Genomic DNA, 144,179 nt, shown 5'->3' with positions numbered 1-144,179 from the left:
ACCAGAGCTGCTGAGTCTGTAGCCATTTTCAAGAAACGACTGAAGACGCATATTTTTCGGCAGCACTTGATCCAGTAATACTAACACTTTCTCTTCTATTCTATTTATTAATAATAATAATAATAATAATTTAACATGTACTGCTTAGATTAAACTGAGAAGGGTCATTGCACTTGCATATTGTTGTCCTACTGTTAGTTTAACTGCTTCTATTGTTCTCATTTGTAAGTCGCTTTGGATAAAAGCGAGCTTATTGACTTCTGTTTTCCAATTGAAATGAACAAACAGACAGGATGGGATATTTCTTTTTTATAGCCCCTGGTCCTAAAATAATTAACTTGATAATAATGATAATAACTATTATTATTATTATTTTGGTTGGCATACTATTCTGAAGTTCGAACAACTTTCTGTAACACAGATAATGAATCTTTTCTATTACAACGGAGTCAAGCCAAAAAGCATAGCATTATACAGTTAATGCATGTTAAAGGCCCCCTGAAATCAAAATGTAAGTTTTTTTTTTTTTTTTAGCTTTTAGTATGAATATGTCAGCCTTAAGGTTATGAATAAGCTGGTGTGTTCCAAAACAATAAAAAAAAAATTCTCATTTAGGAGATATAAGCATTCAAAACTTACAATCTCTCACTTCCACTAAAATGGATCACGCTAAAATGGACATCACCGCGGACTTCAGCTTCTCATCACATCTTCTGTCCAATCAAATGCTCTCTAGAATCTAAAGCGCCCCACCCCCATGCTATAAATACCACCTGGCCAAAGCGACCATTGACACATCACTGAGCAATGTGGGTTGGAGATGTGTTTTCGGTTGCTCAAACGCTCGAGTTTTATTCCATTTTCCAACTGTACGTTGGTTAAGAATGAAATGGCTAGAATTTATTCACACCTCTTCTATTGAATCCAACTTATCATCAGAGCTCAGATTCGTGAGGTAAACGCTATTGGCTATTTGAAAAGGGGGAGGAGCCATTCAATATGTCCCGTCTTAGCTTCCTGTTTCAGTGGAAATTACATCAACGCATCATACAAAGCTGTGCGTTCCAAGGCACTTCAGTGAGGCTTTAAGTTCAAATAGGCCTACACTGAAAGAATGGTTTTTAATTTAAATTTAAATTATGCCAACTTGACATTTAAGTTCAGTCAAGACATTTACTGAAGTAATTTAATAATAAATAAAAATAAAAAAATATATACAGTATATATAGCCTATATATATATATATATATATATATATATATATATATATATATATATATATATATATATATATATATATATGGGTGGACCTATTGGAAAAATAATAGGTTGTCAATGAATTTTTATCCTGCAAGGCCTGAACAAGCAATATTATGAAGTTATGGTACAAAGGTGGCATTAATGTATTTATATTTAAATATCATAAATGGCTCTGTTCCAAAAATCTAGCTACCTAAATAGGCATATCTTCTAAGGTGCAATTGGCCATTTGTAATTTTATTAAATATTTTTCCATTCGTTTTTGCTATTGAAGTTTGGCCAATGGTGTTCAACTGGTTCTTTCAACCTGCCCAGCTGACAAGTGCCCAAAACTGCTCTAAAACCAGCAAACCTGACTAGCAGAACTTAGAATCCTCTTCTGAGTTGCTCATCTGAGAATCTTTCCAACATTAAATGCTGAGCTCAGCAATCAATCCTGGAAAAAGAGCTTGTCTCTGGGTTATAAACAAGCAACATTTAGAGGCTGGGAGGCTGATGTCTATTTGTTTTTCTCTCTCTAATCACATGGGGGGAAAATCATTTTATTATCTTTATACATAGCTCCTGATGCGTGAATGTATTATGAAGTATCAAACGCTCTTTGGTGCAGCGATGACAATAAATCATATACACAGTAGATGTGGGGAGAAGTGTCAATGAATAAGCTCACAAACTGTCAGCCAGACGGATGATGATGATCAGGAATAAAGTTCAAATGCAGCGTTTAATAACAATCCAACAGGTAATACATACGCTAACACAAACGAGACCAGACCACCTCTGAGTGAAGGTGAGGAGTTTAAATTTACATGGTGATAACCTAAATGACGAAGAGCTGTGATGATGATTGTAATTGGGAACTGATGAGTGGCGGTAACTCAAAGGAACACATGTGACTAATGAAAACAAACTAAAAGTCCATGAAAACTAAACTAAGAACAACACACACCTGAATAAGTGTTACACAAAGGCATTTCAATTCAGTTAAAATTAAAACATAGAGGAATATAGACACTTAAAAAGATGTAGGCCTACATGTTGCACTTTTTATCTTACAATGGTGAGTTTATATCTTGCAATTCTTAATTTTTTTGTAGAATTTCGAGATATAAACTCAAGTTTTTTCTTGCAATTGCGACTTTATATCACACAATTCTGACTTTTAGCCTAACTCACAATTGTGAATTTACATAATCGCAATTCTGAGAAAAAAAAGTCAGAGTTGTGAGATAAAAAGTCGCAATGACTGTTTGCATTTTTTTTATTGGCGTGGCAGAAACGAGCTTCCATATAGCCTAGATAGTTTATCATTTGAGATATTTAAAGTCAACATGAACATGACTGGTTTACAACAGTCTTCCTGATATAATCTGATATTTTTCTAAGTGAAACACAGGATATTCAAAGAAAATTAGGATGGGACTTGATTAGGACCTGATCCTCCATTAGAAATTGATTGGATCAGAGAATAATGGATTTTATAGGGGAAGAAGCAAAGTGGAATCGTTGATGTGGAATGGGTGAAAAGTATTAATTCTAATATGACAAAAAATGATAACATGATGCATAGCTTGCACATGTATTAAGTAACATGAAATAAGTAGCCTAAGTAAATGTCATTTCATGTTGACATTCTCAATGTTGATAAATGTCAAACATGTAAAAGGTACCTTAGAAATGGAAGAAAGAAAAGCATGTGGATTTGAAAAAATTTGCATTTGAATTGCCAGATCTTCATTTTATAAAAAATATGTGTGGGTAGCAAACAGAACAGACATCTATGGCGGAATGAAAAAGAACTCAGTGATGCAAACACGCTTCTAAAAAAAGGTGGGAAGGATAATAAACAACAGAGATGAATGAAACTCTCTGGTGCCCAGACAGGTGGAAATAACAGAGAATTTAGCTGAACGAGAATAAAGAAAATCATCTGTCTTAAAGTATCAAGGCCATTTGCCACAGACTCGGACTGCGTTGCTTTATAAATCATGAGATGCAGAGCAGTTTGTTTGATTTCCTCAAGGTATACGAGTTAATGGGATTTGACGGGATATAATATAACAAACAAAAGACATAATCAGATGCTGCTCATTAATAGTTAACAAGGAGGTTTGCATTATGACGTCACTGTTTATACCTGCAAAAACCAAGAACTTTATTTAGGACAGTATTCAAAATCCTGCCTTTCTGGATGTGCTTTTACAAGCTTTAAAAGAATCCAGGGATGATCGAACTGGCTGTTCCAGTGGATGTGTCATTATTATGCAAAGCGCTCCTCACTATTGACTTAAAAGAGCATAACAAAACACAAACAAGTCTTAATTATAATATTTTATTCTAAGATGATGAAACTGAAGCCAAATGGTATCTTAAGAGATGTGGGGTATTTAGTGACCCAGATTGAGCATGAAATATATGCAGACGGCAGGATAATTTCAGAGTCCACCAAATAGCTTTTATTATCATAATTATATGCCATTTGGCTTATGATTTTCATACATTAGAAGCTCTTCACGAGTCGCTCTGTCGACAGAAGGAGCGTGGCGTGGCGACGTGGAAATAACATAAGACAAAACAAGACAATTGACCTCATTTCTCAACAGGGCTGTCCCTCTGACTCGGCTCACGAGTGAGTAACAGTGATCATGCATATGGAGAAGATGGAGGAGGTGGACAGCTGAAGATACAGACAATCGTAGACAGCAGGAAGAGTCACATATTGTTGCATAAACATAGCCATTATGTTAAGACTGTGTCTTAAATACTAATAGCAGTTAGTCAAGGGGCAATCAGACATACTTTTTGGTATCAAATTAGACCAATCTACGTTTTTATGTAACTGACTTGTAAACATTATAAGCAGTCTTGGCAGTTTATGCAACCAGCAATAGAATATTCCATAAAAAATCTGTGCATGCATAACTTCAAAAGCGCTGCAGATTTCCACAGAGCTGTTTGTAGTCCTAAAACCTGCAAGAGAATTTGCATATTCAAGCCACGGATTGCCTTGGGGAATCATTGTGGTTATGAATTTCTGAGTAAATTAAGTGGGTAATATTACTTGTAGAACAAAAGGTGAAAGAAAACACCAAGAAACATTATTATTATCAATGTTGAAATATCAATGTTGTGCTGCTTAATATTTTTGTGGATCTCTTGTGGAAACTGTAAATGTCTTCACTTTTGATCAATTTAATGTATCCTTGCTACAAAAAAAGTAATAATAATAATATTTTTTTTTTTAAATAACAGTTTTAGTCCTTATGCAATAAAAATGTGACGTATACAGCTAATTGTCAAATGAATAAATAAATAGGCATGAAATATAGATGTTTCATTATTCTATATTATACACATTTTAAATATAGTTTTGAAATTATTTAATTCAACAAAAGTGAGACAGATATATAAGAAAATGTATGCCTCAAAATAAATTTTAAAATAAGAAAAACTTATATTGTGAAATAATGTATATTTACATTATGATCAATAAATTCAAAATTGTTACACTGAAAGATATTAAAACCACAGTTATGGGAAATTAAGTCACTATTGAGATTTAAAGTCACATTGGGTAAAATATAAAGTCACAATTACAAGAAAAGTCACACTGGAGAATAAGATCATATTAAGTGAGAATTATGAGAAACAAGTTGCAATTGTGAGAGCTGAAAGTGATATGAAAATAATTAAACTGGCACAGCTATGTGTGTAAAATTACCAGAGTCAATTGCATACTTTAGTGTGCATATAATTATACAAAACTGTTTGTACAAAAATTGACCACTGAGGGGTGTTGCTAAATCTGCAGTTTTCCCGCAGAATTGGGCTACTTTTAAGTTGTTGCCGAGTGATACGTTTTCCCAAGGGTTGATTTCCACTCCTGTACGTATGATTTCGGCACTCCAACAACCCCCAAAACACCCCTCCCAGATGTACATATTCAGTGGAGAATTTGGTCGCCTGACGGAGAAAATCTCATTTGTCTATTTTGGGGCTACTTTAGCTGCACAGACCTGGCAACCCTGCCAATGAGAATCAAGTATTCCAGAGAGCTTGTAAGTATGCACTCTGCATCTCCTTCAAAGTGAACAAAACCAGTATAAAATTGTTTTAGTGGCCCAGAAATAAAACAGAGGGACAGAACAGCTCACAGCAAAACTGATGCCAGGCTGATTCTGTCAGGAGCAGAGGACGACTGCCAACCGCTCCCGAAGGAATGCCAATGTGTCTCTTTCATGCTGTTCTGTATTCTCTTTTACAGCCATATGTTTTCCTTTCCCACCATCTTAGACATAACCATATGCTGTTCTTTTTTTAAATTAAGGAACTGACGGGAAGCGTGGGCATGAAATACAACAATGATAAACAATAGAACTGTGGAAATTTGGATCAGAGGCTTGGCTCTCCACAAGGACTTTCATGATATAGAATTATTGGTAGCAATTTATTTTACAGTCCCGTTCTGAATGTGCTGTAGGCTACATACTATGTACTTCTTATAATAATTATAAAAACTGGATAATAACTAGGTACTAACCCTGCACTTACCCATAAACCATAACCTTAAAAGGGCTAGTTCACCCAAAAATGAAAATTCTGACAGTAATTACTCACCCTCATGTTGTTCCAACCCCGTAAGACCTTCGTTCATCTTCGGAACACAAATTAAGATATTTTTGATTAAATCTGAGAGCTGGATCACTCCTCCATAGGCTTCTAAGACATTATAACTTGCTGGCCCAGAAAATGTATTAAAGACATCGTTAATATAGTCCAAGTGACTACAGTGGCTCAATCTTAAGTTTATAAAGCGACGAGAATACTTTTTGTGCGCAAAATAAAACAAAAATAACGACTTTATTCCACTTTTCATTTCCTTCTCTCTGGGCCTCGAGTCTTTTCACGTAGTGTTTTAGCGCAGCGCGTCTGTGTTGCACGTCACCACGGATCACACACATGACCAGCGTCGCCCAATAGTAAGCCTACGTGGTGACGTACAACACAGATGCGCTGCGCTAAAACACTACGTGAAAAGACTCGAGGCCCAGAGAGAAGGAAATGAAAAGTGGAATAAAGTCGTTATTTTTGTTTTATTTTGCGCACAAAAAGTATTCTCGTCGCTTTATAAACTTAAGATTGAGCCACTGTAGTCACTTGGACTATATTAACGATGTCTTTAATACATTTTCTGGGCCAGCAAGTTATAATGTCTATAGAAGCCTATGGAGGAGTGAGCCAGCTCTCAGATTTAATCAAAAATATCTTAATTTGTGTTCCGAAGATGAACGAAGGTCTTACGCGGTTGGAACAACATGAGGGTGAGTAATTACTGACAGAATTTTCATTTTTGGGTGAACTAACCCTTTAACCCATGTAGTTACCTAGTACACATACTGTAAAATAAAGTGCAACCAAATAATTAATCAGATTTTTGAAACAAGGTGGTGTTTAGCCACACAAAACTCACCGCCAGGTTGTTGCTAAGCAGTTTCTAAAGCTTACTGGGTTTTTTTCGGCACGTTGCTAGTATGTGGTTACTAGGTGGTATTCTAGAACCTGCATATGGCTTGAGTTCTACAATGTAAATCTATGGGATTTTTTTTATTATTGTAAATCTGATCGAAAAGTAAAAGCACACCTTATTTCAACAAATATTGACACTCAAAATTGTGTCAGAGTGAGCCAGATAGGACAGGATATCACTTAAAATGTGCAATTTACAATAACAACGAGGAACAATACATTTCAAGGTTGCTGGCTGGCACAGTGTTTGATAGTGTGTCTTCTGTCAAATAACTTTCCAACTGAGCTGTCAACAGACACAGAGGTGGAAACAACAGAAGCATGTCATTGTGAACAATAACATTTCAAAGTGAAATTACCATTTGTCAGATAAGGGTTTCAGGGGGTGGGCTTGTGTAATTTGCACATTAAATATTTAATTTTGCCTCTGTGTTTTATTAATGTAAACTCCTGTTAAGCTGCAGGCTTCTTCGCTTTAAACTGTTCTGGCACCGTTCACTGTCTGCTCATTAATGGATAGAAGTTAATAAACAGTTTAACCACATTACACGCAACAAACCAAACACATCTCCTTTATTTATCATAATCAAGATAATAGCATAAAATACATGATCATTTATTGAGAGGTTGTCATAATAAATTAGAGGTTTTTCATGGAATTATTATTGTTACATTCTGCAGAATTCATTGACATACTTTTTAGTCACATTCACTGTAAAGTTAAACACCTAAGGCTGAAAACGACACAATCAGTCTCCATTGCATATGGATCCATAATGTGTCTCACAAGTACTGCATGAAAAAGGTTCACCTGTGCATTTCTCTGATAAAACATTATTGCAGATTGAAGATAAATGCTTTGCAAAGCATGTGTGTGTGAAACAAATGGTTCTCAAGCACCCATTAAAGTCTGCTTCTCTGAGTAATAGTAAACTTTGATCTTTTTGAAAAGTAAACTTTGAAAGTCAGTGATAATGCAGATGGTCACAGCCATTTCCAATCTGCTACTTGGCTCAAATGTAAAATAGAAGTTGTAAATTTGCCATTGAAGCCACTTCGGTGTAATGGCATACATTTTCAGAGCAAAATGTCTTTAGTGCACCCTTATTTAATGGTACTTCATCTCAGCCTGTCCAATCATAATCTTTGAGACAAATGGAAGAAACCACACTATATATATATTGAACATTTGAGATCTCTGGCCATTTTTGATAGTGGCTGTGGTGACTTGAACGTAGGTCAACGTGATCTTTCCTAATGGGAAAGTTCTGAAACAGAAGTTCTGGGTGAGATACTAGTAGCAACTGACAATTTCTCAGCCCAAGATGTCAAAAACTGAAGAAACTGAATGATGAAAAGATATTATATATATATATATACACAAGTTTAATTTTCACCGCAGATGAACATCATGAAACAATCATTTGACTAATATTGCTGATAAAGTAAATTATTTTAATGGCTCATACACTGCATTCACTACATTTTAAATCTTTTTTTTATATATATATTTTTTTTAGAAAATATCTAAACTTAAATTGCATGAGAATAGAGGTTTATTCTTCCCATGCCAGCTGCTTTTTTATTTTATTTTTTGTTTTAAAGGGGTCCTATTATGCTTTTTCACTTTTTCAACTTTTTCAAGGTTTGTTTAATGTTGCTGTTTGAGCATAAAAAAATCTGCAAGGTTACAAAGCTCAAAGGGAGATATTTTATTTAACAGAATTCACTCTCTAAGAACTAAAACGAACAGCTCGCTTGGACTGGTTCACAGAGTTTTTTGGGGGGGCTTTGTGAAGTCATAATGTTACTCATTTAAATAATCCGCACCCACGCAGATAAGGAGACGAGCCCTGACTGAGCTGCGCTAGAGAAGAGTGTTGACGCTATGTCAAAGAGAGACTGTTTTTTCCACCCCGTTCCCAAAGCTCATTTGTTTGACCTTCCTAAGGCTGACGAACTTAGAGTAGACCTGAACATTATAACTTAAACGTTATCAGTGTGCTGCACATTATACGGAGAACAGCTTCCAGGACCTAAGAGAAAACAATGCACAAAAGCTTCTCCTGAAATGGAGCAGTTCCCACTTTGTCGGGACAATCTGTTGTTTGTGGATCACAACTTGTAAGCATGTCTTATTATTTGTAGTTGCGTTTTCTATTAACAGTTCCGATTATAAGTGTTATGTTGTTGCTACGATGTAAACAAAGGGCAAAGCTGTTTGGCTCCACTTGCCTGCTAGCCAACATTAGTGTTGATAATGTTTTAGCTTTTGTAATCTCTTGCTTTTGTAAGGCTGTGCACCGCCCCTTAGGAAAATGAACCATGGTTTTGTGATCAGTTACTGTGTGTATTGCCATAGTTTTACGACAAATATCACGATTAAATGGTGTATAACATCGTATCTTAAATGTATAAGAAAATCCCTCCCAAAAAAAACATACCACTCTAAAACATCCTGTGAAATCCATGCTTACAAAGCCTTAACATTCTCAAGTCTGATTCAGGCCTGAATTGGTTTGAAATTGATGGCATCCTTCATTGATCAGATGAAACTCACGGTTATGGTAAGGGGAGGGGCATTTCCTAAACACACGGTGCCAATCACAACACACTGGGCCAGCTAACCAATCACAGCACATTTCATATTTCAGAAGGAGGGGCTTCATTGAAACAAAAACTGTTTTCAGAGGAAATATCTTGAGTTGAGTATTCATCAATGTATCTCTTTTAATGACATTTAAATATTTCTATATTACTGGAAACAAGATAAACAGAATTAATATCAAATTATATAAATAATGATTTTTCAAACAATTGGATGTACATTTTCCATCCTGGGTTCAAGTAAAGCAAGATCCTTCCCAGGAATCACCAAAATGCCAATCAAAACATAAAATCTTCAATAAAAGCATCTCAACTCTGTCAAAATGAAGTTAGAGTAAGTCATACTTTTCCCACGAGACCCTGAGCAGCAGTCCGCCCACTAAATATAACATCATTGACAGAGACACCATCGTAGGAAGCTCCCGTCAGTGTAAGGGGCAGATTGTGGTTGCTGATGTATTGCCTCATCTTTTCTGAAAATAAGAAATGGGCACAAACAACCCTCATTTACATGACTCGGGGGAACAGATAGTGGAATGAGTTTGGGGGATTGATAAACTTACCAAGTCGTTTCCAGTGTCCTAAATGATACTGCGGAATGCAGTCCTGAAAAAAGAATTACATTGATAAAATTATTTAATAACACGAATGACAGAGCAGAAGAAAAAAAAATACACAAAAGAAATGACATTCTTTCATCAAAAAGATGAATATCTTCTAGATATGATATTCCAGATAAAGTAGCAGTCTGAGTATCTCTAGTCTCTGTGAGAGTGTATAAGGGTAATTAAACTGTTCAAAAGACATCGAGACAATGTAGCATGAAAAAATGTGAGAGTGGGCGCAATAAGGTGGAAATTTTCTTCTTGCTCTATGACCATATAATTAGGAATAAGTCAGTCAGAAATGAAGCAGAGGAGCTAGTTGCTCCTCTCGCCCCCCAACGACAGTCTGTCATCTCCGGCCTGAAAACCAGTGACCCTCTCGGAGCCCTCCTGCCACAGCAGCGCTCGCTTCTGTTCTGCTCACTGAACTCCCTGAACCACACAGAGAGATGGAGGGCAGGAGTAATCTTTAAAGAAATGGACCATCTGCCTTGATTTATGTCAGAACTGAACCCCGAGAGACGACTGAGGGCATCTGGTGGCTGTGAACTCCATAAAGCTATTGCTATGCATGGCTGACACAAAGGAGAGCTAGGATAGTAAAAAATCTTTTGGCCTTTCTTCAAATGAATGTGAATCAATGGGGTCATATTCTACACTTTTGTAGCAATTACATTTTTCTTACAAGATGCCTTCCAAAAACTGAACTAAATTAGTTTTCCATGAGCATTTTATACCCTTTCTCTGACCCAGAGAAGTGCACTAGCCATTTTTGTATTCAAGCGAGAAAAGTTTTGTTTTCCATGCTGTGTTCCTTAAGCAAAAGTTTTTATATAAATATATTAAAACAAAATTATTAGTACGATTGTTATTATTATTAATATTTATTGAAAATTGATTTATTGAAAATTTGTCACCATTTCATAATAGCAATGACCAACTCAATGATATGTTTACAGATTTATTCACATATACACAGGAAATTTTTTGTTTTCACACAGAAAATGCTACATTTTGTTATTAAAAAGAAATGGTAAGTTTCACTGTGAAATTTTGAACCAGAAAGACTGAAATAGTATTTTCAAGTGAAAAAAAAAAAAGGAAAAAATGCTTAAGAATCTATGATTGGATAAATATTGCAGTGATTATTATTTTTCTAACATGTTATATATTTGTGAACAGTTCTTTTGACCCGAATTGATGGAGTGTGTAGCTTTTCATTTCTCAAACAACCATGTAGGAACAAGACACATCATTTGCATATTCCAGGATGACAATGTCAAGATTCATCATGGTTGGGAGGAAGCATAAAGAATAATTTTCACACATGAATTGGCACCTCTGAGTCCAGATATAGATTATATATACACTCACCTAAAGGATTATTAGGAACACCATACTAATACTGTGTTTGACCCCCTTTTGCCTTCAGAACTGCCTTAATTCTACGTGGCATTGATTCAACAAGGTACTGAAAGCATTCTTTAGAAATGTTGGCCCATATTGATAGGATAGCATCTTGCAGTTGATGGAGATTTGTGGGATGCACATCCAGGGCACGAAGCTCCCGTTCCACCACATCCCAAAGATGCTCTATTGGGTTGAGATCTGGTGACTGTGGGGGCCATTTTAGTACAGTGAACTCATTGTCATGTTCAAGAAACCAATTTGAAATGATTCAAGCTTTGTGACATGGTGCATTATCCTGCTGGAAGTAGCCATCAGAGGATGGGTACATGGTGGTCATAAAGGGATGGACATGGTCAGAAACAATGCTCAGGTAGGCCGTGGCATTTAAACGATGCCCAATTGGCACTAAGGGGCCTAAAGTGTGCCAAGAAAACATCCCCCACACCATTACACCACCACCACCAGCCTGCAAAGTGGTAACAAGGCATGATGGATCCATGTTCTCATTCTGTTTACGCCAAATTCTGACTCTACCATCTGAATGTCTCAACAGAAATCGAGACTCATCAGACCAGGCAACATTTTTCCAGTCTTCAACTGTCCAATTTTGGTGAGCTTGTGCAAATTGTAGCCTCTTTTTCCTATTTGTAGTGGAGATGAGTGGTACCCGGTGGGGTCTTCTGCTGTTGTAGCCCATCCGCCTCAAGGTTGTGCGTGTTGTGGCTTCACAAATGCTTTGCTGCATACCTCGGTTGTAACGAGTGGTTATTTCAGTCAAAGTTGCTCTTCTATCAGCTTGAATCAGTTGGGCCATTCTCCTCTGACCTCTAGCATCAACAAGGCATTTTCGCCGACAGGACTGCCGCATACTGGATATTTTTCTCTTTTCACACCATTCTTTGTAAACCCTAGAAATGGTTGTGTGTGAAAATCCCAGTAACTGAGCAGATTGTGAAATACTCAGACCGGCCCGTCTGGCACCAACAACCATGCCACGCTCAAAATTGCTTAAATCACCTTTCTTTCCCATTCTGACATTTAGTTTGGAGTTCAGGAGATTGTCTTGACCAGGACCACACCCCTAAATGCATTGAAGCAACTGCCATGTGATTGGTTGATTAGATAATTGCATTAATGAGAAATTGAACAGGTGTTCCTAATAATCCTTTAGGTGAGTGTATAAATGCATGTATGCATGTACGTACGTATGTATGTATATAGTGAAAATGATTCTTCATGCTTCCTCCCAACCATGATGAATCTTGACATTGTCATCCTGGAATATGCAAATGATTTGTCTTGTTCCTACATGGTTGTTTGAGAAATGAAAAGCTACACACTCCATCAATTAGGGTTAGAGAAACTGTATATATATATATATATATATATATATATATATATATATATATATATATATATATAGATTCACGCTCTTGATTCATTTATAAATCAGGGAACTACACAGCGACCAAAATGGTCGCATATGCAACCTTTTGAAATGCCATTGCGACCTTAATTTTTAATGGGTCGCAAATGTATCACTGATTATTTTTGTACCTACCTTATGTTTTAGGCAATATGCTATGATTTACTATGACCATTTATTAAAACAGAAATGTGTATTTTAAGAATACGTTTTATAACGTGCTCTGAGCATTCAACACATCAAGTTGGCTTCAAAAATCTTTTTCATTTGTGCGACCAAATCATGTTTTGCGCCAGTAACTGAAAAAGTTAGTAGCACAAGTGCCACCAGTGGAAAAGGTTAGTGTAGTTCCCTGTAAATATTTACATTTATATGTTGTTGTTTTTTTACATATTTCATATTTGCCTCTACTTTATAATAGCTATAAGCTACTCATATAGCTTTGACCAAGGCAAATGGGGCTTTATGCACTTTGCATAGAAGACCCGTTACCAGTGGTAAAATCACTGTAATGCACAGCTTCAATGGCTTATTGCATTTCTTTCAACATACAGTCTCACCTTGAGTAAAGCAACAAAGCTCCATACAGGTTGTGAGGTTACGCCCAGGTGAGAGGTCACGGCCTGGGTGGCTCGATCCAACAGCTTCTGCTCCGTCACTGAATCAGAACTACCAAACGTCTGCTCGAACCACGCTCCCCCCATCATCACCTTCAAGCAAACACACACAAACAGCTAGAGCACTGAGCTGCAGTAATTACAACAGAAAAGAACATCATTCACAGAAATGGCTTCTGTGATGATAACAGCTGGAATCGTCCACATAACATCAACTCACGGGACTGATTTCGCAGCCGGAGGGAGTTACAGTATGTTATTCAGGATGCTAACATTGCTCAAAGCATATTTCAGCTCCTCTAATGGCACTCAGTTCCTGTACGTTTATGACCTCTCGACTATACAGATGTTTTCAAGCACAGGAAAAACAACATGTCCTAAGCAAAGGACATCTAACTTTTAAATGAATAATGATTTAAGTGGGGGAGACATGAATAATGCAATAGCATTTTTTGTTGTGAGTACCACAGAGCACCGAAGGCTATTTTTATTACCGCATGTAAAATGTTCCTGATAGGGGACGGGAGAAGAATTCCTGACAGAGACTCAGGCCCTGTTTACACCTGGTATTAAGATGCGTTTTGGTCAATCAGATCACAAGTAGATGAGGGGGACACATTCCCGTTTACACCTGGAGTTTAATCCGTCTATTTTGTCCACTTTCAACCACTTCTGTCCTGATGTCTTCGAGGGGAGGGTCTATAGGCAAATATTAATGTAAGGGCTTTTTCAGATCTTTCGACCTAATGGATGAAATAAGCTCACGAAAAAGTGGTTAAATTGAACAAGATCAAAGCGTTTTAGACACCGTTTACACCTGTATTTAGTGTCGTCTGATCGACCAAAACACATCTTAATACCAGGTGTAAACAGGGCCTCACAAATCTCTGTCCGGGGTATCGGTTTATAGACGCATCTCTCCAGAGCCGATCAGACCTTCAGGCTATCATGTTCATTTCCTATACTGTTAAATATTCACCAATATGTCTTTAAAGTTTCTTTATTTAATTTATCTTCATTTTCAATAGTGTTATTTTCATTTTGCCAGATTTCTATTTTCTAGCCTTGTCCCCACTTAAATGTATAACTTCAATTTTATAATAAAATGTAATAAAATATATATTTATTTTTTATTTATTTTTTTCAAAAAGTAATAATCAAAGCTAAAGATAAAAAAAAATCATATTCTCAATTCATGTGATATTTATGTGTATAATGTGCAATATACACAACCATTCAAAGTTTGGGGTGGGTAAGTTTTTTTTTTATGTTTTTGAAAGAAGCCTTTTATGCTCACCAGGCTACATTTAATTGATCAAAAATACAAAGAAAAATATGATTACAATCATTCTAATATGCTTCTTTCATGAACAATAAGTACCAAAGAACAGCATATACTTGAAATAGAAATCATTACATTTTGTAACAATGTAAAAGTCTTTACTGAATAAAATTCATTTTTTGAATTTTGCTGAATTTGTTTATTTTATTCAAAAAAACTAAAAAACCTTACTGACCCCAAACCTTTGAGGGTTAATATTTATGAGTGGTCAGTCTCACCGTCAGCCTAGTGGTCGGTTTTCCACTCTGATTGTGTTGTGGAAAGGGAACAGAGTCGTACACCACCCCTAACAGACCTGGATCTTCTGAGGAAGGCACCAAATGTCCAAAGCCCTGAAATATTCAGAGCATGTGCACATTTACATACACACTCATTATTAATAATGCCCACACATACATAAAGTGCTTTGATATTTGTACAGTGCAGTTAGGAAAGATCTTCCAGGCAATGAGAAAATGAACTGAACAAAACAAGCAGACTTGAGCATAGAGTCCTGCACGGGTTCGGGTACCCGCGGGTACCCGACGGGTGACCCGCAAATTTTGCTCAAACGGGTGAAAAATATCCAACTGTGTCGGATACGGGTGCGGGTCGGGTCGGACACGGGGGAAACACGGGTCTAAACACGGGTTCAAAACAATCACATGCAAACGTAAAAATATATGCATATTTTTAGGAACACATCTACAAAAATATTCCTGTATTTCAAGATGATAAAATTATTTAAAATCCACATCATTTTATTTGTGCCCACAGCGCCACGCCCTCCCAGGATCTAACGTTACCTAGGCTACTTTCACTTTTAAAAATTCATCATAACCGCGCGCGCGATCTGCTTGCAGTCGTCGAGATGGATGCTGAGGAGTTGAAGAAAAGAATAGCTAGTGGAGATTGTAAAGTTGTCGACAATACGTCATCAAAAGTCAAGTCCAGTGTGTGGGAGAAATTTGGAGTTATCTGAAGAAAATATTGTGAAAGGCTTTGCTGCATGCATTTTCGTGTTGGATAGCCGCACATGTGGAATGTAACACTGTATGTGTGGTGTGCAGGGCGTGTTTGAACCCAGAATTGTCAGGCTAGACGAAATTGCGTGGCAGATATAGTGTTGTAGCCGCGACTGTTAGGCTACTCAGTTTTGTGGTAACGTTAGCCATCATGTACCGGCCTTTTGACAGCTTCGGCTGAAGTTGTCCTTGTGTTAATTGTCGTTATAACTTCTGTATGAACTGGCAATAAACATTTTTGTAATTGTGTCTATAATGTGATTGGCTAAACTGATTTTATTTCGGGTGCGGGTCGGGTGTCGGTTCTATTTTAAGCGGGTCGGGTCGGGTGCGGATTTTAATTGGTGCTGTTGACGGATAACGGGTCGGATGCGGTTTGAAGCACTGCGGGTACGGGCGGGTGCGGGTTTACAAAATCGGACCCGTGCAGGACTCTGCTTGAGCATTTAATGGTCTAGTGCAGTGGTTACCGAACTGGGGTACACGAGGTGACAGGGGGGTAAGCGAACAAATTTGATTTGCCATTTGTTTAATTCTGCCCCACCTTAAAATAACAAAACCGAGCATGCATTTCTAACAGGCAAAACGCTACTTCTAATGTAAAAACAGGAAAATGGTAGTGCTGTAAAAGGTCAAATTCATGACATCCAATCAAATTACCTCATCTTTTGCGGTCAAACCTGACTGCATCCACACAAGCAGCGTGTATATGATAGGCTGCCTTTGCAAATTGCTCTACTTTACTGCCGTTCTCAACAATGTATCTCTGTAAAAGTGGGGATTTAGCACTTACTAGCATAACGAACAAATATAGACACAGACTGTGCAGTGCATAGAGAGACCGATTTAAGACTCAAACTCTCTTCCATACAAAAACATACCATGTGTGAGTTCTTGTTTTTAAAGTTGATAATATATTATAGTAGCAAGAATATAAAAAATGTAATTCTTGGGGAAAAATGCATTCTTACTCCTATTCATTCATACAACCTCTGAATGAATAACTGAATAGGAGCAAGAATGCAATTTTTCATATTTCTCTACATTGTAACTGAATTCATGCCACCTCTCAGCAGGAATAAACACACTGTTTATTCCTGCTCAGAGGTGGCATGGATTCAGTAAATCTATGAATACTGAATTACGTAGAATTACATAAATCTATGAATCTATGTAAATAGATGCAGCTTGTGTCACTGCAGTGCAATGATTGAAATTATTGATTTAGTTTAATTCAATGCTTTATTTATTATATTAATAATTCAATTAATGGAACAAAACATGACATACATTTAATAGGGTTAGAAAAACTTTGCTTTTTTAAAAGGTAAAAATGCACCTAAAAAATCAATTTAAGGGGGAAAATATTATCCCTTCATGGAAAAGGTGTGACGACAGCCTAAGTGAGGGAAGAGAGGGGGTATGCAACTGAAGGGTTGGGGTCAGAATCCCTTGTCTCTTCAATATATAAATATATATCCTTCTGAGTGCTTACATTATTCCTATAAAAATGTATAATCAAGTGTAAGCATTTTTACATAATTATTTCTATAGTCAATGAGTGATTCACATATACTTTTAACCACCTGTTGCTGTGAGTGTTTAACCAGCTTCTTTCTAGGTGCATTCTGATGTCTGTGACTAATCTTTGGGTTAGGGTTAGGGTTAGGGTTATAAAAACAGGCTCTTTGTAGTGGAAAACAGCTACCAGAAGAGGTCAGGTCCGAAGAAGACCCTCACCGTGTGTAGACTATATATCTGTTCTAGCTGACTAGTTAAGGTTCCAGGGGTCAAACTCTACGTGACTTACCTGGTTTGATTTACGGAATTGTACTACATGTATTTCTTTAATGAATAAAATAGGGTTAGGGTTAGGGTAACCCTAACCCTCTCCAACCTTGAAGATACTGTGATTCTCTAGTGCTTTGTGTGTGTGTTGGATTTTCTTGTATAGGAGTTATGGAACACTTCGGTATGTGACCACGGACCCAGAGACACCTTTCCCTGACCTCCGAGGTCATCACTACAGGACTAAATCTTGGAATCGGATGACAACTATCTTGACAAATGGCGATATGCCCTCATAGTTATCCATATGTGTAGATTTGTTTAGACATTATGTTCTCTTAGCCAATCAGAAGTAGCAATTATGTAATGCATGCCCTTGGAAATGGTGTAATTGGTGTAAGATTTTGTGTAAGGTAGAGCTGGCTTGCGACCTCCTCGTGAGACTTTGATGCTGGCTCTGCCGATGAAACTGCAAACTATTCTTCAGTAAATATGTATCTATTTGATTGAACCTCACGACTCCTGGTCTTCTTTCATCATATCTGGTTCTGGCTGTTAAAAAAAGCTGTTACCCCCCCTAACACAACTATAAAAAGTTTGTGAACCACTGGCCTAGGGGTCTACACTCTAGCAACTTTTCAACCGTCGGGCCGAACAGTTCCAGTTATATTTCCACTTGAGCTTGGTTCAGCACACAACGATTACAAACCATTGTCGGCTCGTAATTCTCAGCACGGTTGTAGAGTTTACAGCTGTAAACTCTTGCGTTACATTCCAAAGAGCTCTGTTATCAGCCCCGCAGAGGAAAATAATACCATATCCGCACCAGCTGGGCTGGATTGGCACGGAAAGGAACGGTGTGGCCTGACAGTGGAAAAGCAGCTTCTGTTACTCTGTTCTCTCTTTTTGTCCCCATTTAAAATCACTGAGTGAAGACTTACAGTAACAGGAAGGATGAAGCCTTCATACTCCAAATTCACCACGGCAACAGTAACTGAAGCGATGGATCGCAGCTGTTCCGACAGGGGATGAGAAGCAGGGGGCAATACAGAAGCCAAAGCTGGTGAACATATAGACATTGCTTTAAATAAATACTTTCAATAAACTGACTAAGTAGAGCACAGTGTGTGCATCTACAGCACCACACTGAAATAAATCACATTTTATATTGTTGTAAGATTGCAGTCAGAATTTAACGTGAGAAAATGCACAATAATGTCAACATTTCTGTTCAACTTTTTAGTTTGAGTCAATCTAAGGATCCGAATCATGCACTAAATAAACTGACTAAATTAGACTTAAAATGAAGAACAACTTGTCGTGTACCAGAATAGGAAACATTGGAGTTCAACACTGTAAAATTAGTGCATTTACCTGATGCAGGCAGGGCAGAAATAACATGATCAGCTTTCAAAGAAGTCCCATCATCTAGTTTAATCTAAAAAAAAAAAATGTTTGAAAAATAAGAACACACTCACTAATAATGATGGACTACAAGACAGAGTCAGACCATCTTAGCTGAATGTCAAAATATGTTACGTAGTGAATAAGACGCTTCATGTTGGGCCATCATCTCACCTCCCAGCCTCCCCCGTCCATGTTCAGACTCTTCACTTTGGCATGATGATGAATCTCCACTCGCTCTTGCATCCTCAGCTTGTCCACCAGGGCTTCTGGGAGTGTCTGCATGCCCCTCTTTAGAGACCACTGAGTCCAGGACTCTTTAGACGCTCTGTTTGCCAAGTCTGAAGGGACTACTTCAGGACCACCTCCTTACATAACATGAATTAAACAAACATTATTCGGTAACCCCTTCTATGAAATTTGTACATATTAAGCATTATAAAAGGTTTTTGAATGCCTTTATAATTAACATTATCCTCTACAGTAAAAGACCTGGGTGTTATACTCGATTGCAACCTGTCTTTTGAAAATCATATTTCATATGTTACAAAAACAGCATTTTTCCACCTTAGAAACATTGCTAAGCTACGTAATATGCTATCAGTTTCTGATGCAGAAAAGTTAGTTCATGCATTCATGACCTCGAGACTGGATTACTGTAATGCTTTATTAGCTGGTTGTCCTGCATCCTCAATAAACAAGCTACAGTTAGTCCAAAATGCCGCCGCTAGAGTTCTTACTAGATCAAGAAAATATGATCATATAACACCGATTTTATCATCACTGCATTGGTTACCTATAAAGTTCCGTATTAATTATAAGGTATTGCTACTGACTTATAAAGCCCTAAACGGCTTAGCTCCAGTCTATTTAACGGATCTTTTATCACCCTATAATCCATCGCGCTCTTTAAAGGAGAAGTTCACTTTTGAAAAAACTTTTGCTGATAATTTACTCACCCCCATGTCATCCAAGATGTCCATGTCTTTCTTTCTTCAGTCGAAAAGAAATTAAGGTTTTTGATGAAAACATTCCAGGATTTTTCCACATATTATGGATTCCATTGGGACCCAAACGGTTCAAGGTCCAAATGACAGTTTCATTGCCGCTTCAAAGGGCTTTAAACGATACCAGACGATGAATAAGGGTCTTATCTAGCGAAACGATCGGTCATTTCAAAAATAAAATAAAAAGTTGACGTTTTATAAGCACAAATGTTCGCCTTGCTCTGTTCTGTGATGCGCGTTCGTGACGTCACGTAATACGCAATTACGTTGAAAAGGTCAAGTTTGATGTGTTTACAAATGTGCGGAAGGAGGACCATATAAACATTTTCAAATGTATTTGTGTCAGTTTATCGTTTAAAATGCCCATTTCGTGTGCGCATCCTGAGTGTTTTAATATTAAAAAGCCAAAAAGAACATTTTCTTCAATTTTTCAAGCGTGACCTTTTCAACGTAATTGCGTATTACGTGACGTCACGAACGCGCATCACAGAACAGAGCAAGCCGAACATTTGTGCTTATAAAACGTCAACTTTTTATTTTATTTTTGAAATGACCGATCGTTTCGCTAGATAAGACCCTTATTCATCGTCTGGTATCGTTTAAAGCCCTTTGAAGCGGCAATGAAACTGTCATTTGGACCTTGAACCGTTTGGGTCCCAATGGAATCCATAATATGTGAAAAAATCCTGGAATGTTTTCATCAAAAACCTTAATTTCTTTTCGACTGAAGAAAGAAAGACATGGACATCTTGGATGACATGGGGGTGAGTAAATTATCAGCAAAAGTTTTTTTAAAAGTGAACTTCTCCTTTAAGATCACTAAATTCAAGGCTTTTGGTCATACCTAGGATATCCAGAACCACCAAAGGAGGGAGAGCATTCTCACATTTGGCTCCAAAACTCTGGAATAGTCTTCCTGATACTGTTCGTTGCTCAGACTCGCTCTCCCAGTTTAAAACTAGATTAAAGTCGCATCTCTTCAGCCAGGCATTCATATAATCCTACAGTTCAAACTACAATCCGGCCTCTAGCTCATAAATGCCAGAGGAGAACTGGCCCCCGACTGAGCCTGGGTTCTCCCAAGGTTTTTTTTCTCCATTAGGTCACCTGATGGAGTTTTAGGACACCATTAGGTCACTTGATGAAGTTTTTCGGTTCCTTGCCACTGTTGCCTTTGGCTTGCTCAGTTGGGGATATTTTGGGGATATTTAATTTAATTTTATCAATCAATAAATTCCTCTTGAAACAAACTTTGTTGTATTATTTTAATTTAATACTGTGAAGCTGCTTTGATACAATCTGTATTGTGAAAAGCGCTATAACAAAAAAAAAAAAAAAAAAAAAAAAAACCATCAAAATCCATTAAATATAACATTTCATGCATTTTATATATAGCTGTATATATAATATATATATATATATATATATATATATATATATATATATATATATATATATATATATAAATTATCAATTATATAAATAATAGTGTTGTCAAAAGTACTGACTTGGTACCGAAGTCGGTACTTTTGACAACACTATAATATATATGATCAATAGTATATATATATCTTTTGATCAAAGAAATTGAGCCCGGTTTGCACAAAAACATTAAGCAGCACAACTGTTTATGCATTGCATGATGGCATTATGAAAAGAAAGAAAAAATGCATAAAAGGTCAACACTAGGTCTACACCTAAAGCGCTCACCTGAACCCATCAGCATGCCGAGCACGATTGAGCCCCGAGACTGCTCTGCTTTATAAAGAGGTGGAAAACAGGACCGTACACTCAACTTTCTGCAGTCTCCAGCAAAAACTCCTCTACACAGGCTGTCTATGGCTATATCTGCCATCTGCGTAGAGAGAGAGAGACAATCAGGTGGGTTAAATTGGTTTCAGATTCTCTCCTGTCGCGACACCTTTGAGACTGATTTGCCGTGGCAGTGAAGCATGCTGTACAGCACAAGGATGAGATGGATCGTTTAACAGGTCATTCTGCCTCTACGCTTGTTCTCACCTCAGAACCCAGTCGTCTGGACACAAACGCATGCACGGATTCGTCCTCCTCTTTCCCTTTACTGATCAGGATCTCCTTCAGAACGCTCTGAATTATGGGAAGAGAGAAAGGAGGGATGGTGCGGAAAACCCCACTAGAGGAAAGGAGAACAAGATGAGAAATATTTATGACTTTAAATGGGTAACTGTACGCACGGTGGACTTTTCTCTCACCCAAGTCCTGATGGCATCTTGTGCAACTGTCCCTTCACATACAAGAAGCGGTTCTTAGACGCCACATGATCCTTCGTAATTGGCAGGATTTCAGACTCGAGACCCAGCTCAGAGACCTGCACAAGAAAACATTAACTAGAACAGTGTTCATCCTCCATTAATATGAGCATTCATCCGTAGCGCCCTGCAGAAAGGTATATTGTAAATACTACATTTCATTGGCTGTTACTTAGATTTAACAGCCTTTTCGGTCTCCCGGAATGCAATTTGCACATTTTCTCAAACTACTTCAAGTAAATCAGAAAAGATGATGCATATGCAAGAAAATTCAAATAATATTAGGAATAAACGGAGATAGAATGGTCTTATAGCAAAGGTATAGCCTTATGTGACAGTAAAGACATTTATAATGTTTCAAAAGATTATTATTTCAAATAAATGCTGTTCTTTTGAACTTTCTATTCATAAAAGTTTCACAGTTTCCACAATTGAGCAGCACAACTGTTTACAATATTGATAATAATAAGAAATGTCTCTTTCAGAAAATCAGCATATTAGAATTTCTGAAGGATCATGAGACAGTGAAGACTGGAGTAATGATGCTGGAAATTCATCTTTGACATCACATGAGTAAATTACACTTTATAATATATTAAATTGTAATAATATTTCACTATATTTTTTATTTTTGCTGTACTTTTGATCAAATAAATACAGCCTTCTTTGCATTACACATCTGCTCTAGCTAGTTTACTTCTCTTGTTTACAATTAAATCTTGGCATTATGTACTTCAAATATTGTTGGCTTTAATAACAAATTGATGTTCTTCATGTGTACAGTAATTCACTTAAGAACTGGATTATTATCGTTAACTAAAGCGAAAAATATTTAAAACATTTCTGTTAATTGAAATGCAGCTGAAATAAAATAAAATATAAATATTCATAAATATAAATATTGAGTCAAAATATGAATTAAACTATAAAAAAAAAACTAAAATAACACTGTATCTGCAATGTAAATGTATGGTGGCCCTCTTGTGGCCATGCAAAGGAACAACAATAACAATGGCCAAGACCAACATTATGTCAAAATAATAAGTAAATGACTCAATACGTAATTCTGACTCAATTCTTGCATGAAGCTGATTCAAAATTAATGCACAGTTTTATTTAGCAAAATCATACGATATTATTATTATTATAATAAATAAATGTAACTGCTGAACATTGGTCTTTTATAATATTGCTGTTGCCTCCCCATTTTAAAAGCAATAAGCCATGAGAGGTTGTGAGTAACAGTAATTTTTACGTACAACACAATAATTGGTTTTACATACCAATTATAATATCGGAGATTAAATGCATGTGATCATGTGAATTGCAATTCTTAAATACGAAATTAAATGACTATGTAAATGTGTGTATACTTTCACATAGCTTTACATAGATTTTTCCATGTACAAAAGTTCACATATGCATACCATATTCAAAGTGTTCTGGCCGACAGCCCCTGCAGGTCGCACCCCTCGAGGTCCATGCTCGAACACCGCCCCGTCATCCCTCCGTAAGGAGCTCAACCAACCCCCACATCTCCCAGATTCCTCCAGCAGCACCATCTACAACACAGTGGTTACATGTGTGCTGAACTTCATGTTGAATGTACCAATGAAAGCAGATCTATTGAATCAAATCATCACATTAAAAGCAGCTTTAGCAGCAATGACCGTCAATGCTTCATCAAGAATCACAAGTGGTCTCGGTCCTCAGGCTTACCAGGGTTGTGGATGTGGAAACATTTTCAAATGAAGAGCATGTTTTGCCTGTGAACTTCTACCCTACCGTTCAAATGTTTGGGGTCAGTGAGATTTCTTTTATCTTTCAAAGAAATTAATATGTTTATTCAGCAAGTATGCAATGATTTAATTAAAAGTGACAGTAAAGGAATTTCTAATTTTACAAAAGATTTCCGTTTAAAATAAATGCTGTTCTTTTGAACTTTTTATTAATCAAGGAATTTAAAAAAAAAAGAATCCGTTTATACAAAAACTCTTTTCAACATTGATAATAATAAATGTTGCTTGATCATATTAGAATGATTTCTTAAGGATCATGTGACACTAAAGCCTGGAGTAATGATGCTGAGGATTCAGCTTTGCCACCACAGGAATAAATTACATTTTAAAATGTATTACAATAGAACAAAGTTATTTCACATTTTAACAATATTTCACTATATATATATTTTATTCACAATATATGTTTTTTTCCGCCTTTCTGAACACAAGAGACTCCTTTCAAAAACATAAAAAAAAAAAAAAATGCTTTTGAACAGTCGTGCAAATGTAGATTGGCTAAAGATTTTAAGCATATTATTCACGGATACTGTACCTTGGAGACATTAGGACTCTTGCTCAGATGATGACAGGCCGACAGACCCCCAATCCCCCCACCAAGCACTGCTACAACCTTCTGCATTCAGCTCCAAACACTCCCACACCTGCAACAAGACAAACCAATGACAATACATCAACATTTATATCAGCAAGTCCATGAGTAAATAATACAGAAGAGGGTAACACTTTATTTTACAGTGTCCTTGTTACATGTAGGCTACTTACCATAGTAATAACAGTAAATTATGCATAATTACATGCAACTAACTAACTAACTAACTAACTAACTAACTAACTAACTAACTAACCCTCAACCAAATCCTAATCCTACCCTAACCCGATAGTAAGTAGCTACATGTTGTTATAGCCTACTTAAACATGCAACCTGTCCTTTCATAATTCGAGAATAAACAAAACACACACATTTAGGCACATTCTGCCATTTGGTTATATTGGACATTGAATGCATCTCTGACAGTTGAAAGATTAAGAGGGTACACTGCCATGAGTCGAGGTCTGATGGGAGTAACAGGGTGGCGGCCCCTGATAAGGTCATTTATCATATTCAAACAAAAGAGGGCAGAAAATGTGTTCTTCAATACAAACTGGCCGATATCTGTTCAACTGGTCAGAGTTGAACTCAATCCATATATAAATATATAGAGCGAGTCATATAACAGTTGTAAAACAGATATACGGCAAAACATCATGCAAATAATCCTTGTAGTTATTTAGAAGAAAGCGACATATTAAAAATAAAAGTCAATGTCAGAAAGTCAGACTTTCTAACATGCTTTAACGTTACTTGCCTTTGCTGACATAACATTTGCTGTGAAAAAATGTGTAGCCTAAACGTTTGCCTAAAACTCAGAATGAATGCTAAATTAAACGCAAGTTTTATTCATAAAAAATTGGGAAAAAACACTTCTTACCTGCAATTATGTAATTTTGAAAGCTCGGCTTCTGCTTTTACATAGTGACTCAAGGGTCTAAAGTAGGAATGAAGCGTCAAGCCAGCGGCAACAGTGATGGACAAAGAATAAGTGTTTCAAACTAAAAGCCCCATCCGGTTTCCGCACTTCCTGTATACTCGAGCGTGTAATGGAATAACCACTAGATGACAAAAGAGACCACGGCATTTTCTTTGGATAGTAATTGTTTCAAGTTCAGATGACTGCCACAGATGTGTAACATATTTGTTACGTTTAAACCCAAAGAGCTATATGTTTAGGTATATATTATATAGGCAATTGGTATATAAACCATGCATGATCTCTTTTGTCATCTAATATAGCCTATGGAATAAGAAAGAATATGGATGGATGGATTACAACAATGACAATTGTTATGATAATATGTATTATTTATTTTTTAATTTTTTAATTTTAGGGAGAAAAGGTCACAAGGCATGTTAGTCTTTTAGAAATTTGGCAAATATATTTTGACCTTGTTCATGTGCAATATGCATCATGGTGGACTGTGGATGATTATCACCTTGATGGTGCGGTCAAATACCTTATTTCTTAACACTTTAATAATTAAATGGTCAATAGTTATATTGTGGAAAATATCAGTGTTTTCTGTGATATATAAAAAAAATAACAAAAAAATTAAAATGTGTGAGAACCAAAACTCTGACACTGAGTGTATTAGGTTTCACTAGCAGGTCATTGTGTCTTTGTGTCACAGAGAAGCTAATGGACCGTGCTAATTTAATCCCATGTGACACAAAAGGTGCCCTGAAGCTCCCTGCAGTTCAAGAGACGGCCCTGTTGCTTTCGGTATTTCAGAGGCCGCTTTGACCACACGTCGTTGTTCACACTCGGTTCTGTAAGAACTTCACTGACTATGTTACCAAAACCACATCAGTTCAGCCTAAACGGAGATCAGGTTCGGTAGATTGATTATGTCTTGAAAGCATGCCGAAAGGGGCTTGGTAAATGAAGTCCTCATGCAGTGGACCTGCTTTGAGTTTTAATTATAGCATGTTAAGCTCTCTTAAAGGGATAGTTTATCAAAAATGAATAATCTGTCATCATTTACTCACAATTAAGTTGTTCCAAACCTGTATGAGTTTCTTTCTTCTGCTGAACACAAAAGAAGATATTTTGAAGAATATGGGTAACCAAACAGTTGATGGACCCCATTGACTTCCATAGTATGGGGGAAAATACTATGGAAGTCAATGGGGTCCATCAACTGTTTTGATACAGACATTCTTCAAAATATCTTCCTTTGTGTTCAGCAAAAGAAAAAGAAAAAATATACAGGGTTGGAACAACTTGAGGGTGAGTTAAATTATCTAATTTTTATTTTTGGGTGAACTATCCCTTTAAGTTTCATAAACAAATTTGTCATGGATTGTCTTGCAGGCTTTTAGTGTGTGTCAAGTTTGCAGTGAAACATGTGGTAGCATTTATTCATTTTCTCAACCTGTTTACCATACTATAAATTACAAAATGTGCACGTGTGCAAAAACATGAGGTGATCTGTTTCAAAGGCTGATTTATTGTTTGCAGAAAAAGGTTTTCCCAAACAACCTGCTGATGATAAATTCACAAGAGATGTTCATTTTTATAAGCTCAGCAACCATCTTATTCATAGAAACATTTGCTGTGTGTTTCGTGCATTATGGTACAGTGCATTTAATTAGCATCATGAGAACATCACAGCTAACAAAAATATGTTTTAAGAATGTTTGCTAATCTTTCAATTAAGTTATTAAAACATCATTTCTGAATGTATTTGAAGATTAAATGAAGATCCAACTAAAATGTTTCAGAAAAAGGCAACACTTTATTTCGATAGTCTACTTTAGACACTCTAACTAACTTTCCAACTAACTTTCATTAGAGTATTAGTAGACTGTAGTAGACTGTTCTTTAGGTTAGGGTTAGGTGTTAATAGAATATGTTGACATGTACTTGCAAAATTACTTATAGTCAGTAGAATGTCTGTTGAGGGACCATCAAAATAAAGTGTTAGCAGATATTATGCATACAGTCTAATCTAATGAATGCTAGTTGACATGTAGTTGCAAAGTTACATTACAAAGAATGTCTAAAGTGGACCATCGAAAAATAAAGTGTTACCAAAAACAAAAGTTCCATGAAAGATGTATAAATAATGTTTTCGTGCTAACGTTTTGAGACCATAGACCAGATAACACTGAACGAATATTTTACTATGTTACTGGAAGAACGATTGCTCATAACTTTGAGAGAACCTTGCCAGAACATTTAGCTAAAGTTCTGAGAAGGTTTCTCTATACCAATGCTCGTTGATTTCAGATAAGACATAAAGAAACCACTTATCTTATCACATTACATTCCGTTGATGCTTCAAATGTACAGTCTGAGCAGCATTTTATTAAGCAAATATGAATGTCTTTATGAAAGTCTCCATTTTACAGTGTTGCTCGAGCACAATGAGGATAAATAAAGCATGCTCTGGTCAGAGTCTCTGCTCAGAGGGCAAACACTGTGTGCATGTCCTGTGCTAGCGGGGTCTTGCTGTGGATGATTGCAGGCAGTGAGAGTGTGCTGACTGGACTGTAGAAGGGAGACTCACAGTCCTTCCATCTCACCCTGTGCTTCACCCTGCCATTCGCAGGCGATTTAGCCACTTTATAGAGGAACACGTCATAGTGGACTGGCTGGTTGGGCTTGGGTAAGACTTTGGCTTTTTTGGGAAGGTGAAGCTCCACGTCAATTGTCGTTCGTCCCTGCAAAGAGAACACAGGCAAAGACACGTGCACAAAGCACATTTCCATTGACACACAAAGAGAAATGTGTTAATATACTAATAAAATGTGTCCTTAGAGACATGAGCATTTTTCCTAGTGTAGTTTAGCTGCTGTCACATTTGGCACCAAAATAAATAAAAGTATACATTGAAATTGTAGATTTTTTAAATTATATTATGCTTTCAGAAAATCTATCTATCCATCCATCCATCCATCCATCCATCCATCCATCCATCCATCCATCCATCTATATTATTTTCATGACAAATCTCATTACTGTAATGTATTCAGTTATTACTATAATTACCAATATTCTCAGTGGAATGTAATGCAGTAATTTTAATGTATTATGATTTATTTATTTAACAATTAAACAAACAAACAAACAAACAAACAAACAAACAAATAAATAAATTCAAGGTATAGATGCTAATCATTTAATGCATTTGGGAATTTAACTCTTGATATAGGTATAAAGGAACAACAGTAAAATTGTAAACAGTAAAAAAAAAAAAGTTACATTTCACAATACATTTACATTACTGCATTACTTTCCACTGAGAATATTGGTAATAATATTAATATTAATAACTGAATTCTTTACAGTATTGAGCTTTGTCATGAAAATAACTTATTCTTGCATTATATTATTTCGATGTTAGGGTGAAATGTGACCTAGACTAGTTTCTGTGAGATTGTTCCTGCAACTGCATCTGCTACTTTAGACCTCACGTGCTGTTCAACATCAAAAGAACGTGCCAAACTCAGCAGAACAAAACACTTGGGGAAACGTGGGGTGTGGGAGCAGGGCCGTCACTAATGGGGCGAAAGGATTCTAGGGGCTCTTGGTCTTATGGGGGCCCTGCGAGCGGGAGAGCCCCCCCACCCCACCCCACCCCACAGCAAGAACCTGCACCGGGGCCCTGGATACCCCAGCCCTGTGGGGGAGTATTTTTTAGCCATTGAGCCATAATCTATCAGACCCATTTCCATTATAAAGGCTTCTCAGCCCACATTTCAAAGGCCTCATTAATAATCTTAAGCATTCCTTATTAGTTCAGCATGTTCTGATGAACCCACACAATCTAAATCTCCTAAACCAATGCTCTGAACGTGTGTGTGCGCGCATGTATCCTCGTATTCCAAACGGCCAATGGCTGAACTCTGTCTGAGATCCGCATGTCATCGTTCCACTGTATCTGTAGCCAATGGGGAAGCAGGGATGCTGCATGCATGTGCCCATGTTGGTGTAGGCGGATGTCGCCACACCTCAGTATGAAATGTTCTCTGTCATACAGCATTTGACTGCAGAGGGTAAAACAGATTCATTTAAAATGGACACACTGAGTTAATTATGTGCCAGCTGGAAAACTGCTTTCCTTCACATTTAGGTGAAGCTTTCTGGGTGTAAAGAGGAAATGAGAATTGAATGGAAATTTTAGAACAATAGCATATGATGTAGTGCACCTCTGATTCTTTACAGTACACCCTATATCCAGTTTAGTGGCCCCAAAAGAATTCGGACACATACTGTATAGGTCTTACTTTATGTAGAAATGCCATTACATTACATATATGATATCAAACCAAATGGCATCCGCAAACAAATGATATCCGACCTTTTCAGATCTAACTTCACTCTTCTTAACCATTTGAGCAATTTCTTTTAAACGAAGGTCATTTTAAGTGGACGTATGAAGTCAGTTAAGTACAGTTGTATGTAGGCTACTTGTATGTAAATGAGGGTTGAATCTGTAGAATCTCCTTTGTATTTTGCTGTATGCCGTTCCACTTGAGTGACCAGTATCAGAATGTGTTTCAACGACTACACCCCCAGAATTGCATTTGCATGAAGATCAACACGGCAGAAAAAGGAAGGGGAGGGAAGGAAAGCAGTGAAAAATGAGAGCGAGAAGAAAGAAAGAATGCTAGAGAGAGCGGTGGTGAGATTGAGTTGGTTTTGGTTCAACATCAACTTGAAAGCAACCCTTGCATGGGGACATTAATACTGTGTCCTTTCTCACTGTGTCTGAGACTGAGGGACAACCTCAGGGCACTGATGATTTTTATTTTTAGTGTGTGTCTCACACGTTGTGAACGCTCCCTTGTTTTTGATACTTGTGTATATGCTGTTGTCATGGCAGCAGGCAGGAATTAGATTAGGAAAAAGGCCGTAATAAGTGGAGCTGCCACAAACTCAGATTTGGCCAAAAACTAAGCAAAGTGCTCTTAAGCTGAGCTCTGAACATTCTGAGCTTCACAGACAATATAACCAGACTCATGTGAGTATGTGGGTCTATATGTTCCCGGATCTGATTTCATAGACATCTGTGGTGCATTGAAAAGGTAATTGTGTCTCTCTGTGTATATGAGAGGATGAAGTGGTCCCTATTATTCATTATAATGCAGATTCACACAAAGACACCAAGCAGAGGCCCTTGAGGTAGCCTACTGAAAACACAGGAAGGGAAAAGATCAAATATATATATACATACATATAAAAATCTAAAAAAAGAATAAATAAAAATCAATGAAAATTATTTAATATTAAAGGTTATATACAAAATTGACAAAATTGCCTCAGCTGTGCGTCTGCTTCCTATTTGTTGCATTGAGCTTGTTCTCTATTATTAGTGTGGTTAAGGGAAGGAGTCTTTGCTCTAGGGCCGAAACAAACCTCCTCGTCAAAAACTCATAAGAGGAAACCACAATAAAGAACCTGTGATTCATTTAATAGAGAAAGGAATCTAGGAGTGTCAGTTTGACCACCGACTACAGAGAGATTCTTGAGGGATAATATCCAATGTATATTCAGTGTAACTCAGTGATGTAAAGTATTGAAAACAATGAAATTAGTTACTGTACTTCAGGATCTTTTTGGCTACTTGGAGTATCAAAGAAATTAGCAACTTTTACTCTCTACTTCTTTTTTACTCTCAACATTTTTGAATAAGTATATGTACTCTTTACTTTAATACATTGTGATGATGAGTCATGCAATTATGCTTACATTTTGCATGGCAGCTAACTTTTTCTGCAGCAGTTTATTTCTGCTACAAAAGAAGTGATATCACCATCCCTCAAGGTTTTGACTGTACTATATCTTGTGTGTTTTTGACCTTACTCACACAAACTTGTAAACAAGGCTATATACTTTACGTGAATGTGAGTGCTTTAGCAGATAGTTGCTGAATCACAGGTGTTTCATATATGAAATGTGGACATGACTGCAACCGGTGATGAGGCCGAAACCAGCATGTCGGCTTTGACAATTTAATTTACATTATTTTATATATCAATTACATAGAAGAGAAGGATATTGGTTTACTAATGCCCTTTTTGAGTTGAACTGAGACTTGAGTGTCTGTAGACATTTAAGAGGCTGTCGTGTAGACCTTAATTTATTGCAATTTTGAGGTGTTCAGTTTTGGGATTTTTGGAAATAAATGGTATTGCTCTCCTCACAAATCAACTGTTTCACTTTTTCACTGGCATGTCTCTTATGTGTTAAGGACTAATGCATCTTTGAGTCTATATACATTCAGTATGAGTAAAATACTTTAAGTACTTTTACTCAAGTCGTATTGGAACTGGTGACTTTCAACTTGTGATTTCATTTTTGCTGTAAGATACCTGTACTTTTACTCAAGTATGGTTTTCAGGTACTCTTCTTTACACATCTGGTGTAACTAAAGATCGGGCCCATTTTAAATCAAGGGTCTTCAACAGGGGGTCCGATCTCTATTTCTAAAACTAATTGATATATGTGCTATATACATATATATATATATATGTTATAACTTTACAACTAATACAACTAATAACTTTATATTAAGCAACGGTAAAGCTAAAACTTTTGAGTGTATACCAAAAGAGATATGATTTGTCTAATATGGTTCAGATTACGATGATCCCTAACACCTTTTAAATTCATATTTGTCAGTGAAATAGCAGAAATATGTGTATGATTTTGGGTCACCCACCTTATGATTGGCTTAGCGGCTTCTGCACAACATTGTCAGTGTGAAGGTCTAAACTGATGTGGACTTCAGGACATTGAGGTAATAAAAAGCCATGCGCAATATCAAGCAAAGCAAGAGATCATGAGTGCAAGACAGCATCTGGCTGGGGAAGAACACAGGCTAGGACCACACAGGGACAAGGACTTTAGTGTTAAAAAGGTTTATTTCAACAACTGTCAGATTTTTTATCTTCGTAGTTTATATTCCCAAAAAAGTACAAAATAAAACAAGTACATCAAAGGATTAGAAATCACATCAAAACAAAGACACATTGTGTTTTTTTCTTATATCAATCCAAGCATTTTTTCCATATATTTATACATACTCACTGAATTAGTCAGACAAACATCAAAACCTCTCAGTAGCGTTTTCTTTTATGACAACGTTTTATATTTTAAACCCCAAATATGTTTTACTTTTTTCTTCTTTTTTACAATATACACCAACGCATGCCATAATTCAGTTAGGCAGGGGTAGGTGAGTGTATATATAAGGGCTGAGTCAGGGGCGGGTCGACTACAGGGGCAAAAAGACTGCAACAAGGGGCGGGGCAGGAGGCGGAGACTGAGTGGGTACGAGGGGCGGGGTTTTTAAAGTGTTCTGTCATGTGGTGATGGTGTGGTGGGTGTGGCTGCTCGTACCATCTGCTTTTCAATGCTATAAGTGATCGTGGACGTGGTTGCGTGGAGTTTTTTTTTTCTTTTTTTTTTTTCTGTTCTACATCATGTTGTTCTGCAGCGAGTTTACCTCCGAAGAGTTCTCCTCGCCCAGCACTTTATTGTTCTCGTGCTTAGGGGTGAGCGAGTTCTGGATGTTCAGCGACTCGTCCTCTTTGGGTGGGGGGGCCTTCACGGGGTCCTCCAGCTTGTTCTGGGCATTAGGATCATCCTGAGAAACGATAGTCCCATGTTAATAGAATTAGTGAATAATGTGCAATTGTAATCTTTTAAATGATTAAAATAAATAAATGATTAAATAAATATATAAATAATCATAAAAAAACATAATCGTTCATAACATATGCTACTTTAATAAAAATAAAAAAAATTATTGGATAATGTGCAACTACTTTAGTCTCCAACTACTTTAATAAAATTGTTTTAAATGTAATAATGTGCAATTGTATAAGTGTAAAGTTAATAAATTATTAAAATAAATAAATAAATAAATCCTACTGCTCATTAAATCTACAACTACTTGAATAAAATTGTTTAAAATTGAATAATGTGCAATTGTAAAGTAATTAAATTATTGAAGTAAACAAATGGACTAATATATAAATAAATAAATAATGCTCATAAGTCTCCTTCTACTTTAATACATTTGTTGTTTTTAATTGAATAATGTGCAAGTGTAAAGTTAATAAAAGATAAATAAATAAATCCCTATTGCTCATTACATCAACTACTTTAAAAAATGTATGTTTAAAATATAATAATAAAGTCATTACATTATTTAAGTAAACAAATAGACAAATAAATAAATAATATTGCTCAATAAGTCTCCTACTATTTTAATCAAATTGTTGTTGTTTTTAATCGAATAATGTGCAGGTATATAAATAAATAAATAAATAGATAGCTACCTTATAAAGAAATCATTTCTAGTCTAGGCTAAACCAGAAACAAAATGCATATAATACTTTCCATTCAGGTCTGGAAGAGTAAATAAATTTAGTTGTGTAAATACACAAACAAAATAAATATAAATTCAAACTGTAATGTAAGTTAGTAGATATTTTATCCACAACACTTTGGCATCACATTCAAATAGTTGGAGTGTGATGGCACTGCAGGAACAGATCTTGTAGCAAATAAATCCATTGATTGCAGTCGATCAATGGCTGAGGTTGTTTTCTCCTCTGGGCAGAGCAGAGGCTGTATGATCCACCCGTCCTGACACACATGCATACATGCAAACCCATCACAGCTCATACAGCCCCATCCCACACTCCTGTCCCGCCAGTGAACAGGAAAAGCCTTGAACTGAAACAAGAGCTCTGGCAAGAGGAGCTCACCTGCCAAAGCAATAAAGCAAAGCTCTCTCTCTCTCTTTCTCTCTCTCTCTCTCTGTGGAATAACCATTTAGTGGCCTTTAATTAGAGCAGTATTGAAACTAATGAATGGAGGAAGACTTGCACGTCCTTTGATCATTGAAAATGAGCCTCAAAGTAAATGGCATCATCTTAAATATGAAAACTGTTTTAGTGACAACTGACACCCTCAATCCAGTGTAGCTGGTGAAGCTATAGCAGACCTTGCATGTTCTTTCAAGGGAAACTGGTTGAGCTAAGATAGTTCGAAGCTAATGAAGCATCCTGGTCCTTTGGTGTCGCTGGACTAAGGCACGAGTGTGTCACGTTTTGAACTCGGTAGAGACAACTAATGAAGATTTACCCTTTCAGTGATGACTTAGATTGTAACTTCGGGCAGGACGTGGGGATACGCCACCTCCATGGTTACCGGATAGGCGGCATCCTTTCTTCCGTCGGCATGAAACTAGAAAATGTGTTTTTTAATTGTGGTTGGATGGGGTGGGGGATTACATTCCTCTTGAGACTTTTAAGGGAATTGCTTTGGATGTGCCATGATGGAGATGACTGATGAATACTTGCTGTCAATATTAGCTATTGTATTGATGAGAATTGGTGGCTTCCATGTTGTTCTTAACTTGTACTGCTACTCTGAATGAAGTATTTTCAATGCTATTTCATTTTAAGATTAATTGGAGAATATTACCTAGACTCTACCTTAATTTGTATAATGTGTATAATATCTAAAATTCTGTATTTTATACATCCATTTTACATTATTTTAAATGATATACACATTATAGTTCTGTTCCAAAACCTAGTGAGCTGCTTCATTGCATATACTATCTTCACTGAAATGTTGTGCTGTGCATAAGAGCACCTCATATATATTGTTCCTCAAACAAAACAAACCTCACAATTGATTACAACAGATTTAGCATTAGCATATGTTGCTAAGCTAACAACTTGATACTCTAACAAGGCATTTATACAGCTGGGGTTCATCTCAAATAAAAAAGGGGTCTGTGGAAAACGCAACCCAATCTCACTTTTTTCATGAGGTGCAGATTTCCGTATGAATTTGAAAACAACAGAGCCCCTAAAGGGACATGGTGAAGGAATAAAAAAAAAAGAGATTTTGTGTTCTCTCGCAAAACTTTTGAGTTCTTTGTGAGCGAACTCAAAATTTCTCAGGAAAATGCGAAGGTTTTGCGAGCGAATGCAAAGTTTCTAGGGGTTCGGAACGCAAAGCTTTTGCGAGACAACGAAGTTGAAATATTAAAATATATTTTTTCCTCCCATCTCATATTTTTTCCATCTCCATGTCCCTTTAAAGACTCCGGAGAAAACGTACAATTTGTAGGGGGGAAAAGAATGGTTATGGTTAACTAAAACGAATGAGATCATACAAATTCATACGATTTAGCCACGAATTGCCATGCGATTGTGTTGGAAAATGCCAATTAAAAACAAAAAGGTGACTGACATTGTGGGAACACTGGGTGCAAATGGGCGTCCATGATTCTTTTTCTCATGGTAATGCAACCGAACAGTTTGGTCTTGAACGGGACACTTAGTTCCAAAAAGATCGAGAACCCCTGCTCTAATAAGCACAAATAACAGCACACACAAAGCAGCTTGTTATAGGTTTCGGAACAGAGCTGTTGAGAACATTTTTAATGAAAACAAACTGGTAAATAAGCATTCACATTCAATTGTGGATTCTCTGCATGAGGGTCAGTTGAGGTAAGCGGCGGAACGTAGAGGAGGGACACTAAGATGACGAGCCGGGAGCAAGGAAGGGACACTGTAGTTGTGGCTTCACTATAGCACAAAACTGAGTGGACAGAGGGTCAGAGGACACATGGGAATAGAGCAGTGGGTCCACACACTCATATTCTATGAATAAAGTAAAATATTACACTGTATACATTTTGATCTGGAAAATGCTGAGGATAGAGGTCAAAACTGCATTGATTGGTTGGACAGATCCAGCTTCATAGGTGCACTAGCATGGTCCACGTGTAGTCTTAAAGGGACAATCCCCTCCCAAAATGAAAATTCCACATGTCTTTATGACTGTAAGACTTGATATTGTGCCATCAACCCATTATAAAGCATCACAATAGTCTGTATGGATTGTGAGCTATATTCCAAGTCATTTGCATCAGTTTTTGTGTAAAAACAGACTGAAATGTAAAATATTATATTATGCTGTATAGCTCTAGAATTTCATTTGATTGATTTAAATATGTGCATTTTCAAATTTGCCACATTACAACTGGTTATAAGACATATTAGAACCAATACCATTTAATGTAATTTACATTAAACCTGGTGTGACATGTTTTGTTGTGCCATATTTGAATCTACAGGAATGAGATTTGAGCAGAAGAGAAGATTACAAGCGAATAAAAAAATAAAGGGATAACACATTTTTTTAATTTCGTCATCATTTATACACCTGTCATTCCAAACCTCTATGACTGTCTTTCTTCTGTGGGACACTAAAGAGTGTATTATGAAGATTGTCGGCTCCCACTGACTTCCATTCTATGGTCAAAAAACATAATGGAAGTCAGTGGGAAACAAAACTGCTTGTTTACCAACATTCTTCCAAAGATCTTCTGTTGTGTTCCTCAGAAGAAAGAAAGTCATATGGGTTTGGGACGACATGAGGGCGAGTAAATGATAGTTTTGCGTGAACTATCCCTTTAAATTTCGCTCTGTTTCTTACACAACGCCTTCAGATGAAGTGAATTAAAGACTTGTGGATCTCCTTTTGTGTTTCTCAGAAGAAACAAAATGTTTGGAACAACACATGAGGGTGAAGAAATACAAATTTTGGGTGAACTGTTCCTTTAAGTCAAGTCAAAATCTTCAAATATTCAGCTACAACTTCACTTATCTGACCTTTCCGCTCTAGTTTATATATGGTCTATTTAATTCCAAAACATCTGTCAAGTCACAGACCCTCCCAGAGGCTTTAGGTCTGTGTGCATGTGTGGAGAGAGATGGAGAGAGAGAGAAATACAGGCTGTTTTGGCTGCTAGCTAGAGCCGGGCTACTTTACTCAAGCGGATATCGATCGGAGCTCTGAGCGGATGGTAATAAAGAAGCCTGACTGTCCACATTTTTGGCCCCCCTCCTTCCCTTCTCGTCTTGAGAGATTCCTCGTTTCATGGCATGCATTTCATTTACAGGAGTTTTTCTCTCTCCGGTGATGAGCTCCAAGCCTCCATGTGGGCGGAAGAGACAATCAATTTCAGTGTCCTATATTGTCTGAAGGTCACAGAGTGTTTGAAAGGATTTTGAGAATTTATCTCGTTCTCGATCTGATACTGGCATATTATATTTCTGCAGGCGACTCTAGCTGAAACACTTCATACACCCACAGATGTGATTTCCACTAATGGACTATTATTTTTAATAGTTGTAAGTGTAAATTATGACCGTTCATTCCTATAGAGAAATTATTATTGTGTTCTTTAAAGGGACAGTTCACTCAAAATATATTTTACTCACCCTCATGTTGTTCCAAACCATTGTTTCTTCCATGGTTGTTCACTGAAAATATTTCACTTCACCTTTGCAGTCAAAATTTATTAAAATATGAAACTTTTGAAAACTTATGCAACACAACATGGACAACATTTATGGAACTGTCATTTTTGAAGCCCAACAGGACATTTGCAATGACATGAAGGTGAGAAAATGATGATAAAACTTTCATTTTTGGTTGAACTATCTCTTTTAGACTTTAAATGGACCATACTGTAGCAAGATGGGTTTGGGGTCCCGATAATGACGAAGGTAGGGATGGCCAGCATTGGTCACTACAGTTTGATTGACAGGATAAATGCACAATGAAGGGACAGCTGCTGTGACTTTGGACAGGGCCTTTGGGTTGTAAGTCTTACCTCACAGCCGGGCTCCTCTTTGGTCTTACACTCCCAGGTGTATCTGCTCATGGTTTTCTGAGGGGTGGGGGCATGGAGAGGATTATATACCTCATACATATCATTTCCATTTAGAAAGAGAGAGAGAGAGAGAGAGATAGAGACTAAGGAAGAAAGAGACAGGGACAGACAGACAGAGGGGCAGGGAAAGGGCCTTTTGCATAAGACCCTTCAGTTGTGAGAAGTGCTCACTTAAGTTGCACTTTTTTGCTTTATTCAAGCATAAACATTGTAGGTGTATATATACAGCCCTTTAAAGACTTTAGGTTTTTATGTCTAAAGCAAAAAATATACATACTTTCACTGTGTACTACACTTAAAGGGAGAGATAACAAAAAATAAAAAAATTCTGTCATTATTTACTCAAACTTATGGTGTTTCAAACTTGTATACGGTTTTATCTGTTCAAATTTAATGTAATGTTCATCATTACAAAGTCATCAATCATATGGCTTTAAAAGACCTGGAATATAGCACATATAAGACATATGCATGATTTTTTATCACAAATTTTTTTTGAAGAGTAAACTTTTTTTTCCAAATCATTATTTCTGTTCTTTTTCGGCAAAGTGAAATATAAAATATATTATGCCCCCAAAATATATATATATTTTTTTTTCTTTTGACAAAGAGCTGCATAACAATTCTCAAATTTTATAAATAAAAAAAAATGTATCTTTTTTTTTTTTAAAGCATATGAGTGTGGATTGGAAAGACATCAAGGTGAGTAAATAATGGCAGAATTATATTTTTGGGGTGTACTATCCCTTTAAAAATCTGAGTTGCACTACTTTATATATTAATTTTATCAAAATTATCAGCAAAAACTCCTGAGCTCAGGTCCTAAAGACACTTTTTTATGTCTCACGACCCAAACGTGTTAAGAAAGGAGTATGAAACCATGAATAAACAGTAGAGCTTTGATTCGCTTTTACTTTGATCTAATTGATGCATACAAGCTGGAATTGAAGGCAACACATATTTTATGTAGATGTTATGCTTATTGAGAGTTTTTGAGACTGTTTTTACTGAACAATTAAACGTAGCGAACACAATATGAGCTAAGTGCTCAAATATACTTATTATGAGAGAAATAGCTATTCTTTTCTAAAACATTTTTAGATTTTATTTTCCATTGTTTAAGACACATTAGGATAATTGAAACGAGAGGAGAGATGTGTTATGGTTATCCCACAGAAGAGAACGACGTCCGTGTTAGATCTACATCTACCCATGCTGCAGACATGTTAGCCAAGTGTTACGCCACCTACAGGCAGCAGTGAGACGTTGCATCTCAGATGTTTATCCTGTGTTTTACGCTCAACCCTTCATTGGTTGGTGAGATCTGGCCCACTCACCCTCTCATCTTTCTGAACCAGGATAAACGAGTGAAACGACAGACATGTATATTAATGCGATGCAGTGGACAAGCAGCAGCAGGACACAGGACCACTAGGAGGTCCATGTGAAGAGTCAGACATGCAGCGATGCAGAGGAAGAGAGAAGGGGAGCAGGGTGATGGGGGGAGGAGGGTGGGCATGGGTGGGTGGGCTCTCTCAGCGGAGTCCAAGGTCTGCAATCAGGGCATAATGCCGGAACCAGGGATGTTGCCATTACCTCACCCTTAAAAATCTGAAATCGTGGGATCTTCTCATCACCTTTGCTGAAAAAAAGATACCTGAGGGCATTTCCTCACCTTTCCAGACCTTAAAAAGTATTATCTTCCCTACAAGCCAAACAACATCGACTCATCATTCCAGTGAAACAGAAAATACAATGCAACCAAATACGCCACTATTATTAAAACACCTACTGACAAACTGATGAAATTCTAATTTACTTTAAAGAAAAAATTGATACTTTTTTTTATTAAACAACAAAAAATTTGAATGATGATTTTTGAATTTTTTGAAAAATTAATAATGAATACATTTAATTAACTAAATTATGAATTAATAAATAAAACGTATAAACTCAGGAAGCAGAAATGTATTTTCTTTTAAATAAAACAATAAAAATGCATGAAAATAAAATTAATAATGAATTAATACATTTAATTAAAAATGTATGCAAATTATTCAATCAATTTCGAAACGCAAACTCATAATCATTCACACTTAAAGTTAGAAATATTCCTCAGAATTGTACAATATAAAAAAATACAAATAAACCACATATGCCACCATTATAGATCTTTGCAATTCTTTTTTTTTAAACAAAGAATTACATTTATTAAAAATTAAATAAAAAATGTATAATTAAATAAAAAATGTATACATATCTTTAATCCATTCATAGACTCAAACTCGCAACCTCTCGCACATAAAGCAATAAATATTCCTCTGATCCGTAAAATATCAAGTTAAACGGATAATTCACCCAAAAATTCGGACATAATTTACTCACCCTCATGTTGTTCCAAACCAGTATGAATTCTGAGCACAAAAGAAGATATTTTGAAGAATGTCGGTTGATTCCATAGTATTTTTTTTCCCCTACTATGGAAGTCAAAGTCTATGATTACCGACATTCTTCAAAATATCTTCTTTTGTGTTCAACAGAAGAAAAAAATCCATACAGGTTTGGAACAACATGAGGGTGAGTAAATGATGACAGAATATTAAATTTTGGGTGAACTAACCCTTTAGGACCTCGACACCTATAATATCACCTCAAGCCAGATTACAAGGCGCAAATTACACAAAGTGCTTAATACCTTGTTTTATGTTTAAAACAAATAGCCTGCATATTTATGCATATGAACGTTCCAGGGTATAATGTGTCTTCCAGGTCTGCCTCTGTATTGATTCTTGTGCGGGATCAATAGAGTCGCTTTCCCATGAGTCTCTCAAACCGCTGTTAAAGAGAGTGTCTACAGGCTAGACTATCTGTTCATAGAGAGACAGTGGATGGGGCTGACAGACAGTGACAGACTAAGGTCATCCACATCGCCAAGCCCCACCATTAACGGAGCATCAAAAAGCGGCGTTCGCAAAAAAAATAAAAAAGACCAGCTATTTTCCCTGCTTCCCGGTTACCCTGTTGCTATGGTAACAACTGTTGCCTCAGTAACCACACTCCTATCTGAGAGCAGACCTTTTCAGCGGAGAAAACGCTCCCATCTCTCTGTGCGCTGTGCACCCCCTCCCTTACCAAAAAGGTTACGCTCGGGGTCCATGCAGAGAGGGGGAAGGAGGGGGAGAGGAAAGAGAAAGACGAGAAACACGTTACCTGACAGATAATGTTATCATAGTAAGCCAAAGCACGGGCATGAGGGAGGTTAGGAGGGGTGTCGCAAAGTTTCCTTACATTTGGATGGGAGCCCTCAGCGATGGTGGACAACGAGAAATTATCATTGTGGTGCTCCGAGGAGGGACGGTACTTACTGCTGCGAGGTGGCAGGGGGCGAAAGGGAGAAAAAGAAGGAGAGTGATGGAATGGAGGGAGCATTGTGGGAAAATGAGAGGTATAGAGACAAGGACACAATGGAAAATATAGGGGGGGAATATTAGAATGAAGAGATTATGAAGGACAGAGGAGAGAGAGAGAAAGAGAAAAGAGCATTAGTGCAATTCTAGGACTGCGTTGGAGACACACATTCAGTTTACAACCTGTGATGCAACATATCAGATGACAAAATGACGTCACTTTTTTTTTTTCTCAAAATCAACAAATATTTCACCCAGTTCAAAACATGAGGAGTTTTAAACATTTCATCACCATAAAATGAGCTCAAATGAATAAACAAACTAAGCTTCTTGGGCTCATGTGTAAATCGCAATTTCTTCCCAATTTTTTTCTTCCCTTATCCTTCATTTCCCACTTCTTACTCAAACGTTCCATTACTCTTCCTGTTCTCAAACATAGATAATAATAATATATACAATTTAAAGACCTGCATCATTGGCTAATGAAAGAGGCTGGAAAAGGAAGAGAGAGGGAGTTGGCATTCACCCGCGGCAACACTTCTATTTTAAAGGCCAGTATAGACATTTTGGCCAATATAGCTATTTTTAAAGGGGCTATATGTAAGAATTTACGTATTAATCACATTTGTATTGCCAATACGTGAACAGCTTGTAATGAAACTTAAAAAACGAGATTTTCCCCGACTTCCTAGGTTTTCTATGAAAGCATAAAAAAAAAGGATGTGACGTTTACGCACACTCACGAGAGCCTCTCTCTGTAATACTTTTTAACCAAACTATCATAATTTTAATGACCTAATCTGTCCACATGATGACTGTGAATTGCAGAGCTAGTGGAAACACATCCACACAGCTACGATCAGATGCTTTCTTAACTGCTGCTTTCTCAATGCTGTCATTTTTGTTGTGTCTATTTTATTATTGAGAGGAAAGTGCGCACCACATATTTACATATTCATCTAACTGTAGCTCTCAGCAGCGTGGACAGCATCAGGATGCTCGTTAAAAGTATATCGCTGCAAAGATATTTCCAACTTTTTGAATTTTCATTGAATCATGTGCACAAGTGCAAGCACTGCAGTTCACTTAATGGCCACCGGTATCGTTAAAAACGTTTTCTGAATATATATTTATTAATGTTAATAATTTTGCATATTGTTGGGCCTATACAGATGAGCGGGCAGTCATGGCCTAATGGTTAAAGAGTTGGACTGGTGACCCAAAGGTTGCTGGTTCGATTCCAGTACCGGCAGGAAATGACTGAGCAAGGCACCTAACCCCCAATCACCACACTCCGGGTGTGTGTATCCAAGTTTTCAGCGTGTGTGTTCACTACTCACTACTCTGCTCCTAATGTGTGTGCACTAACTTGGATGGGTTAAATGCAGAGGTTAAATTCCAAGTATGGGTTACCATACTTGGTCATCACGTGTCACTTTCACTTTAATAGTATCATTATAAAATTTCAATGTTTGATTTTCAAGGACATTTTTTCTTACTTTTGGGGTGATCTACAATTTTGACAATGTGTTGGGTCGCCACATGATGTTAATCTGGGTTCTGAAGTAAAACCACTTGAGAATTTGTAGGATCAATGCCTTCTCTTTTTTGCTTTAACATGCCCCATCTTTTCTGCTACAATCTGTAGATTAGATCTCACAGAGCAGAACGAACTCAAGCACATTTACTTGCAGCAGATGTTGAGGTGGGTGTCTGATGTATTCACGTGTCTCATCTGTAGCACTGCTGCCCGTTTCTCCCCTCCATCACTCTCACCTCCAAACATGGCCGCCCCTCCTCTGCAGCCTGTTATAAAACTCTCTGTTTCTCCACTGGCACTTGCTTTCCTCTTCTGCTCTCCTCTTTTTCCTCATCATTTTCCTTCTCTTCTTTGAGGAGGGTGCGCGCTGTTTAATTCCACCCCCACACCCCCCCCGGGTCTCACAGCTGTATGTAGGTCAGCCGGCCCCTCCTCCCCCTCTGCCCTACTTTCAGCTGGAGCTTAAGTGACATCATGCATTCTGCCCGCTGCTAGCGCAGTACGCTAAGCATTAGCATGACATCCACTCACGGCTTTATTTGGTCTCCGATTAGCAGCTGCACTATCACTAACAATTTTTAGGGAATTAAAAATTGAGCAGACTTTTACAAAAGCCATTTCTGCTATTATGTTGTTGCTCTCAGTTAAACCTTTATTTATTTAATTATTTTTTATTTTACCCTGCTGTAAAATACAGCTTAAAGTTGGTTTGCTGGTCTTGGCTGATTTAAGCTGGCCTCCCAGTAAGGCCAACCTGGTCTAACTATAGTTAGCTCGCTGACAAGTCCCAAAAATGAATCTAAAACCAGCAAACCAGACCGGTTAACTAGGCAAGCAGGTTTAAGCTGGTAAACTGTTAAGCTGGGGTTTTTTTTTTTTAACCGCAAACAAACAAACTCAATATTTATTTAAACATTAAAGAAATATTTAAAGAAAATATTAAAGAAAAGTTTTATTTTGTCTTGCAATTCTACACAACCGATCAAATTTAGATATTTTTGAAAGTCTCTCACCAATGCTGAATTTATTTGGAATTTATTATACAGTAAAAAGTAATATTGTGAAATATTATGACAATTTTAAAGAGCTGTTTTCTATTTTAAATATATGATTTATTCCTGTGACTGAAAGCTGAATTTTCAGCATCATTACTCCAGTCTTCAGTGTCACATGATCCTTCAAAAATCAAATTCTAATACGCTGATTTGCTGCTCAAGAAATTTTTCTTATTGTGATCAAAGTTTTTGCTACTTAATATTTTTGTGGAATACATGATACCCTCCTATTAAAAAATTGGGCTTATTTTTTTTTGTGTGTATATGCTGGAGAAAGGTCATGGGATTGAATAGTTGCTATTTAAATAACAGCACAAACATTTGGCAAGCTCCACTGTGTGTGACTTATTTGTTCCTAATTCCGCCACAAAACATGAGGTTTTAAGGCTTTTAATCCATAAACCCTTCTACTTTGTCTTACTCTCTCTAAAAATCTCTACCACATGGGTCATTTTCATGAATTTAGCTGTGTCCTGCCAACTGCCCACAGCATGCCGGAGTCTCACCTGCGCTTGCGCAACTTGTTATTCTCAGTCTTGAGCACGTGCAGCTTCTTGGCAAAGCAAACGACGATCATGAAGAGCAGGAGCACCATGAGAGCGGAGGCCCCGATGGCGATGCACATTACCTGGAACTCTGTGATAACGGACTCGCAGCGGGCACCCTTGTGCCACATGTAGTCCTGGATGTTGCACCTGCAAGACAAAGAAAGGGAAATATATGCAAAGCCTTTTCCAACAAATTGGTAACACGCTTGTATTTTTACAAGCAGATTTTGATGCAATAGTCAAAAGTTAATTCAATATACAATGAATAAAATTTATAGAAATATACATAGCAGTTACGGTAATTGCAAATAAAATTTTTTTATGGTGCAACAAACAATGATTGCATCTAAACGGGTTATTTAAATATGAATGGAACGATCCCATTATTTTCGTGAGAGATTGCATCGTTCTTGCATTATTAGTTGCTGTTCAGAAAACATTACTTTTTGCAGACATTATCCCATTGGCCATTCCTGGTTCAAGACCAGCAGGTTTTAGGGGTCAGTGTGGAGCCAATTTTTTTTGCCTCTTCTCCAGTAAAAACATATGGAGCGACAAGGCCCTTACTGGGATTCATCCAATATCACGCCAACACACTCATTTTTGAAGTAAGACACATTTTAAACACACCATATTAAGACAGTATTTTAATCCTTACTGGCTTCCCAAAAATGTGCTTTGATTCCCAATGTAGTCTCTTGTTTCATATGAATTATGCATGGGGGCTCAGTGCATCTCCTACACCAAGGGCGAGTTAAAATTCACTGCCTTCAGCATTTTTACCATTCATTTTTGCAGACACCTGGGTGGATGACAAGTTCACTGCCTTTATCTTGCCTTAAGTTTCTTCAATACTGCTTTAGACTGGATTTAACACCAGTTCTGAACCTGTTCTAGAAGTCATTGAACTAACTTCAAAGACTGTCAGGATCTGTCATATTAAAACTCAGTGACATTTGCCTTGATAATCCAATAAGGCAATCCAATGATACAATAGTACGTTTGAGCGTGTATGAAAATGTTGCTACCAAAAAAGGTTTCAGAACGCTGGGCTTTGCATCTGGGTTTTGTCAGGAATAAAAGCACATGGGCATCTGCATCCTCTCCATCAGCTCCCTAAACTTTTCCTCCTCCATTTTGCACACATAACAAACAGTAGGGTTGTATCTGTCAGAGGACAGACAAACAAACAACATCAGCGGTGCAGATGCCGCAGTCAGATTGAAGGATGAAATCTGTATCTTTTGAGCTCCACCAGCATTATTGCTAAGAGTCAGGAATGAAATGGCATGATGTGATTTACCCATGTATGCAGGCTATGTTTTCCTATATTTGTTCCTATATTATATAAATATATATAAAATTTGTGTGTGTGTGTATATACTGTATATAACTTTATAATGTTATTAAGAATATAGTAACACTTATATATTATATATAAAACATCTAATCCGACAATATTTTTATAATATAAAATATAAATGTCACAATATTCTAAAGTACATTATGCATTATACAGTGTGTGTGTATATATATATGTATATATATATATATATACACTGTGTATAATGCACTTTATATTATCTTTATATTTATATTTATATTTATGTGTGTGTTATATATATATATTATTTATATATAATATTGAAATTTAATCTATTCTGAAGTTTTTATAATATAAATGTTTTAATTGATAAAAAATAGAATACATTCTATATGTAATGTTTTATATATATTTAATATTTTAATTACATTATAATTAAGAATGTTATAAAATGTATACATTATTATTATAGAAAATCTAATCTGATTGGTTCATCCCATTGGTGATGTTGCTCCAGGAACATGTCCAAATTCTGTTAAGCGTGTACAGTGGTTAAAAGCTTCAATGGTGCATCATGCAGATAATCGTGGGAAAGAGAGATTCAAATAGCTGGAGAAGGGAGAAAAACAGATGTATATAATAAAACACAAATCTGATGATAACTGAAACATTTGCAAGCAATCAAACGCAAATGATTTGCAAAGACTTCAGTCCTGACTGCACCTCTCTCTCTCTCTCTCTCTCTCTCTCTCTCAACCACATCTACAATTGCACACACTCAAATGTAAATGTCTATAATGAAAGGAAGTCGTCTTCATTCACAGTCTTGGTGGTCACGGGAGGGGGGTCTGAGGTTTCACTTCTTTTCACTACAGCATCCTGTATGCCCCTTTGTGCCTGAGCCAACCGAGAGCGAGACGAATGAGAACAGGGTTGGCGCGGCGCCACCGAGGGCATTCAATCCCAGAAGGGAGAGGTGTCAGGAGTGTTGATGTGAGTGTGCATATAAATGCATCCTTACAGTGGGCTGTATAAAGCAGCCTGTCTATTCAGCCCCTCAGCTGTTTCTCATCCATCCTCCCAGATCTCAACACTCTTAACTGTGTTTGTTTCTTCCACAAAGTTTGCATGCTATCTAAATTACATTCTACACCCATTCTCTTGCCAACTCTTTTCCAACCTAACCCTCTTTTCAGGGCTTTTAGTCAAGATCTTTTATTACTTTCGTGCATTATGTTCTCCTTCCCTCATCCACTGTCTCTCTCACCCATGTTTATAACTGCACAACCTTTTGACTGAGTCAGTAGTCAGAACTGTTATGCAATCAGTCATATGTCATCCCAAACAGAGCCTACATCAATGAACCCGTTTACACAATTTTAATATTATTATGTGAAATGAAATCAGATGGTTAGATACATTCTGAGAAGTTCCAAGAAAATCCGATATAACTGCAACTGACAGGCTGAGTGAGTTTGTGCGTTAGACTACAAAACACAAGCCACCAGGCTCCTTAACTAAGTGAAGTGATAGTTCAACCAAAAATGTAAACTCTATCATTATTAAAGGTAGGGTAGGCAATTTCAGAGTGGCTAGCTTTGAAAGCATGAGATCCCACCCTTCCTTCAGAACGCTCTCCAAAGCTCAACCCGATCTCACGGCAATTCGTATGTATTTTGCGAGGTGGCTAATTCGTACAAATTCATACAACCTCACTCGTACAAATGCGAAAGATTTTTGCTAAATCGTACATATTTTACGAGTTGCCCAATTCGTATGAATTCGTACGTATTACCCCTGATCCCACCCCTAAACCTACCCATCACTGGGGTTTAGAAATATCGTACAAATTCATACTAGTGAGGTCGTAGAAATTCGTACGAATTAGCCACCTTTTACTCACTCGTACGAATTGGTCGTGAGATAGCGTTGAAACGCACACAGCAGAGTCTACAAAGCGTCACGAGACGCCGTTAATTTACTTCATGTCTCAAAGGACATAAACAGCTCCGGGTAGAGCGTCACGGGTTGCCATCTCGTAATTACAGTTACAACATGGTGTGAACGCGGCATTAGCTCGTAGTTTTGGTTCACGAGGAACTGTAAAAGATGACCAGGTGAATGTCTACACAACACGCTGATGTATGTGATGTATGCGGGAGCGGGTGCGCAGAGGTATGGAAATACATATGTTGACAGGCAGGTATAGACCCTTTTACAGCCCACGTGATCAAATAGCTGCGCGCGCATTTTGGCAACGGAAGTGGTGTTTCTCCCCACTGGCTCTAACGTGTTAGCAACTCCGAAAATTTATCAAAACGGTTTCCCAGCATCAAAATGTCTGGTTGTTGCGTTTACGGTTGCACTAAACGATATTCCACCAAGGGGCTTAAGTTTTATATTATTCCGACAGGATCACGGCCGTTTCAGAAGAGTGGCTGCAGGCGATTAAACGTGTTGATTGGAGCGAGGAAATAATAAAAAATGCTCGCGTCTGTTGTTTAATCCGCTCGCGCAGCTTGACACGCTGCTGATTCTCGCCATACTTCCGTTGCCAATGTGCGCGCGCATACGTCATCGTGTACAAACAGTAAAAGGGTCTATAGGACCACAAAAAAAAAATCGTGAACATGAAAATTTTTTGGTCCTGAGACTTCCACAGAAGCTATATGCACGTTTCTAGACCACTTCTATTATGAATAGGTAAGTCATACAGGTTTGGAACAACACGAGGGGGAGTAAATAATACAATTTTTAGGTGAACCATCCATTTAACCAAGCAAAATTTTGCTGATTATCCTGCATAATTTTAAAAGACCATTTGTTAACATCATGACTATGCTAGTGCACCTAGAAATGTTGGTCTAAACTAGATGAGGGTTGAATTTGTGCGGTTAATCTCTGTGTATAAATATGGGCAGTTTACGAAGCTGCCGTGTGGACAGATGGTGCAGCTAAGACTGTGTTTGTGTGCACATGTGTGTATGTTAGATGGAGTGTTGAGATGGATGGATGCCAAACAGCCCCAGCTGAGCAGTAGCAAGCAGTAGTTGAAACAGATGTAGTGATGACATGTCATTCCATCACTAATATCTCTCTTAAGACCAAACCTCCCTTCTGTTCCCCTCCATTTCTCTTTCTTTCTCTGCTCTGTTATCTCTTCCTCTTTCAAGAACAACATATATACAGATAGTTTTGATTATTTTAATAAAAATGTCAAGAAACCTTTTCTGTTCTCAAAAATATGCATACGTGTGATTACACACCATAATTTACATGTCATACAATGCTGCAAATCCACTGAAAGTCATCTTTAGTCATGCAAACAATATCTTAAATATTAATTAATTAATTAATTAATTAATTAATTAATTAATTAATAATTTATAAAAAATTAAAATGAAAATATTTAACAAAATTTAAGACAGGCAGGTCTAGTAATCCAATTCATTTATTTTCCACAGATAACAACCAGATAATGATAATTATCTGATAATTCTCAGATACCAGATAAGTATCTGACAAACAACCAGATAATGTGTTTTATAAACACTTTTTACTATACTGGTTGAAACTGGTTTTTTTATTATTATAAAGTTGTATACAACTTTATTCGCATAAAAACAGTATAATCACAAACAGCGATATATACAGCAAAGCTCAACTAACTGTAACTATATTATTGCCCAGCTCTTTATATAAAGTTGGATATAAGTATGTCCAACTTTAATTGCATACAGCATACTCTCTTAGGGCAATACTATATAGCATATCTTGATTGCTTGTATTGTCGCAAAATGTAAACTAGGCTATATATCGCCCAGCTCAAATCTGCTAAATGTGACTATAATGCATGAAGATAATATGTTATTATAAATATTAATACCATGATTAAAAACAATGTGCATTGTGAAAAGCGCTATAAATAAATTTTACTTTACTTGACACAGCCTCAAAATGCATCTTAAATATTCATATTCAGCTTGTCTCTAATGTATAACTTCCTTAATATGCAAAAAGAGGGCAAAGTAGTTAGGAATCATCTGCATGCTCACTGCACTGGTAGTGCTAACAATATTTTTAGCAGATGCATTCTTACTAAAATGACAAACAATGAGCCCAGGTCTTACTCTAAAAGTTATTTCACAGAGTACACTGATAGGGGGACAAGATTTTTGCCACCAATCTTCCATTAAAAATTAACTGGGAACTCGCGGTGACCGTGTAAAATTGTCTTTAGGAAGATCTACTAAAACTTGGCGCTCAACTATCGCTTAATTAAGTGTCAGTACAGCTTGTCATAGTAAACACAGCCACACCATGAGCGGCAACCCTTCATTAACTCTAAACATGTGGTTTAGCACTGCTGTCACAATCATCACTCCTCGATTGCTGAATAAAAACCCCAAATTACCAGGGTTACAAAGGTTTACAATATTCAGCTTTGAGAGGCTGCAGGCCACTTGATCCCCTGCCGGATCCCTGGGGTGGTATAAGGGTGATCCCCAGATGGAGAACGCTTTTACTAGGAGACCGCCAATGGTAATAACCCAGTGACTGAGAAGGATCAGGACTGGATTAGACCAATCATTAATCAGGTCCAACTGTGTCTGTCACAACAACACTCTATCTATAAAGAACATTAAGCGCTTGCTGATCTTCAAATCTAAATTAACAAATTATACAATTTAAAGGGTTAGTTCACCCAAAAATAAAAATTCTTCCATTAATTACTCATCCTCGTGTAGTTTCAAACTCGTAGACATTCGTTTGTCTTGGAAACACAAATGAAGGTCTTTATAATGAAATCTGAGAGCTTTCGGTCCCTCTATTGACAGCCTATATACGCAACTACCACTTTTAAGGCCCAGAAAGGTAGTAAAGACATCATAAAAGTACTCCATGAGCGTTTTGTTTGTGCAAAAAACATAATTTACCACTTTATTTACAAAATATGAATCTCTAATGCGTGTTCATGCAAAAACATCTACTCTCACGTCAACACAACACGCATGCGCCATGGTGCTCTCGTGAAGGAATTTCAGAGATTAATATTGCTGTATATTACAATATATAACATTGATTTTACAAAAAAAAGTTGCATTTGAGGTGTTCGGTCTATTGAGCTATGAAAGAGCATAAAAAGTCCTCTTGGATGTTAACATTAACTTTCACTGACTAGAATCACAGTCAAAAACATGTTTTTTTTTTACTGAAATGAAGGCACATCTGTCATTTGTCCACACATACAGAAAGCTCTCGATAGATCACTAAAAGAGAGGCACGTGCGCAGGGGAGGGGGAAGGACGGTGCTCTGAAAAGATGTCTGAGCCATTAACATTCATACTCTAATAAGATTGCAGTGGTGAATAAATCAGTGTTCATGCGAGCCTCATATAAACAAAGCCAACATGGGACACAGATGCCCAGAGCTCCACTGACCCACTTTGACTAGGCTTGTTTTGGGGAGTCAGTGAGGGGGGGGGGGGGGGGGGGGGGGGGGGGCGTCTGTTTACAATGCAAGTACATGAGCATGATGAGGAACTCAGAGATAGGCTCAGAAGAAAAAAATCACATCTGATTCCATTTAGCAGATGCTCTTATTCAGAGTGAGAAATGTAATAAATTACATTGGTAATTATGATGATGACTAGGTGAGAGGTGTAACTGGGAGTAAGTTTTCAGCAAGATCATTTGATATGAGCACAAACTGCTCATATTATGTTACTATGGTATTATTCAGAGGGGAAAAGGGAGAAAAAAAAGAATTTTAATCCAGCACAACTGGCAGACAGGCAACTGTTTGGTCCCCTAGAAAAAAAGACATTAAACAGAACATATGAAGGTCTAAGTCTCCTGCTTAGAGTTTTCTCCTGAGAAAAAGACCCCAGTAATCTCACATACTGTATGTCTCCTCTAAGAGATCTCAACAAACTCACAAACTGTGCTCAATCATCAATCAAAAACCAGAGATTTCAATATTTGCTCAAACATTTCTCACATTCTTCCAAAATCAAATGATCTATTTATTCATACATATAGCTCTATATTTATTGCAAACTGCATGCAAATCATCCTAAATTCAAGCAATGTCTTAGGAGAAACATCTGACAAATCTCATGAGCTATGAAAGAGCAATCTCTGAGCAATAAAACGTTCAGTAAGGAATGAAATTCATAAGAATAAATGTGATTAAATCTGAAATTTACAGCTAACCATGACCTCTGGACTGACAAAGGTTGTGGATACGGTCAGGGTCATTGCACAAATCCAAAAAGAGGGAGGAACAAGAGATTTATGACCATGAATAGGTTGTTAATAGTCACTGGCTGGCAAGGGGATTGTCTTAGATCTTAATCACAATGTGAATTACAACCGGTGTGTGTCTGGAAGAGTTGTGGAGGGAGAATGACAGTTAATTTCACAATAATGCAGTACTGATATCACCTGAACCCATGATCTACCCAAGGTCTACCCTCCCAAAACCCCCAAAATATCATTAATATGTGACTTTTATGTAAAGAAAATATGGTAGTTGCTTTTCAGGAAGCAGTGAGCTTGGCTCTCAAGTATCCTGCCCCCATTTTGACCTAATCTACCCGTGAACATGCTGAATTTCATATCTCCTCATACTTATTTTCAGCTTAAACATAATCCTCATGATGACCTCTTTATAGCGGTTACAGGTTACTCTTTATAGCGTTTGCTTGCATGGTAAATGTATTTGCAGTGATAGTGAAGTTAATGAACCCGCTGTTATTGTTATTCTTCAAAATAGGACTTTTAAAAATGACTTTTCTAGTAAAAGAGAGGATATAATGCAAGACACATGAAAACAAACATAAACTTATGTGTCTAGAGTCTAGACTATTGTGCATGTTTCATGTTTGGTCACATGTTTGGGCAAAAACAGTTGTGCTCAAAATAATCTGGCAGCGAGAGGGAAGTTTCCTAATAAACTTTCCTCATAAAGAATCTGGGAAAACATGTGGTGCTTTCTGCTCTGCAGCACTCAGCCTGTCCTTGTGCAAGTCCTTAGTTCCCCTTGTGACCAGATGTGCCATGAGGAAAGGCAAATCTTCTTGAGAGGTTCCCTCCATTTCATTCCAATTTAGAACTATTAGATTTGTCCAAAGAAAATACCAGGGGTGTTTACTCATGCATAAACTAGGGCGTTGTGGGCGGTTGCCAGGGCATTACTATGTGGTTGCTAAACAGGGATGTGCAAAATTCAGAATGGATCCTGTGATGGATTTTTTAATTAATCATAACTAACATTTATTTTTCTTGCAGGAACAACATTCATATGCTTTTGAATCTTAAATGTTTCCAAAATCTTTGGTCGAAAACTCGTGACTTTGAGTGTGTGAGTGTATATACAACAAATAGGAGAAATTAAACTGGACAGATGTCTAGATTTGAAAACTTGTGATTAACAATGAAGTAATCAAGAAAACAGAGTTTGCTTCTACCTAGTAACAGAAGGGTTTGCCTATGAAGAACCAATCAAATTGTAGGGAAATTATGGTAGCCTAATGTATCATATGATTTTTCCCATGCTCCTATTCTATAAAAACTGTTGTATTCTTTTTGCTGGTGGGATTCTCTCTGAGATTTTCTCTCAGATCCTCCGGACGTGATAAAAGCATATTCAAAGGCATTCTCTGAAGTCTGTCGGTTATTATTGCTGCGCACCAAGTTAGTTAGCGGAACAAGTCAGTTAGCGAAACACTAAAGCTCTTACTCCTATTCCCAAGTGATAGTGTGGAGCCGGTTAAGAACACTAGAGACCTTATTCCCAAGTGATAGTGTTCGAACGGAACGAGACGTCATTCGACTCTTTGTGAGACTCTTAAGCGGGGTTAGATTGCGGTCAGGTAGCCTAACTATAATTCTTAGACATTTTATGTGGTCAGAATAGCTACACTATTCACGAGCGGTCAGAGGTAAACTCAACTGAGTATAATATTTTCAGGTGTCTGAGACAATCGGTTCAACCTAAGTCAGGTGCGTAGTAGTTAAAAAAACGAGTTGAATTTCTTTCCAATTCCAATTCCATTCCAATTCTGTATCCCATTCATTACGTCAGGATTTGAATTTGAATTTAAAAGACAATCTCAATTCAATTCTGAATGCAAACAGCAATGTTGCTAAGGTGCTCTGAATGTTTGCTGTGAAGTTGCTAGGGTGTTTTGGATGATTGCTAAGTGTTTTCTTACTGGCCCAAGTCAGAAGAGCCGACCTTCAAGTACTCTGGTCACTAGATATGGTCACACCTTTGATGTAAGCCTATTGGATTTTGTCACCTGTCTTAACATCCACTAAGCGAAAATTGAAAGTCTAATCACCTAGAAAAGTAATAGCACACCTGTCCTAAACAAACCAAACGATAAGTATGAGCAAAATTAATTGTGATTCTTGTCTTAGTGAATAACCTGGTTCTTCTAAACGCTTACCTGCAGAGCATTTGAGTTCCTTCCAGGACGTAGCATTGGCCCCCATTGAAGCAGTAGTTGGGCTGCAGATCACATGGGGACTTGCAGGTTCCATTGGTGCGGACAAAGCCCTGCCGACAGTCTGAGCCATTAACTGAGTCGATCACACCAGGGGGAGCACGGGGTTCTTCTTCCACAGTGGCTCCTTTGGGAAACATGAAACCAGGGTTGGGGGGCAATTGAGGAGGAAAGCGTTTGGAAGGAGGGGTGGTGGAGACGTCATCATCGTAAGACTCAGAAGTGCTGCTGTTGGGGTAATCGTCGATAGTGGGAGTCACATCGTCGATGGTGGGAGTCACACTATCGTCGTAGGGCGTCATGTAGTCGTAGTTGTCAGGCATGGCCCAGGAGGTGGGGTCACGGCCCTGAAGCTCGTGCGGTGACAGAGACGATGGGTCTAGGTTCTTGCGGTGGGAGCTAGAGTCGAAGAAATCTACAGTGACATCAGATGGGGAGGGTGGATGAGTTGGGGACGGGGTCATGGGAGATGTCTCAAGGTCAAGGTCAAGGTCAAACACAGTGGTCTTCATGTCTACTTTAGCATCCTGCCAGGGTGGTTGTGTAGGCACTTGCTGCTTCACTTCCTCTTCCACTTCCTGTTCCTCTTCCTCCAAGGTATTAACAGGCTCATGGGGAAGCAAGTATTCGATCTCAGCAGAGTCGGGGCTGATGTCTGGACTTGCCAAAGTGGTTGTGGCACCCTCACTGGAAGTTGGAGTTCCTGGAGTTGGCGAGAAGACTTCATTCTGCATGCCACTGCCTACATCTTCATCTCTGAGCTTTCGTCCGGTGGGAGTCAGGTCAGAGGTGCTGGGCAAGCTGGTGAACTGTGACACCTCCTCTATCTTCTCCTCCTCACCCTTGGTTGACAAGGAGGTCACATTAACAGCACTATCAGCCTCAGTTTCATTTCCCACCACAGAGTTACCTGTTGAAAAGAGCAGATTAAGGTTAGGAGGAATGAAAAACCTTACATTCATCCAAACAATAAAGCCACTTGTATTTAACTATTTCCTTATTTCCTTCTCAGTGGTAGGTCTCCCAATATCTTTTAAAAAGCTTCTTTAGCAAGCCTTGAGATTAGGTGTAATTATTTTACTAATGTACATGGTTCTCAAAGGCAGGATTAGGGATTAGGGGTCGAGACTTCATAGGGGCTCCCAGCGGAGTAACAATTAGCTAAAAAGAAACAGCATCTTTGACCACCAGAAAAGCCCATAAATTCTTTTGTCATCTATCTATCAGGTCTAATCCAACAACACAATTTCATTAAAGTTAACACAGTGTTCATAATCAATTTTACAGCCATAATGTGAATAGGATATTCAATGAGAGGGATTTTACCCATCGAGTTGACCGGATTGTGAAAAATGTCAGTATATGGCAGGTGTTTGAAAAATAACAGGGCTTTGTAATAAAGAAATAAAAAAATGTTTCATATATATATTTATATATATATATATATATATATATATATATATATATATATATATATATATATATGTGTGTGCAGATAATTTGTCGAACTTGTTTTACTTTAAATATAGGCAAGTTAAAAACTAGAGGAAAACCAAATATACATGTATTCAAAATACAATCAATTAAAACAAGTCTAAATATCATGTACAGTGTTGCTTCTAAAGTAAATGTACCTATAGTGTAAGGATTTTTACATATTTTCACTGGAAACAAGTAGTAATTTTTTGCAGATATGAAAGTTTACATTTCTTTCCATGAAAAAATCAAACAAATCTTTCACAATATGAACAGAAACACTACAAGCATGGATTCTCGCAATGAATTTGTAAAACACTTCTATAGAAGTTGAACACGAACAAAGATACTTGTGTATTGAAAGCTCAAAAATATGTGTTGCGGCTTCCACTACACAGGAAATTGAGTGCATTTCTGGAATGGCAATAACATTTTTTGTGAACAAGTATATGGACTCAGTCAACTGTGTGCTTAATAACAGTGGATTTGTGATCCTGCTTTCCTGTCGCACAGAACAAAAGTCTAAGCAAACTTACATGACAGTCTCTCTTTCTTGAGGACCGCTGTTTCCAAAGATGACTGTTTTGCATTGATTTTCCACTGCTATTATCTGACCGCTCTATTGATGAGTTTATAACTTCTGGATTGCCTGGCCATTTTTGTTCCAAGAACCTCTGTGTTTTTTTTAAACACATGAAGAACTAAACTGAGTAGGATATAGTCGGAGACATAACATGTGACAGTGGAGACTAAGATCTTTGGCACAGAGATGCTCCCTCAGAAAAAGGTTCCCAAAAATGGCCAGATGTGCTTGGTCTGGATTTTATTAGAGAGTGTGAATCACTAATGTAGTATTTATGTGACAAATCTGACGGAGATGAATCAGATACAGCTCCTTTGTGGTAACATTAGACATTAGCGAATCTAGAAATGAGCATTTAGATCTCTGTATTCGTGCAGGATTAACATGCCTTTCAAACACAGATGTCAAATCAGTCATTGAAGCATAAACACCACACACAACAAAACAAAGAGGGTGAGGAGGTCATCAAGTGCTGTTTTCAAGACATCAGCAACTTTAACTCCAAAACAACCAGCACAAACACTTTTAAACTTTGTCCATTTTTTTCTGTAGATTGAGCAGAAACGAAACATGTGAAATCAGATATTTAGACACCTCTTCACCAAGGCTGCATTTAAAAAATTTAAAATCTTTCTGATGCCAAACTTTTGAATGGTGAAAGTGCAAAATAAGATTGTGCACAGTCAGTCCTAAATATTTGTGTGAATGACTAAAGGTACAAATATCAAAGCTCTCTGTGGACAAATATCTTTAGCTTCTGATACACAAAAAAGAATCCTATGTTTATTTTAAGACAAATATAGTTTTAAATATGATGACTAATACAGGAAGACATCATCAGTCTGACTAGATAGAAACCAGATGTGTGGTTAAAAAACACATGATCTCCACATCTAAAGTGTTTTGCACCATTAACATGGCCAATGGCAAGTTATAAAGCTCTCATTTGAGTAGCATAATCATATTCGCAGTTTAGTGTATCTGCTAAACCGTATTATGGCGTTCCAGTGTGACTCATGTAGAGAGCAGCCAGTGATTAAACTAGAGATAGAAAACCAAACTCTGGTGTGGAAGGTCTGAATTGAATAAGTGCGAACAGTTAATGCACAGCGTCCTTCAACCGTTAGCAGACGTGTCATGGATACTTGCCGGTAACCTAATTAGGAGCAGGATTTTCACATTCGCTTTCATGTATCTCCTTTTCTTCTAGCAGAATACGCCAAGTCAGTCAAGGCTATTTGTTCTGTAAAAAAAAAAAAAAAACGTTTGACCCTTGCTGGAATGCTGGTTTTGCAGATTGTGTGGGTTAAATAGCCAGATTTGGGTCAGATCTTTACAGCCACGGCATTATCAAAGATCTCCTGCCATAATGCGTCTCCCAGACGGGATGCACTACAGAAGCGAGGAACCGGGGGCCCCAGGCAAAGCGGACACAAAAGGGTCCTTGTGTTTCCCCTTTTCTCTCAGATGGTCAAATCTTGTTGCATAATACTGAGTTACCCCCTTTTCTCTCAGGCACCCCAATGCAGCCCAAAGGGGAGGAGGTATTTGGGGTTTGGGGTTTGTTGTTTGGTGGCCAGGTTCGGAGGAATGATGGCCACGGGTCTTGGTTGCATGACTTTGGAGAGATGCCAAGCTCTTTGTTTGTGCAGCACTGCAGACAGTGAAGGGAGGACAGCGAAGAGCCCTGACAGTTCGTCTGTACCTCATATGGGTTTCTGATGGCAGACTGCCTGAGCAAGAACTGTGGGAGGTACATCTCAGAAGCCATGGACCCAACAGCTTCATTTAACGTTTTTCTGTCATCTGTGGGTCTAGTGTAACATTGTGATTTCTTTGTATTTCTTTGTCCAATATAACTTCCATACGAGCAAGACAGGATATTCAAAGAGAGAAAAAAAAAATCTAGTTTCATCCATAATGAATTGATTGGATCATGAAAAGAGGTGGTTGGAAGGAGGGGCCTGTATATTAACTATTAAAATAAAAAAAATAAAAAAATAAAAAAGTTTCTTTGGTATAACATGAAACATTTACAATAAGATTCGGGAATGTGTGTTAAGAAGTTTCTTATGTTCACCAAGGCTATGTATTTGATCAAGGATGCTGTAAAACAGTAATATTGTGAAATAGTTTTACGAGTTAAAATAACTGTCTTCTATGTTAATATATTTTAAAATGTCATTTATTTCTATGATTTCAGCAACCATTACTCCAGAAGTCAGTGTCACATGACCTTTCATAAATCATTCTAATATGCTGATTTGGTGCTTAATAAACATTTATTATTATTATTATCATCAATATCAATATTGATTTTTGCAAAAACAAAGAAATATATTTTTCAGGATTCTGTTGCTAGCATGATTTAACGTGTTGCTAGCATGATTGAACATTTTGCCAACATGATTTAACATCTCGCTAACATTATTAAGCATATTGCTATCATGATTTAACACATTGCCAAGATGTTGCTAACATGATTAATATGTTGCTAACATGATTTAACACATTGCTAGCATGATTAGCATGTTGATAACATTATTTAACAGATTGCTAACAAAATTTAACACATTGCCAACATGTTGCAAACATGAATTAGCATGTTGCTAACATGATTTAACACATTGCTAGCATGATTTAACGTTGCTAACACGATTTACCAGGTTGCTAGCAAGATTTAACACATTGCTAGCATGATTTAGCATGTTGCTAGCATGATTTAATACACTGCCGCGGAAACGCCTAAAAACGCTGTATTATACATGCCAGGCCAATAGTTGGCAATGTCACTTTTTAAAGAAACTACACGCCTATAGACGCATGCGCATTACATCACCGGTTTCACAAATTCGAGTTTTTGAAGTTTAAATGGAGATGATAACGTTATCGTGATCATAATCATGTTCAAATAGCCTACTTGCACTTTGAAAACCCGTTTTCAAAAGTTCGCGTTTTCATTCCAACAAAACACGGTTTGTCCTGTAAACGGCCCCTAAAACAGCAGACCAAGCTAATGAATTAGTAAATAAAACATCTGTGACAATAGAGACATGGAATGTTAATGATGAACACTGGCCTTAACCTCTATGTCCAGCAGTACGTCCAGGAGCTGTTGTCAAAAGTGATTGATTATCTGATGATCAATCACCGAATGAAGCCTTAATCACTGTATCCCTCCAAAACTTTACAAAGACTAAAAAGAATTAAGTACATGCATAAAGTATGCAGAGTAAATTGATGAAATGGAGTGGAAAACGTAGAGGGAAAACATTTAACTGTGTTGTTAACACAAAACTGCCTCCATCCAATAGGCTTTTGTGAAACGCCTTACTATCCTGTGCAAAAAATAGGATGTGAATATTCCTCCATGGAATATTTTAACTTTACTTATTACGCAGGTATTAACAGTCAGATCTTTTGACCTTGAGACATAATCAGACAGCTACCACTGGACGTCTCTCCACCTCCCAATGCATAAATCTTTCCATTTCTGTACTCAACAGGTGGTTGGATGGAGGAGGGATGTGTTGCCATGGGAACCAGCTTGCCCTCGCTGTGCAGAGTGTGCAACGGCGGAGCTCGAATGCGCTGTGTGAAAAACCATCATCACAAATTTATAAGTCCACATCAACAATTTCAAGTAAAAGAAACACCTACAAAAACAAATATGTGCCAAGTCTTTTAGACTACTCAATTTTGAGTATATCTGATTTTTTATATCTTTTTTCTACTTTGATAAGCTAATTAAATAAGCTAATGATCTGTTTCCATTACATGTATGAATTCACATGGTAGATGCATTAGAAGTGGGGTGATCAGTTTCTGATGAAACACAAAATGGCAGCAGTCCACATTGACAGCACTACTTTATAATTCACTTCTGGTTGCTTTAAAGTAATTATAAAAATAAAAAATCAAGGCATTGAAGACCTAGTAAATGAATGCCTTCAAAAGAAGGAGGCGGAGAGATTGCTCAAACAAATCAATCCTTACTCTGAAAACCGACTGCACTGACTTTGTTGGGCAGCAAACGATTATGAATGAATGCAAATCTGATTAACCTCCCCTAAAACCATCTAAAATGTGTGAGCTGTTGTTTCGAGTCCATTGCAACAGATCCAGGAGAAAAGACACAGCCCTTTTGCTTACAAATCCATCCAATTCATGTGCACAAATGTATCCACACATTTATGTCAAAACAAGACTTAATACACTCTTAATAATTAAGGTTCCAAACGTGTTTTATCCCCACAGTGATTCCATAGAAGAACCATTTTGGGTTCAACAAAGAACCTTTCAGCGAACCGTTCTTAAAAGAACCTTTTTTTCTTAGTGTGAAGATCCTTTTTCCACTATAAAGAAAGGTTCCATGGATTCTTCATGGAACCATCAATGCCAATAAAGGACCATTATTTTTTAAGAGTGTACTAAACTGCAACCTGTATCAGGTAGCTGTGTACATGACATCATATCCCTGGAACAAAGAACTGCAATCCTTGAAATACTCAGGATTGGATTGGACATGCATTGAAAATTACTAAAACTGCATGCCATGGCTCCTTTGGGAATATAGTAGCCTACATTCAGAATGGTGGATTGCATTTGTAGGGATTGCTAAATATGATGGCAGTGTCAGAGGATATCAGAGTATCTTGATATCCTTCTCATTTAAGGGTATTGAGATCAGAATCCTGCTTTAAGTGTTCATGACTTTGGACTGATGCACAGTAACAGGTGGCATAAATATAGATAAAACTGCTATTAATCATGCATGTGTCAATGTATGAAAAAATCGTTTTAGAATCATATTAAAATCAAGTCAAGATGAGGCGGGCAACACCTTTTTTTCCCCTAGCAGCAGCGGAGTCTCTCAGCACAGAAGATGGCAAGTGTGTCCAGTGGGCTCTTGTGACAATAAAAAGGCGATTCAGCAAATACTGAAAGTGAATACATTATCAAATCAGTTTCTGACACAAATCAAATTTTCCCGCAAGGTTTCACCGCACCAATAAAGACATAATGGATTGGAAAAGGCTGTCTATGATGGCCAATGGCACTCCTCTTCTACTCGAAAGACCATGGAGGCAACAAAGAATACAAAAATTGCTTTTTAATTTCTAAAAATTCCTCGTTCCCATGGAAGGGAGGAAGTGAATCAACAACTAAAATCAAAAGCAGGTCCATGCATGAAGCTAACAAAGGGCATGGCCACCGGTGACATCATTTTTACCTGACCAACACTAACCGCCATCACAGTATAGCTTTAACAAAGGTGTACAGCTGATATAGTGCAGTTTGGGGCATCGTCAAGAAAAATGTGATAAAAGAAAGAACATATATTATAGATAAAGTCATTCAATATTCATTTTTCTTTTAACAGATTCAAGAACACCAAGAAGAAACCTTTTTTTTCTTTTTTTCTGTCCTGTTGCTGGGCGACAAAATGCAGAAACTGCATCCAACCAGATGGACAATGGACCTTCTAAGCACCATTGCAGAATTATACATTAGACTTTATATTATTTAATGAAAAGACCTGCTTTTTTACATAAACACCGATCGTGTCAATGAGATCATCTCGCTCAGTGATCTATCGGAATTTTAAACACACCACTGGTCGAAAAGTCGCTCCCATTGGGCTGGTCCTTCATCCTTCTCTGGCTGAACGACACAATCTCTTAAATAACCCAAGTGACTGACCATTACAACTACAAAGACATTCTTGTTCTGTGCGTAAAATCAAACTACACGGATAAACAGTGTGATTTGCTGCGCGAGATTGTCCGAGCATAAATTATTTGCTGCTCTAATCCTGCCTTTGTGCGCCTCCATCATTGCCATAGTTACAACAGCTGCTCAGTGGAGTAATCACAGCGCAGTAACTCTGCACTACTACTACTACTACTACTACGAATACCACTGCATAATATGGCCAGGAGGAAAAAGAAATGAGCAATTATAAGCAATTATGTAAGATCAATGGTCTGCAAATCACTTGCAGATGTTTTCTGTGGTGTCCTTCCTTTTAATGTGGGTTAATTAATGATGTGCATTTTGGACGAACCCCCAAATATCCCAGTTCGACATTTAACCTACATTTCCACGGCGCTGGTCCAGGCACATCAGCAGCAGCCGGCTCGCAGTCATGATTTACGCGCTGCAAAACCCAGCAGCGGCTGCACTACTGACCGACATTCTCATTTTGTGATGCTGTTCTGTCATGCCACCTCGTGTTTGAAGGCTATTGAGTCTTAACTATCAGCTGATTTAATATGCATGTCAAAAAAATCTTACCATGTGCAAACAGCGGTGTCAAGAAGACAACCAGGAGGACAGAGAGCATCGGCACGCTCCAGCATCTCGAACACAACCTCATCTCCTTTCGGTACATGCTTGCGTGTAACTAAGAAATCTAGCAGGATAAAAATTCTATAGTCTCCTGGAAACCAAATATGTTCAATTCGAGAAGTAAATCCTAGATGTGTCTCGTCCGATCTGTTATATCGTATCTCCTCTGCGCTTCTCCATGTCCACTTCTTTTGTGAGGTGTCTTCTCTGGTCGTATTTGTTTACTTATATTTTTTTTCTCTATGCGATGGAATTTGTTCCCTTATGGTCCCATTGCCACAGACTAAATGCAAGTCGGTGATCTTGCTGAGAACCGAACGGACGGACGGACGCTGGCCGAATCAATCGGTTCTGAAACCAAACCGACGCGCGGCCACTTGGAGAGATGCGATTCTACGCGTTCTCACAGTATGAGAGGGAAAATGATTTCGGCTCCCACTGTCTCCCCACCCCCTCTTCTCCCCAACCCCTCCCCAAGTTCTTACTCCTTTCAATAATGTTCAACTACTGACAGACACAAAAACAGCCCTCCATTGTAAGCTCGATTATTGCCTCATCCAATGGGTTTTTATCTTGGATAGTTGGAAACACTGATGGTTATAGATCGGTGGATGGAACTGATTTTTTTCTGCTTGTGGCTTAGTCTTTCGTTTTCAAATATTTATTAATGTTTATTTTGTGTATTTTTGTAAATTACATATAATAATATATTAATAATAATAATAATTATTATTATTATTGAACTGTTTAAAATATTAAAGACTAAGCCATAAATAAATAAATAATTAAATAAATAAATGAATGCATAAATAAAATATTTTAAACAATGTGGATTTTACTCCTTGTGGCTTAGTTTTTCATATTCAAATATAATGTTGAATATGCAAAAAAGAAAATATAATTGTACATTTTGTAAATTACATTATTATAATAATAATAATGTTTTATATTATGCAAATGTTTGAATATGACTAGGCCAAAAAAAAAAAAAAAACCCTGTTTAAATAAATACATTTATATGCTTTTAATATATTTTAAGGGGGCATCTCACCTCATCTTCCCTAAAATAAGAATGTGTAAATGGTATGACCAATACAGATATGACCAATGCTTTAGACATGGATGCCCTTTTAAATGCAGAAACCTGCAGATTTCAATAATGAATCTATAAGCAGTGGATAAGAGGGCAGAGGAGATGCATGTGTTATTGAGGGCTGTGATATGGTCCAGATTGTTTACGGGTTGATGGTTTAAGGAGAGGAGAATGGAACAATAAAGCAGAGGAGGGGCGGGAGGCATGAGATACACTCCTCCGGCTGTGGTGATGAATGCATGAGGGCTGGAGGTGTCGGTGGGGGTCGGCAGCATTCTTACACACAGCGCCATTGAGAAACACAAGGGACCAGCAACAGGCGGTTCACCAATGCCTCTATGTGTGTGTGTTAATAGCGTTCACTTTGTCCAAGGTTGAAATTTCTCTCTTCTGGTGGGCAAAATAACTAATAATGCCATCAGCAAAAAGGGAAGAACATCACAAAATTCACTGTATCATAAATAATCAATAAATCAACTGACTGTGAACCATAATGCCTTACCACTTTACAATGTGAATTTCATCTAAACCTACTTGGCTATCACAAGTTTGATGAAGCTGAGAGAAAAAAAAGCCTCAAAGTTTTTTTTGATGAAAAAAAGCTTTTCTGTAAGTTTCTTCCCACTGTACTAAAAGAGACATGAAAGCAGTTCATAGCAGGCAACATATTCAGATAGCAATTTTTGGTCAGTTACATCATTCATAAAGGAAAAGACTTTAAAATCAATGGAAAGTTTCACTGGGTGGCTTTTTCATTTTTCTTTTTTTGCACTTCCTGAACCTACAGGGGTCATATACTGTAATACTACATACATATTTCAAACAGGATGTAGGATTTTCCTCTGGTCACTGAACAGTTATATTAGTACGGCATTACTGTAGTGAGTTTTTGCAATACTAATACAGAATAAACTGAGCAATTCCAAGAGGGTCCTCACACCATCGGTGCTCGGGCACTAAATAGCAACAAACATGATATATACACACAACACCATAAAAAAGAAAATCCCATAGAACTGATATTCTCCCACAGACTCATTAACCCTGTCTCTATGCCGCCTCCTCCCCCCCCTACTGGTTCCCACACTGCTCTCCGAGTGCAAGATTTGGGTTAAGTGCCAACAGGCTCCGCTTCAAAGGGACTGTGGAAGCGAAGAGCTGGTGTACTGTGGCCTCCAACCAGCGCTCTTACAATAATACAAATATACAACCATATACATTTCCCTTATAGGTGCTGGGAGAAAAACTTTTTGACACTACCAGTCGAAGGTTTGGATGCACATGACAGAATTTATGCTTAAGATCTTAAAATCCTTTTGATTGCATATATGCTTAAAAGGAGAGGTCATTCAAATTTTTTTTTTTATTCTGCTATCATTTACTCACTTTCATGTCATTTCAAACCTATATAACTTTCTTCTGTAGAACATAAAAGGTGTCCTGGGCCAGTTGCATAAACTGTTAAGACTAGTCTTACAAGTTAGTCATCCAATTTTATTCTTTAAAACTGTTCATAACTTTTTAAAGTCAGTAACATAAAAACGTAGATTGGTCTAATTTGACACCGAACAGTAAGACTGATTACCCCTAACTAACTTCTAGTTGATCATACTAGTTCTTAAGACACAGTCTTAACATAATGGCTATGTTTATGCAACTGGCCCCAGGTTACTTTTTTCCATTCAGCAGTAAATAGTGGCTATTTTTCCACCTTTTTCCTGATTTTGAATGACGGGAGGTGCTTCCGGTTTGGGGAACTTCCACTCAAAAAGACTGAAACAAATCATTTCTAATAATAAGGTGGCGCTAGAAATAATCCTTATAGCCAGTTTGACTGAATGAGCTGTGAAATTCCCTACATCAGAATATCTGTGGCAATATTCAGTTGCTGCATTATTTTCCTCCTGACTATTTTCTCTCTCTTTGTATTCCGCTATAACAGTATGAAAAATTACAACATATACTTTGCATTTGTGGTCTGCTCTCTCCTGATTTAATTTACGATATATCCCATTGATAATTAACTGGAATGCACTAAGAATCTCTCTTTTTCTCCCCAAATCCTCACGTTTCTTTCCAGGTTTGTTTTCACGGATACTTTAAAATGTAATTGTCTCCCCTTTTCACTTTTTATCCCTATTAGCAGTGTTTACTAAAGCATTTCTAAAGCAGGTAAATGCAGTATTTGTCAAAATGACAGAAAGAACTTTGAAATATTATCACTCAATGCTAAAGATAATGAACATTTTTGATTAAAGCAACGCAATTACATAATATTACTACAGTGATATTTAACACGTCCGTAATATTGCTGTGGAAATAACTGAGTTTTTGGGGTTATTCATGGTCTGTTGTAGTAATTTGTTAAAGCTTTTACACGTTTAAATTCCCTTTTAATGTTCAATGGTTGAAGGGTGAGTGGAATAATGTCACTTCATTGTACCAGAAAAAAAAAAAAAAAAAAAAAAAAAAAACGTATTACTGCATTCATAGAGCAAACATTTCACTGATTGTTTACAATTTAACGGAAGTTACTCACATAATTTGTGCAAAGCGTCACGGGGCATAGGAAAAAGATGGATAGAATATTTAGATTTCAAATGTAATAGATTTTACATTTATTATATTATAAGAAAGGCCTGATAATTAAAATAAGAAAAAGATATAATACAGCAAAAAACACAACTGTTCGAAATTTTGGAGTCGGTAAGATTTTGTAATGCTTTTTTTTAAAGAAGTCTCTTATGCTTATCACGGCATAAATGTCTCTAATGCCTTTTTTAATCGATTTAATGCATTCTTAAAAGTTAATTTCTTAAAGTCCCCCTGTGGTCAATTCATGAATATGCATATTAGTCCCCGCCTCCACCCCACATCACACCAGCTCAGACAACCTGTCCCACTCTGTCAACTTTAAGTCAAGTCAAGTCAAGTTTATTTGTATAGCGCTTTTCACAATACAGATTGTATCAAAGCAGCTTCACAGTATTAAATTAAAATAATACAACAAAGTTTGTTTCAAGAGGAATTTATTGATTGATAAAATAAAATTAAATATCCCCAAAATATCCCCAACTGAGCAAGCCAAAGGCAACAGTGGCAAGGAACCGAAAAACTCCATCAAGTGACCTAATGGTGTCCTAAAACTCCATCAGGTGACCTAATGGAGAAAAAAAAACCTTGGGAGAACCCAACCCAAGGTACTACAACTTTACTGTAGTAAACACTACACAATGGCAAGTAGAAATACTGGTTTAATTCAGCCATTTATGTTTGAACCAGAAACTGATTCAGAAGAAGATGAGTGGATGAGTGGAAGAGTGAATTATAGGGTCGTCTACAAATCGATGTATCAGAATGGTAATGCACTTTAGCCTATTTATTGCTCTCTACAATGTCGGACACATAATGGTAATTAATATGATTAGCCTTTTGCTCGACTACGTTATCAAACAGCTAATAATGTGCTGCTAATGTTACACAAACTATGTTAGCATTTGCCATCTCAGTCTGCCTTCTGAAAATCAGTATCCTTTGAACACGCTTAGAAACGCTCTGAACAACTTAGAACGTCAGTGGAGAAAGGCATATAGTTCCTCATAACATTGTAATATACATCATATACATAATTAACCCCCTATATTTCTAAATGTACCCAATTTTTTATAATCAACAGAAAAATATACCGGGATCTTTGCCTGCTTCAGAGCATAGTTAATGATATGCTAAAGCCCGCCCGCACGATGACGTGATTGGTCACGATAGCATTTGTGACGTAGAGAACAACTGCAATTTCAAACCGTGTTTTTGAGACTGTCTTTGGTTCACTGCAGCTTTAAGGAGAAAATACTCAGCAATGGTGTTGACTTATGAATTTGCACATGGTTTGTCTTAAAGCATATTAAAAACACCACATAGACTTAAAGGGTTAGTTCACCCAAAAATGAAAATTCTGTCAGTAATTACTCACCCTCATGTTGTTCCAACCCCGTAAGACCTTCGTTCATCTTCGGAACACAAATTAAGATATTTTTTATGAAATCTGAGAGCTGTCTCACTCCTCCATAGGCTTCTAAGACATTATAACTTGCTGGCCCAGAAAATGTATTAAAAACATCGTTAATATAGTCCAAGTGACTCCAGTGGCTCAATCTTAAGTTTATAAAGCAACGAGAATACTTTTTGTGCGCAAAAAACACAAAAATAACGACTTTATTCCACTATTCATTTCCTTCTCTCTGGGCCTCGAGTTTTTTCACGTAGTGTTTTAGCGCAGCGCGTCTTTGTTGCACGTCACACGTAGGCTCACTATTGGGCGACGCTGGTCATGTGTGTGATGCGTGTGACGTACAACACAGACGCGCTGCGCTAAAACACTACGTGAAAAAACTCGAGGCCCAGAGAGAAGGAAATGAATAGTGGAATAAAGTCGTTATTTTTGTTTGTTTTTTGCACACAAAAAGTATTCTCGTCGCTTTATAAACTTAAGATTGAGCCACTGGAGTCACTTGGACTATATTAACGATGTCTTTAATGCATTTTCTGGGCCAGCAAGTTATAATGTCTTAGAAGCCTATGGAGGAGTGAGACAGCTCTCAGATTTAATCAAAAATATCTTAATTTGTGTTCCGAAGATGAACGAAGGTCTTACGGGGTTGGAACAACATGAGGGTGAGTAATTACTGACAGAATTTTCATTTTTGGGTGAACTAACCCTTTAAACAACATCAAAAACTGACCCCAAACTTTTGGACAGTAGTGTACACACATAGTAAAGACACTTGCCTGAGAGATGGTCGTAACACTGCACCTGTTTTCCTGCTGAACAAACATTTATCTGGTTATGATGAACGCTGTATAGGTTTCTTTGAATGCACTCATGAGAAATTGGTATTATTAATAAGGTTAGGTTTAAAAATAGAGACAGTGGGAATGCCTATTAAAAATGTATAATAGTGATGATTATCCCGTGTGAAAGGTTAAGGGCAGTGCACTGATGAAGCTGAACACGCGAGATGTTTCTGTTAAACCTTTTTCAAATACTATTTTGCTTTATATACGGTTTTGAGAAAAAGTGAATGTTGGTGAACACATTTATTAAGGATTACATTCTGAATTCTGCAAACATCCTATTTGTGACTGATGATCCATTATTGATTGGGTGAAGTGTAAAAGCAGTAAAGAACGAGGTCCCTTGATGAGCACTGCTGGCACAACACCTTCTATGCCTTTTCTTCTTTTAAAGCTTAAACACCCCACTGGGAGAACACACAACCACACAACAAGACACAAATAGATCAGGTGGTTCACTTTGTCCTTGGATTTGTTGAAAGCTCTAACCACTACACAAACAAACAAATGTCCTCAAAAAATAATAAGCAGGATTTATTTTTTTTTACACTTTTTGCATACCTTTGTATATAACCCTTCACGTCTTGTTTTAACCCCATAAAGGCCACTTTTAAACCTGTGTTATGATTCCCTGCTCTAGAGCTGAATTGTGGTGCCAAAGGTATACTTTGAAACAATGTGGTGGTATGGTGAATTGTTTAGCAACAGACAACCAATCATAAATGCATGCATTAAATATTTTCGCACTGTGTACAGCCACATAAGCTTTCACACGTTATTGTTTCAGTAGATATTTCAGAGACAGACTTTCTTTTGTCAACAATAAGAGTTGATTTAAATGCAAAATTTCCACAGATGGACAAGCAGTTATCAAAACAAGTTGTATTAATTCCAAGTGTGTAAAGCCCAAACATCTACAGATTACCTACAAAAATAATGTCACAATAACACTATGGGCAGCCAAGAAAAAATATTTAGGTTAAAGATCCATCATAATCCTCTCATCTCTTCAACATGATAGTGTTGTTTTGATAGCCATAGCTCCGTTGGTTTAATTCCAATGGAACAAGACATGGAACATATTTAATCCCAAAAATAATAAAAACAATTTCCCCCAAGAACAGTCTCAAGAACTGAGGGATCCAAAAATCATCTTGATAAATCTTTCACCTTTTGATCCAAGCTTCCTATTTTGCTAACAAAAAAAGGCCTAAAAAAAAAAAGGCCTAAAAAAAAAAAAACCTTCTTTTGTCAGCTCCATGAACTAATGGATATTGCCCATAGACTATATATAAAAAAAAGATGGACAGCGTGTCTCCACTTTCTTCTAAAATGAAGCCAAAATGTCCCAGAAATGGCTGTTGGCATCTTGCGGCGATTACGTCATGTGGAGCTCGAGTCTGTGCAGTAGTGATCGTGAGGTGGAGCTGCGGTATCAAGGTCCCGCCCATACTCCTACAGACTCAATTGCAAACACTTAAATATACATCAGCGTGATAAAAACTATCCAAAATGGCAGAAACCATCTTTGGAAAAAAATTATTTGAAGTGTAATTGGATTTTTTAGATTGACTTTTTAGATACAATTACATGGAGAGGGCAGGTTTATGACCTATACTGCAGCCAGCCACAAGGGGGCGATCAAAATGTTTTGGCCAAGTGGCAACCTTCCTGTCTCTGTCTTGAAACCAACACTGAAGTGACTTAAACTGCAATTCATCGACAGGCCGCTAGAAACAGGCTGCAAAAGAGAGTCAATCCCAGAAACCCCCCATGTTAAAATGCCCAACTTTACAGCAGAAAAAAATGTGTTTCCAGCCTGGTGCAAAAAGTGATTTTGGTCTATATAGTTAATTTTGCCCTTCATGACAACTGTGAGGGGGGTGATTTTTTTTATATTACTCATCTGTTTAAAATATCAAGCCTTACATTTCTGAATAATTAAGGGCATGGCCACTTGAGTGACAGGTGGATTGCTGCTGCTGTCCCTACTAGCCGTTTGTCTGCTGTCTGTTAGCCGTCACGTCACCTCAGCTAATCCCGCCTTTTTGCCCATTTTCGTTTATCCGGGAGTGGCACGCGGTGACGCGCTGCCAAGATGGCGACGGCCGGCTCCGCCAACTTTTGGCTTCAAAAATGCTCTACACTACGTCCATATTTTTTTTACAGTCTATGGTTTTGGCTTCACTTTTCAGGACGTGTGTGACATACTAGCAATGCCGACGAAATTGAATAATTCCCTACAATATGGTATGCAAAAAACAGTATGACAAAAGTATGTCCGAATACATAGTATTAAAAAAATAGTAGGCGAAAAGACCCCAGATGACCTACTACTTCCCGTGAGGCCACAGGAGGGGATTTATAAATGGAGGTGAAGCAACGCTGGTGGGTCACGTGACAGTAACAACATGGTGGATGTAGTACATCCGAATTTTATTCATACTACCCATATTCATACTATACAGAACGTACTTTTTTAACGGTCGTAAAGTAAATTCAAATTTAAATGTAGTACCTACTCAGAAAGTATGTGATTTTAGAGGCAGCGTTGGTCACAACACCTTAGCAAATGCATAGAAACACTCTTGTAACCACCTTGCAATGCCCTGGCAACCACCCAGATATGCTCGGTTACCAAATAATAACAAGCTACTATGTAACATAGCAACAAGAAAAAAGCCACTTAGAGAACCTAATCAACCCTGGTAGCAACACTCTGGTAACCACCCAGATGAACCCAGAAACCCCATAGCAACGTCCTAAGAGCCACAATCTAATAACAACCCGACAATGTCCTGGCAACCATTCAGAACCCTTTAGCAACGGCATAGCAATATCCTGGCAATCACCCACAACACATTGGCATGGTGGCAATGACGATTTGGTTTAAAAAAATTTTTTTTTTACTAATTCATATTACCTCCAGTATTAAGAATTCGAATTATCAGATGCATGAGGTATGAAAACAAACTACTTTGTTCAGGAGTCCTTTTTCATTGCCAGGTAAAAACTCTCTCCTAATGTCTTTCTCTCAGATTTATATTCACATATAAACTCACGCACTACTAAGACGCAGTATATATGCAAGATATATAATAATCCAGTTCCTGCATGAGGCCAGAGCTAAGACCCTCCTCCTGTTTCTCCTATACCTACTTCAGCGCTTTCATTTCCCTTTATTCAAGTGCCATTAGCGCACTGCTGCTATTCCTGGATCTGGACAGGCTGGAGCTTGGATCATACAGGCTTATGTGCTGCCAACCAGAGCAGAACTAAACTGTTTGTGCAGCCCCCCTCCCCACCATTAGCAGTGGCCCATCCCCCCGTCCGTGCTCCCTCTCAGCTCAGCTGTGCTCCATTGCTAAACAGCGGACAGTGTTTTTATCTCATACACACTCATGTTGACTTGTGCGAGAGGTGACACATTAATGCCATATCAACAGATTACAGGAACATGATCGCTGGCTCCATGTATCTATTGACGAGCATGAATCACAGCACTTTGGATTAGCATGATGATCAATGATATCCCCTCGTTCCATTTATGTACCAATATGCTGAGCAGAAAAATGGAAACAATATGAACATAGGGTGTTCCTTTGGTTCAAGTGGCCCTGCACAGCATTAGCAATGCCAAGGTCAAGAGTTCAATTTCCAAGGAGCATTATATGTATTTTGGGGGTTAGAAAGATTTTTTTTTACTGTTTTTGAAAGTAAAATCTCTTTATGCTCATCAAGGCTACATTAATTTGATCAAAAATACAGTAAAAGAGTAATATTGTGAAGTATTATTACAAATAACTGTCTTCAGGATTCTTTAATGAATTTCAAAGGAACAGAATTTATTTGAAGTAGAAATCTTTTGCAACATTATAAATGACTTTGCTGTGACTTTTGATTAATTTAATGTGTCCTTGACTCCTTGTTGAAAAGAGTATGAATTTCTTTAAAAACAAAGAAAAAGTATTGACTGCAATCATTTGAACGGTATTGTATATGTATATTTATACGTAAATGTTTTAAATAATAAATTACACATAAATGACATTAAAGGTGCATTGCGCAAGTCTCTGAGTTTTTGCAGAACTATGCCCCCTCTGGCGGCAAGCGAAACTGCAGCCAGAAGTGTGCACGCTCACGGACAAAAGTTTTCTTTTTTTTATCTTACGTGGAGTTTGCGTTGGTGTTTGAAATGAACTACAAGCCGGTCTCTTAGAATCCATCTTCTACGGAGAATGGCGGCGAATACACAAACCTGCCAGACAGCCAGGTGAGCGTGCCGTGAACGCGCATGACGTCACACCCAGTCTAAAATTCCGGCCCGAATCCCTCTTATTTATTTTACTTTACAGGATTATAGAGACAATCTCAGTGATCAGAGAAGGGCTCATTCAGCCCATCAGGCAATTGTTTAAGCATGTATGGGTTAGAAAACGGGTATTTTTAACATGAAAAAGTTGCTTAATGCACCTTTAAAAAAATATATACTGTACATATATAGTTTTCTTTTTAATGCATTGCTAGACCATTTTAACCTATATTGATATAGCAACTAGATTCTATTTACACTAAGTGAAAACAGCATATTTTATTAGCAATAGATGTTATTGATAACAAATTTTAAAAAATTCGATCTAATTCTTCAGTCAAGAAACAAATTCCTTCTGGAACTAGCTTGTAGAGAACAAAAGATGACAGATCAGCAAGGACAACATGGTTCATATGAATCATACCAACCAATCAGAAACCTGTCAGATCCAGATGTCAGACTCAATGCCAATGAGAACGGGCTGATACAGGCAGCCAAGTGTGCTTTAGCTGTGGCATCAAACCAAAGATACAAAGAGGTGACAACCAGAAAGGACATCAAATATAAGAGAGACAGCGAGAGAAAGAGACGGTTATGATGCTCCTACCGCAGACTATAGAACAAATACGACACTTGAGTAGGAATAGAACACGGTACACACTGCAAGCTACTCGTGGCACATGGTACACAGACCATTTACTGAATAGACACTTGGCAGAACATTGAAGAGTGGAATCTCAATATTGGACTGTAGGAATATTGCAGTCCAATTTCAACAGCGCTACTGTTAAGCAGTGCTGCGTTCTGGCAAAATGTTGAGGAGGAATACGGGAAGAGTAAAACGAGGTGTAATTGCTCCAAAATGCCAACAGCACAGGCCATATGTACATTAAACCAAAAAATACACAGTCATTTTTCCATATACAAATACCACAAAACAAATTAAACAGATCTTTTCGTCCTGCGCGGTGCAGTCTGATTGCCAGCTACATAAACAGATGCCTATTTTAACTCTCACTAAGTCACAGACTGACTGAGAAAACAATGAAGTCCATTGTTATGTAATGCACTAAAGCTTCTAATGAAGAGTTCAGATAATTGGAAACAAAGGGAATGAAGATAATGAGACAATCAAAGCACAATGGCATGTTTGTCACTCTTTGTTTGGCTAAAGGGCATTCAGCCTTGGTATATGCAGGTTATAATAGTCAGATACTGAGGACGGTCAAATAAGTTCACTTCACATGTGCACATGCTTTGGTCTGCTATAGCAATAGTGGCCAGCTTTCTTTTCCAATTATGAAGTATAAATCAATAACAAAACCTTGCTAACAGCACTTCCTTAATCCACCAGGAAGCAAATGTAAATCAAAATGGCAGTTCTGAGCTTTAAGCATGTTTCCCAGTGTTCACATTGTTGTAAAAATGAGCTATTGAGATATAATATAAAAGGACATTAGACAGAAGAATAAGATGACAAGTCCACAGAAAAGCACTTAAGTCTTAAACTCTGACTTATTCATATTTATTTTTACAGAGGCAAATCCATAAGTCCTCCATCGGGGACAAGGGACAAGGCATCAAGTGAACTTTTTTTTATCTACTGCCTTCCCGCCATGTCTTAATCATGCAGAATCTGCTGGAATATTTCTTGCAAAGAAATCAACACACATACTCTCTCTGGTCTGCAGGCAATTCCATGGAAACTAGAACAATTCCTAGGAGCCATTTGCAAAGAATATGTTTTTTATTGTATTACACTGCATTGCTTTCCCATTGTTTTTCTATAGTAAATATGCCCTAAACTGATGTCTTTAAATGCTGTGATCGCATCTTGCGTCTTTTTCAACACCTTGCACATGACACAGTGTTCTACACTCAAGTTAAAACGCGTCTCAAGACCTCCCGTTTTTTTCTGTATCTCACGTTTTTAAGTGCAAAAGCGCATTTCAGGGGAAACAGGCCCTTACATTTACATTGATGTACACTCACAAGAGCTACTTTGCATTCATTCTATACATTTTTCATAAGTTTAATAATGAATCAAACCTATTACGTTGGCATTGCTAACTCCATGTTCTACTGAACACAACTCTGTCACACTAGTCTCATGTTCACAAGTACACTAGTCTTATGGATGTTAAGTGTGTATTTTAGCAATTGTGTCGAAGTCAAAGTCATTTTTCATCGACAGCATTTCATGGTGAATGTGATTTCACCAAGTTGATCTTTATTGATCCTGGAATAACATTCCAATCAGGTTTGAGGGACAAGTTTACAGTTTGTCAAGTTTAGGCTTACAACCAGGGTTAGGCGCTTCTACATCAGTGTTATTCACCTATCATTTCCCTCTGATTTTAGGGAGAAGCTATTATATAGGTAGGGTGAGGTTTGGGGGTAGGGATAGGACTACATTTTTGGACAGGAATGTTTTTCTAGGATCAATTAAATATGTTGATCCAGGAACATGTCTTACTTGGCAAAATCACAGTGACCAGCATTTCATACATGCTGTATTGAACCGAGAAAAACAGTTTATTAAACAGAAATGGTAAATGGCCCTTGTTCTTGATGGAATTTTGACCTTTGGCAGACCCTGAACTAAAGTTAATTCCTCAGCTTCAAAAACAGAAAAAACTGGCTTCAATATTTGGATAACTTAGAGCAGTGATAAATAATGCAGTGACTATTCTCCTGTTTTCTCAAAGCACTCAATCAAGTAGACTTTATTTCTCACTCTCAACAGTGCAAGTTGTTTGTTTGAGATGTAGTTTTACTAGATTAGCTGTAATTGGGAAAATGGAGAAACTAACCTCTTCATGCAGAGAATGGACCAAGAGAAGACAATAACATGGGATAGGCGATGGAGAACTGGGAACTGCTTTCCTTCCCCTTTACCCCTTGCCTCCACACCAGTGAATCGCTGGCCTACTTTCACAGCTTCCATTTTTAATGAGTTCCTCCAACACCCGCACCGGAGCTCACCAATCAACAACCTGTCACATCCACAAGAAACCCACGTGAAAGTAATTGTAATAAATATTGAAAGACTACTGGTTTAGTGGCCTCCAGACATGCCAACAGCTGGTTCCCAGCTCCGGGTCCCTATGAAATTTATGGAAATGCAATCTGAGAACAGTGTGATATCTGGATAAGTATACAGTGTATTTTATTAAGGAATACGGTTGACCTTTAGAGCTCCAGATGTGTGGAATAAAGTCGGTCTATCACTTTGTTTTCCTGATTTTCCTACATGCAAGAGTCTTGAGAAATAACCAAAATCAGATTCACACCAATGCAACTGATAGCAACAGGGTAGTTCAAGACAAATGAGGCAATAAGAAACATGGTGAATTAACAGGCCGCGCTAAAACGAAAGACATCACACTTACCTTTACACATGTGTTCAAGCTCCTGCTGGAAGCTTGGCATTGGATCCAACTTTTCTGCAGGCAGGCTGGAGGTCACACCTGTGCTAATAATGCGTCAAAGCACAGAACTTCAGGGCAACCTCTCCAGGAAAACATTACACAGCCCCACAATGTTCTTTAGCTGAGAGGGTGTCATGTTCTCGCTCTAACCCATCAAAAATGAAAGAAATTCGTTTTTCTGGGAGGAGCTTGACGTGTTCACAGAGCATGACTAAGGTGTTGAGTTGGAAAACTAAACAACAGTACAATGAGTCATAAACAAAAACAGACCATCACAAGCTTATCAATGTCTGGTGTTTTAAACCATTGGAATTATAAGCAAAACTAAGGGTTCTGTATTGTAACTGTATTGTTTCATCTGGCCATGCGACTCTGAGATACATGGCTTTGGAAGGAAAGGAGGGACAGAAATCACTTGTTTTGTGCATGAGACGTTACTATTGCAAAAAAAGAAAGAGGAAAAAAAGGTGGTAGTAGTCCTAAAACTCTGAGCAGAGTTAGCTAATCAAGGTCTTACTAGGCATACTATATCAGGGGTATCTAATAAGGCTATGTCCAAAAGCTGAAAAATTACGCCTTTGGAGGATGCATTCCAAGGTAGGAAGGCATCAAGGCACGTCCAAATCCAATGTTAGCTTCACTTCCTGTCCCCTGAGATACCTTCATCTGATCGATTTTTGAAGGCAGCATAGATGTATCGCTTCCTATAATGTCCCAAAATCTTTTCATTTCATTTCGTTTCATTCTGTGACAGTTAATCAAGATGGCGTCTGAAAGTTGCGGTTGGTGGTCAGTTTCTTATTTCTAGTGAGACATTATTATTATAGGAATTAAATATTTGCTTAGTTATCACCTAAGCTCACTCTATTTTGTTGTAGATCACTTAACCGTTGCGCTGCTCCAGAAGCCAGTCTGAAATCGGTTTCATGAGGTACCTTTCATACCTTTTGCGCAAATGCTGCCTGTGCTGTCATTGCCTGATAGGGCAGCGAGGCAACAAGCCAGCTGCTTAAGCTTTTGGATGTAGCCAAAACCTGCTCCTGGAGGGCCACTGTCCTGCAGAGTTTAGCCAAAGCCACTTGAAGTCAAGCCTGCAACCTTAGTCGAATTTGGATTAGTCTATTTTTAGAGTTTACACCAGGGAAATAAATGCTGTTTCATAAAAGACAATTGTGCGACAGGTATGATTCAGTTTACGGCACGTCTTGTTCATTTCTATAGTATCCACAAACAGTGACTGACTGTTGCACAACTGAACGCAATTCAATGACAACACGGCTGTAATGTGATTTGTTATCAAGGTACAAGTCATCCAAGTTATCCATTATGCTTTTTTCCAATGGTAGAGCCACAGACTCCCGTATTTCCCAATAATAAGACCATCTCCGGTTTAGCTCCCACTTGCCTCAACATACCTGTCTGGAAGTTTCTAGCATGTTTAGTAAGACCTTGATTAGCTGGTTCAGGTGTGTTTAATTGGGGATGGAGCTAAACTCTGCAGGACAGTGACCCTCTAGAAGCAGGTTTGGACAGTCCTGTTCTAGTTCAACCGTTCCAATGTTTTTTTTGTAAATTAGTTTTTGGTTAAAAAAAAGTTTGAGGTAAACACAAACCCAAGATATTTTCATTTTATTCTACAACCTAAAATACATTGGTGAATGTATGCTAACATTGTTAAATAGGACTACATCCCATGGCCAGATATGTCTTGCCATTCAGCCAACATTACCAAATTGGTTACTTTAACAAATTGACCTTAAACTCCAACATTTTCCAATGATCGTCAACTTTGTTGAGTAGCATTAAGGAATCCCACGAATGCTCCAGAGCAAGTGGCTAAGAGTGTCTTAGGCTGTAGAATCTGATGTTTAGTAAGACGAATAAAACAACTAATTAGCACACTTTCATGCAAGCAATAATTGGTTCCCTAAGTGCTCTATTAAACTACTAGACAATGATGGTTGGTGGAGTGTAATAGTTACAGCCTATGGCTGCTAACTGTAAGGTTTCTAGTTCAAATCTGCAAAGATTGAACCATATTACAATTGACCCCTTGAAAATAAAAGTAAACAAATCTACAAAACATAGTCATGTGCACAGCCAGATAGAATCTGCAATCCCAGAACATGCAAAACGTTCCACAGATTTAGCAGGATGCCAAATGCCCATGGTGCAAACACAGAAGGTGCCTAATTAAGAGGTTGTTGGCAGTCTGGTGGCACAGTCCCACTTTTGCTCCTTTCAATCTGAAAGATTTACGCTTGCTTCTCTGATTCAGCGAATAAACCCGCTCAAGTCTCTCAGAATGGAGCTGAGATCAAGACCATCCAGAGTAGAGACTCGAATGTGAACTCGATGACCCTCGAGGTGCATATTTAAGGTCATGCACATGGAACTCAACACAAGAAATGCTGATTAGGGGGTAATTAATTTTGCGTAACAAATACAGTCGCAGCTCTGTGTGTCTAGAGAGGGCGGCTACCGTCTCAGTAATTCTCCCGGTAATGGAGTCTCCGCCGTTAGATTTGTCGGAGACCTTGCTTTAACATTCAATCTTTAAAGCACAAAACAGCCCCTCCTCTTCAGCTACTCTTCATGCAGAACCATGAGACCTGTTACCATGGAAACGTCCTCAGAGATAGTGCGGGTGCACAAACATGAAATGCTTAAATGCCTCCATCAAGCACGTATCGAACTGAAACGATGGTGCTTGGAATACAAGGGAAGTATCCTTTATATTCGATTGAGAACGCACGGACGCCAACTGTTTCTGGCAGCCCAAGAGATTGAGCCATCTGTACATCACACACAGGCTGTCAATGTTTGTTGTTTTAATTCAAAGTCTTTACAATTGGGGCTTTTGCAGTTCCACAGGGAGTAACGCAAAGCAATCAATTTGAAATTCAGAAGACACCGAAGAACGTACCGTACATTTAGCCTTCAGTACTAGCTGTAACTGTAAACCAGACAGGTTTGATCAAAATCTGGAGATGCATTCGGTGCATTCAAGGTACACAGCATTCATGTTTCCTGGGAATCAACCCTCATAAACTTCCAGGAACAAATCATAGCATTATTTGAACATAAACGTGACTAGCCGAAGATGGGCTTTGCAAAGCTGTCCTCGTTCCTTCCGTGCAGCGACACCGCCTGTGGCATTGAGCAGAGCACCCTCTTTTTTTACTCACACATCTCTGGATCTGCCACCATGGTTACGGAGGTGAAGGGTGAAGACTGATGGAAGAACACACAAGCAAGAGGAGGTGAGGGACAGAGGCGGAGAAAGAGAAGAAAAGAACCAGGGCGGAAAATGGAGTCATAGAAGAAGCGGAAACGTGCTAAAAAAAACTGGGGAAAACGAAATCGGTTGAAAAGAGGGAGATGATGAGAGAGAAATGAAGTGACAAGTTCGCTTGAGCGGCTGTGGAGTGACCTCATCGTTTCATCTGTGATGACAGGGCTACTGCAGCTCAAGAAAATAAGTGTTAATTTTGAAACATTTGAACGAGTGGTCGACCAATACGGGATTGATGTGTTATCCAGAAAGCTGGGGGGTTTATATACGTTATACAATTTAAAGCCATCATGACATTTGACCTGATTTACTTACTTAATGCACATTTCTGATCCGATTATGCACAATTATTACAAAGAATTAACTCTTTATACCTCAGACTATTTGCCTTTTCTGTAGACGTTTCAAAATCCCTTTTACATTTCAGTACAGAATGATCAGTTTACACAATCCAATGCTATTTCTGATGGATAAAAATAAGTAATATTTCCTTACTGAATGACCTTAAAATACATCAGAAATTAAATAAAAACAGTGCTTCATTTTGACTTTAGTAAATAAGGTGTCCACTACTTTACTGAATTTAGACATTTCATTAAATATTTCCCTTTTTAAAATATACAGAAAATGAGATCTGTGGCTAAAAGAAGCTACACTGAAAAGCTGAAAAAACAGTTCTTAGCCAGCGACCCGGCGTCAGTCCGGACAGGTCCGAGGAACATCAAGTTCAAGACACCACCCTCACGATCTGTAGAGAATCAACAACTGGCTGAGGATCTGAACGTGTTTTATTGCCGGTTTGAAAAGCCCAGTCTCACACCCCACAGCCGCTCTGATCTACACTTCACACACCAACACCTCCTGCAATTCAACCTGCGCTTAAGGTCTACGCGGAGGACGTGAACAGAGTTTCAAAAAACAGAAGACCAGGAAAGCTTCAGGCCAGACAGTGTTTCACCTGCTTAAAAGTCTGTGCTGACCAACTGGTCCCAATTTTTACGCAAATCTTCAACAGATTACTGGAACAATGTGAAGTTCACTGCTGCTTCAAATGCTCCACTATCATTCCTGTCCCCCACAAACACCCAAATCACTGGACTCAATGACCTGTCGCTCTCACATCTGTGGTCATGAAGTCATTTGAGAGACTGGTGTTGGCCAACCTGAAGGACATCACTGGACCCTTGCGGGATCCTCTTCAGTTTGCCTACAGAGCAAACAGGTCAACATGGGACTGCATTATATCCTGCAACATCTTGACAGAACTGGGACTTATGCAAGGATAATTTTTGTGGACTTCAGTTCAGCTTTCAACACCATCAGACAGATCTTTAATCATACAAACTGCTCCAGCTTTTCGTGCCCACCCCAATCGGCCAGTGGATCACCAGCTTTCTGATAGACAGGCAGCCGCTTGTGAGACTGGGGAGACTCACATCCAGGACTCTCACCATCAGCTCTGTGGAAGCAATGGAGTCATTCAGGTTCCTGGGTCACACCATCTCTCAGGAGCTGAAGTGGGACAATCCCATTGACTCCCAGCAGAGGTTGTACTTTCTTCAGCAGCTGAGGAAGTTCAACCTGCCACACGAGCTGCTGACACGGTTCTACTCAGCCGTCAATGGAGTCCGTCCTAACTGTTTGGTACAGCCACCAAATCAGACATCAGGAGACTAGAACGGACAGTCCGGACAGTGGAGAGGATTATTGGTGCCCCCCTGCCAATCACCCGGGACCTGTTCTTTTCCAGAGTGAGGAAAAGGGCAGGTAAAATCATCAAAGACTTCACTCTCCCCGGCCACAAACTATTTGAACTGTTGCCGTCCGGACGGTGCCTCAGATCACCAGGCACAAGAACATCTAGGAACAGTTTCTTCCCACAGGCTATTTCCCTCTTGAACAGTTAAATGCCTTCCAAGTGCAATAATCCAATTTTTTGTGCAATATCCCTGTAAATTAATTTAGTCCTATTTATTCATTTTATTATTCACGGTACTGTAAACGTTTATTCTGACTAAACCTGTCTTTATACTTTTTATATGTTATTCTTAAATGTTGTGTCTTGTTATATTCATATACTGGAAACTTTCATGCCAAGGTAAATTCCTTGTGTGTGCAAACACACTTGGCAATAAAGCTCTTTCTGATTCTGAAAATGTGCAATAGGTTGGGATCAGTAAGATTTAAAAAGAAATTAATACTTTTTTTTGTACTAAAAACGGAAAAGTTTTCCTTTTCCTAAGTGTAGCCTATAGTGGACAACATTGTCAAAACGATCCCAGTTCACATGGATCTGCGGAAATGACTACAAAGTACAAATGCTGTATTATACATGCCAGGACAGTAGTTGGCGGTCACTTTTTAAAGAAACACTACGTGATCGAACACTTATACGTAATACGCATGTGCATGACGTCACCGCTCTCAAATTTGCGTTTTTTTTTTTGTTTACACGGATACTTCTATTTTAGATATTGTTTTCAAAAACTGCTGTCGTGTAAATGAATGGCCAAAATGCATAAAAAGTTTTCCATTTTTAATTGAAAATGGTGTAAATGGCCCCTAAATTTAGACACTTCGATTATAATAAAGCTTTCTATTAAAACATTTTGTTGTTTTGAAATTTCTATTCATCAGAGAATCCTGAATTTTTTTTTTATCACAGTTTAAACAAAAATATGAAGCAGCACAACGGTTTTCAACATTGATAAATAAAAATAAAGGTTTCTTGAGCACCAAATCAGCATATTAGAATGATTTCTGAAGTTTCATGGGACACTGAAGACTGGAGTAATGATGCTGAAAATTCAGCTTTGCCATCACAGGAATAAATTACATCTTAAAATATATTAAAAAAGAAAAGTTATATTAAAATGGTAATAACATTCCACAATATTATTGTTTTTATTGTATTTTTGAACAAATAAATGCAGTCTTGGTGCATCATAAGAGACTTTTTTTTTCAAAAACATAAAAAATGTACCAACCATGAAAACAGAAAACCTGCATTGTCAAGCCTGCTAGTATTTCTGTTACTGAAACCAAGCAAAAAACTAAGCACTTCTCCGGTAACAAGCTTGTCTGATGCCGATAACCTCACAGTGGTCAGATATTGACCAATTAATCAGTCTATCAGTAATCTGAACTAACACATAAGCTTACATTCTTTAAAAAAAACACCATTAATTCTTATTCAGGCAGTATGAAAAAAATGAAAGTGAAAACTAATGAAGGAGCCACACCTTATCTCAACAAATAGAGTAGTATGTGCCCAGTGCTCATCTTTACCAAAGCGTAATGGCTCTCAAAGAGGGGCGTTTGGGTACACCTCAAGCACAATTTTATGACCCGGGCCTCATCTGGTATCATTACACCAAACGTAAATAACAGCTGTAAATGTTCCACATGGAGGCAGTGATGTGTTCAAACACCAAGGTGACAAAATCCAATCTATATGAGAAAACATCTTAAATTACATTTTGAAACAGTATTAGGTTGTATCTGAGAATTCTCATCCTCCTAATTCTAGAATATCATTCAAAATGGCTAAAACTAATAAATGACATTCTCTATACATGTGAAAATAATTGTTTCCAATGAAGATTTTTGTTTTAAAATGACTTTTTTCAGATCAAGGACAATGTATTAAAACCTTTGAAACTGCCGCAACAATCAGATTATCCAAGCCCAAACAGAATCATGTCAGATAGATGCATATATGACAACACTTCTTGTATTATTGTGTTATGTTATGTAACTGCAAACAGGCTACAATTAGTCTAATGAATTATACTTGACAGATTTTTTTAAACATAACCATTAAAGCTCTCTCATGATGTAATTCCTGCAGTTTTACAAAAAGTTACACTAAATTTAGTCATTGTGAACTTCCCTTTCCTTTGGGGCAAAACAACCAATGCACAACCTCAAGTGGGTAGTTATTTTAAAGTGGTAATCTTTTGAAACCGGTATGATTTATAAAAATAAAAAAAACAGACCACACAGCCATCTTATCGGGCACAGTCTAACACGTTCCAGCCCTCCACATGCCGGATTATACGGGTTAGAGATTACATTACATGAGGTTGTTATAATTCCTGCATGTTTTTCCCCTCACAGAGCAGGATTTGCCAAAGTGCATGAAGAGCAAATGATGAGCAATTGTATAAACAATCTGCTTAAAAATAGTACATTTCAATTAATGCATTTAATAGCTGTATTAGTTATTAGAATTAATAGGAATAAAGCCATGAAAACATCACAATGCAAAAAAATATAAATAGCCCTAAAAATAGACTTTATAAATGCAATATTTTTTCCCTCTGATTTCGTGAGATTCATACATTCTTAATAATCAAACTCCTAGAAACCTATACATCATAACCAAAAATGGCTAGAACTGAAACAAAGCAGTCTTACAAAAACAAAAACCCACTTTATTTAGACAGTGTTCAGGTCTCAGTATCAATGTGCCGGGTAAAAATGAAAAGAGAAAGCTACAAACTTCCAAGAACAGTGATATCTGAGTCTACACAAACTTTATTTTCTTAAAAATACATTACCATAAAATAAAAAGCAATAAAAGATATATATGGGGATCGGGAGGGCAGGGTTTCGCCCCATTTTCCTGTGATATACAGCCTGGACATTTTTGGAAGAGGAAATGCATGTGTCAGCGTGTGTGTGTGTGTGTGTGTGTGTTTGTGTAGTGTAGCGGGGCGGGGCGGGCCATGTTGAAGTGAGGGCTTGGTTCACCTGAGGAGGAGGAGGACGACAGCCTCCACACAGCAGTAATGCAGCAGTCACATGGGCACACACAAAGAAAAAAAAAGAGAGAGAACAGCCAAAACAGAAAGAGGGAAGGAGAGAAGAGAGGTAGTAAAGTGAGAGAGGTAGAGCGAGGCAGGGCAGCTACTCTGTCAGCACCTAAGGGAGGAGCACAAAAGGCCAGCTACACCTAAGATAAGCAAAGTTCCTCCATCACTTCAGTGTGATACCATATATACACCTCCATTAGCAATCTCAGAGAGAACACAAACGGAGGTTTTGTGTGTGTGTGTGTGTTTCTATATTTGCACAGTATTTGAAGCAAAAAAGGGTTAATGCATGTGTGGGTACATCTCTAAAAACAGCAGTTTGGTGTGCTCTCGTTCTGCGGTACAGTACTCGGGGGCACGCTTTGACCAGTGGAGCACTCAGTCGGTGTGAGTTACGATCTCCGTTTGAGACTGTGCCACAGTGTGACTGACCAAGCAGAGCACCATAAAGCAAGTCTGCTTTACACACTGTGCACAGATTAAACAATTTCACCGGTGAGGTAGATTATCAACTAGATGAGGATGTAAATACTAAAAGGAAGCCACCGGGAACCCTGCTTAAATGGATACGCGCAAGGCAGTGGAAAGGTTATCTGCGCGCCACAGGACTCCAGGTCTGTGGAGGAGACGGCTCGTAGCTACAGTGTGATTTCGATCTTGGAGCGTTAGCTTACGTGGATTAGCACAATATACACATATGATTCTATTGGTCACATTATAGGGAGGAGCCGGACACCAGCAGTGATGTTCCTCAAACATAGGAGCCTGCAGCACGCTCTCTAAAAACAAACACAGAGGAGAGAAAAAGAACAGAAGCCAGTGCTATTACTAGCCAAGAGACGCCAGAACGACTGCCCTCTTGACTTTGTGCCCTGAGCGTGTGAATGTTTACAGGTGAGGCGGCGAGTGCTCAGCTCGATCAAGGGAAAGAGAGGATTTAGAGATGACCCACCCATCAGCAAGGCAAATTTACAGAGGGCGACGACAGCAGGTCTGCGGGTATCCCAGATTGATCTGGAGTTAAATTGAATGCGCATGTGTATCTGCGTGTGGATGTGTACATGTGTGCGGGAACGGGGGGGAATATTTAGTTTTCAGCAGCACGAGGAGGGGGCGCAGATACAGAAGGTCCCACAGGGCCAGGGGGCATCACTTCAGGCTGTGCGGTTGGAGGAGGAGGACCTGGGTCTAGAAGGAAAAAAATAATACAGTTTCAAAATCACAGCCCGAACAAAAAATAAATATAGCCCAGGAAAAAATGTGCAATACAGAGTAACAAGAGGACTTGAACTAGTGACGCATTCACTCACACATGCCGTTGGGTGGTCCAGGGTGTCGAGGTCCCATCATGGGGGGCATGCCACTTTGTGGGGGTCCAACTGGGGGAGGTCCCGGCATCATTCGACCTGGAATAGGTTGACCTGGTATGGGCTGGCCTGGTCCAACCATTGGTCCTGTATGAAGCAACAAAAGACACTTGAAGAGATGTGGACTCATTGATGTTCTACAAAATTGCTTTGAGAATAATTAGGGCAGTGTGATTCATTGAATTTTGGTTGATTAATTGAGATAAAACTATTAAACCTTTATTAAAAGCCCAAATTTAGCATCCAAATCAGTTATGTGCCTGTCGTAAATTGCCATCTATTGGGCATTAAGCTGCAATAAAGAATTTGGTGTTGTTCCCCAGGAGGATTTGTGCACATGTTCAGGACAGAATTGGCATTGAGAACTCTGAAATTTCACTGATATCTATAATTTCCTGCTAAATACTAGAGATTACATTATAAATCAGAAGATGAAGGTGAGTTCTGACCTGTCTGAGGGGCATGGTGGGGACCAATGGCATGGTGCATGGGGGGATATACAGGGCCAGGGTGCCCGGGATGCCCTGGGTGTCCAGGGTGCATGCCTGGAGGTGGGCCATGTGGAGGAGGTCCATGATGTCCTCCTGTATTCTGCTGTGCGGCTGCCTGCTGCTCCATCTGCTGACGAGCCTTCATCTCTGCATACTTCAGCTGCTCCATGTGGAACGCCTGTCGCTCTGTCAAAAGCTGCTGCCTCTGGAGCTCCAGCTAAAAGAAAGAGAAGAACTCCTGTAAAATCAGCTCCTAGCTTGATGGCACATGAGGGAAAGTTTAAACTGATTTCTGAGGTTTTACTCACAAGGCACACAATTTTGATTTGTTTTTCAGATCCAATCATTACAATAGAATGCCTGCACTTATTTCACAAGCATTCTAATCTGATCTATTTGTTTGAGCAGTGTAGCTAACATCTGGTATATCAACATCTTGTTGTTTGATATAAATCGAAGCATGATGCCAAATAAAAGAGTAGAAAGCTACTGCTGTAGAACAGGGGTGCAAAACTCAGTTCCAGGAGGGCCACAGCCATGCAGAGTTTAGTTCCAACCCTGCTTCAACACACACCTGTAGTTTTCAAATGAGCCTGAAGGACTAGATTAGCTGGATCAGGTGCGTTTAATTAGGGTTGAAGCTAAACTCTGCAGGGCTGTGGCCCTCCCGGAACATGATTTTGAACTGTATATTCAGTAAATTTATGAACGCTACAAGGAAATAAAGAACCACTGGACTGGGCTTTATAAAGACACATCCTTCATGCACTATTTGCAGCAGCTAAATTGGGTTACTATCTTCAGCTACATTTGCTAAAGCATTTTGCAGAGCTCTTCAAGTCCCTTGTGGAGAGAGCCTCTGTTGTGCACACACAAGACTACAGGATAAAAAAGAACAATGCACAGCACAATTCAGTGGATGTGTGAACTATGCAAATTGGTAGTTGTAAATATATTTCCCAGAATGCTCTTTTCCAACACAAAACAATCAAAATAATGTGTAAAAGGGAGTGTAAATCACAGCCTCATAGTACAACTAATTAAAAGGTTTTTCAACACTTTTTTTTACAAATGTACTGACTATATTTAGCAGAAGAGTGAATTGAAACAAAGCGTCAGTCATTTTTTAATGGTGCAGATAGACAAACAGATGGAAAAAATGCTAATTCAACCATAATGTATATAGTTTTTAATACAGTTAATTTTAAGGAGAATTGGGGGAGAGGTGCACTTAATTGTCAATAAAACATCACAAGTCAAAAAAACTAAATTATAAAAAAAAAAATTTTTTATTGAAAATAAAATGTATTATTTTGGAGTGACATGTTCTTGACAGCCAGATTCCCCCAAACAATCAGCAATACTTACGGCTTCCTTCTCACGGTCCATGATGGTCTCCAGCTCCTCAAAGTGTCGTAGTTTGATCTCCAACTTCTTCATCTGAGTTTCTACCAGCAGAGCCACAAGAGATTTGATCTTCCTCTCTTCCACTGCAGCCAGGTGCTGAGAGACAGAAAAAACGAGTAAGAGATAGTGCATGCAAACAAGTTGACCACCAGGGTGATAAAAACACTTTGTTTGGAATCAGCTGCACAAAGGACACAGTTTATGTTGGAGCCACCACAGGAAGTTGAAGAATTGGTAAACATCAACATCTCTGGGATGCATTACCTTTGCCTTGGTGGCAGCAGAGGCCAGAGCAGCAGCGGCAGCAGTGGCGATGTTGCCCTCTCCGATATCCAACTCAAGCTTTTTCTTTACTTCCTCCTGCTCCTCCTCACCCTCCTTCCCTTCTTCTGTGGTCTCCATGTCCTCCTCTTTTTCTTTCTCTGAAAAAACAAAACAAAAAAAATGCGCAGGATCGTTAGTCCAATAGGACCAACAGCTGAGAATTAAAAGTTAAACTATAGAATAATTAGACATTTTATAGTTTATTTCAATTCCCTGATACTTAATTTTTTTAATTGCTTTGTTAATGGATTTCCTGTAAACTAGGGTCTAAAGACATTTAAATTCTAACACATTTTCTGTAGCTGCTTTAAAATGACGCGTATTGTAGAATATGCTATATAAATAAACTTGAAACCGTAACGGTCAAAATGGTTATCCTTTAAAATGGTACATTATCGAGATGTGCCGATGTATTGGCTGATAAAAGCTATTATTTTCACTATAGGCCGATTGATCAGGGCCAATTACATCCTGTCAATGAAAAAGCATTAACCCTATTAATTGCCCATAGTTCAAGCCAGGGTTGCCAGGTCCAAAGTTTTTCCCTACACCAAACATTATTTGTTTCTCATCCAATAATCACAATGAGCTTTGTTACGTGATAAGAATTATATTCTGCCCATTTTATCACAAAGTTCATACAATAAAAGGCATGAAGTCGGCTTGTGTCAGATTTCGGCAAGCCCATGAGCATTCGGTGCAGCTTTGGCAGTCAGTGTTAGTACCTGCTGTCTTGGATTCTCCTCCCTCACTCTCTTCCTCTTCCTGTGGCTCAGATTTCTCTGTAGTCTCATTCTTTTCCTTCTCTGCCTCTGTAGGCTTTTCTGCAGACTCGCTGGGCTTCTCAGCTTCATCCTTCGCCTCCGCCTGCAAGAGATGAGACAAGGACAGCATGAGACTGGTGAAATGCAAATGAAGAACAGGTACAGATGGCTGTATAGAAAGCAAACTTGAGTCCATATTGAGTCTAGAAGAACAACTAGACTTAATATGGAGAGGCGGACTGGAAAAGGGTGCATTGCGAGGAATCCCAATACTGCAGGGAAATAATAATCACTTCTGATCTCATTCCAATAAACCAGTAAACATGACAGTAGCAGACAGATCTGGATAATGGTGGCAGGGTTAAATCTGACCTTATCAGGCTGCTGGGAGTCAGAGTCCGTGTCCATCTTCTCAGTTTCTGTAGGTTCTGTGAGTAAAGGAAAGCAAACATTGATTAAAACATCAAATGTCAGATGGTGGAGTGTACTGGACAAAAAAGGAACCTAAAAGACAAAGAAATATATCCTAGAAAGTACCTCAGCTCCAGCAAAACTCTTTTCTGCTCCAACTGATATGACCTTTTTAATGTAGCCCATATCTGCCTACAAAGAGTTCATAATAACTGATATATTTGTATTATATAAATGCAGAAATTAATGCATTTAGTTCCAAAATTACAAACTTAATGCACATTTAAAAACGATCTCCGAATGCAACGTAACAGGGAGGAGAGTAAAGATGGAAAGCTCCTAAAGCTTAGTTCCATATAAATTCAGGGATAATTTGTTGTTTTGTCATTAGTGAAAATCAATATTGACCTTGTATTTGAAAAAGGATCCTCATATAAGAAACAATACTAAAATTCAGAGTCAGTTCATTCGCATTCGGAGATCGACTATTTTTGACTGTCAAAATGCCGGCGGAAACAGCTACCGTGAGATGTTCAAAATCTTTCTTTTTAGCAAACTGTGTACACAAATGTTCTCAATGCTCGAGTTCATGTGCAGAGCCCCTGGTGATACTTCGTGCAAAATTTCATGTTGTGTCGAGCCTTCTTAGCGTTTTAAAAATAGCTATTTTTGATGCTATCATAGTAGTGCCCCATTCACTCTCATTCAAAAGGCAATTTGACCGAAAACGAAAATACAGTCAAACTTTCCATTTGCGTTTCCATTCTAATTATGCTTTTAAACGAAAGTTTGCCTCGGGTAGATTCACAAAAAGACCCTAGGTTGCATTTTGGCGAGAGTTACCCTTTAAATAAACGTTCTAATGTAAAAGTTTTCACTGTACCTTTTATCATTTTAATGCAGTCAATGTGGGTGAATATAGTCATAGTGATGCATTGCAAAGTCAAAACTAAAGAGCCTGACAGCACACAGACGATAAGCAAAAAAAAAAAAAAAAAAAAAAAAACAGCAATTAGAGATGAGAACAGGGTGACAAATTGTGACCTTATGAGCAGGTATTCGACTGAACAAAGAGTTGTGGCACATATGACATTGGAGCCTTTAACAAGGTATGTGTGGCAAAGCCTGCACTGGCAAACCATGTCACATTAGGTCACTCCACTGACCCAGTTTCAACCCCTCCCATGTCTGTGCCCCATCTGCCAGCGCCGCATAAAGCCAACGGCAACCATTGTATGCAGTCGCACACGCTGCCTCCAGTACTGTGTTGACTCAAACAGTAAATGTGCTCTTGTATGGCTTTTTAAATGTTCAGAAAGGAGAGTAGGGGAGCCTTGTATCGGTTTGTTTTTTTACCGACTTAAATCATTTCTAAATGATCACGACGAGTCTACGCACAGCTGATCAGGGTCACTGGGTTTGATTAGACCTGGTTTGTTCATAAGTACTGATTTAATGCCACCTGCTGGAGGGAGATACAACTACACAGGAACAACTAGGTATGATTGAAAGCCAGCCTGTCAGAGCCCTTGATGAGCTTCCCAAATTCACTCTAAGAAATTTTGACTAGGGATATGCAAAATCTTATTTCACAATGAGAAATTGTTTAACATAAATGTTATATTTTGTGATATATAAACATGCATACATACATATATATCACAATACAGTAATTCATTTTATTTTTGTTATAAAAAAAAACAGCAGCCAACAATATTTCCTAAACCAGGGGTGCCCAATCCTGGAGATCTACATTCCTGCAAAGTTCAGTTCCAACTCTGATCCAACACATGTCTGTAATTATCAAGTGCTCCTGAAGATCTTAATTAGCTGGTTCAGATGTGTTTGAGCTGAACTTTGCAGGAAGGTGGATCTCCAGTAACAGGATTGAGCACCCCTGTCCTAAACAAACAAGGTACAGTAGGTTTATTTAACGTGTAGTATGAAATTCTACAGAAATTAAGTAATCAAATGTAAAAATAAAACACTGCATAACCTTCAATGTATGAATTAAATATAAATAGATTTTTAAGGATACAAAGTTAGTCAAGAACAATGAGTGATTTCCTGTGTCTTTTGTTGTTTGATTAACATTAATGACACAGACAGCAGCAGGTTTATTAGGCTGCTGTCATTAAGATCCAATATACTGATACACACACCCAGTTTTCACCCAACTGTTCAAATGCGCTTAAGACATAACTGACTGTATATGTGAATACTCCACACAATGGACATTTTGATATAATTGTGTATTTGACCATTCAAGCGCAAAAATCTGCGAGAACTGAATTTAGGATCACGTTCTGTCTGAGAGAGGCGGTTTTCTGTGCGCGAACTTCAGGTGTGAGTGTATTTCAGGGCTTACTACGCTTAACTCTTTCTAACATCCTGCTCTTTATTTTCTAATTTGTGAATGTTTTATTCATCATTCTAAAATGACTAACTTTAACATTGCGCTACGCAGATAATTTACATACCGCAATATAAATGTTATAGTAAGAACTCAAAGATAGACATCGTTACCCCGCCCAAACCTAGTTTCCTACCTGTCTTCTCTGGCTCCTCAGGGGCTGTGCCAGCAATGCCACTGCTCTCCAGGCCGAACGCAGGGTCCACTTTTCCTGTGCTGCGTGCGGCCTCCTGCACCTTCTTCACATGAGCCTCCACCAGCTCTGTGGGAACCTCCTCACGCACACGGGAGAACTCCTCTACAAACGCAATGGACAGAAATACCATCTTAAAATAAGGCATTAACAAAGGCTGTTTCCATCCACCTATTCATAAATTAAAGTGCCCCTATTATGGTTTTTCGAATATTCCCTTTCATGCAGTGTGTAATATAGCTGTTTGTGAATGTAAACGTTCTGCAGAGTTGTAAAGTCGAAAGTGCACGATAAATAAAGTTATTGTCTCCCAAAAGAAAGAATTGACTCTGAACTGCCTATACGAGACATTTTTCATTAGAATCCTGCTACTTTACGGTTCTACGTCACTAGAAGATACACTTGCATAATACCCGCCTACGCTGTACGTTGTCCGCCTGCAAACAACTTGACCAGCCCACAACATGTTATTTTACTGACGACTGCTTCTCAAATCTCAGAGTTCAACGCAGGATTCACAAAACGCTTGCTCTTGAAAGATGGGTCAGTACCCAGTTTATTTGGACCAGCTTGCTCCTCATAATCACAACCTTTAAGTAAGAATAATTATTTTTGTATATATTTTCTGCCAGGTGTTCATAATACCTTTTATATTGTGTAACTTTCCAGCTAACTCACGTTATTACTGTCTTAATGAAATAATTAATGCTAATCAGCTATTACTCGCTCGGATTGATATGGTAAAATCGATGTCATCATTACGGTCTTTATAGTGTGTACAATTGCCGAGGACTGAGAAAGCCTCCGGACAGAGCTTAACTTCAGTTATGGTAATGGGCGTTAGCTACGTATGCGGTAGACCAATCACAACAGATTGGGCCATCTGGCCAATCAGTGCAGAGTAGCTCACGGAAATGAGGCATTTAGAGAGACTGACTCATCTGGCGAGTCGTTTGAGAATCATTGAAAAATGTGGTGATGTGCAACGTATATTATGAGAAAATTAAACTTGATGCATGTAAACCTGTTGTAGGAGACCTCCAAAACAACATTAGGAGCCTTTAAAATAGCATTAAAGGGTCACTTTAAATGTGCAACTTTGGATGGAAACACAATGTTGTCACTCAGAAGCGCATCTACAAAAGCTCCATATGGGTCAAAACTTGACATACCAAGAGCTGCTTTGGCTGCAGCTGCCGCCACACGTGGGTCGACAACAGAGGCAAGGAACGCAACAGTGCTCATGACAGGATTTCCTGATTGGCTGAAGGGGATCGGCTGGTAAGCCAGAGGACCTAGAGAGGCTTCAGAGCTCTCCAGGTACTGATCTTCTATGGGCAGCCTCAGGAAGTGCAAGATGCACTCATCTTGTGTACGGCTTCCGACATGCTCCGAAACCTTATTCCAGTCATCCTTATACATCTCCAGAGCCTGGAATAATCAGTTAAAAATAATATTATTAATAAGAAAATGTTTATAAAAGGAGAATATTGAGATGTTTATGGTGCCCATGATTTGAATCTCACCTCCAACAGAAGTAACGTTTCTTGCTCAGTCCAGTCTCTGCCACCTGCAGCCCCTTTACCCTGTAAGGCAAGAGAATAAATGATCACATCAAGAAACTATGAAGTAAAAAAAAAAGCAGTGACAACTTCCAAGTATTAGGTTTGGCAGCAGGCACAGGGTTTGTGACTTGCCTTGGGATTCTTCTTTGAGTAAATATCTGTACGGAGGCCAAAGTTCTGCAGGTCACTTGGCTTGTCTTTGCCCTTTTCTGGGAAGTTCAGCATCTGCTGAGCAGGGGGAACCTGGAAAGAGTAGCAGACACTTTATTGCAACTGTCTCACAAGAAAGCTTTTGCCTTCTGGGAATTAATAGGGAAGTAACCCCAGTCTCACCTGTGGGGGGCGGTGGTGCAGTGGCACCAAACCAGAGGGAGTATCAGCAAGAACGTTGAAATGTGGGGTTGGTGGAGGGCCCATTGGGAGGGGTCTGCTCTCAGTGTCAACCTGGTAGTTCACCAGCCCCCACTGCTCCAAGAAGGCATGCGCTCTGGGAGAAAGAGAACACTGAAAATAAATATCAGGGTTCATACACATTTGAACCAATACTTTTCGGCACATTTCCATGACTATGTATTCCTGAAAATGTCAGTCGACATTATAAGAATAAAAATATGTGTTAAAGTTTACCCTCAGAGGTTTAACAATAAAATGGATGACAATTTATGTGGTTCAATACAAAATAAACATTTATTTAAATTACACAAGTAAGCACACTTACGTTCCCCACACGCAAATTTGGTTGCCAACTGACTGTCAGGAAACATGGCGCTGAAAAGTGCGCTGACATCCTCGCACGATTTAAAAGAATAGTGGGAGTTTGCGACTTTTAACGCCCACAATACCTCGGCCCTTAATGCGTCTTGTCTAGTAACATTTGAGATAGTCCCTTGTCTTGTGCCTTCAGTCTGACTCATAATGGAAGAACCTGCAATCGGCCTAACGTTGGTCGATGTCGACGGAGGAGAAAAGAAGCTAGTGATAGTCATGCTCGAGCCTTCACGCGCAGCCACAACTGCCTGGTGCTTAGCACCTTTAGCATGGCTAGCTAGCGCTGATTCTCCCATATTAGAGATGTCAATTATCTTAGAACATAGTCCACATCTCGCTTTCCTCGGGTCCTGGACCTTCTCGAGCCATGTCTTGTATGTTTCCAAGTGAAGCCAGACATTGTTAAATGGACACTTTCCTAGCATTTCAATTAAATTTCTGTCAGCACCGACTTCACCTCAGGCAACATCGCAACAAGTGAGTGAATCGGAAGTGAACTGAACGTTATGCCGCCCGAATATAAGGACGTTTTTTTTTTATTAAACAGTTTTTGCATTAATCACATATTATGCTGTGTTAAAAAAAATTCCATGACTTTTCCAAAACTTTCTGGGTCTTTTTATTTTTTCAAAACCTTTCCAGGCCTGGAATTTGCATTTTTCAAATTCCATAACTTTTCCAGGTTTTTTCAAAATGTACGAACCCTGAAATATATAACAGGCCTGGGTATTTAGACTAATTTGATTCAATTCACAAGCTTGTGATAAGGTTCTAATTCAATCTCAATTCATTTGGATACATCAGGCACAGCGCGTCAATATTTCTCAAGTGTGAAAAAAAAACATCTCTCATCTACTATAAAGTTTAGGGAACCCAGTTGGCACATACATTTTAAAAGTAAAAATTGCACAATATTGTGCAAATTCTGCATAATATTAAAATGGTACACCGAGACGATATGAGAATTCTGACCTCATGACCGCACACACATCTCCAGTGAGGTTCCTCCTGCAAGAGGTGGAGGTCAGGTACTCCTGAGGATTCAGCCGGTACGTGTCAATCATGAAGTTACGATAAGCCAGATATCTAAGGAAGAGATAATAAACAGAGCATGACAGTCAGAGCAGTAAAACATACATGCATGTATAAAAGATACATGGAGCACAAGGTAAAAATTGTCTATATTTTGATGTGAATTAAAAAGGCTTGGGTACACGACAAATGCACTGGTGTGAACTTACATCTCTGGAGTCTTAGATTTGTTTTTGCCATTGAAGAACTCTGGCAGGGCCCGTCTCTCAATTTCATGTATACTGAAAAAAAAAGAAATGGAAAAAAAAAAGGTGTGAATATGCGATGACAATAACAAATCATTTAACATCCAAAATGTGAAGAGAATGTGGAATGGGACTTTTCAGGATTTCAAGGATTGAATTGAGAAATGTAAGCTAATTGGAAAACAAAATTTTTTTACTACAATTTTACAAAGAAATAGTTTAAAGTATGAACCGTTTTAACAAGAACAAACAGTTATTGAAACTGACACTCCCAGCTTAATAAAAGTTTTAAAACAAGCAGCATCATAATTACAGCAGAAAATACCAAAGGAAATATAGCTTATGTGAGGGGTCTTCGAATATTGTGTTGGACAATGAAGGGCCTTCAAGTCAAAAAGGTTGAGCACTAACATCATTTCCACACATTTCTCGAGACAACACTGCAGCACATGGAAGGAGGGATTCAATACCTGTTGTAGTCAAACCAGGCAGCATAGCTGGGGATAATGATGTGATGGGTTTGCTCAGTCACGTTGTCCTCAGAGTCGATCAGACGATTGATCTCCGTTTTGCACTGTTCATCATCCTCCTGTCAATTACAGTTTGTTAACACCCTTTCAGAACCATTTGACTCACAATAAATGCATGGCACTAAAGTCATATTTTCAGTCTATTACAAATAATAATTTATGGGTAAACAAAAAAACATCAGATATAACAATGGAAATTCAATGGACATGAACATATCTGGATTAAAGTATAAAGAGACATTACCTTGCCACCAGACGCTACTGAATCATCTTCATGGTCATCTAAGACAGCAAACAAAATGAATGTGATCATTTGCATTTCCTTCAACAATGTGTATGTATATACACACCCATCACATTTATGCCTGCAACAAATCACAAGTAAAATACTCACCCAAATCTGCAACAGTTCCGCCCTTCACTGGTGTGTTCTCGCTGTCCTTTTTCTGATTGACTGCAGACAGAAAAGCAGAGGACATCAAGCAGAGCAGATGATGTATCAGATAGACAATTCCAATACAATAAAACTTAAAAGCTTTCAGTGTAAAGTAGGACAATGAAAGTAGGGCTGCAGCATGTAATATCCAGAGTGTCTATTTTAGCCATGCAATGAATTTCCATGCATCCACAGGGCTTTTAAAAAAAGTTATTTGAAATATATATATGAAAAAAAAAAAGAGGCAATTCAGCAAATTATGTCAAGGAAGTGCTCATCAACCAGACGCCTTTATCCAAAGACTTACTAAGCATACTACTGATATTAGGGAAAGGTCACCTTAGGTAACCTGGGGTTAAGATTAAGAGTACAATGGTGGTAGTTCTTCAATTACCCCTTGCACTGTTAAAAAAACAACAACCACCAGTTCAGTTAAATTTGTGGGATTATTAATCAAGAAGAATGACCATTTTTTGGCAATGTAACTTCCTCCATTCCTGGCACAGGGGAGGGATCTTCCAGGTCCTTCGTGAGGTCTTCATCCTGCTCGTCATCATTTTGATGTCCACGGCGCCTCCACTGTGCTCCAGGATTCCTGTTTTTTTATGTAAATGAATGAATGAAACTATGCTACACTTCAAGTGATCATGACTAAATACATTTTGTACTTGCGTAATCTAAACTTTGAGAAAGGAAATAAACTTTCATTCAGCAGGGGTGCATTAAATTGATCATATGGGACAGGAAAGCCTGTTTGTTTACATTGTAACAAAATGTCTATTTCAAAGAAAATCTGTTTTTTTTAAGCTATTTAAATATAAATAAATATATGTGTGTGTGTAATATTTCCACAAAAATATTAAGCAGCACATCTGGTTTCAACGTTGTTAAATGTTTTTTTGAGCAGTAAATCAGCATATTAGAATGATTTCTTGACTTCACAGGAATACATTTTATTTTAAAATATATTCCAAAAAAAATCTTCTTTTAAATTGCAATAATTTCACAATATAACAGTTTTACTGTATATTTGATCAAATAAATGCAGCCTTAGTGAGAATGAGACATCTTTCAGAATTGTTTTTTTTTTTTTTTATCTTACCAACCCCAAACTTTTGAATGATAGTGTAAATTAATTTAGCTAATAATTACCCTTTCTTGCCCTTTTTGCGAGACTCTGCAGGGGTGCTGGGTGGGGATGGAGAGCGTCTCCTCTTCTTACCGCCAACCAGGGACTTGCGGTCCTTGCGATCGGGTGTACGGGAAGACTGATCAGAACCATGGAGGGGTGAAGGATGAGAGAAAGAGCGAGAGAATGAGAGAATGGAACGGTTTTACACACAAAGGGGAGGGGGTCGCTGAAGGGATATTTGGGTGGGAGGGCGGGTGAGGTACGTGAGGGTGAGGCAGCGAGGAAGAGCTTTAGAGGATGATTGACAGACACACAAACAGTGACAGAACAAACCCTGCCAAGACCTTAAAGGTCTGGCTTAGCATACAACAAATCTGAATGTGTACCATATCTATTTCTTTAGCACTCATGTCTCTGGCTCTCTTACCACTTCTTCCCCTGGAAAGATCCGCTGGCGGAAACTCACAGGCTTCTTGTTCTCGTCCACTTCGTAATCTTCCTCATTCATCCACTCGTTGAAAGCATCTGTGTCGATGACCCACTTAGCATGCACCTGAGGGAATCATAGAGCGTACTGAGAAAACGCTGGAAAATTGTATCTGGCAGTATCGCATACAATATGAATATTCTTCATATTGTAAGGCTTTTGAAATGTGTTAATTTTGAAACTGTGAATTTGGAACTTATCGTAACTCTCTTACCCTCCATGGTTTCTCAGAACTTGGTGGATCCTCAACATCTCCATCCACATCACTTGTTGATACCCATGTGTCATAACTGCAGAGTGAAACAAAAAAATATAAGACGACTTGAAATGTAAATATCTCCTTTCCTGTTTCATTAAAAACAGAAAACTGCATTATATGGACTCACAAGGATGGATTATTTGCCTAAAATTTTTCGTTTGTGTTAATCTGAAGAAAGAAAGTCATATACATCAGGGATGGCATGAGGGTACGAAAATTATGAGGAAATTTTAATTTTTGGGTGAACTATCCTTTTATCACTATAATTTGCAGCCCTACCAACCTGTCAGGGTAATTGCCCCAGTGAACCAGCACCTGCTTGTCTTTGCGCATGACGGGACGCAGCCATTCCTCTGAAAAGCAGAATTCACAAGGCAACATCATGAAACACCAATTATCGTGTCAAATTAAACAAAATGATTGAGGAAGGATGACACTGTATAAACTAGGGCTGGGACGATACACCTATCTCCTGATTCGATACGATATGTCTTGCGATTCTTTTAAGAAAATCTTCTATAATAATTTTAACTATTGCATCACAGAAATAATGATACTATGAGGTTGAAAAGACTGTTTGTGAAGCTGTTTCATGACAACTCTCTCCGGGTCAGCAGCAGCGCAACACAGCTTTGAATGTTGCGATATGATTTTGTCAAAGTTTAATAGACAGACGAATTGAAAGATCGCGTGGGTGTTTGAATCGAGATCACAGTTTTTAAAGATGAATCGTGCAGCTCTATTGTCTTATCTCTCTCAGCATATGAGTAGCGCGAAGACTCTCTTCCACGTGTCCACTTGGGATATTACATCACTCAACACTCATAGATAACGACACATTTCATTCATTGTTGGAACGAAAGTGGCTAACGTCTGTCAACCTCATCTACAAGCAAGGACAAAAATAAAGCAATTGAATTTGAATTAATATCGATTCTGGAATAAAAGAAAATCGATTTTAGAATTGTAATAATAATAAAAACAAAACCGCGATAACTAGGTGAATTGATTTTTTCTCCCAGCCCTAGTATAAACCCAGGTTGGATACTATAAAAAAAAACAATTCATATACCAACCTTCTTCCAGCTGGCCTGGGGAGGGGTAAATAATATGAGTGGCCTTTGACTTATCTTCAGTGATGGTTCCCTAGATGTGCAAGTAAAACAAAACATCAGAGAAACACAGAAAACAAACGATAGAATTTAAAAAATGCGCTGATTGATCAACTTTTTTTTTTTACCTGATGTCTCTTAATGATGTCTTTGAGTTTATTGGCTTGTTTTTGCTCCACGTCAGACACAATGTACACAATTGGTCGGGTCAAAGAGTTGTTCTGCAGGCAAGAATGAGATATGCATTATTGCATTTAGAGAACCATGATTGTAACCACATATTCAGGACTGGGAAGACCAAATGTAACAAAATTACTAAAGTATATTTTCATTGAGTGCAATTAGCCGATATATTTAGAAACATGGACATCATTAAGAGGATCTCTACCTGAACAAGAGTCTTCTCAATAGTCATGAACATCTCCACATTTCTATCCATTCTGGATGGGTTCTGCAGATCAAACCTCCTCCTGAAGAAATACAGGCACATCAATATTAAATATATTAGCATTATCTTGTTAGCATTACCGCTCTGAGAATCACAGAACGTAATTCATTATCCCAAACCTCTCGTCCACCCTTTCTGAGGTTCTACTCACCAGCCCTGCTCGCTTTTGAACTTGTATGCAGAACCCAGAATGTGGCAAAGGGCTCCTCCAGGTTTGAAGTCCAGAAAGATCTTTGCCTAGAAAAACAGAAAAAAAAGGGGGGAAAATATCAACTATACAATCGGTGAGTAATTACAAACGTACATTTCTGCAGAATTGCACCATGAAAATGTAGCAATGCACTTTAACTATGTCTCACAGTTAAAAAAATAAATGAAAAGTTATGGTATAGAGGAGTGTGATCAAAGCATAGTTCAACAAGAAATTAAAATTCTGTCATCAATTACTCTACCTCATCTTGTTCCAAACTCACAAGACTTTTATTCATCTTCGAAACACAAAAAAGATATTAACCTTGATGAAACCCCAGAGATTTCTGTCACTCAACTGAAAGTCCATTCCACCAAAATTGACGCTTCAAAAAAAGAAATCCATATGCATAACTTTACAGTTTAAAATTGTATTCACATGAAAACATTGATCAACACACATACATAAACATGGTCAACAGCAGCTCAATCAGACTTGCTTGATGCACGATAAACCTCATTGGTCTTGTGGAAGCTCAAACATGCTTGCGTGACATGCGAGAACAAACCTCATTGGTTCTTGTGCATCAAGCTTTCAGCTTCTGTTTACCATATTTAATGTGCTCCATGTATGCACGTTGATCACAGTTTATATGTGAATAAAAGCCTAAATTAAATCTGTTCATCATATAAAGCAATCCATTTATTCAGAATACTTCGATTTAACTGCAGGATTCATATGTTTACGTTTTATGAACTTTGGTGAATGGACTGTCAATGGAGAGACAGAAATCTCTGGGATTCCATTTAAAATCTCTTAATTTGTGTTATGAAGATGAACAAAGGCTTCTGAACTTGAAACATGAGTAAACGCTGCAAATTCAGACTTACAGGTAGTTTGGTAAGGGCAGGATTGCTGACCCTGCGCCCAAATGCATCCTCCTGAAACTGCAGCAACTGCACCACCAGCGCAGCCAAAGTTTTGCTTGTAGGAGAGTCGGTTTGGACATACTTCAGAAAAAAAAAGAAGATAGATAAGTCATAACAAATCCCAGCAATTCAATCAGAACAATGCAAGTATTGAACATGTATGTTGCTGTTTTTATAATTATACAAGAACAAAAATAACTTCGATCTTTAGCAATCATTACAATATTATCTTAAACAATTCTGAACATGCAAAAGACTAACTTCAGCAACAAAAAAAGTGCATCACACAACACAGCTGGACAATAAAGAGAACAGATTAAATGATCCAGTGCTTCATATCTGCAAAGGACACCAACCCGTTGATTTAAATAGCACACTAACAAAATGACATGGATTAAAGAGAGACAGTAGTACCATTATAAATATCATGGTATACTTTACATAACTTAAGAGTACCATGCAAATACCATAATTAATACCAATGTTAATTATTCAGTACGCACCTAATCGTATACCATCACTATATCATAGTACCACCAATACTTTTCATGAATCAACATTAGACAGTCAGTAAACAAACTTCAGCATAAACAACCGGGGGTCTATGGCGCGGACCACTAAGTTTCCTCTGACTTTTAAGTTGTTGACCAGTGGATTTTACTAAAAAGAGAGCGTGTCCCAAAAATGTTGACAACGAAGACATTATTTGAGTAGATTTTAAGACACGGGCATATTCATGGCAGATCGCGCTTTCCAGTTACCAAGGTTAGCACGCGAGCTAACTCATCAGTTCACAACACTGCCGTTTAAACCTACACAAGAGCAATACTTGCTAACTACAAATCCAGCCCGGAAACTAAACAACATCTGCACAACCATTTGTTTCGACATATTTGAATAACCGACTATAATAGCGAATAAACTATATGTAAGCGCGCGTGCCGCTTCTTGTAGCTATTGTGTGATGCGCGCGCGCCCCCATTCAACGGGCGCCTCATGAGCCGCAGACCTTCTTATAATGTTTCCCGATCCAGAGCCGAACTGTCTCCAACTGGGACACCGTTTCCGAACTCTCCCAATATTTGGAAGATGGCCCTCCATCTTTTTTCCGTCCGATTGAGGAACCGGCTCCCGCTTGGCCGGCCGATGGTCCTCCGGAGCCCGTTCCGCCCGCTGCAGTCGCCGCTGTCGCCATTGTTTCTTTATTAGCGATAGAGGCTAGTCTGTGGAAACTGTTTTAAAATGACACTGCGCCTGCGCAACGGTCGACGCTAGAGTCGTTGCTTGAGGGAAATCTCGCGAGATGTCATGTGTATAACAAACTAGACGAGATGCAAGAACAAAATCAATTGTTTCTTTGACAAATCAAGAGATATACAATTATAACATAAAGAATATAATCTATTTTCTTCTCCACCTTATATACAATTTATAATAGTTAAATTAAAATATACTTTGGCAGAATGTTTATTCGTGATCAGAAAATTCTGATACAAAACATTTTAAATTTAAAATATCCTAATTTAAATCAAAATTTAATTCGCATTATGCGAGTAAAATTAAAGCCAGCAATCATTTTGTAATGTCCAGTACAAGACAGACTGTATAGTAACACATAGTAACATCAGACTGAAAATAGTGCCATCTAGTGATTACAATGTGGTATCTTAGTGTTCCCTTTAGATCCTGTTAGCACATCCGACGTTTTGATGTATTTACATCACCACTTCCACCAACAATATTGTATTATTATCTTGTTTCTCTTTTGGAGGGTGGACCTGCAGAAGACCATCACCAAACAAGAGAATGGAAACCCTGAGATGATTGATGGAGTTCACGAAAATGAATACAGCAAGCAACTGTAATATGTTATCACTGAAAAAATGTGAACTGAAACTATGTCTATTGTCTATTTTTATTAACAACTAACATTCCAATCCCTGTTAATTTGGTATTATTAATAGTCTATTTAAAAAAAATAAAAAAAATAAAAAAACACACAAACACTCATGCAACGAAAAAGGCAGTAAAATATAAGTCTGTTCAAGCTTGTTTGATATACTTGTGTTAGGCATAACACTTTATCTTCTATTCGTTTTCCAAACAGAAAATTACAAAGTGTTTGTTAAGATATTACAAAGGGCAGCATCCAGAATTCTGTAAGTCTTGAGCTAATCATATTAACTTGACAGAGCCAATATATTATTATGTTACTATTTTATCTAAACTGCGTTTCTCCAAATAATGATGTTTTCAAAAGATTCCCAGCATTCTGTTAACATAGATCGTAAAAAAAAGTATTGTAGAACTTAATCAGAAGCATCAGGGTTGCTTATTCATACAGTAAACATTATTTGTGACAACAAACTCATCAAGTCTCAACTTATGCTACTCTGAATAATGCCTGAACTTCGTGTTTTGAGCACTTCTTGCGTTGTTTTTTGCCTCTTCACGATGACTTGCTTAATTTAGTCGCTTTGGACAAAAGCGTCTGCTAAATTACTAAATGTAAATGTAAGTCACCCGGTTTTCAGTCAATTCAGTCAACTAATTTTTTACAAAAGGTGCAGTTACTTTGTTTTGCCTATATATGGCAGTGTAGGCCTAAGCATGTACATCACCATTATGTGTGTCATTAAAAGAAACAAGTATTATCTTAACTGTCTGGCTCATGTTCTGTTAGCTTCTGACTCTGTCTATCAAAGGACAATACAACGTCATATTGACGATACAAGATCTCTATAGTGATGATTGGTCTGTTGAATTTTAATACAGTATATAGGCTACCCAAAGACGAGTTTTAGAGATAGTTCTAAATAATTATTTTCTTTTAGAAATGTATCTTTCTCTTTACAATTATGAACAGTTAATCATTTATACTACCCCAAATCAAGAAAAATTGGGACATTTAGTAAAATGCCATAAAATCAAGAATCTGTGATTTGTTACTTCTCTTTCTCTTTACTGACAAAAGTACAAGGAAAAGATTTCCAATGTTTTCACTGGACACATTTAGATTGCTGCAATACACTACAAAAAAAGTTGGGACAGAGACAAAATAAAAGTGATAAGCTTATAGAATATCCTTGTTTAAAAAAAAAACATGCAAAACTTCAACAATTAGTATCAATTCGAAAAAATCTTTTCTTTATACCTTTGTCAGTTAAATAAAGTTAAAATAGAATGAACAAAACACAGATTTAAAAAAATTTTTTTTTTGCATTTTACAAAATGTCCCAACTTATTTTGATTTGAGGTTATAGCTACTGAGTAAAAGATGATTGATTGATTGACTGACTAATTGATTGATTGATTGATTTTTTTATTTTAGATGTTTTGGTAGAATTTTGTAATCAAAATGAGTAATCAAACATTTTAAATTGATTCAAAATAAAATAATACTTTAATACAAAGTGGAATGTACATAATCTATATATGTTCATTCTATTTAATGTTTATTTTCAAACACAATGCACAGATGGACTCACAAAACCTTACATTTTCCTGATTTACGCATTTGTTCAAAACGGAGAATGCCAAACTATTTAATATCATTTAGCAAAATGAAATAAGAAGAGCAAAATCTGCTTGTTACACCAGCCAGCCGGAGTGCCCATGATAACCACCAGAGGGCACTCCCTCCGTCACCTTTACTGCTTCATGAACTACGTTTCCCATAAACCATTGCCTGGACTCATCATGTTCTGGTTACTGCCAACTGTTTGTCATTAACTCATTTATGTTTGCCTATTTAAACCCTGTGGGTTCATTCACTTGTTGTGAATTCGTGCCTGTGTTACTGCATTTCTGAATGCTACTTCTGGTTTCTCATGCTCTTGATCTTCTGCCTGGATCCCTGTCCCTGGATTTCCCTCTTTGCCTGTGCCGAGCCTTGGACTTCTGTCATTATCTGGGTAGTTTGCTCTGTTTTATGGATTACACTCAATAAAGCTTGTGTTTGGATCTCAGTCACGTCTCCGAGCAGTAATACACATAACACTTCTATTGCTAAAATGCGAAAGGTCAAATTTGATTTCGGTGCACATAAACTCATATGGGCAATGGACGATATAACTGCCAAAGGGCAATTTGAGAAGCTATAAGGCAATGTTTTTTATAATACTTCTTTAGAAATAAAGATATGGGGATGGAGACAGAAAAGTTTGAAGGTTCAGTTCCAGATAAGGCCTGTAAAACTGGTTGTTGTGAAATAGTTCTTTATGATTTAATTTCTAAACCCTACAAAAGGGCTAGTGATTAGCATAAAATAAAAAGTTCTACAATTAAAAACAACAACAGCAATCCATTACCATTATTCAATTGCTATCTTTGCAATTTCCAGTTTCATCAATTCCTTTTTCACAATATAGCAACTGATTTAATTGTTATGATTGTGTTTGTCTCATGTAAGTTATGATATGTCCAATTAAAACTTTTAAATAATCCTGTATATTGTTCTCAGTTAACTGTTCTTAACTTAAATGATAGATCTTGACTGACAAAGAAACACATAAGAGGCCAGAAAACACGTGATCTGTTCCTTAGCATTTCTGGAAACTCATTTACATTGTTAGACATTTCTCACAAAATGATCAGTTGTAAAAAGCACATTTATGAGATGATTTAGATAAAGCCTCCACACCTTTAAAATATTGTTTTTAATTTTTAGCTGGGGTTTTTGGTTATATAAAGGGTGATGAGCACTCTTTGTTCATTTACTGTGTCTTTGGGAGAACCTGTAGCTTTTAAAATAAAGGTGAGTCAATTCAACTTGATAAAAAAAAAAAAAAAAAAAAAAACACAACATCAAAATCAATGTCAGAAATGAATTGTTTTGATAATTTTTAAATACACATGCATGTCATTATTGCATGACATTTTTACTTAATTAAATTAAATTAAATTAAGTCAATTAATCTAATGACATTCTGTTAAATCTTAAAATGAACTCTTAGTAAATCTATTATAAATTGGATTATAAATGATTTCACCATATCAGAAACAATTGCAAAGAAAGCTTACATTTTTTTTTGAATCTTATTTTTCTGAACTTATTTACTTCTCACTTGCAGAACAATGGAAATGCATGTGTTTTTCCTGCTTTGTATTTTTGCCATGCCTTATTTTGCAGACACGATGACAGCTAAAGGTAAAGTTGAAACATTTACAGTTAGTTTCTTTCAATAATGTAGACATGCCTCACAATAGACACTTTCATATGTTTTATGTTGCCTTAAAACTATTTGGTTATTTGCTTTGTCTTGCATACATTTTGTATTTTTTTATAATTTTATTATAAATAAAGTTTGATACCATGCCTCGCTATAAGGGTATATTATCCCAAAAGGACTTTGTTTTCTCCTTGGCAATAATGATGGAAATGTTCAAGCTTTCATAGCTATACACCTTTGTGTCTATAAATAATACATGTACATAAAGCTTTCTTTCTGATTAGTGCTTTGTCAATTTCAGCAAAAAATCTCGCTTTATATGGCAAGGCCACACAGTCGGACCTGGTTGCGAATCCTGGGGCAGCATTTGGCCATGCCAGTAATGCTATTGATGGAAATCGTGACTCACATTATGATCATGGATCCTGTACTTCTACTTCTATACAAGATGACCCATGGTGGAGGTTAGATTTACTAGACGAGTATGTAGTGACATCCATAACTATCACGAACAGAAAAGACTGCTGTCCTGAAAGGCTTGATGGAGCCGAGATACGAATCGGAAACTCTCTGCTGAACAACGGCAACAACAATCCATTGTAAGAAAGCCTTTCAAGAGAAGATTCCCTTAAAGAACAATGTGATGAAGTTACATACTGTACATGAAATCATGTATTATCCATATGCTGTCATTTTTATACAGGGCTGGAAAGATTTCATCCATTCCAGGTGGGAGATCCCTCACTTTCAAATGGGAAAAAGGCATTCCAGGGCGTTTCATCAATGTGGAAATACCTGGTCGTAATCGGGTTCTTACTCTCTGTGAGGTTGAGGTTTACGGTTATCCAGCTCCTGATGGTGAGAACATTTATGATCAGGATTTGATCAGTTTGGCACTAATAAAAATAAGCAGATATTTTAGATTTCGCAATGTTGTAGACACATATTCCATTTCTAGACTGTAAGAGAAGTCATTTATTTAAAACTATGAATTCATGTGCATCTGTTGTTGTAGGTGAAAATGTGGCTTTAGGAGGAGTAGCTACACAGAGTTCCCTCCACTCATATGGCTTTGCATCCAATGCCATTGATGGGAACAGAGATGGTGTTTTCGGTCGTGGATCTTGTTCCCACACTTCAGGAGACCTCAATCCCTGGTGGAGACTGAACTTACTGAAAAGGCACAAAGTGTTTTCAGTAGTAATTACAAATTCTTTAGATGCTGTTCCTACAAGACTAAATGGGGCAGAAATCAGAATTGGAAACAGTCTGGACAACAATGGCAATGATAATCCCAGGTAAATGAATTCATATTAATATGGCTTTTTGGAGAATTTAGAGAAGTTATCAGAATAATGCAGGTCTGCAATGTGACATATAACTTGGTTACAAATCACAATGTGATTTAAGTTTTGTGCATTTTCTATTCTGTTCCTTTGCATTGAACTGGTTTGACTTGACGCATAAATGTGTTTTGCTTTGAATATGGACGGTGGTTCAGAGTTTCTCCAGATGCTTAACTCACTCTTTCTTCAGGTGTGCTACGATCTCTTCCATTCCTCCTGGGTTTTCCTCCTCTTTTGACTGTGGTGGGATGGAAGGACGTTACATTAATGTTGTTATTCCAGGACGGAAAGAATATCTTATAATGTGTGAGGTTGAAGTGTACGGATCACCACTGGATTGAGAAGAACTTAAACAACAGGATGTAGATAAAAACTAAATATTAGTGTCTGTAGAGCTTTACTTTAACCAGACATTTATACCAGAGTTTGCAAAACAGGGCATGTTTTATTTTAAGCTTCTGTACTTTAATGCACTGCATGCTGCAGAAAGTATTAGACAGATGTGTGTGACTATTGATCAAAGGACACTGGGAAATGGAAAATATAGACACTTTTTTTGTAATGTAATGCAGCTGTGATTGTGAAAATTGCATGTTGTAAAATGAATGATCATTTTGTTATTAAATCTGTAGTGTCTTGCAAATGTGTATGAAATAATAAAAATACGAATTAAAATGATGCTTTTATAGAAAAATCTAAATAACTGCAAAAGTCACTGGAAAAAGCAAACATGCAGCAAAAACAGCATAGCATTCATTACTTAAGGTTAATGGGAGAAAAAAATATTATACTCCTTTTTTAAAAACGTATTTAACTTACTTTAAGAAATATTAGGTCAAATGTAATACATTGCTGTGAGAATCTGTTGGTTTGCTCTGTTTTTCATGCACTTTTACAGATTGCTTAAAGGTCACATGTAATAAATTGGTCAAATCGAGACTCAGAGTACGACACACAGAGCCAGAAGTTCTGCACATGCATATACTGTATGGAAGGGAAAGTGGTGGATTTATGCACTGCTATAAAATGCACATCACCTTTGTAACTTACATTAGCGGAAATGACCAAAAACGAGTTGAATAACATAATCTGCTTCCGCAAAGTTACTGCAAGCGCAACAAACAAACCATAAATATTTTATTACAATTGTGGTAAATCACTTTTATCTCAGATGACCTGTTTAGATAAAACACACAGGCCTTTAAAAGTTGTCTTGTATATATAGCTGGTCCATTGATGGTTTTGTTATTTAATGGTGATGAACCCTTTTTGCCCATAGAGTAAACTTCATCTTGTCTATTTGAAAACCTTTTTTTGTACATTATAAAATACAGGTGAGTGACTTGCTTATTTAAGAGAATCAAAATTAATGTCAGATTATATGCATGCTATCATTTGAATTACATCATTTACTTAATTGCCTGTCAAATTAAATAACAAAGTCCAATTACATTCTGTTAAATATTGAAACAAACTCTCACAGAAAATCCATTATAAAATCAGATTATAAACTTAAACAATTTTAACAACACTTATGAGATTTCTTATTATCTTATTTCCTTATTTTCCTTCACATATGTAGGATAATGGAAATGCACATGTTTTTCCTACTTTGGATTTTTGTGATGCCTTATTTTACAAACACAACAACAGCTAAAGGTACAGTTCAAAATTACACAAATGATTTCAATTATACAGACACACTCACAATACATTATAAACATTATAAACACTGGATGCTGATCACTGAACATGTCATATTGTTATCAGGGCAGGTTGTCATCTATGATTTATATGTTTTACTTTTATACAATTCATCAAATGTCTTCTGGACAAAACTATGGTTTGATATTTTTGCATGTTCTTTTTTTTACTGTTTTTAGAAAGTGTTTATTGTTGTTTTATGAAATGATAATTGTTTACATCTTGCTGGAAATGCTTATCTTATTATGTGAAAGATGTTTTTAGATAGCATTTCATATTTCAAAAAATCTTAAAGATCGGGGCATAATGTCTGAAAAGGACAGATTTTTCTCCTTGGTAATAAAGGAGGAAGTGCACAATTACTTTTTGTAGCTATAGACTGAGTAGATACACTGTAAAAAAATTGCTGTAGTTTTGCAGCTGTTTGCCAGTAACTTACTGTAGATTTAAATCAATGTTATTTACTGGCAACAGTTTGCTCAAAGTTAAATGAACATTAAACATTTACAAGTCTTTGTCTTTACAGAATAAAACTATAAAATAACAACCTAATGCAAAGCATTCTGGGAACCAGAAATCTTCATCAACCTTTTTCTGTTATTTTCCTTCAGATTTTGGTTCCCAGAATGCTTTGCATGAGGCTGTTATTTTAGTTTTATTCTGTAAAGATAAAGACTTGTTAATGTTTAATGTTCATTTAACTTTGAACAAACTGTTGGCAGTAAATAACATCAATTTAAATCTACAGTAAGTTACTGGCAAGTAGCTGCCAATAATACTGTAATTTCTACAGATTTTTTTAACAGTGTAGATACATCTATACAGAAATGTACTGTAAGTAAATAAACAAACAAACAAACAAACAAACAAACAAATAAATAAATAAATAAATAAACCCTGAGAAATAATCACTGAAGTCAAAAGTTACATATTATATGGTCAATTTGTTTTAATTATTATTATTATTTTGATTTATATACTTGTTTTATTACACATTTTGACTATGCTTTGTCAATTCCAGCAAAAAATCTCGCTTTATATGGCAAGGCCACACAGTCGGACCTGGTTGACAATCCTGGGGCAGCATTTGGCCATGCCAGTAATGCTATTGATGGAAATCATGACTCACATTATGATCATGGATCCTGTACTTCTACTCCTACGCAAGATGACCCATGGTGGAGGTTAGATTTACTAGACAAGTATGTAGTGACATCCATAACTATCACGAACAGAAAAGACTGCTGTCCTGAAAGGCTTGATGGAGCCGAGATACGAATCGGAAACTCTCTGCTGAACAACGGCAACATCAATCCATTGTAAGAAAACCTTTCAAGAGAAGATTCCCTTACAGAACAATATGATGAGGTTACATACTGTACATGAAATCAAATATTATCCATATGCTGTGATTTTTATACAGGGCTGGAAAGATTTCATCCATTCCAGGTGGGAGATCCCTCACTTTCAAATGGGAAAAAGGCATTCCAGGCCGTTTCATCAATGTGGAAATACCTGGTCGTAATCGGGTTCTTACTCTCTGTGAGGTTGAGGTTTACGGTTATCCAGCTCCTGATGGTGAGAACATTTATGATCAGGATCTGATCAGTTTGGCACTAATAAAAAATAAGCAGATATTTGAGATTAAGCAATGTTGTGTAAGGGTTAATGCCCGACGAGGTGTCCATTATCAGGTATTAATGGACGACGGCGAGGCGGGTCGGACGGTTGCCTCCGCCGAAGTCCATTAATACCTGACAATGGACACCTCGAAGGGCATTAACCCGCTTATACCATGGTCACTTACGAAAGAAAGAAATATTTAATCAATTAATAATACTTTAATGTGTTTTAGAGTAAAAATCGTGAGGGTTTTTATTTATTAAGTCGAGGGCACTATTTAATATCTCCCGTATACAGGCGTTGCCAAGCAACAGCGACCCGACCGCAGCAGTTGATCAGTGAGTTTGAGCCAGCGCAATCATTTAGAACTGTCATCAGGCAAATTGACGGGACGCCTTTCCTAGGTGTACATTATCACTTTTTAATGGACACCCTGCAGCCAATCAGAATCGAGTATTCACCCAGACCATGGTATAAAGACACATATTCCATTTAGTAATTTATTCAAAACTATGAATTCATGTGAAACTCATCTGTTGTTGTAGGTGAAAATGTGGCTTTAGGAGGAGTAGCTACACAGAGTTCCCTTGGTGGACATGGCTTTGCATCCAATGCCATTGATGGGAACAGAGATGGGGTTTACAGTCATGGATCTTGTACCCACACTTCAGCAGAGGTCAATCCCTGGTGGAGACTGAACTTACTGAAAAGACACAAAGTGTTTTCAGTGGTAATTGCAAACACATTAGACAGTGTTCCTACAAGACTAAATGGGGCAGAAATCAGAATTGGAAACAGTCTGGACAACAATGGCAATGATAATCCCAGGTAAATTAATTCATCTTACGATGGCTTTTTAGAGAAATTCTCAGAATTACTGCAGTCTGCAATGTGACAACTTGTATTGAACTGGTTTGACTTGATGCATAAATGTGTTTTGCTTTATATGGACGGTGGTTCAGAGTTTCTCCAGATGCTTAACTCACTCTTTCTTCAGGTGTGCTACGATCTCTTCCATTCCTCCTGGGTTTTCCTCCTCTTTTGACTGTGATGGGATGGAAGGACGTTACATTAATATTGTTATTCCAGGAAGGACCGAATATCTTACACTGTGTGAGGTTGAAGTGTACGGATCACCACTGGATTGAGAAGAACTTAAACAACAGGATGTAGATAAAAACTAAATATTAGTGTCTGTAGAGCTTTACTTTAACCAGACATTTATACCAGAGTTTGCAAAACAGGGCATGTATTATTTTAAGCCTCTGTACTTTAATGCACTGCATGCTGCAGAAAGTATTAGACAGATTTGTGTGACTATTGATCAAAGGACACTGGGAAATGGACAATTTGGACACTTTTTTTTTGCAATGTAATGCAGCTGTGAAAATTGAAGGTTGTAAAATAAATGATCATTTTGTTATTTAATCTGTAATGTCTTGCAAATGTGTATGTAAAATAAAAAATAGTAATTATTAAAATTTTGCTTTTATGGAAAAATCTAAATCAAAAGTCACAGGAAAAAAAAAACCCTGGGAATATCAGCAAAAACAGTATAGCATTCATTGCTTAAGGTTCTTGGGAGAAAATAAATTGTTATAATCTTTTTATTTTACTTTAAGAAATAATAGGTCAAATCTAATGGATGATTTACAATAAATTACTTTGAAGGGTTTTTGTCCTGTTATTCCAGCCTAATGTGGGAGAGTAAAACAATATTATAAATTTGAAACACCTTGCACCCTGTGTTTTTCTCTAGATTAAAAAAAAAACATTTTAAATATACAAAAATGGCATTTAAAACCTCCCAAAAATAGTTGAATAATTACTTTCACTTTGCAGGAGAAATATAAAAGTGTACAGAACCAAGGAGTCTTGAGGCAAAACTAAGACCTGCTATTGAGCAGAAGACACTTTTCTTCATGATGGTGACTGAATAAAACGCTATCATTGAGCACAAACTAGAACAGATAACACTGTAGGACTGTAAACACAATCATGCGTGTTTAAACTGGGTCACATTAAAGTAGATTAAAGTTTGTAATTTGGCATTTTGACAGGGTGTGCGAATCTATTTATTTGCTCTGTTTTACAGATTGCTTAAAGGTCACATGTAATAAATTGGTCAAATCTAGATTCAGAGTGTGACACACAGAGCCAGAAGTTCTGCATATACTATGGAAGGGAAAGTGGTGGATTTATGCACTGCGAATAGATGCACATCACCTTAGATTCACATCACCTTCATGCACATCACATCACCCTTAAATGCACATCACCCTTCCAGCTTGCACGGTCAAACCTCTTCAACTGATCCAGAATGCTGCAGCTAGAGTGGTCTTTAACGAGCCGAAGAGAGCACACGTCACTCCTCTCCTCTCCTCACAAAATTGCACTGGTTGCCAGTTGCCACTCGCATCAAATTCAAGTCACTGACGTTTGCCAACAGAACAACCACTAGCTCTGCTCCCTTACCTAAACTCATTTGTGCCATCCAGAAACTTGTGCTCTGCAAGCGAACAACGTCTTGTGGTGGCATCTCAAAGAGACACAAAATCTCTTTCTCAGACCTTTACCATGACTGTTCCCTGCTGGTGGAATGATCTGCCCAACTCAACCAGAGCTGCTGAGTCTGTAGCCATTTTCAAGAAACGGCTGAAGACGCATCTTTTTCAGCAGCACTTGATCCAGTAATACTAACACTTTCTCTTCTATTCTATTCTACCATTTAAAAAAAATAAAAAATAAAAAAAATTTTTTTTACTGCGTTAGAATAAACGAAGGGTCATAGCTGTCAGGAATCAGTCAGGCTCATTCACACCTACAACACAAAGATCACACTCACCCGAATACTAATCACCTGCACCTGTCATCTATCCCAGCAATCACAGAGCACTACAAAGGAACACACCTCACCTCCAGTCCCTGTCGAACCTTGAACTAGGAAAGACCCACTAACCTGCTCTCTGTGCATTTCAGACTATTGTTCCCAAACTGTTCCAGTCTGTTTCCACAGTACACCCTTGTGATACTAATGTTTTCCTCGTCCTGAGATCCCACACTCTCCTTGGTGTCCATGCTCTGAGTTTCTCGGATTGTGTTTCATGCCACATTCAAGACTGCCGTTATCTGCAAGAGAAAAGACGGTCATTCATCAATGTTATTCTCACAGTACCTGTTTGTGCATCTGAATTTACCTGCTATCCTACGAAAGCTTCATTAAAAGTTATTCTGAATCCTTCTAACCTTGTTATCCGAGTGTATATCCTGACTGAAGGTTCGACCATAACCGCTATGGATTCAGGACAACCCGATCCAGGGACCAATCTAGCTGGAATTCCTCTGCTCGATTCTGCTGAGCGCGGAGCTGCAGCGATCCCCACTTCCACATCTGTCGCTCTCAGATTACAACTCGCAATTTATGATGACGTTATGGGCCTTGAAAAGTTTATTCAACAATCTATTCGAGTCTCCCGTCGAGTTCAAAATTATTATCCTGATCACCACCAATCATCATATGCTTTCTCATCCAGACCTACTGAGAACCCAGATCACCGTGGATTTGAGCCTATGGTTGAGCCTATGCAAGTTGACCATTCCCGTTTTTCTCCATCAGAAAGAGCCAGACGCATGACCAATAATCTCTGTCTGTATTGTGGAGACAACACCCATTACATCGGTGTCTGCCCTGTTCGTCCACCTCGTCTCTTGGTGAGTTCGATGGTAATCAGTCCCCTCAATGTTGCCCCACTATCCACCACCGTATAATTGATTTCTGCTGCTGTTATCACTTCCGTTACAGCCCTCATCGATTCAGGATCACCGGGCAATTTCATTTCGGGCGACCTCTGCCGGAAACTTCCACTCCCGAAAACTCTCTCCCCAACCCCGTTCACAGCCAAATCAGTGACCGGAAAAGCCTTGAATCCTGGGTATGTGAAACATAGAATAAAACCAATCACGTTAAGAGTAGGCTGTTCCCTACTCAGACCCTGGCTCATCCAGCATAATCCCGAGGTTTCATGGAATAACGGAGATATTCTGCGCTGGGGTTCTGTCTGTTTCTCTTCTTGCTTTCCAAGACCTGTCCCTTCTTCGCCAAAGACTATGTCCATCGCAGTGACATCTATTGAGAGCCCTCGAGAAAAACAGTCCACAGAAATTCTCCCCTGTTATGCCTCCTTTGCAGACGTGTTTAGTCCTGAGAAAGCCTCTCATCTTCCTCCACACAGACCTTGGGATTGCGCGATTGACTTGGAACCTGGTAAATCGGTGCCCTGTGGTCACATCTACTCGCTCTCCATCCCAGAACAACGAGCCATGGAAGAATATATACAAGAAGCCTTAAATCATGGGTACATTCGTCCATCAACTTCTCCAGCAGCATCTAGTTTCTTCATGGCAAAGAAAGACGGGGTTCTAAGACCTTGCATCGATTACCAAGCTCTTAACAAGATCACCATAAAGTTCCGGTACCCACTTTCTCTCGTACCCACATCACTCGAACAACTACGAGGTGCTAGTATCTTCATCAAACTAGACCTCAGGAGTGCGTATAATCTCATTCGGATACGAGAGGGGGATGAGTGGAAAACTGCATTCATCACCCCCTCAGGTCACTACGAGTACCTCGTTATGCCGTATGGACTGGTCAACGCCCCTTCTGTGTATCAAGATTTCATGAATGAGGTACTCCGTGATTTCCTCAACAAATTTGTGATTGTTTATATCAATGATATTCTAATATTCTCCCAAGACGAATCTGCACATCGACGATATGTCTCCAGAGTTCTCCAACGATTACGAGATCACTCCCTCTTCCTAAAAGCAGAGAAATGCATTTTCCATCAAGAATCAGTTACTTTCCTTGGGTATATCGTGAGTAAGCAGGGGGTACAGATGGACGATGGAAAGGTCGCCGCAGTCACTTCATGGCCCACTCCGCAAAAAGTAAAAGAACTCCAACGATGCCTTGGCTTCGCAAATTTCTATCGCAGATTTATTAACAACTACAGTACCATAACTTCTTCACTTACCTCTCTTCTGAAAGGGAAACTGGAGTCCCTGTCCTGGAGTCCTGAAGCAGATCACGCCTTCCAAACTTTGAAAAACAAATTCATCACTGCTCCTCTTCTACGTCATCCTAACCCAGATCTCACCTTCATCGTTGAAGTCGATGCCTCCACGACTGGAGTAGGCGCCATACTATCTCAGCACCAGGAGAATGTCCATAACCTCTTCCCTGAGCCTTCTTTTCAAAGAAGTTGTCACCAGCTGAACAGAACTACGATGTGGGTAACTGGGAACTCCTCACCATTAAACTGGCTCTGGAGGAGTGGAGACATTGGCTCGAAGGGGCGCAACATCCATTCATGGTACTTACCGATCATAAGAATCTCCATTATCTCAAATAAGCCAAAAGACTAAACCCACATCAAGCCCGTTCGGCCTTATTCTTCACCCGGTTCCACTTGTACATTACCTATCGTCCAGGAACCAAGAACATCCATCCAGATGCCTTGTCCAGACTCCATGACTTTCCAGACACCGTTGACGAACCCGAACCAGTCCTGCCCGCTACAGTTTTTGTTAACCCTATTCTATGGGACATTGATCAGATCCAAGAAACTACGGGACAAGAACCTACACCACCGGAATTCCCTGACACCCTCACGTACGTTCCAAACGAATATCGCCTACCTCTCATCGAATCCGCTCATTCGTCAGTTGGTAGGGGTCATCACGGAGCAACACAAACTCGCACCCTTCTACAACAGCGATATTGGTGGCCGGGCATGAGAGAGGAAGTGCAACGTTTCGTCCAGGGATGTCAAGTTTTCGCTGTATCGAAGATTCCACATCTTACCTTCTGGGAAACTATTACCTCTACCCGTTCCTCAACGGCCATGGTCACATCTTGGCACTGATTTCATTACTGACTTACCTCCATCAGGAGGCAACACCTGCATTCATATTATAGTCGACAGATTCTCCAAAGCCTGTAAACGGATCCCCTTGCCGGGCCTCCCTACAGCTCTTGAGACAGCCGAGAGCCTCTTCAATCAGGTTTTTCATCATTTTGGCATCCCTGAGGACATTGTGTCTGATCGAGGACCCAAATTTATCTCACGGGTTTGGAAAGCTTTCTTTTCTCTTCTTGGAGTAACGATAAGCTTGACATCGGGGTACCATCCTCAGGCTAATGGGCAGACTGAGAGAAAGGTTCAAGAGATAAATCGTTTCCTCCGCACGTTCTGTCAAAATCGTCAAGACACATGGAATCAATTCCTCGCCTGGGCAGAATACGCCCAAAACTCCTTGCATCAGACCACCACAGGACTAACTCCCTTCCAATGCTTCCTTGGTTTCCAGCCACCACTGTTTCCATGGTCCGGTGTGCCTTCCGAGGTCCCTTCTGTTAATTACTGGTTTCGAGAAAGTGAAAGAGTGTACAAGAGTCACATACAAGCTCCACCTCCCTCCTCAATTCAAGATTCACCCAGTTTTCCATGTGTCACTCCTGAAACCTCACTATCCTTCTGTTCTTCCTCCCTCCACAAAGCCTGATCCTGACCACACATACCTACCATCGAAGAAGATCCCATCTACTCCGTCCATGAAATCCTGGACTCCCGACGTCGGGGTGGTCATTTAGAATAAGGGTTATTAGCATTTAGAATTAGGGTAATGTCAGGAATCAGTCAGGCTCATTTACACCCACAACACAAAGATCACACTCACCCGAATACTAATCACCTGCACCTGTCATCAATCCCAGCAATCACTGAGCACTACAAAGCAACACACCTCACCTCCAGTCCCTGTCGAACCTTGAACTAGGAAAGACCCACTAACCTGCTCTCTGTGCATTTCAGACTATTGTTCCCGAACTGTTCAAGTCTGTTTCTACAGTACACCCTTGTGATACTAATGTTTTCCTCGTCCTGAGATCCCACACTCTCCTTGGTGTCCATGCTCTGCGTTCCTCGGATTGTGTTTCATGCCACATTCAAGCCTGCCGTTATCTGCAAGAGAAAAGACGGTCATTCATCAATGTTATTTTCACAGTACCTGTTTGTGCATCTGAATTTACCTGCTATCCTACGAAAGCTTCATTAAAAGTTATTCTGAATCCTTCTAACCTTGTTATCCAAGTGTATATCCTGACAATAGCACTTGCATATTGTTGTCCTATACTGTTAGTTTAACTGCTTCTGTTGTTCTCATTTGTAAGTCTCTTTGAATAAAAGCGTCTGCTAAATGAATAAATCTAAATCTAGATTAGCGGAAAAGATTAGCTTCCGTTAAGTTACTGCAAGCTCAACAAACAAACCATAAATATTTTATCACAATTCCGGTAAAGCACATTTATCTCAGATGTCCTGTTTAGATAAAACACACAGGCCTTTAAAAGCTGCAGTGTATTTAAAGCTGGCCCATTGATAGTTTTATTATTTGAAGGTTGATGAACCCTTTTTTGCCCACAGAGTAAACTTCATCTTGTCTATTTGAAAACCTTTTTTTGTACATTATAAAATACAGGTAAGTGACTTGCTTATTTAAAAGAATCAAAATGAATGTTAGATTGTTTTCATGTGCATGCTATCATTTGAATTACATAATTTACTTAATTGTCTATCAAATTAAATAATAAGAAAGTCCAATTACATTCTGTTAAATATTAAAGCAAACTCTAACAGAAAATCCATTATAAAATCAGATTAACAAACAATTTTAACAACACTTTTCAGATTTGTTATCTTATTGCATTATTTTCCTTCACATATGTAGAATAATGGAAATGCACATGTTTTTCCTACTTTGGATTTTTGTGATGCCTTATTTTACAAACACAACAACAGCTAAAGGTACAGTTCAAAATTATACAAATGATTTCAATTATACAGACACACTCACTATACATATAAACACTGGATGCTGATCACTGAACATGTCATATTGTTATCAGGGCAGGTTGTCATCTATGATTTATATGTTTTACTTTTATACAATTCATTAAATGTCTTTTGGACAAAACTATGGTTTGATATTTTTGCATGTTCTCTTTTTTACTGTTTTTAGAAAGTGTTTATTGTTGTTTTATGAAATGATAATTGTTTACATCTTGCTGGAAATGCTTATCTTATTATGTGAAAGATGTTTTTAGATAGCATTTCATATTTCAAAAAATCTTAAAGATCGGGGCATAATGTCTGAAAAGGACAGATTTTTCTCCTTGGCAATAAAGGTGGAAGTGCACAATTACTTTTTGTAGATATAGACTGAGCAGGTAGATACATCTATACAGAAATGAGAAATACCCTGAGAAATAATCACTGAAGTCAAAAGTTAAATATTATATGGTCAAATGTTATTTTTATTTATTTTTTACTTACTTGTTTTTATTACATATTTGACTATCCTTTATCAATTCCAGCAAAAAATCTCGCTTTATATGGCAAGGCCACACAGTCGGACCTGGTTGACAATCCTGGGGCAGCATTTGGCCATGCCAGTAATGCTATTGATGGAAATCGTGACTCACATAATGAACATGGATCCTGTACTTCTACTCCTATACAAGATGACCCATGGTGGAGGTTAGATTTACTAGACAAGTATGTAGTGACCTCCATAACTATCACGAACAGAAAAGACTGCTGTCCTGAAAGGCTTGATGGAGCCGAGATACGAATCGGAAACTCTCTGCTGAACAACGGCAACAACAATCCATTGTAAGAAAACCTTTCAAGAGAAGATTCTCTTACAGAACAATATGATGAGGTTACATACTGTACATGAAATCAAATATTATCCATATGCTGTGATTTTTATACAGGGCTGGAAAGATTTCATCCATTCCAGGTGGGAGATCCCTCACTTTCAAATGGGAAAAAGGCATTCCAGGCCGTTTCATCAATGTGGACTTACCTGGTCGTAATCGGGTTCTTACTCTCTGTGAGGTTGAGGTTTACGGTTATCCAGCTCCTGATGGTGAGAACATTTATGATCAGGATTTGATCAGTTTGGCACTAACAAAAATAAGCAGATATTTTAGATTTCGCAATTTTGTAGACACATATTTAATTTCTAGACTGTAAGAGAAGTCATTTATTTAAAACTATGAATTCATGTGCATCTGTTGTTGTAGGTGAAAATGTGGCTTTAGGAGGAGTAGCTACACAGAGTTCCCTCCACTCACATGGCTTTGCATCCAATGCCATTGATGGGAACAGAGATGGTGTTTTCGGTCGTGGATCTTGTTCCCACACTTCAGCAGAGGTCAATCCCTGGTGGAGACTGAACTTACTGAAAAGACACAAAGTGTTTTCAGTGGTAATTGCAAACAGATTTGACGGTGTTCCAACAAGACTAAATGGGGCAGAAATCAGAATTGGAAACAGTCTGGACAACAATGGCAATGAAAATCCCAGGTAACTGAATTCATCTTAATATGGCTTTTTGGAGAATTTAGAGAAGTTCTCAGATTTACTGCAATCTGCAATGTGACATTTAACTTGGCAACAATTTGGTAAAATGTGATTTGGGTTTTGTGCATTTTTGTTTATTCTGTTCATTTGCATTTAACTGGTTTGACTTGATGCATAAATGTGTTTTGCTTTGAATATGGACAGTGGTTCAGAGTTTCTCAAGATGCTTAACTCACTCTTTCTTCAGGTGTGCTACGATCTCTTCCATTCCTCCTGGGTTTTCCTCCTCTTTTGACTGTGATGGGATGGAAGGACGTTACATTAATGTTGTTATTCCAGGACGGACCGAATATCTTACATTTTGTGAGATTGAAGTGTACGGATCACCACTGGATTGAGAATAACTTAAAGTCCCACTCCGATCATATTTTGAGCTATTTTTAAACATTCTCAGTGGTCTTTAAATGATGATTATGCCGTTTTTAGCCAAAATCACAAAACCTGTGCCGTTTTCTGGGACTTCGCTTCAGCAGAGCGACAGTAGCTCATTAGCAATTCGCCTCTGCGTTGTGGGCGGAGCCGTTGGCTGAAGCGAGATACATAGGCAGCAACAGCCTCTTTCTGTCTTTCTTTCTTTCTGTCAACACAGAAAACATTTCATCACTGGATGGTTTTTTTCGTTTAATTAAAGTGTTGTTTTATGTCAGCTGAATGTCCGGAACGCTTTTCAGAGAAGATAAGGCAACTTATTTAGCACAATTCACACCCAGCGGCAATTCAGAAAAAGAAAAAAAAATCTCCGAATGCTCCACATGAAACTTTGGTCTTCCGACCTTTTACCGCCGTGTCGATTTATTTTGATTAATATGTGCGAGGGAGAGAGAGCAAGACAGCGCTTAGTTTGGAGACGGTGAGGTCTTGTTTACATTTTCGCCTGGCTCCGAAGACAGAGAGTGCGCGCGCGCGCGTCCGGGTCTCTCTCTCTGCTCGTTCTTTCAGTTATAAACATGTCCTGTCACAAGCGCAGCAGTTCATCTACATTACTCACCGATCAAATAAGACTTTGGCGGGACAAAAATTCACTTTGGCGGGCGCTAAAACAAGTTCAATGCAGGAAAATTCATGCGTGAATTTAACTGAGTAGTACATGACCATGCACTCGCACAAATGCGACCACATACAATTTTAACTCGCACATTCTCAAAAAATGGTCGCAGTCTGGAACCCTGGAACGTAATCCATTCATCTCTCACAGCAACATGTTTTGGTAAAGCATGAAAGCTAATACCAATATCTCTCCTCTTAGCATTGCAACCCGCTACCGCACATACTGTAGGTATTGATCCGCCATCGTCTTCTCTCTACTCCTGAACCTGACCGGGCGGGCCCCGCCCAGTGGAGTTACTACGTCACAACTCCAGTCTATTTTAGCCGGCATTTTAGCGTCTGCTACTGATTCACAGCCATTTGAATGCAGAAATACTCAGAAATACAACTTTGAGCTTATTTTTCTCAAGATATGTCCTCTAGCATAAGAAAAATGCCACAAGAACATGTTAACACCTAGAAAAACATGATTTTCATCGGAGTGGGTCTTTAAACAGGAGATAAAAAAAAATATTGGTGGCTGTAGAGCTTTACTTTAACCATTTATACCATTGCAAACAGGGAATGATTAGGCCTCTGTACTTTAATGCACTGCATGCTGCAGAAAATATTAGACAGATTTGTGTGACTATTGATCAAAGGATACTGGGAAATGGACAATATGGACACTTTTTTGTAATTAAATGCAGCGGTGAAAATTGTATGTAGTAAAATAAATTATCCTTTTGTTATTAAGTCTGTAATGTATTGCAAATGTCTGTGTAAAATATATATTTTTAAATTATTATAATTTAGCTTTTATGGAAAAATTTTAATCAAAAGTCACAGGACAAAAACACAAACCTGGGAACATCCCAGCAAAAACAGCATTGCATTCAGTGCTTAAGGTTATTGGGAGAAATGTGGATGGATCGATGTTTTCCAATAAATTATTTTGAAGAGTTTTTGTCCTGTTATTCCAGCCTAGTATGTGGGAGAGTCAATCAATACAATGAATTTGAAACACCTTGCACCCACTGTGTTTTGCTTTATATTGAACAAACATTTTAAGCATACAAGTATGGCATTTAAATTTAATAGAATAAATAACATTCCGCTTTGCAGGAGAAATATAAGTGTACAGAACAAAAGAGTCTTGCAGCAAAACTAAGACCTGCTATTGAGCAGAAGACACTTTTCTTTTCTATCATTGAACACAAACTAGAACAGATAACACTGCAGGACTGTAAACACAATCATAAGTGCATATAAACTGGATCACATTAAAGTAGACTTTATAGTTTCAACATTGATTGTAATTTGGCATTTTGTGTGAATCTGTTGGTTTGCTCTATTTTTCATGCACTTTAACAGATTGTTTAAAGTTCACATTTAATAAATTGATCAAATCTAGACTCAGAGTTGGTGGATGAAATGCACGGCACCTTTGTAACTTAAATTAGCGGAAAAGACCAAAAAAAAAGAGTTGAATAACATAATCTGCTTCCGTAAAGTTACTTCAAGCTCAACAAACAAACCATAAATATTTTAGCACAATTCTGGTAAAGCACATTTATTTTAGACGACCCATTTAGATAAAACACCAAGGCCTTTAAAAGTTGTCTTGTATATATATATAGCTGGTCCATTGTTGTTTAATGGTGATGAACCCTTTTTTTTTTCTGCTCAGAGTAATCTTCATCTTGTCTATTTGAAAACTTTGTTTTGTACATTATAAAATACAGGTGAGTGACTTGCTTATTTAAAAGAATCAAAATTAATGTCAGATTATGTTTGCATGCTATCATTTTAATTACATAATTTACTTAATTGTCTATCAAGAAAGTCCAATTACATTCTGTTAAATATCAAAAACTCTAACAGAAAATCCCTTATAAAATCAGATTATAAACAATACTTATCAGATTTGTTGTTATCTTATTTCCTTATTTTCCTTCACGTGTGTAGAATAATGGAAATGCACATGTTTTTCCTACTTTGGATTTACATTTGGCAGACGCTTTTATCCAAAGCGACTTACATTGCATTATCCTATACATTTATACATAGGCATGTGCCCCTGGGATCGAACCCACAACCTTGCTTTGTTAACGCAATGCTCTTACCACTGAGCTACAGGATTTTTGTGATGCCTTATTTTACAGACACAACAACAGCTAAAGGTACAGTTCAAAATTATACAAATGATTTCAATTATACAGACACACTCACAATACATTATAAACACTGGATGCTGATCACTGAACATGTCATTTGTTATCAGGGCAGGTTGTCACCTATGATTTATATGTTTTACTTTTATACAATTCATTAAACGTCTTCTGGACAAAACTATGGTTTGATATTTTTGCATGTTCCCTTTTTGACTGTTTTTAGGAAGTGAATATTGTTGTTTTATGAAATAATAATTGTTTACATTTAGCTAAAAATGCTTATCTTTGTCACGAACTGCTCGGAGACACAAGGGTAGAGGATCCAAATGCAGCTTTAATCAGAAGGAGACAATCCAGACACGTAAACAAATGAACAGGCAACAGGTCAAAGTCCAGGGGCTCGTTCTTCGTACGTTGCTTATTACATCCGAGATCAAATGACACATCCAAGATGATATCATCGTGCTAATCATGATCTGGCAAACTCGGTTCTTCGAACACACCTGTTGTTTATGATTAGTATCGCTGGATTGAGTTATCTGAGATAACTGCGCGTTCATAAGCTGGCTTAAAGGGGTCATGAACTGGATTGTTTTATTATTTTATAATGTTGCCTGGGGTGCCCTTATAATGTTAGTATGATATTTACATCAAAAATTGTCATAATTTATAAATAAAAGCCATTTTTCCAAGCCTGATTTCAGCCTCAGATTTGAACGCTCTGTTTTAAGGGGCGTGTCTGCTGTGAGACTGCAGTGCAAACGCCCACTGCTGTGATTGGCTGACATGCTTGCATATGAAATAGCTAGTATTACATGAACTCTCTCGAAAACTTTTACTACGTTTTTATTATTACAGCTATCGAGATTAACAAATCGTGAAAAGTATCGTTTAAAGCATTATATTTAAATCTATTCCATCACATGAAAGGTTGCAGCATGATGAGCACTGACTGAGCAGATGACAGACAGTCTGTTGATCGCGTGAATAAAGATCTTATCATTGCAACGCAATTTTTGCACTCTCACAAATGCTTACACCAAATCACAATGCAAACACGATATGAATACACAGTAAGAGCTTCGTTGTGTAGTGTAACAGTGTCATTATTTCATCACGAGTTTGGTAAGTGTCCAGATAAGCTCTCGCGGCTCGCGCTGTGCTGTTTGATTGACAGCTTGGGCGATTGGAAAGGGATCGTTCTTTGATCGCTTTCAGTTTAAAAAATATTATTTTCATAATTCTACGAGAAATTATGTGAAGTTGATCGTTTAGTCACTGATGCATAAACAGTATTGAACGATTTTAAGAGAAATATCTGAACTTGAATAATTACACAGAAATCACTGATCGCAGATCAGGCATTAGAATACACATGGTTACTTGCATGTTGCTGGCAGATCCGTGTCGGGAAATTGTGATTGACTGATTTAATAAAGTTTAACCATGCTGGAATCCGAAGTAAGCTTATGCAGACTGTCTTCTTCCACAAACAGGCACTGCACAATATTTAGTAAACAGCATGTTTATTGCTTGGAAGTAGCTCAATCCGGTTTAGCAATTATCATGTCGTCCTATGGTCCTATGTTATTTAGCATGTTTGGGCGAATCGGTGGGCGGGGCTAAACAGGCCGTGTTGAAGTAGGCGTTGATCTTCTTGTGTGGAGGCGGTGTTTTATCCTCTTTGACGTCATAGTTCGCCACTTTGAAAAACGAGTCGTTTGCTGAGCCTGATGTCTATAAAAGCTTTTATTGGACTAACAAGGTAGTTTTCAGTTCTGAAACTTACAGGATATTATTATAGTATGATGATCTCTTATATGTCAAAAGCTCAAGGAATTTTTGATTTCTCAGTTCATCACCCCTTTAAAAGGGGATATGTATCCATAGTAGAAACATTGATAAGCAACGCTGCTATTGGCTGTTCAGCGTGGCCAAAGGGCGGGCTCAGTTTTTCTCCTCAGCAGAGCAAGAACTAATAGTCGAAGTTTATTCGGAATTTTAATGTTTAATCAAAACGCCAGGGAACACATCAAAGTCTGCAAAAGCCAGGAGAGAGGGCTGGCAAAAAGTAGCAGACAATTGAAATCCGTTAGAAGTGGCCATGTTAGATGTTTTTATCACTTATTAGCCTATATTTTGGTATTTTAATAATTGCATAATTACTTTGTTCATTGTAATGTCAGAGTCACCACACTAGAACATGGGAACAAATAAAAGTGAAGTACAAAAATATTCTACATAATGGTAATTTTTAGTTATTATAGTCTCTTCTATAAAAGGAACTGTTAAATAAATGGTTGTCTGTTTATAAAAGCAACCAAGAAAAAGGCTGGAAAAAAAGAAAAGATCTTAGTAGTATAGTCATTTCAACTGTTAAATCTTGAGTAATGATGAATTGCTTTGACTTGTGAAAGTGAAAACTGATAAACTTATGTTAATGTAAAAAATATTTTGCCATGAGTTATTGATCACATGTTTCCCGAGTGTAGTTCATTGTAACGACATTGTGTTTTCCTCTTTTGTGCACTTTTACATAATACACCAACACTTGTATCTGTTCCCAAGAAAGTGGTGGCTGAAATATGTGCAGTAAGTGGACATTTTCTAACTTTCCAAAGGAAAGAAAGTATAAGACTTTGTAATGTCCATTTGTTTCCATTGTACTGGACAGTGAATAAACCCTCTCAGATAACTGTCATATGGAGGAACTAGCCTACCTGCAAGTGCATAAATAACTTTACTTAATTTATACTTGTATGCTTTATGGCTGCAATATAAGTTGCAGGATTCCACATCTACAGAAAGGCCTACAGAAGAGTCTGCACAGACAGAGGAGACATAGGCCTACATGTGGGCAGTGTATAGCCAACTTTTCCTTTTTATTTGTTGCATGAGGCATGTGTCTGATATCTCTTGTTGCAGGCACTTGACCACTGGCTTTTCTTTACAAAGAACAATTGAAATAAAACTCAAGGAACTAAGTATATTTGTCTTTTATTAAACATTTAATGAAAAGTGTTTTGGTTTTTTTTGTTGTTGATTTTTTTGTTGTTGATTTTTTTGTTGCAATGTTGTGTAATATGGCACATGCAACAATGTCCCAGGCCCTGTCAGGTGTGCAAACCTCAGACTTATCAGACACTGAAATCTTCCCTTTAGTTAGCCAAAGTTCATTTCATTGTGTGCCCTTGTCCTGGCTAGAGCTGCATAACTGGTTTGGGTCAGGGAATGGGGTCATACTGTCTGCAGGCAGGAACATGTCATAATCACCTATGAAAAAATGCAGTTCTGTTGGGATCAGCATAAGTGTATGTAATACAGTGAGCTTGATATTTAATTGTGGAACTTTCCTTACCACTTTCAAATAATGTGCATAAATGTGAATTTCTGAAAATTCTTAAGTCATGCACAAATCCTGGCCATTTTGCTTTCACATTTGTGATATGGAAGATTTTAGTCAACTGTCTTTTTTAAATTTGATATAATATTATTAATCTGGAATATTAAGAATCCCAATAGTAACTGGGCTGCACATTTACATTGTGAACCCCCTTTCTGTTCACAAAATCCCCTTCATTGAGGCCTTGATGGCAGTCTATGGTAGCCTATAGTCTATGGTACCAATCACGTTAGTGAAGCCTGAGTGACATATACTGTAATCGGCATGGTCATGATGGCATGATCTTCATAAAAAATTATGATAGCCTAAAAAAAAAAAAAACTGCTTTAAAAAACACTGCTTTACAACATTGGGTCTTAAGTGGCTTGGAAACGCCACAAAAAAACCTAAAACAGTTTTTTAAACCTAAAAGCGCCAGGTAAACTCCGAATGACACGACAGATAGCACTTTCAAGTTCTCCGCATCTCCAAGAGTGTAAAGGAAAGAGCCACTCGCAAATAATCTTAGGGCAATGCAAACAGTTTGTGCTGTAGTTAAAGCGCGACTCCGACAAGTCGAAAATAAATGTGCGTTTCCAACAATTTTATAATGTGTTAACGACAATCTCACGAGTCACGAAAAAAAATACACATCTCAGAAAGTGCACTATCGCACTGCGCTGGACTTCCCCATGGACTTCCCATATCAGCTCCGCTTATGAAGCCGCAGTCTAATCCTGTTTACATGAAATAAGCCTGCTCCCGAGCAGGTAGGCAGTCCAAACAAACAAACACACAAGGCTGGGGACAAGGCAAACGGGTAATCCAGAGGCAGGCAGAGAGTCCAAGAAACTGAAATACAGGGAACCAAAGAAATGCTAAGAGATGCAGTGCAACACATACAAAACTATGCAGTGATTGAATGTGAAAACCAGGCTTATAAGAGGTGAGCTAAACAAGGTAATGACAAACAGGTGAATGTGATCAGTGAAGATGAGTCCGAGCAGTGAGTATTGGGAAATGTAGTTGTGAGGGAAAATGACAATCTGAAATGGAGTGCCCTCTGGTGGTTCTCGAGGGCACTCCAGCTGATGACCATTACAATCTTATTATGTGAAAGATGTTTTTAGATAGCATTTCATATTTCAAAACATCTTCAAGATCGGGGCATAATGTCTTAAAAGGACACATTTTTCTCCTTGGCAATAAAGGTGGAAGTGCACATTTACTTTTTTTAGATATAGACTGAGTAGGTAGATACATCTATACAGAAATGTACTGTAAAAAATATAAATAATTAAATAAACCCTGAGAAATAATCACTATTATATGGTTAATTGTTTTTAGGGACCAAGCACTGAAAGTGCGTAGGCACCTCTTGAAATCGTTGGCGTTCTTTTTCTTATTCTTCCGTTTCTTCTTCCACCATGGAAGTCTATGGCAGCCCATAGAACCGCTCGCGGGAAAGTTATGAAATTTGGCACACAGATAGAGGATGGTCTGAACTGTCACCATAGCAAATGTGGAGTCTCTAACTCAATCCCTCTAGCGCCACCAACTGTCCAAAGTTTCACTCATGTTTATGCTAATTACTTTGAACCGTAAGGGCTAGTAACAACATTCTTGTTTCCGCTGATTCCTTAGCTCAAGCCAATTCGAATGCACCCTATGACATAATTTTCCGTTATGAAAATTTGTCAATTTTGAATTCTCCGAAAAACCTACTTTTTCAAACTCGTCCTAGACTGTTGTTCCGATTTTCACAAAAATGTAACCAGATCATCTTCAGACCATGCCGACAAAAAGATATGGAATTCAAGTTGATTCGTCAAACCGCCCTCGAATACCGCGTGAACGAATTTTACGTAGTGCTTGAGAAAACAGACTTAAGGCTGTATCTCTGCAACGCTTTACCGTATCCATACCAAACTTGGTACATGTCATCACAAGCATGACCTGAGGCTACATGCTGCATTTCAACGCAGCGCCACCTACTGGTCCGGAGATACAAAAAATGGCTAGTTTTGCTTATAACTCCTGAACAGTCTGTTAAAAAAGCATAAGAGTGGTCTCGTTAGATTGAGGTTGTCATGCCGAGTCAACTGATACCCAACTTTTCCATATCGACCATTTTAGGCATCGGCCATTTTGAATTTTGTACCAACATGCTGTATTTTATGAATGCCTTAACGTATCGTTACAAAACTTGGTATGGGTCATCGGCACGATGCCCTGAAAGAGTCTGAGAAGTTTTGAACCAGTAAAAGTATTATTTACATGCTTATAACTTTGGATTTGGTTGACTTATTTTCACAGGAGTCATCTACTTACTTTTCTGAATCCTTGCCGAGTCCAACGATACCAAACATGCTAGTTTTGAGCCTTACGGTTAGAGCAACGTTGTAAATTAGCGCTTAAAAAAACTTTTGCGAATATCTTTGAAACCGTTAGTCCGATCGAGACAAAACCCCCATAGGAACCCCACTGGCTATAAACCAATGCCCAAATGTCAAAGTTTTATAGTAAGTGGCAAAAAAATCCAATCAAAGTTTCCCATGGGACATTTTTTATGCTCTCATTAATTTAAATGCCTATAACTCCGAAACAAAATGAGATATTTTCACCAAATTTGACACACGCATGTATGGGCTCACTCTGAGAACACATAAAAAAAGCGGTGGAACTGCGCCACTTGGTGGCGCTATAATAGAACAAAACAAGGACATTGCCATCAATTACAATTTAATATCATGATATTAAATGCTACACTTTACGAATGCATTAGTGTACCGTTACGAAACTCGGTATGTGTCTTGATAATCCATTAAAGCATAATTTTAGTTATATTTGATTTTTCAGCCATTTTGCCTAAAAACATCTTTAACCCTCTACTGCATGAATTTTGATGACACATGATAAAAATTATTTCACATCATTTCCTGGCTCATTTGGGAACATTTTATTGATTTATTGAAAAATGTCCCTCCCCCAACCCCCCCACCCCAAAATATTTTTTTGTTGCCTGAGGGCAACGTTATGCAACAATGGTAAAGAATCATAGAAAAATGATCATTATACAATTCTCAGAGAGCAATACAAAAATAAAAAAAAATATTAAAAAATGTCAAGAAACCATTTAAGTAAAAAGGGAAAAACACTTAAATAACTCTGACTGGCAATCCAATGGACGAATCTGGGTTTGGCAGGAAAACGGTACTTGCCTGACTGCATTGTGCCAAGTGTAAAGTTTTGTAGAGGGGGGATTATGGTGTGGGGTTGTTTGGTGGAGGGGGGATTATGGTGTGGGGTTGTTTGGTGGAGGGGGGATAATGGTGTGGGGTTGTTTTTCAGGGGTTGGGCTTTGCCCCTTAGGTCCAGTGAAAGGAACTCCTTATGCTTTAGCATACCAAGACAATTTGGACAATTTCATGCTCCCAACTTTGTGGGAACAGTTTGTAGATGGCCCCTTTCTGTTCTAACATGACTGTGGATGCTGCACATTAGTGTCACTTTGGTGACTTTGGGTGTTCCTGTGCACCCAGGAACCCTACATCTTCCCTACTTGTAACACATTATTTGCCATTGTGAGGTATTGTCCAAGACATCCTTGAAAAGTACCCCTTATCGCATAACGTTGCCCTGAGGCAACAAAAAGAAAAACTGAATTTGTGAACATGCAAAATAAAAAGAAATTCACAAAACCTGCCAAAAGGCTTCTCTACACCTTCATACACACACACATATTTTTTATGTACAGTTCATGTCATTTTAAATATGATTACTAAAGCAAATAATCTTGCTTTCATCTCACACTATGTGCTCCTGTGACCATGTGTCAGAAAAGGACGTCCCGCCTTCAAATGGTGCTTGATAGTGACTCCCAAACCTTATTGGACTGTTCTTTGATACTTTTTCAAACATTCTAATTGGTTGCAATCATTTAAAGAAAAATGTACTGAACACAGGGCTTAAGAAAACTTTCCGTTGCCTGGGGGCAACGCTATGCAGTAGAGGGTTAAATGTATTTAATTGCTCATTGTTGCAGTTGGCCTGACACTCCCAGCCATGTTGGCATGTCTCAAATTATCGTCTTCTTTGCGCCCCGATAATTGCTGCTTGCAGCTATATTTTTAATTATTATTATTATTTCGTTTTATTAATGTACTTGTTTTTATTACACATTTTGGCCATGCTTTATCAATTTCAGCTTAAAATCTTTTAAATGGCAAGGCCACACAGTTGGACCTGGTTGCGAATCCTGGGGCAGCATTTGGCCATGCCAGTAATGCTATTGATGGAAATCGAGACTCACATTATGAACATGGATCCTGTACTGCTACTCCTATACAAGATGACCCATGGTGGAGGTTAGATTTACTAGACAAGTACGTAGTGACCTCCATAACTATCACGAACAGAAAAGACTGCTGTCCTGAAAGGCTTGATGGAGCCGAGATACGAATCGGAAACTCTCTGCTGAACAACGGCAACAACAATCCATTGTAAGAAAGCCTTTCAAGAGAAGATTCTCTTACAGAACAATATGATGAGGTTACATACTGTACATGAAATCAAATATTATCCATTTGCTGTCATTTTTATACAGGGCTGGAAAGATTTCATCCATTCCAGGTGGGAGATCCCTCACTTTCAAATGGGAAAAAGGCATTCCAGGCCGTTACATCAATGTGGAAATACCTGGTCGTAATCGGGTTCTTACTCTCTGCGAGGTTGAGGTTTACGGTTATCCAGCTCCTGATGGTGAGAACATTTATGATCAGGATTTGATCAGTTTGGCTCTAATAAAAATAAACAATCAAAAGAGAGACACATTCACTAATCTTTATATATTTAATAACAAAATTTCAATAAAACTATACTTAATAATTAATAATAACCATTTCTAAACCAGTTTCCAAAATAAAGGTTCCAAAAGGATGGGGTTTGCAGTGATGCCATAGAAGAACCATTTTATCTTCCCCAAGGTAGGCTACCTTCCGTGAACAGCTCTTTTAAAAGAACCATTTTTTATTAACATCATTTTAAAAATCGAAAGAACCACTATAAAGAACCTTTTGTGCAAAGGAAAGGTTCTATGGATGTTAAATGTTCTTTATGGAACCATCAATGGTAATAAAGAACCCTTGTCATGTCATTTATTTAAAACTATGAATTCATAGTTCATAATTCATTCAAAATCTGTTGTTTTAGGTGAAAATGTGGCTTTAGGAGGAGTAGCAACACAGAGTTCCCTTAGAGAAATAACTTTGCATCCAGTGTCATTACTGCTCGTGCATGTGCAGTAGGCTACGATAGGAAATTCCAGTATTCATGATGGGGGGGGCCCGCATTCAAGCAGATGTAATAATAAAGTTAAAATCGTAATGGTTAAAGACAGGATATACAATATATGATAGAAAACTAATAAGTAATATATTATTTATATAGGCTTCTTGGTAATTGTCATATATATACATGTTTAATTCTTATTAAAGTAGGCTATAACACAAAAAAATATGTCGAGAAAATCAAATAGACGTTTTCCAAACATATACTTTGCAGTTTTTTTATATCAATGTATGAAATGTCATTGTACAATACAATACAAATATAAGGGTGTAAAGAAGGAGAAGGCAACCCAATTATCTCACTGGACAAAAATACTAAAGCCCAGACTGACACCTAGTGGAGAGTTGGCCTTTAGTCTCTGAAGAAGATGAACAATAACCAATCAAGCCCAAGAAATTGATGGAGCTCAAGAAAAGGAAGGCAACATCTAACCCACAGAAATATTTGATCACTCGTGCTCACCTGATAAAATGTGATATTCCCTTGATGAACTGAAACTGTGCTATATGGATGACTCTCTCTGTCTGCTAGCCTCATTTGATTTCACTAGACTCTCCAAACAAAAAAATACAAAGAGAGCTAATCATATCCTTGAGCTAACCAAATTAACTCTACAAAGCCATTATATTATAATGTTATTTTAGCTTCATTAATAATCGGAATTTCTCAAAACAATTATGTTTTTTCTTAATCAGCTTTTAGAGGATTCCCAGCATTTCAGGTCATTGTAGATCGTAACATGCCGTGTAGAAGTTAATCAGAAGCATCAAGGACGTTTTGCTACTCATCATTGCCACTCAGGGTCAGGGACTTAATACAATTATAGTAGACTTAGACATATTTTGCTCCTCCCTACAATAACTATCCACCACACTTAGCAGAAGCCCCCGTGGTATCCAATTATCTTTTCTGAGAAATAATAATAGTGAGGTTAAGTTCATTCATACAAATACTACATTTCCCAGAATGCATTGTCTCGTATGCCGGAAGTTCAACCTACATTCTCATCGTTCTCTCTGCCGATCACGTCTCGCTTCAAGATACAGAAGGTAAATGTAAACAAAGGTGTATCGTAAAAGTCAACAGCTTGCTAATTATTCGATTCTTCCCTTGCTGTTTGAGACTTGACAAGACGTTTAATTATTTGCATTCACTGAGCTGTAAATAAGATATCGTTATCTACACTTCTCCTAAAGTATTTCCGTTTGTTCATTTCAGCCCAAAATCTAAAGTAAATTACGTGATTGAATGTGAATATCTGTTTGTATTCCATTACAAGTCTAGCATAATAAATACTTCTTCACTGCTCACTTGACACTAGCTGATGATTCATTAATACAAGCAACTTTTCTGCTAATTTGAATCTCTAGAATGAAGCAGGAACACGAAGATCTCGTTTTGAAAGCATGTGGAGCAAAGTCTCTGCAGATTGGTGCAAAGATTCAGACTTTGTGGAGCGGTTATGGTGAAATATTAAGAGTCCACTTGGAGGGATGTGACCGTTCCTCTGTGGTTGTCAAACATGTGATGTTTCCCCAAAACCAGAAACATCCAGGCGGCTGGAACACAGACATATCTCACCAGCGCAAAGTGCGGTCCTATCAAGTAGAAAGTTATTGGTACCAAAACTACGCTACCAATGAACGCTGCAGAGTTCCCATTTGTCTTGCTGCCAAGTCATTTGGTGATGAACAGTTGATTGTTTTAGAGGACCTTGATGTTGCAGGATTCCCTGTGAGAAAAACCTATGTTAATGATGCTGAAATAAAGGCCTGCCTCAGCTGGATTGCCAGCTTTCATGCCCTTTTCCTTGATGTCGCCCCAGAAGGACTTTGGCCTATAGGCACATATTGGCATTTAGAAACAAGACCTGAAGAGCTAGAAGCTGTGTCAGATCAAAAACTCAAAGCAGCTGCTGCAGAGATAGACAGCATCCTCAACAACTGCCGCTTTAAGACAATTCTGCATGGTGATGCAAAACTAGCAAATTTCTGCTTCTCCAAGGACGGTTTACAGGTTGCAGCTGTTGATTTTCAGTATGTTGGTGGAGGGTGTGGGATGAAGGATGTAATTTACTTTTTGGGCAGCTGCATGGATGAGAGAGAGTGTGAAAAGACAGTGCCTGGCCTTCTGGATCACTATTTTTTAGAGCTACGGAAATCCTTGGACATGAAGACCAACTTTCAAGACCTGGAGAAAGAATGGCGAAGCATGTTCGCTTTCGCTTGGACAGACTTTCATCGCTTTCTCCTTGGATGGATGCCAGGACATCACAAGATTAATAAGTATAGCAAAAGACTTACTCAGGAGGTCTTACACAAACTGAAGCAGTCTTAATCAATGTGAAACAGAGGAAGAAAGATAGAATTTTATACTAAGATTACACTGGAGTATAAAGGTCCTCCTTAGGGCTGAACCGCAAGATGCTGATTATTTCAGAACTGTCTTTAATCTGAATGTAATGTAAACACTTGTTTGTGAGATTAAAAAAAATACTTATTTCTATTTAATTTTTGTATTCTATATTCATTTTTAACATTAAAGCATTCACACACACACACACTCACCTTTCATAGAAATATTTTATAATTAGATTAAAGTTTAAAAGGCATCTTTAAGAACCATTTTCAATTGAGTATAATGGGTATGATTTCAGGTCTTACTATTTTACGCTATATTTTAATTGATTGACAACTTTTAAACAAAGTGCATATAAAGTTACTTATATAAATACTTTTAAAAAAAATTGTATTTGTAAATTAAAACAGTTGAATCAGAAATTGTTGTATAATTCTGTATTAAAAATGTGTATTTAACATTTAATTTTTAATGTTGAATTAACGCCACACACTCATTTTTCATAGAAAGATTTTATAATTAGATTAAAATTCTAAAGGCGTCATTGGAACGTTTCTTCATCAGAAATGTAAGCAGTATGATTTTAGATATGATTTACTAATTTTGATTGATTGATAGGAATTTATTTTTTTAAATAATGTGCAAAATAACATAAGTTCTTAACGTCATAATCTAGTGAATACTTACAATGTTTGGCTGCATTTAATGTAATTAGTGACAATATAATATTTTATTCGCTTTAAAAACCCTGTTTTCCCAGCGTTTAAAGAGTTGTGTTGTATAATAATCTTTCCATAAACCGGCATTAGTCTTTTGAGAAGAAGCCTCCTTCATGCTGAATTAGGAACAGCCAACAATACCCCATAGCTTTATTCTATAAGAGAATGAAATCGCAAAGCTGATCTGGGGTCAGTGCATACGTTCTCCTTTTATGTATGTGGAAACATCTCCAAATGTACGGAACTGTCCGCGCTCTGTTCTCCTGTGCTGATGACGACATTTCCGGAGTTACGCCCGACTCCATTTTACACGAAAACAATCTTAGGGCAAGATATTTTTTACTCGGGTACGTATCATTTTAGTTTTCTTTTTAAATGCCTACAATATTCTATCTTTGTTTTAATATTAACTTATATTGAGCGTTCTTGCTGTCAGTGGGATTAATGTGGAGTTTGTAGCTCACTGGCTAGTTAGCTGCTGGTCATTATCGTCTGATGTTTGTTTTCTATGTGTTTACTGTTAATATACGGGTAACGTTAAACAGTCATATATTAGAGAAAACTATAATTACATTTTTTTTATCAAGCAAACCAACAGTTATCCTGGGGGCATTAAATGTGATGTAGTGTTGTGTTTAGTTACCTAGTAACTTAACGTTACTAGTCTTGGTAGCAGCTAACTAACTGTCACGAGCATAATGCATTTAAGTTATTCTCTTCTTAATTTTTTTAACGTATTGTTTTTATTTATTTTTTTATTACTGAAAGTTTTCTGCCATCATATATGCAAATGTCAAATAATGAATAGTTTCATCATATGTAGATGCAGATTTCATCCAACTGATGCGATTATTTAGGCAAATTAATATTTTATGTTGCTTTTGAACACATCTAACACACAAAATTAATATTTGACCCATTACATTGTTGCCAAGATTTGTGTCAGGTGTTAGAAAGTGTGTAATGAGCTCATTGCTTTATTCATGTAAGATTTCTATGTAGCACATAATGCCTTCATGCATTAGGCCTGTTTGCATGCAAAACTGGTAATTTATGTAAAAGGAAGTGTCAGGTTTTCATTTATGAGTAACATATTTCTTCTCTCTCTGTTGTTCTTCATAGGCTGACTGAGTGCATCCACCTGTCTCTGCCACATTCCTCTCACTGAAGTAGTATGGCTAATGTAAAGTGCTAAGACTGCCTGGAAAGCAACATGAAGGATACTTTCACAGTGTATCAGCCATGAATCAAGTCTGAGGAAGGAAAATATCCCTGCCCTTGAACAGGACACCTGGTTCTGTGTGATTATCCCTGTTTCAAAGCTCAATAGCTGCTTTATTATGAAACATGGACCAGGGTACAGTTGACTGCCCTGTTACTCTTGTCATCAAGGCACCCAACCAGAAATATGATGACCAGACCATCAATTGTTTTTTGAATTGGACTGTTGAGAAATTGAAAAAACACATCTCCAAAGTCTATCCTAGCAAGCCGGTGAGTTTATATTATTATCAGGATTGTTATTCTATTTCAAAAAACATGTCTGTTGTGTTTTATTTCTATGACCAAGTGTTTAGTGTCTCACTACAGTATTTTAGGTATTTCAGTAGATTTGAGAATGAACTAATTCTTATTTTCATACACAAGAACTAAAATAAGCTGTTGAGTGTGTCATAATTCCTCTTTCTTGCTGTTGTGTTAAACAAATGTTTATTTACCTGTTAAAGAGCTTTCTAATTGTAAATCACCAATTTAACATTTTAGGCAAGGTTGTCATTGATTTGAAACACAGAAGAAGCCTATGAAATTGTGCGTTGACTTCAGGAAATGGCAGCTAGATGCCAAACATTCCTGTGGAGCAGGTGGCATCACTGGTATTTTTCCTCAGAGCCTCATGCGGTTCACATATTAGTTCCTTATACTGCTGCCATTACTGATGAACGATTTGTTTTAGATGCCTTTCTGTCATTTTAATCTGAGATTACATTGAATGTATTTCTTATGAAACTGTCAAGGCCTTTCTTGCATTTACACAAGCTTAATAATAATAAAGTCCATGTTAATGTTTCCTCTTTCAGTCATCCAAGGACCAGAGACTTGTCTATTCTGGACGACTTCTGCAGGATCACTTGCAGTTGAGGGATGTGCTAAGAAAGGTACACTCCTAATCTCTAATCTCTGATTTCTGATTAAACATCAAATCAAATGTGACGTGTACAAAAACAAGTCAGGTTTCTTGTAGAAAAGAGAAGCGTGTCAAACAGTATATGAGTGTTTTTGATTGTTGAGATTCTGAAGCTGACGTTTTATTTCAAGATCCCAAATCTTTTGTTTGTCACCATCATAATCTTGATATTGATGGCACAGTTATTAGGCCATTCCCCACCATCTTGGGGTGATTTTACTCTTAGAAATTGTAGGGCTGCCCCCTACTAAACGTTAGTCGACAAGAGGATTAATCGACCAAAGTTTTATAAGTCGGTTATTCGTATAAACTTGACAGGAAGTGGTGAAGTCATGCAGTCCATGAAGGACAGATCGTTAACAGCGGGACTTTGTAGCAATTACAGTATGTAGGGCAGGAAATCCAAACATTTGCCTATCATCCATATGGCTTATGATTTGAAACATATAAGTACTAACAACTTTACATGGCTGGTCGCATAAATGTGAGCTATTATTAGGCACATACACTTTTTCCAGTGCTTTACGGCAAGCTTTATGCGTGCACTTGAGTGCAGAATTGGCTGTATACGTTACGTCTATATATAGCCTATTAAAGGCTCATTATGGTATAGTACAACCCCCCCACCCCCAGTATATTTAAGTAATTAAATTAATGTAAATGTACAATTAGTCGACCAATTGCTCAAATGAACGACTAGGCTACTAGTTGACTAAAAATCTTTAGTTGGGGGCAGCACTAAGAAATTGTTTTAAAATTGGCAAGAAATGAAAAATTCACCCTATCTTTTTTTTCTAAATGCTTCTTATAGATTGTATTGTGAATGATTCATCCATGCATGTTTCCCTCCTTTAACCAAAAAAATGTTTAATCACAATGCCAATGTCATTTAGTCCAATTAAAACCTGCCCCTTTCTTCACATGCATTCAGATCTGCCTCCATCCAATCAACAATTTGGATAAAAGTCCCTGCACTACTTTTTCCCCCATAAATCTGTTTCACTCTGATGTATGTCACGATGCAGAATAAAAGATCTATCGCTACTTCCGTTTCATTTAAAAAACATTGAGAGATATGATACTGTAGTCAGAGACATTCATTTGATGCATTTCTACATCGACCAATAATTAAAAATGGCACAAACCGAATGCAATAACTTGTATAGTGAACTCTTTTTTTTGGTTATATAATGCAGAAAGTGCAGTTCATATTGTGTTATTCTTAATGTGTTATTGTATAGTATTTGACGAGAGCTCTAATCACTGGATTTGTTCAACCCCAACAGCAAGATGAATACCACATGGTCCACCTGGTGTGTGCTTCACGAAGCCCCCCATCATCCCCCACTTTCAGCAGCCCTATTAGCACCGCTGATTCCAGCTCTTCAGTGAGTGCCTAGAAGAACAATGCATGCACTGAATAAAAAAAAAGAAGTTTCTTTTCTCGCTGTTTATTATGTCCATTATTCCTTCTTATTCCTAGACGTCAGACAGTGCTGGTCCATCTTCCTCATCTTCTACCCCTAGTCCTGAAACCCCAGCCAACTCTGATGGTCTACGGCACCGGGGGAACCCAGTGCAAACACATGGCCTCAATCCTGCCCCTACTGGTGTGATGCAGAGGTAAAGACATAAATAACACTCTACTGCTCAAGACAAAACATGTTGAATTGATTTGAGTTTTGAGGCCTTTTGTTGTCCCACTTAGGCCTGAAGGAATGCCTCTTCCCATGCAAGGTGGTCCTGCTGCTGGCTTCCCCGCCCACCCTATGTATATGCCGATGCAAATGTTTTGGTGGCAGCAGATGTATGCCCGCCATTATTATGTGCAATAGTAAGTTACTACAGCCCAGTTGTCATCAGACACAAGGTGTGACCCTGAATAAATGTATTTGAGCCCTCTCTGATAGCTATTGTTTTTTAAATGTTTTTGAAAGAGGTCTCTTATGCTTAACAAGGCTGCATTTATTTGATCAAAATGCTGTAAAAACATTGTGAAATATTATTACATTTTAATAGAACAGTTTTCTTTGTTTTGAAATATAATTTATTCCTGTGATGCAAAGCTGAATTTTCAGCATCATTACTCCAGTCTTGAGTGTCACATGATCCTTTAGAAATCATTCTAATATGCATTTTATTTGATGCTCAAGAAACTATTATTGTTATTAATGAGGAAAACTGTTTTTGCTGCCTAATATTTTTGTGGAAACCATGATAAACTACCATTCAAAAGTTTGTAGATCAGTAAGATTACAAATAAATAAATATAAATACTTTTATTCAGCAAAGACACATTAAATTGATCAAAAGTGACAGTAATAGCATTTATAATGTTACAAATTATTATTATTTCAAATAAATGCTGTTCTTTTGAATGTTTTTGTTTCCACAAAAATATTAAGCAGAATTTTTATTTTTTTGGACATTGATAATAATAAGAACCATTATTAATATTTGAGCACCAATAATAATTGACAACAGTTGAGCACCAAATCAGAATATTACAATAATTTCTGAAGGATCATGTGACACTAAAGACTGAAGTAATGGTTGCTGAAAATTCAGCTTTGCATTCACAGCAATACCTTTAATTTGAAAATATATTCAAATAGAAAACTATTTTAAACAAATTATTTTAAATTATAATAATATTTCACAATATTACAGTTTTTACTGTGTTTTTGATCAAATAAATTCAGCTTTTGATAGGTAGTGTAAATGGATATAGAGCACAACTTGACCCTTTATACTTTCTTAATAAATGTCTCATTTTAATGTGCACAATTCATCACTGTGCGTTATTTTATTTCCTGATCTTTCATTCTCCATCTTCTGTCTTTCAGTCAAGCAGCCATGGCAGCCTCCCGGGTGTCCAGCGCGACCCCCTCTCCCGCCCCCAGCCCTGGTCCCGCCACACAGCCAGCTCAGCCTAACGAACCTGCAGCCCCTATGGGGCCCAACCCCGCCCCTGAGGACCGCCCTGCCAACCCCAACATCCAGATGAACGCTCAGGGAGGAGCCATGTTGAACGACGATGAGCTCAACCGAGACTGGCTGGACTGGATGTACACCGTGTCACGTGCCGCCATCCTGCTCAGCATCGTCTATTTCTATTCCTCCTTCGGTCGCTTCGTCATGGTGATCGGTGCCATGCTGCTGGTTTATCTGTACGTCACATACAAAACAAGTTTTCTGATGAGCAGAAGTTGACTTGTTCTTTTAGGAAGGTTAACATTGTATTTGCACTTCATTGTCTTATAGTTTGTCTCTTTTTGTGTACTCTAGACACCAGGCTGGCTGGTTTCCCTTTAGAGCAGAACTTCAGAATCCAAGAGCTGAAGAAGGTCCACAAGACGAGGCTGAGCAAAATCAGGAACTGCAAGAGATGGTTAGTAATAGTGGCCAATGTTGTTGCAAATATCTAGAGTGAAAGGTTGCTGATATACTGACTGAACTCAAAAGTTTGGACAGCCTTGACTGAATTTGCTTTCTATGATCTTAAAAATGTATTGCCCTAAAACATTTAAATAGGTTTGTAGACATGGAAATGTTTAACATTTATTTTTAATTTTGGTCTCGCTATATAATCCCCGTACTTCCATTTGTGTTATTTTATATATTTTGAATGAATTTTACATTATTCTAAAGTGTGGAAAATCATCATGATCATGGGTTTGGTGTGTCCAAACTTTTATGGAGGGTGCATTTGTACATCTGATGCAATAATGTAATTTTATATTGGCAAACGAGAATTTATTTTACACTATTTATTTACTTTACATACACTACCATTCAAAAGTTTGGGGATGGTACGATGTTTTTGAAAGAAGTCTCTTATGTTCACCAAGGCTGCATTTATTTGAACAAATACAGTAAATACAGTAGTATTAAGAAAATATTATTTCAATTTAAAATAATGTTTTTAAAGTTTATATTTTAAAATGTAATTTATTCCTGTGATGGCAAAGCTAAATTTTCAGCATCATTACTCCAGTCTTCAGTGTCACATGATCCCTCAGAAATTATTCTAATAGGTTGATTTTAATCAAACACTTATACAGTGTTGAAAAAGTTATGTTGCTTTATATATTTATGGAAACTGATCATTCTGATAACTTAATAAAAGTATTCATTTCTTAGAAAACAACCCTCAAACTTTTGTGTTTTTAGTGTATATTATAAAATCAGATATATAAAAGAAAATGCTCATTATATATTGTTAAGACCATCAGGAGTTTAAAATCGACCCATTTCACAATTATCAACTGATACCAATAATCTTAAAATGGTCACATATCATCCTCACGAATTCATTATGAGACTTATACACAACTTACTTGTGAACCAAAGCATAATAAACAAACATAGCCATCGCTTTTTGTTTTTGTTTTTCTGTAGGAGCGTATGATGGATGAGGGGATGGAGGATGATGAGGGGGACAGCGGGGAGGAAGGTCCTGAAGATCCCATGAACGCAGGCCCGCATCAGCCAGGCTTCCTGTCGGCCGCATGGTCGTTCATTAGCACTTTCTTCACCTCCCTCATCCCTGAGGGACCTGCACACGCTGCCAACTGAACTCAGATGTCTCCACATTGTCTGTGGACCGTAGAAAAAATTAAAATAGACTTAAAAATGAAATAAAATCATAAAATAAAAAAACAAAGTACAACATGGTCTGCCATGTCCTGGCAAGTCTGTAATGCTGCTTCAATGGTGTTCAATTCCCCCCACCCCCACCCCCATGCCATTTCCTAACGCTTCTCTTTCCGCCTTTATCAATAAGTCGGGTGAGGTTTCATGGATGTGTTGTCCATGTTGTTACAGAAGACTTTTCTTCTCAAGGCTGGTTGATAAACTCATACGACCATAAGACTTAGTGAATCATGCAGTTACTTTAGTGCATAACTATTTTTCTCTTCCTTGTGTGTAAATAAATAGTAAATATTTACAGATATGAATATATGCATCTCATTGAAACAAGGTGTGTTTTTGAATAAAATCAGGTTTTGGTTTCTAATCGTAATACGTAGTTTTTATTTCCTTCAGCTTATCAACCGATGCACCACTAGTGGGCGCCACTGATTTACAAACTGCTACATCTACATATAGATGTAAATATATCTACATATATGCACAGATTTTTAAAGATGCTTCTTCCCTGTGATATACAGTATGCACTATGTTTAGCCCGATCATTTGTAATTAAAAGTATTTCACAAGCTATTTGGTGCAATTATTTCTACTCAGGGAAGAATTTCTCGGACTTAATATATTTTTGTATGTGTTTGTGATTCCTATTGTAAGCACGCTTGGATGGCATAGGTAAGAGTTGGTGCACATATACGCACAGTATATATGAATATCTGAATTTTTACATTTTGAAATGAAAGCCAGAGCCTTTACACCCTTCCGTCCAGTCATATCCAGACACTGAGGTGAGATTGAGACAAAGTAGACCATCATGCACTTCAGTGCCCTCAGAAAACCTCTAATCAAATGAAGATGGATTTTGTACGGTTCATTGTAACAACACAATTAATTATGCATGACATAGACATTTATTGGGCTCATTTCACCCGGACTCCACTAAGTAACTGGACAAATCGGGTTATAGTCCCTCTTCCCAAGGTAGGACAACTCTTATCAGGAGAACATCTCTGAGGAGGGCTCTGTCTGTCAGACGATGATTTCATCATGACTCCATCCTTGGTTGGATAGACCTAGACAAATGCAGTTGTTGAAATTATTTCACTTGAATTGAAGTGGATTTCTCCAGGAATACAAAAAAAGGAATAAAAATGTGATTGATAACTGTATCGATTATAGGAGACGGGGGCTAGTTGTCACAGAGGTTGTTTCTGAGTTACTAACTAGAAGGTTTAGTGTTTCCATAGAAGTGTTTTTTGTATGTGGTTTTCAAACACCATGAAGCAAATAGTCTTAGTTAAAAAAAAAAAAAATTAAAAAAAATCCTCCGAACGTTATTATTTTTATAATAGACTCTTTGTTGGGCACACAAAACACAACAAAGTCACAATGAAATAAGTTCAGATAAGACTCAAGTGCATAATAAAGGAAGATTTTACCTCAAATGTCGGTTTAAATGTCATAATTACAATATTTGTTAGCCAAAATGTTGTGTGTGTG

At 37.8% G+C, this 144,179-nt stretch overlaps 8 protein-coding genes and 2 long non-coding RNA genes across 19 annotated transcripts; 6 read left to right on the top strand and 4 right to left on the bottom strand.

Moving 5' to 3' along the window:
* Positions 1-7,342: 7,342 nt before the first annotated feature.
* On the bottom strand, positions 7,343-25,655 carry ppox (protoporphyrinogen oxidase). Of its 2 annotated transcripts, XR_014200515.1 has the most exons (14): positions 25,556-25,655; positions 24,619-24,727; positions 23,712-23,846; positions 22,228-22,343; positions 22,016-22,148; positions 21,707-21,851; positions 19,164-19,357; positions 18,960-19,023; positions 18,527-18,645; positions 15,012-15,125; positions 13,395-13,544; positions 9,957-9,999; positions 8,320-9,866; positions 7,343-8,278 (listed from the first exon to the last, which is right to left on the bottom strand). XR_014200515.1 is itself a non-coding variant. In XM_082148908.1 (13 exons), exons 2-13 carry the CDS (start codon positions 24,703-24,705, stop codon positions 9,733-9,735), a joined length of 1,434 nt encoding a protein of 477 aa, XP_082005034.1. In that variant the 5' UTR covers positions 24,706-24,727; positions 25,556-25,655; the 3' UTR covers positions 7,343-9,732. The 2 variants fall into 2 exon arrangements, 1 of the variants encoding a protein (XP_082005034.1); XM_082148908.1 differs by having other exon boundaries at positions 7,343-9,866.
* A 6,879-nt stretch (positions 25,656-32,534) lies between these two features.
* cspg5a (chondroitin sulfate proteoglycan 5a) lies at positions 32,535-77,167 on the bottom strand. 8 transcript variants are annotated; one of them, XM_082148899.1, is made up of 6 exons: positions 63,146-63,667; positions 54,733-55,699; positions 44,911-45,099; positions 41,613-41,769; positions 38,343-38,399; positions 32,535-33,278 (listed from the first exon to the last, which is right to left on the bottom strand). In XM_082148899.1, exons 1-6 carry the CDS (start codon positions 63,240-63,242, stop codon positions 33,108-33,110), a joined length of 1,638 nt encoding a protein of 545 aa, XP_082005025.1. In that variant the 5' UTR covers positions 63,243-63,667; the 3' UTR covers positions 32,535-33,107. The 8 variants fall into 8 exon arrangements, with proteins under 8 accessions (XP_082005025.1, XP_082005021.1, XP_082005020.1 ...); XM_082148895.1 differs by having other exon boundaries at positions 41,691-41,766; XM_082148894.1 differs by having other exon boundaries at positions 41,691-41,769; positions 63,146-63,666.
* A 7,429-nt stretch (positions 77,168-84,596) lies between these two features.
* smarcc1a (SWI/SNF related BAF chromatin remodeling complex subunit C1a) lies at positions 84,597-102,731 on the bottom strand. Its single transcript, XM_082148871.1, has 28 exons — positions 102,511-102,731; positions 101,463-101,582; positions 100,534-100,619; positions 100,323-100,404; positions 100,063-100,155; positions 99,899-99,968; positions 99,106-99,175; positions 98,778-98,853; positions 98,504-98,629; positions 98,097-98,212; positions 97,412-97,539; positions 96,903-96,962; positions 96,753-96,790; positions 96,449-96,567; positions 95,943-96,014; positions 95,674-95,787; positions 94,267-94,420; positions 94,066-94,176; positions 93,895-93,954; positions 93,541-93,799; positions 92,312-92,473; positions 89,724-89,779; positions 89,313-89,454; positions 88,528-88,685; positions 88,225-88,359; positions 86,815-87,073; positions 86,309-86,452; positions 84,597-86,186 (listed from the first exon to the last, which is right to left on the bottom strand). Exons 1-28 carry the CDS (start codon positions 102,694-102,696, stop codon positions 86,086-86,088), a joined length of 3,297 nt encoding a protein of 1,098 aa, XP_082004997.1. The 5' UTR covers positions 102,697-102,731; the 3' UTR covers positions 84,597-86,085.
* Positions 102,732-106,186: 3,455 nt separating this feature from the next.
* Positions 106,187-108,696, top strand: LOC309483082 (uncharacterized protein). Its single transcript, XM_082148722.1, has 6 exons — positions 106,187-106,257; positions 106,574-106,650; positions 106,974-107,271; positions 107,376-107,530; positions 107,688-107,970; positions 108,209-108,696. The coding sequence occupies exons 2-6, from the start codon at positions 106,578-106,580 to the stop codon at positions 108,357-108,359; spliced, it is 960 nt and encodes a 319-aa protein (XP_082004848.1). The 5' UTR covers positions 106,187-106,257; positions 106,574-106,577; the 3' UTR covers positions 108,360-108,696.
* Positions 108,697-109,226: 530 nt separating this feature from the next.
* Positions 109,227-112,699, top strand: LOC309483083 (uncharacterized protein). Its single transcript, XM_082148723.1, has 6 exons — positions 109,227-109,352; positions 109,601-109,677; positions 110,744-111,041; positions 111,146-111,300; positions 111,891-112,173; positions 112,343-112,699. Exons 2-6 carry the CDS (start codon positions 109,605-109,607, stop codon positions 112,491-112,493), a joined length of 960 nt encoding a protein of 319 aa, XP_082004849.1. The 5' UTR covers positions 109,227-109,352; positions 109,601-109,604; the 3' UTR covers positions 112,494-112,699.
* Positions 112,700-118,051: 5,352 nt separating this feature from the next.
* Positions 118,052-123,862, bottom strand: LOC309483252. The gene is made up of 3 exons (XR_014200526.1): positions 123,317-123,862; positions 118,439-118,615; positions 118,052-118,370 (listed from the first exon to the last, which is right to left on the bottom strand). It is a non-coding gene; the product is annotated as an uncharacterized lncRNA (long non-coding RNA).
* On the top strand, positions 118,743-121,181 carry LOC309483235 (uncharacterized protein). Its single transcript, XM_082148930.1, has 6 exons — positions 118,743-118,887; positions 119,137-119,213; positions 119,783-120,080; positions 120,185-120,339; positions 120,497-120,779; positions 121,024-121,181. Exons 2-6 carry the CDS (start codon positions 119,141-119,143, stop codon positions 121,172-121,174), a joined length of 960 nt encoding a protein of 319 aa, XP_082005056.1. The 5' UTR covers positions 118,743-118,887; positions 119,137-119,140; the 3' UTR covers positions 121,175-121,181.
* Positions 123,863-128,229: 4,367 nt separating the features above from the next.
* Positions 128,230-132,672, top strand: LOC309483250. 2 transcript variants are annotated; one of them, XR_014200523.1, is made up of 4 exons: positions 128,230-128,378; positions 131,626-131,920; positions 132,025-132,179; positions 132,630-132,672. It is a non-coding gene; the product is annotated as an uncharacterized lncRNA (long non-coding RNA). The 2 variants fall into 2 exon arrangements; XR_014200524.1 differs by lacking the exon at positions 128,230-128,378 and having other exon boundaries at positions 131,452-131,920.
* An 887-nt stretch (positions 132,673-133,559) lies between these two features.
* On the top strand, positions 133,560-135,277 carry pkdc (protein kinase-like domain containing). Its single transcript, XM_082148924.1, has 2 exons — positions 133,560-133,816; positions 134,138-135,277. Exons 1-2 carry the CDS (start codon positions 133,734-133,736, stop codon positions 135,102-135,104), a joined length of 1,050 nt encoding a protein of 349 aa, XP_082005050.1. The 5' UTR covers positions 133,560-133,733; the 3' UTR covers positions 135,105-135,277.
* Positions 135,278-136,039: 762 nt separating this feature from the next.
* On the top strand, positions 136,040-143,055 carry herpud2 (HERPUD family member 2). The gene is made up of 9 exons (XM_082149479.1): positions 136,040-136,191; positions 136,967-137,338; positions 137,923-138,000; positions 139,316-139,417; positions 139,513-139,652; positions 139,738-139,863; positions 140,876-141,199; positions 141,318-141,420; positions 142,431-143,055. The coding sequence occupies exons 2-9, from the start codon at positions 137,192-137,194 to the stop codon at positions 142,605-142,607; spliced, it is 1,197 nt and encodes a 398-aa protein (XP_082005605.1). The 5' UTR covers positions 136,040-136,191; positions 136,967-137,191; the 3' UTR covers positions 142,608-143,055.
* The last annotated feature ends 1,124 nt before the right edge of the window (positions 143,056-144,179 follow it).

Source organism: Leuciscus leuciscus (genome assembly GCF_965113295.1).
Source record: "Leuciscus leuciscus genome assembly, chromosome: 20".
Taxonomy (NCBI): domain Eukaryota; kingdom Metazoa; phylum Chordata; class Actinopteri; order Cypriniformes; family Leuciscidae; genus Leuciscus; species Leuciscus leuciscus.
Note: the sequence above shows the minus strand (reverse complement) of the source record. Positions and strands in the feature narration are given on the sequence as shown.

What these genes read in the sequence shown, in the direction of transcription:
- ppox (XM_082148908.1), bottom strand. Translation starts at nt 24,705, where the DNA reads ATGCAGAAGGTTGTAGCAGTGCTTGGTGGGGGGATTGGGGGTCTGTCG. An exon ending in AAGATGCCATCAGGACTTGG is followed by an intron (nt 22,149 to 22,227) that starts GTGAGAGAAAAG and finishes CCTTTCCTCTAG; the next exon opens with TGGGGTTTTCCGCACCATCC. An exon ending in CCAGACGACTGGGTTCTGAG is followed by an intron (nt 21,852 to 22,015) that starts GTGAGAACAAGC and finishes CTCTCTACGCAG; the next exon opens with ATGGCAGATATAGCCATAGA.
- cspg5a (XM_082148899.1), bottom strand. Translation starts at nt 63,242, where the DNA reads ATGTACCGAAAGGAGATGAGGTTGTGTTCGAGATGCTGGAGCGTGCCG. An exon ending in GGAACTCAAATGCTCTGCAG is followed by an intron (nt 45,100 to 54,732) that starts GTAAGCGTTTAG and finishes TTTGTCTTGCAG; the next exon opens with GTGCAACATCCAGGACTACA. An exon ending in AAGAGGAGCCCGGCTGTGAG is followed by an intron (nt 33,279 to 38,342) that starts GTAAGACTTACA and finishes ATCGTTTCTCAG; the next exon opens with GATGATCCTAATGCCCAGAA.
- smarcc1a (XM_082148871.1), bottom strand. Translation starts at nt 102,696, where the DNA reads ATGGCGACAGCGGCGACTGCAGCGGGCGGAACGGGCTCCGGAGGACCA. An exon ending in TTGAGAAGACTCTTGTTCAG is followed by an intron (nt 100,156 to 100,322) that starts GTAGAGATCCTC and finishes TCTTGCCTGCAG; the next exon opens with AACAACTCTTTGACCCGACC. An exon ending in CGGAACTGTTGCAGATTTGG is followed by an intron (nt 96,791 to 96,902) that starts GTGAGTATTTTA and finishes TTGCTGTCTTAG; the next exon opens with ATGACCATGAAGATGATTCA.
- LOC309483082 (XM_082148722.1), top strand. Translation starts at nt 106,578, where the DNA reads ATGGAAATGCATGTGTTTTTCCTGCTTTGTATTTTTGCCATGCCTTAT. An exon ending in AGACACGATGACAGCTAAAG is followed by an intron (nt 106,651 to 106,973) that starts GTAAAGTTGAAA and finishes TGTCAATTTCAG; the next exon opens with CAAAAAATCTCGCTTTATAT. An exon ending in AATGGCAATGATAATCCCAG is followed by an intron (nt 107,971 to 108,208) that starts GTAAATGAATTC and finishes CTCTTTCTTCAG; the next exon opens with GTGTGCTACGATCTCTTCCA.
- LOC309483083 (XM_082148723.1), top strand. Translation starts at nt 109,605, where the DNA reads ATGGAAATGCACATGTTTTTCCTACTTTGGATTTTTGTGATGCCTTAT. An exon ending in AACGGCAACATCAATCCATT is followed by an intron (nt 111,042 to 111,145) that starts GTAAGAAAACCT and finishes ATTTTTATACAG; the next exon opens with GGCTGGAAAGATTTCATCCA. An exon ending in CGGTTATCCAGCTCCTGATG is followed by an intron (nt 111,301 to 111,890) that starts GTGAGAACATTT and finishes CTGTTGTTGTAG; the next exon opens with GTGAAAATGTGGCTTTAGGA.
- LOC309483235 (XM_082148930.1), top strand. Translation starts at nt 119,141, where the DNA reads ATGGAAATGCACATGTTTTTCCTACTTTGGATTTTTGTGATGCCTTAT. An exon ending in AACGGCAACAACAATCCATT is followed by an intron (nt 120,081 to 120,184) that starts GTAAGAAAACCT and finishes ATTTTTATACAG; the next exon opens with GGCTGGAAAGATTTCATCCA. An exon ending in CGGTTATCCAGCTCCTGATG is followed by an intron (nt 120,340 to 120,496) that starts GTGAGAACATTT and finishes CTGTTGTTGTAG; the next exon opens with GTGAAAATGTGGCTTTAGGA.
- pkdc (XM_082148924.1), top strand. Translation starts at nt 133,734, where the DNA reads ATGCATTGTCTCGTATGCCGGAAGTTCAACCTACATTCTCATCGTTCT. An exon ending in CTCGCTTCAAGATACAGAAG is followed by an intron (nt 133,817 to 134,137) that starts GTAAATGTAAAC and finishes TTGAATCTCTAG; the next exon opens with AATGAAGCAGGAACACGAAG.
- herpud2 (XM_082149479.1), top strand. Translation starts at nt 137,192, where the DNA reads ATGGACCAGGGTACAGTTGACTGCCCTGTTACTCTTGTCATCAAGGCA. An exon ending in CGCCATTATTATGTGCAATA is followed by an intron (nt 139,864 to 140,875) that starts GTAAGTTACTAC and finishes TCTGTCTTTCAG; the next exon opens with TCAAGCAGCCATGGCAGCCT. An exon ending in GCCATGCTGCTGGTTTATCT is followed by an intron (nt 141,200 to 141,317) that starts GTACGTCACATA and finishes TGTGTACTCTAG; the next exon opens with ACACCAGGCTGGCTGGTTTC.